General features: G+C 46.2%; 2 protein-coding genes across 3 annotated transcripts; both read right to left on the minus strand.

Annotated features, from left to right (window-relative positions):
* Positions 1 to 2,600: 2,600 nt before the first annotated feature.
* Positions 2,601 to 24,388, minus strand: Slc14a1 (solute carrier family 14 member 1 (Kidd blood group)). 2 transcript variants are annotated; one of them, XM_050151683.1, is made up of 10 exons: positions 24,306 to 24,343; positions 21,631 to 21,782; positions 18,137 to 18,293; positions 17,484 to 17,673; positions 15,866 to 15,994; positions 14,722 to 14,914; positions 12,356 to 12,503; positions 12,025 to 12,159; positions 6,096 to 6,145; positions 2,601 to 4,976 (listed from the first exon to the last, which is right to left on the minus strand). In XM_050151683.1, exons 2-10 carry the CDS (start codon positions 21,775 to 21,777, stop codon positions 4,803 to 4,805), a joined length of 1,323 nt encoding a protein of 440 aa, XP_050007640.1. In that variant the 5' UTR covers positions 21,778 to 21,782; positions 24,306 to 24,343; the 3' UTR covers positions 2,601 to 4,802. The 2 variants fall into 2 exon arrangements, with proteins under 2 accessions (XP_050007640.1, XP_050007641.1); XM_050151684.1 differs by lacking the exon at positions 21,631 to 21,782 and having other exon boundaries at positions 24,306 to 24,388.
* Positions 24,389 to 43,553: 19,165 nt separating this feature from the next.
* Slc14a2 (solute carrier family 14 member 2) lies at positions 43,554 to 93,754 on the minus strand. The gene is made up of 19 exons (XM_050151689.1): positions 93,581 to 93,754; positions 91,370 to 91,550; positions 90,172 to 90,361; positions 84,689 to 84,817; positions 80,538 to 80,730; positions 73,156 to 73,303; positions 71,836 to 71,970; positions 71,434 to 71,483; positions 70,751 to 70,925; positions 55,833 to 55,958; positions 54,039 to 54,121; positions 53,302 to 53,461; positions 52,417 to 52,606; positions 52,101 to 52,229; positions 50,763 to 50,955; positions 48,458 to 48,605; positions 47,700 to 47,834; positions 45,578 to 45,627; positions 43,554 to 43,958 (listed from the first exon to the last, which is right to left on the minus strand). Exons 1-19 carry the CDS (start codon positions 93,752 to 93,754, stop codon positions 43,758 to 43,760), a joined length of 2,790 nt encoding a protein of 929 aa, XP_050007646.1. The 3' UTR covers positions 43,554 to 43,757.
* Positions 93,755 to 143,780: the final 50,026 nt, after the last annotated feature.

Below are 143,780 nucleotides of genomic sequence, written 5' to 3' on the forward strand. Positions count from 1 at the left end.
AAGTGTTTGAAATCCAATATGTTCTTTACATTTGAAGTAAATTTCTACTTTGACTAATTCCTCTTTCAGCTTATTCATATTGCTCATTGCTCCCGTGTTCTATGAGGTGGAGCACACTGTCTCTGAGAGGCCAACATGGGGAGGGGGGCTCAGAAGGAGAAAGGCGCCTTTGTTGGACTGGCCAGTCCTGTGCATTGCGCTCTTATTGCTTCAAGATGCACTTGGCCTTTGGGACACTGACTCACGGCCTAGCTGCCATTATTTCCTCGGAGTCTTAATTTTAGCCAGGTTTCCTGGAACAGTTCCAACCTTCCTCTGTGCCTCATTTCTTCCCTTTCAAGCCCTCGCATGTCACCGCCGTGTAATTCAAAGCTTTGTCAGGCTGGAATCCAATGGACCCAGCCCAAACAGGAAATGGGATTTCTCATTGTTTACTTGAGACCATGAACCAGAAAATGTTGGACACTTGTTTTCAGTGCCTCATTGAGCTCGAAATGAAATGCAGCCATTCCCAAAGGTTTCCTGATGTGGAATGATTTAGATGCTTCAACCATTGGATCAAGATAGAGGGCCTGCAGTGAGATGGCTCCGCGGGGAGATGCTATTGCTGCCAGTCCTGAAGATTGGATTGGAGCCCACACAGTGGAAGGAGAAGACAGGCTACCCAAGAGCTGTCCTCTGCCTCTCACATGCTCTGTGATGGTCTCCATCTCTCCCCAACCCCCCAGTCTCTTACACACATAAATAAATGAACACTATTTCTTAAAGACAATGGTTTAGAACATGGGTTGGCTCTATGCTTTCCTTGTCTGAATATTATCAAACCTCATCTTTGCTGACATTTTATTAGAAACAGGATATAGAACCTTTCTATGAGGCTGGAACATCCCAATGTACTCTGGGAACATTCCAGCAAGTATTCCACAATTAATCTTTGTACAAACAGGTTTGTTGTAGGCCCCTGTCTCAAATTCCTCTAAAAGCCCTGAAATAGACTGTCTTGCCAATCACCACATTGCCATGCCCAGCATGGACACATAGGTAGCATATGATGTATGGTGGGCGGTACTCTATGCCCTCTGACAGACATGTTGTCTGTTTGTTCAATAGTTTTTTTGTCTTGCTTCTTCTCAGTATGGTAGAGCTCACCCATTGTGAAGCCGACAGTACCATACCCAGGTTTTCCCAAGCTCTTGTAGCCAGGAGCAGGCAAAAGATGTTGAGAGCATTTGGGAGGGGGGAGGGCACAAACCTCATCCTTTTGTTAAGAATCCACTCGTGCGGAAACTCATCCACTCCAGGACGTGGATTCATTGGTGAAGGCAGACTCTTCATGACTAATCTCTTAAAGGCTCCATCTCTCCACCCTGTTGAGCTGGGGATTAACTTCCTAACACACGCAGTTTGGATGAGACACTTAAGCCATAGAAGTGGGTAACAGGTAAATTGTTACCCGTAGCTTGTAAAGTTTTATAGTGTCTCATCTTTTCTCTCTCAGATGAAAGGGACATTGTATGACAATGTAGAAAATTGCGATACAAGGAGACAGAGGTTTTGTTGCGGCGGAGGGCATTTTGATGGGGGTCATCCTACGGTGCCTCCAGTAGCTTTCTGTTTGGGATTCTTTCAAAGTCATCCTTGAGTCTTGTTGAGGTGCCTTCCATTCTCAACATGTTTCTCAGATATGATAACCATGGAAACGGGAAGAGGGAGAGAAGTTCTTTCGGGAACAGAGGCAAGGCTGATGGGAACTTCTCCCTACTCTGAGGAGTGGCTTTCTCAGAGCCCTGACTCTAGGCTTGATGCTGATGGGTACCCTGGATCTATGGCTTCCAGGATATTGCCCTCACAGGGCTAGTGAGGAGGATACCCCAACATGCCTAACAGTCAATCGTTCTCATACCCGAGGTCGGGGAACAAGGAGTAGTTGAGAAGATGGAACAAACTGGCCAATCTGGAATTGAGCAGAGTTTGAACAACTACCCATCTGATTTCGTTATTTGAGTTTTTGGGTCAAGACTCAGGCTCTGGTGGTCTCATCAAGCTAAGCATTCCCGCTTACCCCCAGTATGCTCACCAAAGAGACCAGTAAGATGGGAAGGCAATGCAAGGAGATCTGTTGAAAGTGGTCACACACAGGGAAGAGGAAGAAAGAGGTCCAACAGCCTCCAAGTCCACCTCGGGTCATTGGCATGAGGTTTAGGTTTAACCAGAAGGTAGAAAGTACATACAACTCAGCAATCTGGGGCAAGGTGTGGCGCTACCCATTGTTGCCTGGGCTTCAGCCTGTCCCACAATGTGGTTCAATAAGTTACTAGAACTGGGAGATTTCTTCCTAGGGGGGCAAGTTCTTCTTCTGCCTGGCACCAGGCTTTGTCTTTTCCCTTTCTTCATACTGGGGAGGGGAAATTTTAACCCTTTGGAGCCCATAGTCTGCTCGCCAAAGGGAGGCCACACATGTCTCTCTTTAGAATATTTTCTTTCTCTTGTCTAGCCAGTTATAACTCTGGCTCAGAAATATAAGGGACACACAATTATGTATATGAATGCTCATATCTATATAACAACATTACTAACTATAAAGACACATGAGAGTGAACTGAGCCATGAATATAATTTATTCATATGTTTACACAGGAATCTGTTACACAGACAGTAGCAAAAAAGGTACAAAGGGAGCCCTAAGAGTTTTCATTTAACTTTAGGATAATACTTAGTAACAAAAATACCTTAAAGACATTAATATTATATAAATAAAATAATATAGCAGGCTTTACGCTTGTTCCCATTTGAAGGTTTGAGGCAGAGTGGGATTAGGTGAGTTAGAGCTCTGTTTCTGAGGTGGGCTCAGGGGCATTGGGGAGAGGAGCGCTCTGCTAGGTTGCAGCTTCTTCACTTCTGGGGGGCTCTTTGCTTACCCTTCTCTTCTTGCTGTTCTCAGCCCCTACTTCACAAATTCCAAACAGGAAAATTTCGGTTCAAACTCTGGAAATTCAGATTTTCCATAGGAGGTCTCAGGAACCAGTGACAGTTGCAGATCCGTGGCTTCAAAGGGCTTTGGTCATAGGATGTAAAAAAACAGTCCCAGTTCTCAGGGTTTGTTATCCTGAGGAGACAGAGGGGGACTGGCTCCCTAAGGCGTTTGCCCAGACTTTCCTACTGCCTGACTTCAGCCCTTCGGCAATCTGTATTGTCTTCTCAGCACTTACTATGCTTTTGCTTTTGTTTTTCCAGACAGGGTTTCTCCGTGTAGACCAGGCTGGCCTCAAACTCACAGATTCAGCTGCCTCTAGTTAAAAGCACGCCCCACCGCTGCCCGGATAACACTGACTCTTGAAGGGGGAGGGGGGAAAGTGTTTATTTGTTGTTGTTGTTGTTGTTTGTTTTTTGAGATAGGGCCATTCAGTGTAGCCCACACTGCCCTTAAACTTGTGGTCCTTCTGCCTCAGCTGCCTGAGTGCTAGGATTTCAGGCATGAACAACATACTCAACAGGAAAAAAATTCTTTAGGATTTAAGTTTTCACTTTCCCAAGCTTCAAACAATAAATTTCATTGGGCAGAGCATAAGAGGAGCTTTCTGCTCTCCTCTTTGACATGATTGGCCACAGAATTTTTACAGAAGCTACAACTTTTAAATTAAAAAAATTAAAGAGAAAACCTGGAGAATGCCCCTCCCTGTATTTCTTTCAGGTGGTTCCAATACCACTAGTTTCCCAAACAGAGCATAGTGTGCAGAAAAGGATGTCTTTTTTTTATATATATATAAAGAAATTAAAGAACTCTTGAAGTCTATGTGTGACTTAACAGCCAGTGCCTAGATGTCCTCAGATTCATTAAAAATGTGACTATAAGAGGCTCCTGAGGTTAATGACGTTGCCATATATCTGAAACACTTAAAAAGCTAACACATAGTCCCAGTGCTCAGGGAATGGAAACAGAGGGATGCTGACTTCTAGGCTAGCCTGAGCTACATAGCAAGACCTTATGTCAAACACCACCCCCCAAACTAAAAGCTAATATAATAATTAAAGTAAAAGCAACTATGCTAAGTATTCCATACATACATATTTTAGTTAATTTCTAGGAACTGGCTGGCTACAAACATATCAGTGAAAAAATTATATTTTTTTCATAAGAAGAATAAATAAACTCTCCCTGAAGTTTTGAAATGCCAAGAGCAGCAATTCAAAACTATTTTGACCAACAAAGTCCTCCTCACAGCTCTGGCAGCTTGAAAAAAGCCTAATCAATCTCATTAAGAATGTCACACTTACTATAGTGCAGAAGCCACTGCCCTGCCGGCAAGCTACCTCACTGCAATGTTGGTCACGGCTGCTGTGAGTAGTTTGGCCTGACTCTGAAAGCAAACTGTTGATCTGAGGACTCTTTGGGTTGGCTTTGTTTCCATGCCTGTGAGTTCTGTAGGGCTTAGATAGCTACAGAACTTAACGCTTAATACTGACATCAAAGGTAGCTTTAAATAATAATTATTCTGCTTCCATTTCTTCTTTCTCTTGGAACATGTCGACTTTATAAATACATTACAATCTTCATGCTACCCCACCCCCCAGCACACAGATGGGTTTAAATTCCATTCCAGAGAACATCACCTGGGCAAGGCGCTCATGTGCTTGACAATATACAGTCAAAAAGAAAAACACAAGGCAAGCAAAAGAATGGGTTGGTCGCTGATAGTCTGAAAGTCGCTCCCGTGGTGGAAAGCAGTTTCTGAGAATCTGGAAGCCTTCTGGAGCTGCACTTGGAAATGACTCGTGACCACAGCTATCGTGTGGGGTTCCTTTTACAGAGGGCTTTCAGCCACCCTTTTCTTGTTTTGTAGGTAGAAGATACGGTTCTCTTCAGAGTAGGTGACTTTGCTGAGAGGTAGCTTGTAGATGTCAGGGTTTTTCGTGGTCAGCAAGAGAAACGGTAGCGTGGCCAAACAGAAGGCCCAAGTTCCAGCGGGCAAATGGACCTGGGGACAAAGACAGGCCACATGTTCTTTTGAGATTCCATTTAAAGTGAGTTCACACAATGAACCCCCTGAACTTTCAACCCAGGGTACAAATTAGTGGGGGTCATTGCTCTGGAATCTGCTGTGCCCCCTTGTGAAATCCTAGTCATGTCTAAGATGTCGGGGAATCTAGAGCTAGCATTCATTGGAATGTTTTCACTTGTCTTTCTGCGGTGGTCAGTTTTGTCCCTTCTGTATATCTGTCCGGTTTTCTCGTTTATCCGTACTTCTTCAGCATGGCGTGCCAGGATGACACTGGGCACACAGGATGCCAGCAAACAGTGAATCTCCTGACCACTCATCACATCCACAAGGGCTTCTCTGATTAGTCAACCTAATCAGATAGTGGCCTTTCTGACCTTGACTTTGCTCCAGCACTGAACTCTCCTTGTTCTTATTCCTTTTTATTTTCTCTCCTAAACAGACTTTTAATATCTGGGGAGGGGGAGGTGCCATGCTTCAATGCTGCTACGTCAACTCACACATTTCTGAGTATTCTACATTGATTAGCTATCGTCTTTTGTATGGACCTCATAAGTGTGATGGGGAATAGGGTACCAATTCCTACACTTTATCCTCAAACCAAGGGATGGGGCCTCAGGATCTGAAGTTTCCCTGCTCTCCCTAGCTAACCCATCCATCCAGTTCTGATCCACAGAGTGATGATGCCTACATATATATATTCCATCATATATATGATGGATTTAAAATAACACCTGTTTCTCTAGTCAGTTATCCATTTATCTTTTCAGATTTCTTAATAAGTAAACTATATTCTAAAGTCAACTTCTCAACACCAGAGTTAGACTATGAACGTGATAATGTGGTATTGAGTTATTGATAAGGCTACTGTTAAAGTTATCCTTTAAACCAAGCAATCTGACATTTGTGGTAAGCCTGGTGATTGTAGTTTGGGCTAGAGTTTGCTGTGATGTTGGAGGGAGGGAGTGGCTGAGAGCCAGCACCCACCAGAGCAATGGATGACAACCGTGCTCATGGCCCCTGTCGCCAGATACTGCTTAGGTGGGCATCAGTGCACTTCAAGTCATGCAGAGGACAAAATGGGATCAAAGAACTCACCACAGCCATCAGGTGTGTCATACAGGCTCCAACGTAGGCGGTAAACAGGGCTACGGGAAGAGGAAAGAACACTGTTTGGTAGATGTAGCTTTCACCAGCATCCTAGACTGTTTATGTGCACTCCGGGGTTCTGCTAGCCAGCCCAGCACCCCGGTCCCCAGTTATAGATGTGAATTTAGACTCAGAAGCTATGGGTTCAGATCCTGGCCCATCCCTGCAGAACTCATGGTCTCCTTGGCTGTGCAGCAGAAGCAACAGGACCAGCTCTTCCCAGGGCTGGGCGAGCATGAAGAAAAAGCACACATTCGGCACAGGCTAAGTGCTCGATGAAAGTAGTCTTGCAGTGTGGTCTGCTCTTCTCGCTGTGGTGGCAATACCTTAGGGAAAGGTTTTCTCTGGGAAACAAACTGCCCTGTTGTTTTCTACACACAGAACCGAATTTAGATGAAACAGCCTAGGTTCTCTACGGTCTCGCTGCACCTAGGATCCCCATATTAATGGTTTGAGTTTTATAGCCACAAGAATTATGGAGTCTAAAAATAAGAAGGCAACAGCTTGGAGCATGGCAGAAGCAGGACAGACTCCTGAGACTCTCCTCACGTAATACCTTCTCATGGGCTGATGGTGGGCATATAACTTAATTCATTAGATCTGATATTTTTATTTACTTTGAGAAAGAAAAGAGAAACAAACCAATGTAAATGGCATGTTCTGATCACATGTGTAGCTTTTACATGTAAAGCAACAGGAACAAAGGGCTCAACCATCAATTTCTCTGTCTTGGCTGAGGAAGAGGCAAGTGGTCTGGAATGTCCTCAGCCTTCTCCAAACTGAAGAATGACTTTCCTATGTTGTTCACATAGTCATTTAGGCCACTGTTAGACAGCCACCAATCAATCAATGAATCAATGAATACCTATCAATCACATGAGCTATCTTGGGAGCATGGCAGAGACGATGAGAGGTCTGTCTGATCATCATTTCCTTGTCCTTTTATTGATAATTTATCCCCAGCACCATGTTGCTTAAATAGTGCAATGAATCCTCTCTTGTCTTAGTTTCTCACGCTAATGAGACCTAATTTAGACACAGTTCTACTTTTGGATTCCCGGTCTTCCTCGTATTTTCTGTATAATGAATAAACTCAGAATTATTTTGTTTTATCATTCAGAACTTAAAGGTCTGCTTTAGGGAGGCAGACAATGAAATCTCAAATGAAATTTTATATCTACCCAGAGTAACTGTGAACTCTTCCCTCTTGGCAGGGTACTAGGGTACCACTCTGAGAAGAAGGATGCTCATGACTTGGGTGGGAGGGATTCCCCTCTTTGCTTTCATCAATTTCACTCATTTTCGAGATCTAACTCACTCATTCAGCATCTATTCCTGGGTACTCTTCCCAGCACAAGCTGCATTCTGGCCTTCTTTCTTTAGCATCATCTCTTCCTCTGAGCCCAACACTTCTATGACACGCTTCTGACACTCTTGAGTTTTGGATTGCTATATGCTTTGGAATAATCTCTAAGTCCATGTTGCTGTTTTCCCTATAGAGAAAGTCAGACTAATGAATGGCAGGCTGCCTGTCATGAAGACTTGCATGCAGTGCAGAGCTGGGACTGGCTGACACCAGGGAAGCTTCTGCACACTGTACATCTGTGATCGCATTAGAAAAGACCCATAAAGCTCAGTGAGAGCCTGGATTTCATGGGCAAGGCCCCCTCTCAATGCACTGTCATGGGTGAAAGCTCCTATAGTAACCCTAACCCAACTATTGATAAGGTACAAAATAGGCTTAAAACGTCTATAAAGGACCTCAAAACAAGGCTATTCCTTGACTACCCGGCTCCTGATTTCCAGGTAAGGAAAGCAGCCCTGTCAGGTACCATTGCAGGTTCCTAAGTTCTCCCTGGCAGAGACTTGTGGGAGGCAGAAAAGAACAGTTCTGTAACCAGTGTCTGCTGTTTATTTACCTTGGCAGATAAGGTGGGCAGTGATAGGGCAACGTGGGCAAGCTGAAACTTGCTGTGGCATTTTACACAAAGGCTTGCCTTGCAAGAGGGGTTAGAGATCTGTCCCGAGTGTTTATGTGTGGGTGTTAGGAAGTCTGCTGGGGTGCAGCGGGGATGGGGTGGATACTCTCACACTGTCAGCCTCAGAAGGAACTGAGATGGCTCTCTGGGGATGAGCTCCACATTTGTGGATATTGCAATTGCCATTCCCTTTGAACTATCAATTTTGATTGCAGAAATATTAATATAATGCACATTTGGATATTTATACCAAAAGCATTCACTTGAGCAATATCTTAAATGGCTCCAAACTAGAAGCCATGTAAAACCCCCTGCATGACAGTCTTGTCATAGAAGCCATGTAACTAGCCCCTGCATGACAATCTCATCATACCTAAAGCATCTGTATGACCCCAACCAACAGAAGTCTGACATCTTGAGAGGTAGAGCCATGATCTCCTGACTGTTCATCTGTACTAAGAGAAAGGGCCTGGCTTTCAATCCCCATTGAGAGCTGTCACTCAAACAGCTGGGATCTCTTGGGAAACAAATTCTTAGAACAAAGAAAGGGGACAGACATCTAAAGAGACCAAATGCTAGGAAAGACAGACACAATGGAGCAAACACTTAGTCAAAGCCTGAAGCAAAGAAGGCACTAGATGACAGGATGAAGCATAATGGATAGAGCCAAAAATGGTTCAGTGGGCTGACGAAGCTGGAGGTTCTTGTGAAGGGACGATGAGGAGAAAATAAAAAAAGTTCATAGCAATGGGAAAGCTCACATGGAACTAACCCCCTAGGAAAGGAATGTTTGGAGAGCCTATTTGAGAAACTAAAAGCAGACACAATCCTAGAATTAAAGAAAGACAGGAGAGCTCACACCACACTGAAAGGATTTGAGTGTCTAATCACAGAGGGGATGGGGAACTCTCTCATCTAGATAGCTCCATCCTTTTCCCTCGCCTGCCAGAACCAAATCCACTTCTCATGTGGTCAAGGAAAATATGCAAAGATAAGATTCCAAATGTCCAGAGAACAAAATAAAATTACCTTTAACAAGAATTAGGGTTTTTTCAGAAGTCTATATGGCAATTTGAGGTGTAGAAAGACAACAGGATCATCTTTGAGGACAACTTTCAAAAGGTTTGTTAGGAGAGAAAACAAAATCCTCAAATCTGGTGCTGTTTTCAGACGGCTGCCCTAAAATGTAAGCCAGGGAGAAAGGAGGGTGTTCTCCCCTCAACAAAACCAGCTCTGGAGGAGACACCGACAGGGCAGTTTGAGCTGCTGCAGGGCAGGGTGGATACACACCCAAAGGCCATGGTTACTAAACAAGGAAGTATGAAAATGCTTGTTTATATGGATCTAAAGTGAAAATTCTATATAATATCAGCGTGGTTTCAGTGGCTGTTGGGGGCAGGCCTCCCAGTGGGGGCTGATGCAGGCCAAGGTATTGTTCATATCTGGAGATAAGATAAAAGTATGGATAAAGTTAAGACTTTGATAAGGAATAGTAAACAAGGTTAATTCTTAATAAGTTAATAACTTATGCAAAACCACCAGAAAAAAAGTTTTCTATACCTTTAAATAGAACAAACAAGTGCAGGATACTTAGGTTTCATATGATGTATGCACACACTACTTAATCCTAGACAAATTCAGTGGGGGCACCACAATCCCTCTTTTTAAATGGGGAAACCTGGGCTCAACAGTGTTACGAACTCTGCTGTAATTAAGTTCCAGGTAGTCTGGTAACAAGGCCAGGGTTGGTCTTTGTTTTGGGTTTTTCTTTTTAAAATTTTATTATTATTAATTATTATTATTATTGTCAGGGTCTTATTGTGTAACTCCTACCTCACCTCCTCACCTTCCAAAATTATATCAAAGGCAAAGAAGTACGGCAGACAGAAAATTGCTCCCTAGTGGGGTCCACATCCTGATGCCCAGAATCTGTGATTATGAAAAGGAATTTGCAACCTTGGTTAAGTTAAAGATTGTGAGTGGGAAGATTATTCAGGATTGGGTTAGTAGACCATAGTCATCATAAGGAACTGCACAGAAAGAGCTTACATAGATGCCCGAGGGAGAAGGATGGAGCAGCCTTCCTTTCTACTTTATACCTCTTTGTACTGACTTAACAATGAAACTGTTACAATAATAGTACAATAAAATAAATAATGAAAAGATTTTCCTTTGGGGGAAACATTTGCAAAAGTCTTAGGCTCTATCCTTTTTGCTAGCCTGTCAGAACCAAATCCACTTTTCATGTGGTCAGAATGCTTTCTGCTTGACTCAGGCTGTCTCCATGCCAACCAGCGCTATCTTCCCTACCAAGTGGCCTCCACTCCCGGGCTAGGGCTCACAGAAAAGTCACCGTCTCCAGGCAGTACTCCCTGAAAACTCTGACAATAATTGCCCCACCCCAGATCCTGTACTCCAGATTTCTTCTTGTTCTGGTCCAAACCTTGAGAGCCTCCCTCAGAACTCCCCTCCCTGCAAAATCACCAGGTTCCTCTTTCTAGTCCAGTGCTCTCTGCTCAGGAATTACAGGGGACCCAAAGTTTCTAATCCAAGGTCTTCCCAGTATCCACCCGGGCTACAGTATGAATATCTAAACACATTAATGCGCTTGCCGCTACTGCACACACAGAACCGTAAAGAATGCACTCCCGATAAAGGTGTGAAAGCAATCTCGGAGCAAAGCTGGGGCCGGAGGACGAGAGACTCTCTCCCAGTTAAGCTAAGACTCGGTCCCCTAGCACTTGGCCTGCTTTGCTTCGAACTTGAGAGCAGATGAAGAACAGAGTAGCAAATATTGACAGAGCTCAACCAAGTCGCTACAAAGCAACAAAATGACATCTAAATCTGAGATCTGCTAGCTGTGCCACAGCATAAACCCAAACTGAGCAGTGTCTACAAATCCTCCACCTTTCTCCCCGCTGCACTCCAGATCCTGCCTATCACGGGGTCTACCATGACAACCAGTTAGATGGCTGAGGTCGAGCTGTGTGGAGTTAAAATGGCTTTAGACCTCTGTTACATCAGGTTAGAAAGAATTCCTCTACAACCCACGACCCCTCTAACTTTTCGTCTCCTAGGGTGTCACTCTTTCCACCCTAGAAATATCTTTCATGTTTTTACTTGTGTGGGACTAGAGACGACACAGGCTATGGGTGAATGTCTGTCCCTCATCAGCAGCTTGGGGAGCGGGGCCCACCAGCTTCCCAAGTCTAGAGTTCTTGAGGCCCACCTTACTTTAAGGAGCTGACACACAGTCTGAAAGCTACAGCCAGGAATCAGCCCAGGGTAGCAGAGCAGCTCTGGGGAAGACTGGTGGACACAGCGTCTAGGTTTGGATTTATTCCTCCCGGACTTAATATCCTCCAGCACTTCCCTGACCCAAGGTCAACAGTCTGTGTATTCACCAATATTCCTGGTGATTCTGGCACAGGCTCAGTTCTGAAAACAGTTGATTAAACCAGCCCTCAAAGGATCGCATGAAATTCTACCTGGTTCATCAAACAACATAACTTTAGTAGAACAAAGTATTTCTTTTTAGGTTTTGGGGGCCTAACAACAAGCACACACTAACTTCTATATCAATATATATCTATGTGTGTGTGTGTGTGTGTGTGTGTGCATTTGATATTCTATATCGACTAGAATGGCTACTAGGATTTCCCAGGCTCTTCCTTCACAGTAACCAGTTTGACAGGTAAAGATGACTTTAATTCTCCCAGAGGAGGAGCATCACTTGCCCCCACCCACAGGAAACCCAAACACCAATCCCGGTCTGAATTTCTCATATGATTCTTTAAATATATTTTTGTGTCATTGTTTACTGCTTGCCCATGGTTTTGATCGAGCCCTCACGGGCACCCCCTGCATATGGGCACCCACACCATATGTCGAATACTCACCACAGGCGAGAGCCAGGAGGTGGGTCTGCCAGGTGAGAGCCATGAACATGCCTCCAATTGCAATGCAGGCCAGAGAACTGTTGAAACCCCAGAGCCCAGCATAGATGTCTTCAAACGGAGCTGCAAGACTGAGTCCTGTAGGGAAAAACAAGAGTGGTCAGAGCTTGGGACAAAGAGCAGGATTCTATGCAGTGAGTTGTGGGGTTGTGGGAAATATCCTAAGGACTCTCCTCGCCCAGAGACCTCGGGAAAGCTCTGCAGTATAAAAGACGCCTGTGACATGCACAGGATGGATAAGATGCCAATGTTAGGGTGCAAGTCTTATACTCACCTGCGATGACACCCAGCAGTGATCCAATAGCAGCATGCAGGCACATGAGTGGGGAGGAAAGGAGGATGGCACAGAGGAAAATGCCCCCTGTCCATGGGTTATCGCAGCCGTATATCTGACCAACTCCCACTGGAAGGGACTTCAGCAACTGCAATAGAAGAAAGGACAGAATTGCAGCCACTCAAACAACAGACAAGACGACCACAGCACACTTAATACACAACAACCTTACAGGTTGCAATTTTTACAATTAGCATGTTTTATCCTTCAAGATCAGTGACAATATTTTATTAATACAGAAAAAAAACCCTCTTATCTCATCTGTTCTTTAGCTGCCTCTAGAGAGGTACACTGGTCCTGCTCGGGTGTCTGCCGAGCAGCACGGATCTCTCAAGCCTCTTGTGCTGGCTAACTTCCCACTATCGTGAGGCTTGCAGTGTGGTCTCATGACCCCTGGCTCTGACAACCTGCTGTACCTTCCCTAGTGTGGCAGGGACACAGGTCATGATTCAGTTGTCCATCAGTGCTGGCAGCGAATCAGTGCTGTTCCAGAGTCTGTAGAAATACTCTTACAATTGAGTTGGCTGCCCAGATTAAAAGGCCAGTGAAGGGAATAAGATTAGCTCCTCCATAATGTGGAAGTAATTATAGCCAGCTTGATGAGTCGGGACCACACTTGCCCGGCTGATCCCGAATGGAACGTGTACCATTTAATAAAAATACCTCTGGCTTATTTTCGTCACTAACACCTGTCTATCAGATCTCAAGACACGAAAGCACACACCTTCCAATTCTGTTTTCCGGCAGAAGCCTGAATCTACCTGAAATGTTTACAGAGTGACAGTTCTCAGGAAGGCAAAGGATTTGGCTCAAACAAATGATGTTCCATATAATAAAACCTTTGGTTGGGCCAGGAAAATATAACCACACATGGCTTCTCCCTTTGAGCAAAACATTTCCTGAAAGATAATGGCCTCTCTACCTTCTCAGGGGTCCTTTGGTAAGAACCTAGAAGCAATGACTCACTGGCAGGGGAAGCCCCAGCTTGGGCTTCCAAACACTGGCTTGGCCCTTGTTCAGTGCACTGGACCACACTGAGACTCGGTCTACCTTAAGGTGGTCTCTAAATGCTTTCTGTACCCAGTCTTATCTATAGATAGCCACCTCCCATCTCTTCTAGACCTGGGAACTTTACACAGGTAGAGACTAGATAGACTTTTTATCTCTGAACTTGGTATCCACGTATCTCTTGGGTGGGAGGTTGAGTGAGCTATCACATAAAGAAGCTCAGAATCGGGGGAGGTCAACTGACCTTCAGAACCTTCCTGTTGATAGTCCCTATCTGAGCTCTCCAGGGCAGCGGGCACTAGCCACACAGTTACTGAGAATCTGAATTGCGACAGATGAAGTTGAGAAACAGCGTTGTGAATGCATCTACATCTAACTTCAAATGGGGCTAATGACTGCCTTCTCAGACAAGGTAGTCGGAGAGAGTGAGGCAGTTTGGCAGTGGTACTTTTAACCAGTGCTACTTTTAACCAGTATGTGCTTTCTTTACATTTGGGGCTAGTTCCAAGTGCTGCCATTTGCTTACTGGGTCAAAGATAAAGCAAACGCTATGTAAACACCTCCTGTGTTCTCCTCTCTCAGCAGAGAGGATGGTGAAGGGCACATCTGATCTGACTGCTGGAGAGCGAGTGTGCACATTGAACTAAAACCCAAACCAGCAAGGCCTCTTGTTTTCTTTGACTTCAAGTATCTCCTTAGTTTCAGAAATTAAGAAACATTAAGAAAGGGTCTAAGATGCAGCAAATTGGCAGAGTGCCTGGCATGTATGATGCTCTATTGCAATCTGTATACACGCACGTGCACACACACACACACATATGCTCACATGCACTCACACATGCACACACATACACGTGAAACCTTCTGCAGACTTCTTATAGAAACAAGTATGGGAAGAGCCAGGATTTCAATTTGCAAGAAACAACTTTTTTAAAAACAGGGCTCTTTCTGCATCTATCTGTAAGGAGGTGAACCATATCCACCTCAGCGGATCTCAAGTTGTGTCCACCAGCACTGTTTGGAGGAGCTTGTTGATACAGATTCCCGGGCCCCACTCTACCTTGAGAGCCCTTCGTATTCTGTAAGAAGGCAGAACAGCCAGGTTCTGGCAGAGCCCAAAAAGTCTAACAGTTCTGACTAGGGGAAGCTGCTCACGAATGCTCTAACTCCAGTGAGCGATCACCTGCCTTGTCTCAGCCACTCAGACAAGGGCTAAGCTCTCCACAGTGTCTGATCTCCAATGAACTTGGGAACTGTTGTTCTAGATTTTTAGGGGGAAAAAAAAGTTGCTATTTTACCTCAAGGGCATTCAGCTCAGTCCATGTGATATTGGGCACGGAGGTGACAGGTGTGAAGAGTTTGCTCGGAAAGAATGCATTGTAATGTCCCGTGGCCAAAAGGTACATCGACAGCGCCATGTTGAAAGGGAGCGTGAAGACAGGGAGGTCCCATTTGCTGAACACGGAGCTCAGTGCACTTGAGAAGAGGGGGCTAAAGGAAGGTCACAGAGGGATGAGAATCGGTGTGAGCAGTCAGGATGAGCCCCAGCCTCTCCGCGAGGCGGCCTGCTGCAGTTCTAACAAGCTTTGAAATAGTACCCTGACAAACCTTCCACAGGGCATAGGGGCTGGGGGGGCAGTGACTTGGGATCAGTCCCATCGCAGAGACAACAACTTATCTAACACACACCACAAAATAAACTCTTGGCTGACATTTTAGAAAAAAAAAGTACCCCAAAGGTGGCTCAAAGTAAGTTATAATCAAGTTTTTAAAAACAAGTTTGGAGCTTGTAATAAAGAGAAATCTTCTCTGCATAGTTAGTGCCCCGTGATCCTGGGGTCCGTCCTCCACCCCAGGGTCGCCACTGTCCTGAATTTGGAAGATAGCGCTCTGTCTGTCTTCTCTATAGGTTTCTATTTTGGAGAAAAGAAATGACTAGGGTTTGGGGCACTGAGGCTGGGGACTAAAAAGTTCTGTAGGAGTGTTCAGACTGTCTGTCCTTGAGCTGTTATTGGTTACCCTGAGACTTCATACTTCACACATTATAGGTGTGTGCCTCAGTAGCTGGCACCACTTAACTACTTTCCTTTTATTTTACATTCAACCTGTGTTTGTGTGGGTGGGTGTGCATGTGTGGGCATGCGTGGAGAGGCTTGTGTGGAGGTCAGAGGAACACTGGGAAGTCAGCTCCCTCCGACCATATGGGTTCCTGGGATTAACCTCAGGTTGTTATCCTTGGCTACAAGTGTCTTTTTCTGATAAGCCAACTTGGCGGCCCTATTTCACTATTTAAGGTGTAAAGGTCAATGGCACATTGACGGTGGTGTACAGCTACCATTGACTCACAGGGTAATTGTCACCTTACAAACATGTGCTCCTTAACCACCAACCCTTCATTCCTTCTACCCGCCACAGGCATTCTGAAGACCAAGCACAACTTACCAAGTCATAGACATTACAAATATAGGGAATAGCAGCCACCAGAAATAGTCGCCCTTGTCTGAGAAGACAGCCATGAGGATCCCCACGAGGGTGGCGTTGTAGCCGTGGAGCCCGGCTGCTATCGCTGACCTGCAGGCATGGGGACAGCACAGACACTGCCTGAGTGGACGTAGTCAGGTCAGACGTAGACACAAGCGTAACTTCTAGAGATCACATCCACTTTAGAAAACACAGTCCTACCTGGGTATGTGTTCCAAAGCCTTTCATGAATCATGCAAACACAACTAAATTGTATAAGGAAATCTACATAGATAAAACTCTGAAATGTGTACCTGGGACAAGACCCTCCAGGGTATGCCACAAAGCACAGGAAGGATGGCATCTGGTGGAGGAGAGGGGCCTGGGTAGGGCAATCTCCTCTTGGCTCAGCCTTTCCCGAGGAAAGTTTTATTTATTTTAAATCACTGGGGACCTTGACTTGAACAGGGCTTTCAAGCAGTCTTAATTCTGATTTCTCAGTGAGAGACACATGATTCCTGGAAGGCAAGTCCTTTCATAGAAACATTCAATGTCAAATTAGTGGACATTTTTGTCTTCTTGGGATTCTATTTTGCAGACTCTAAGTGTACATCTCCAGGTTATTGCAGATAAAAATGATGATTTTTTTACTTGCCCAAGCACCTATTTAATTATGTGCACACTTAGCTCCTCTTGTTGAGACCTCTCTGGGATGGTAAAAATATTCAGTCTGTCTCCTCAGTTGCTCTAGAGAACCCTGATGAATATGCCTGCTCTGTGTTTACTATTTAACATCTCTTTCTTTTGTTCTTTTGGTTTTGTAAGACAGGGTTTCTCTGTAGCTTTGGAACCTGTCCTGGAACTAGCTCTTGTAGACCAGGCTGGCCTCAAACTCACAAGATCCACCTGCCTCTTCTGAGTACTTCAAGTGCTGGGATTAAAGGTGCGAGCCATCCCCGCCTGGCCTTAACATCACTTTCAAAGTGTTATATGTCAGCCTCCACTCTGGCTGTAATGGACTCTATGGCACAACCAGGAACAAGAAGCCACAAGTAAGCATGCTTGGCCAGTGCTCTGCCGCTGAACTGCACGACTAACCCAGAATCGTGCTTCATTGCAGCAAAAACAGTGAGGGATAGAGCTCCTCACTCCTGGGATAGAGCTCTGGGTAAGCCCTGGAACTGAAATGGCTTGCGTTGTCCACGGAAGGAGATAACTATGTTACACTAGTGAGGGACCCAAGGTATAAAGGGGGTTGCTAAAGCCTCTTCTTTTCAGGAACTCAGAAGCATTTTGCTCCAAGTTGTAATAAATAATTGTATCACTAAAGGAGACTTCAGCAGGCTCTTCCCTGGCGTTAGATGAGTCCTGGCTACCAGACACAGCCAGTAAGACTCAGACTGGTCCCTTATTCAGACGAGAAGGATAGAAGACTATCTGTGATCCTCTGGCCTCTGACGAAAGGCAGAGAGTTCTATGGGATAAAGGTGTGTGTGTGTTTTCACCTGGAAGGGTGTGGCTTTATTATGACTGCCCTTGGTAGCTGCCCAGCCTAGTGGCTCAGAAAGACAAGGGAGCTAGCGTATGCAGGCTTGCCTACCTGTCTTGGCTCAGCAAGAGGGCTGTCAGAGTGGAGACCACAGTTCCTACACAGCCACAAAGAGCCCACCAGGGGTTCTGGACCAGGAGTCCCACCAGAATCAGGATTCCACTGATAGGATTGCTGACGAACACCACCTGGGATATGCCACGGAGAATCCAGTCCACGAACTGGAGCGCCACGGGCTTGTCTGGAGAGACAAGATGAGCAGAGGTAAAGAAGAAACAAAGCCACCAGAACCTGCAGGCGCTGAAACATTCAGGTATTTTTTGAAGCCTCCCTCTGACCCCTTGGCTTGTTTATAGTCTGTCCATCCTGCCCCTGCTGGAACTCAAGCTTCAGAAAGCAGCTAAGGCTCCCATTTGCCGTGCTCAGAGGTACAGACTAAGCCAAGGCAATGAATTATCAGTAGGGAAAATTGTAGGGTGATTGTAGGATGCAGACTCCCCACTATTCACACCACACACACACACACACACACACACACACACACACACACACACACACAGAGGTGTGAAAAGGGTAGCAAGTTAGAACAGGAAACTGTTTGAAGTGACGGCTTGAGAGCAGAGCTAAGACATGGGCAGAAGCACAAGCAGAGGGTTTCCTCGAAGCTGCTTCTCTCATCTCTCACCGAACGAATGTGTAGATACCTTTAAGCCAGCTGGCAAATTCTTTCATATCACCAGTGACATAGCCAAGCACTCTGAAGCCGCAGCGTCTCCCCCGACATGATGAAACCTGGTGTTCACCCCGGTCTACTTTAACCATGGTGGGACTGTCTTCCAAGGCCATCTCTTCCTCTGGGTCCTTGAAGGAAGGAAGGACAGAGCTTGTAAACATCCTGAACAAGAACCCTGGGTTGGCTAACTTAGGCTGTGTAGTTGTTTGGACGATGAGTTTGGAGGCATTCGCCTAGACCGAGGCAGTGCTGAGGGCCCGAGAACTTGCCTCCAGGGGGACCTGGAGGACCATTGAGGAACTCATTGTCCAAATCAAACATCAACCTTTGTCCTTGATGTCTTTAATGCTACCATGAGAAGGTTCTTGTCTGTACCCTCAGAAGGCTTGGGTTCTAGCTTAACAAGTGTTTGTTGAGCCCTTATTTCCTGCACTCAGGGGACTTAGCAGTGTTGAAAAAAAAAAAAAGAAAAACAGATAAAGTCAACACAATAAGTTAAATAATATAGAAAGAGCTAAAATAAGTAACTTTTAAAAATAAAGATTTATTTATTAAACATACAATGTTCTGCTGGCAAGGAAGGCACCAGGTCTCATTACATTGCAGATGGTTGTGAGCCACCATGTGGGTGCTGGGAATTGCACTCAGGACATCTGGACGAGCAGCCAGTGCTCTTACCCTCTGAGCTATCTCTCCAGCCCCAAATAAGTAACTTTAAAATTTGCATTTTTGTTTTTTACAAAATAGTACTTAGAAGTCTGAGTGGTGGCACACACCTGTAATCCCAGCACTTGAGAGCCGGAGGCAGGAGGATCGGGAGTTTAAAGCCAACCTCAGCCACATAATGGTTCAAGCACAGACTGGGTTACATGAAAACTGGGTCCCAGAAAAAACACCAACATATGAAGCATCCAAACTACTGATTTTATTTAAGAATTCTTTGAAAAAGGAAAAAAAAAATAAAACAGTATGTGTGTGTTGATACAACCTAAGAATCCCCTGCCCCAGTCTCCAAGAATAGGATTGGTTGAATGTGTTCTTATGTTAGGCAGTTCCCTCCGAGGGTCTGTAATTTGGACTTCGTCATATAAATGCATAAAAGGAAGAAAGATACAGCACAAAGGTGCAGAACTGTAGTTCTCAGCCTGTAGGTGGAGGCCCCTTGGGGGGTGCGTGACCCTGTCACAGGTTGCCCAGGACTATCAGAAGACACAGATGTTTACATTATGATTCATAGCAGTAGCAAAATTACAGTTATAAAGTAACAACAAAAACAACTCTATGGTTGGGGGTTGCCAGAACACGAGGAACTGTATTAAAGGGTTGCAGCATTAGGAAGGTTGAGAACCGCTGGTCTAGAAACTTCGAGAGGTGGAAATGGACAAGGCTGTCAAAAATCAAAGATGGTGATGGAACGATTGCATGCTATAAGAAGGCACAGGGTTTTATCACAGTCAGAGTGTCTTGTCAGAACCCAAACACTAGAGGCATGATGTGTGTTGACTACAGGGTTACCTCATTCTCATGGTGAGGATATAATAAGAGAGAACCAACATCCTTGGGGTTGGTACCCTGCAGACACACATGAAGAATTCATGGTGCCAACCACAGATGCGAGGACTACCAACGATACACTCCTAGAGGTAGACACTGGGAGAAGGACAACAGCCAGGTCACCCCGGTTGTATGAAGAAAGCACAGCACAGACAGGAAAGTACGAAGTAGGCAGCCCCATCGTCAACCTTACAAGCCTTCAGTGGAGACTATGTGGAAACCACAGCCACAAAAGACAAGACCAAGGGAGTGCCCAGAGCTGCACCGGTACGCAAGCCCACCTCTCCTTACAGCAGGGCATGGACAAAGTTTCTCCAACTCATTCTGGTCCCTTCTATTTGCCACATTCACCAGCTAGCATTCGATAGCCAATAAAATGATGTCTTTTTTACAAATGTGGACTCTAGTTTTGACTTACATTAGTCCCAGTACAGAATCAATGTTTCATTACTGATTTATTACTGCGTAACAATTTTACTTCTCACTCTGGCTCACTCTGGCCTTGGACTCGCTATGATCCTCCTGCTTCTGCCACCCAAGTGCTGAGATGACAGGTATATTCCACCACGCCTGGCTGTCTTCCTGTTTCTTAAACAATGGTGCACCATTGATCGTCACACAAAGTTGGAGCCATTTCTACAACGCATTCCAGACCAAGGTCATTGTGCCTTGGCAATGCTCAACCTGACACCAACATTTGCGAGTCTCTCAGAGAATCTTCGTATTCCACACTTCCTTTTTCACACTGAAAAGTGCTGGAGCTATGGAACCTAAACTATACTCACATAACTCTGCTCTATGCCTAAAATTTACAAACCCATTTAAGTAACCCAGCATTTATAAAAAGGGGTCTTCTATTTCATAGTCTAAGCAGAGGCTATCACTTATTTTAGACCTCTGCCTCTCAAACCTCATAACTGAAAATATTGTGGGGTTAGACCCTTAGCGACAGCAACCCATTTTCAAAGTCACACCCGGTTATAGGAGGCACCAGGCTTCAGTGTTGGCCATGACACGAAGAAGCTCGAAGGACAATTGTCCTGAGTTGCTGTAATCGAACATGTCAAGGCCTGAAATTGGCCATTTCCATCCACCACAGAAATCAATTCCAGAAAACACAAGTGCATGCTCTCAAAATGTCCAACCTGTGTTTATTTAAGAGAGTTTCGGATACCACATCACCCCGGAGATTCGAAACCTGATAGTGTAACTGGCCAGACATGACTGGGAACCTGAATGGCCTGTGTCTCCTGAAGAACCACCCCAAGTTAAGACTAACCTATTTTCGTTCAAATCCACAGCCCAACCTAGAGCTATGCCTTAATTGTTGGGATGCACTGGAGGGCTGTAACTTTGTTCCCCACTGCCCCACACCACAGAGAAAGACCCATCCTGACTGCACAGAGTGGCTACATCCCAGAGGCCCTGGAGCCAGTTATTCTAAACGGCTGATCTTCCTGTAGCTCCTGAGATCCCTGACACCTGTTCCAGATTGCCAGCATGAGGGCCTGTTAGGAGAAATCAGTAGTTTAAATCTTGTTCACTCTAGAATGTTATCGTCCTACAAAGTCTGTGTCTCTTTTGGGAACTGGATACTGTGCCCAGGAGAGAAACATTCTAGCTGATGCTCACACATTGCATTTCTGTGGAGAGGAGAGGGCAGTGAGGGGATCTTAAGCTAACACAAGCAGGAGAATCATAAGCTCTAGGCTGTGCTTTCCTGGGTTTTCCAAGGCCCTTTAAATGCCCTGGCTCAGGGTTAGAGCCTCTACCTGTCGGGGTAGCGAGGCCACAGACCATGCCCAGCAGACCTTGCTGACTACCCATGCCCAGCCTGGGCTCAGAAGAGACACCAAGCTGGAAACAGGCTCTAAGGTTCCCCAAGGACCAAACTACTGGAAGGGAGCCTACCTGTTCTTTCCACCCGTGTGCCAGAGCCAAGCTTAGCCGTCTGAAGCCTCCTGATGCTGCCTCACGGGCTTTATTTCCAAAGGGGTCTATCCAAAGAAGACCGTGATGGACGTCATCAGTACCACCAATCAAAGACTGTTCACTCATCCTTCCTTTGTTCCATATATGACAAAGGGCAAAGAGATGTCAATCAGCAGGATATGTCCTGGCTCTGGGGAGCACAGGAAAAGCTAGATCAGGGGAGACAGACAGGCCCGTGGGAGTTTCTGCTAAGGGAAAATATTCCCTGCCCTGGTGCCCTAGAGCAGAGGTCCCCACTCATCGAGGAGCTTCCAATGGGAGGGAGGAAAGAGGATACTGACTGTGTTCATTGCATTCAAGACAGTTCTTCTCCCAGAAGTTCTAGAATGTTCTGTGTGTGATATTTGTCTCTGCCTCTATCATTCACTTTGTTTTCAGATTCTTCTACTGACTTGGTCTGAAACATAGAAACTTTACCAAAGCGACCTGAAGAATCCGCAGCTGTGGAAAAATGTTTCTGACCTATCTTATGGGGAAAAAAAGTGTGTGTGTGTGTGTGTGTGTGTGAGAAAGAGAGAGAGAGAGAGAGAGAGAGAGAGAGAGAGAGAGAGAGAGAGAGAGAGAGAGAGAGAGAGAGAGAGAGAGAGAGAGAGAGAGAGAGAGAGAGAGAGACCTTATGGTAAACTATCTGGCTAGTACTAGTATTCCTGGCATTTGTAATATGAGCAATTTTGGTTGGTACGAAACAACACCGAGAAGTCCCAAAGGCAAGAATCTTATACCATGCTAAGGAGTGGGGGACAAGAAAGAAAGAATAAAAACCGAAATGATAGAAAGCAGGGAAAAGGAAAACAGGAGGGGAAGGGTCACGATTCCCTAGAATGAGTGCCTACTGCTTCCTTTGTTCTCTATCTGCCTTCCTCAGCCCACACAGCCCACAGAACTATCTCCACAAGGCCAGCATCAATATTATCTTATGGACAGAACTGGACAAATATGTGCATATTTGAGATATCACAGTTTATAGAAAACAAGGCTCAGTGGTACTTCTCAAGTCTACCCAGTCCAGGGCAGGCAGAATCAGCTTATGCAGGCATTAAGTCCTGTGCTTCTGTCTTCCAGTTTGGGGCCAGGCAAGCTAGTGTAAGTCACCAATGGCAGTAGCAGCTCCTGCACGGTAGGATCTGAAGTGGGTGTCAGGCCACAGCACTCTGAATTCAGTCACCGTGAAGTAACTCTGGACCACTGGGTCAAACAAAGACAAAGAAGGGGCTCTGTGCCCTCTCTGGGGTCCGCTACTCTCTGTTCAAAGCAATACCAGTGGTTCCTCAAAGCCAGCCTCTCTCCTGCACCACTGACAAGGCTATCAACGAGCCTTCAGGAATATTCTGGAAGCTGTGCATGGTGAACCTGCTGCCGGGAGATGGAAAGCGTGTTCGAGAGGCCAAATCACCAGTGGACGAGGCAGTGCTCAGTATTTGTCCCGAGACAAACGCGAAGGCCTACTGTCTTCCCTACTCTCTCACCCACAGTGAACCCATTGTTCGGAGGCATGGATTAGTAATGGGTTCAATTGGAGAGGCCTGAAAGCCCTCAATTTTCCATACTTTGAGTATTGCTTCAAATAATACCAAGTGTTAGATCTGGGTTTCTTGAAATGTTTTTGTGTTCTGTCATGATAAAAAAAAAAAAAAAAAAAGACTTTCTGTGCGGACATTTATTTGCTACTTTGTCTAATCTTTATTTTAGGTCATTTTTGATCACAATGGCAGGAACTGCTCAGTTCTCCTCAGAGCTGTAATCAGAAACAAAGAACCCCTGTCAAGTATTTCTGCCTCCTGATTAAAATACTTCCCTCCACAGCAGACACCGCTCCTCAGAGCCTTGAACTAACTGTGCAGGCACGGGGCTCTGCAGGAAGCCACCAAATCTCTGGCTAGCTTGTGACTGATCGGAGTGCCCCATGGGCACACAAGCACACTCCCTTCTGCAGGACAGCACACGCACAGGAGCCCCAAGCCCATAGTGGGAAGGGCTGTTCCCAGTACCCCACATCTTCTTGTGAGTCATAAAAATGCTGCCGCCAGTTTTGCTTCATGTTTTTCAAGCGTGCAGCCTGATGAAACTTCTCATTCTGTCAATTAGGCCAGGCTGTTTAGTATACAGAGTGAGTGCCCCGTGGGAAGGCTCATCCACTTCAGCCCAGCAGCTCCCACTCTCCCCAGGAATCATAGCAGCGGCATTGCTTTTTAAGCTTCTGGGAAGAGGACTGTGGCTTTGGTGAGTAGCCGTCTAGTCTACCAGAACTCCAACTATTCAGTTCCAACAATTAGAGACACAGTTCACCATTTAAAGGAGAGCAGAGTTGGCATGGGAAGGCAAGAGGGCAAGAGAGGGCCAGAGAGGGCAGAAAGGAAAGCAAACATGATCTAGATACAGTCTGTGCATGTATATAGATGCTGCAGTGAAGTTCATTAACTTGTATCATTAAAATATCTAATATAATTAATAATACAAAGTATAGTCTCTGGAGTTAGACACATCTATGCTCAAACTCGTGTTCTGTCTTTAAAAAGGAAAAGGGACAAGATTAAGGGGACAAAGACAAGCTCCAACAAGAATAACTGGAATTAACAAATGAGGGGGGTACTTACCCTGTAGCTGGCTTCCCGGTGGCAGAAGGCAAGGCCTGATAAAGCGTGGCCAGGCTCTCTCAGAGGGGAGAGGTGGTGCAGGAGAGGCACCTCACCCTTTTATACCCACAGTCTGCTCTTCAGGTCTCTGAACTAACTGGCTTTCTCCTCCCACTTCATCAATGCCAGAACAACACGGGGGTGGAGTGGGGGGTGGGGGCATGACTGGCCTCAGTGCCTCAAGTCTCTCCCTTGCTTTCTCTTCTTTTGACATGGTGCTAATGGCTGTGTGATGTCTCCACGGCATCCCGAGGTCTTTACTTGGTGATTATCAAACTCAAACTCATCTTTTCTCTTCTATGCCATTTCCTACCCCCACCTTGAAATGGTTTTTGGAAAGATGTGTAACCAGAAAGGATCCACACAGTGCCATTTATACAGCAAATGGCTTCTCTTGCAATAGGAGTATGTTGGAGTGGATACTTCTGCTCTGGTATGAGGACAAGGCTCAAGGGCGGTGGGAGAGGGAGCAGGGACAAGGGGAACACAAGTTATTGCTATCTGTTGCCTGTGCAGGAAAAAAAAAAAAACAAACCCACAAATGCTTCCCTGGTTGTTCTTCTTTGGGGTGATAAACCCGGGATGCACAGCCTTTAAAATGTTAGCAGACGGAGGTCCAGAGCAGAACTGACCTAACACTGAACGAAAAGTCCCATTCGTCCCCATTCTTCTTCGGACCTCAGTTTTGTGGCTTGTTCCACTACGGCAGAAATACAGTAAAGTCGTGGGCACCATGTGAACAAAGAATTAGGAAAAAAAAAAAAACAAAAAAGAAAAGAAAACCCTTCCTGCTCCAAGAGGGTCTCCTCTGCAGGCTCACTGATGTGCAGAGTCGCCTTATCGGCCCTCCGCCAGGCAGCCCAGGACTCTCGGGCTCCACCCGCTGGACGCCTGCCAGACCACTGGGCTTCTTCTCTGCAGGGGGGGGGGGCTCTGCAGGGGGGCCCTCCAGTGCCTGGGGCTGATCCCAGGGGGGAGCCGGTGGGCTCAAGTTCACTATGAGAACTTTGAGATTCAGGCAAATCTCTCTTTACACTTTTTTTCCTGGTAAAACAAGAAGCAATGAGCCCTCCTAGTCCCCCTGCAGCTGGTGTGAGGCCAGCTTTGGGAAGGAAAGGAATCGTTCTATTATTTTTTTCTTTTCTGGCGTTCGTTAAGATGAATAACGAACCACAATAAACGAACCGCAATTTCCCATAATAATGATGATAAATGATAGTGATAAAAAATGATAAGAATGACCTAAAAGGGCTTGAGTGTTTCCTCTGGTTGCCAGCATTGTTGAACACCTGCAGGCATAAGCCATTTGATCACCTCAAATTACATATGGAATGCTGGGTGTTAGCTCACTGGTAGAGAGCTTGGCTTGCCTTCCACCCCCCCCCCAGGCATTAGGTCCTAGTACTTCAAAAATCACCCCCCCCCAAAAAAAATAAAAACCAGCCCAAACAACCCTGAAGACCCAACAAAACAACAGGGAACTAAGCAAAGCCCTATTAGGTGTCTTTATTCCTATTTTGCAAGTGAGGAAACCAAGACTTTATTTATTAATAACTTGTGTGACGTCTGGACTGTGGGCAACTCTAGCGCTGTCCGCTACTGCCAACTTCTGCCTATTCTGCTTGCTTAATTCACTCATGAGTTCAATTGTCATGATCGTCATGTAGTACAGACCGGAGCTGCGATCTCCAGCACCCGGGCAGCCTCTGTCTCCTGCTGTTATCAGGCTGGGTGAGTGGAGTGAGCTAGTCTCAGGTCTCCTGGACAGAGCCACTTTCTCCGGCCGGCCGGCACTCTCCCTTCCTCCCTGGCCTCTGCTCCAGTCCTGTAGAGCCACACCTCAAGTGCAGGTCACAGAATGCAGCCCTGAGTCAGGCAAAACAAAAGGATATGTGTTTCCAAGGCAACCAAACCTGAGTTTGAATCCTGGCTTTTGTTCCTATGTCACCTTAGAACTTCGGACTTCTCACTGTGACGTGGGGAGACTTATGTCCTTTAGAAACTGTCTCGAAGGAGGATGTATGTATGTAAAACCTTGCTCCTGGTGCATGGAGTCCTCTGTTCTGCCCACCCATCTCTCAGCACTTGCTTGGCTCCCAGGATCCCTTCTCTTGTCCTCAGACTGGGTGCAATTCTGAGAACAATGTCAAAACCTCCAGAGTTGCCAGGTGTCGTGGCTCACACCAGCACTCAGGAAGCAGAAGCAAATGAATCTCTGTGCATTTGAGACCAGTTTGGTCTACATAGTGAGTTCCAGGACAGCCAGGGATACAGAGAGAGACCTTATCTCAAAAAACAAAACAAAACAAAACAAAACAACAAGCAAACAAACACCCCAAACCAAAACCAAACAAAACTAAAGTTCTTGGGTATCCATTGGGGTTTGTTAACTTCTCTTCTGCAAGCTATCAAGACACCAGGGTCTGCTCTCTGCAGATGCTGTAGCTTTGGGGAGAACCTATGGGAAAATCAGAAACAGCTGGAACTGTTGGGAGCCTGGCTGAGCTCCTGGTGTCTCAAGACAGCCTTCCCATGGCACAGCTCAATGCCTTAGCTCAGGACTTCCTGCGGTGCCATTGACGAGCCCTGACTCCTCCATAGCCCACTGCTGTCCTGGCCGTGCCTCCTCTGAAAGCCCCTGACATCACCTTCTGCCTCTTCCCGTCTTCTTCCAAGCAACATGGAGCTCTTCTGTTCTCCTCTCTCCTGGAATTTCTGCCCCAGAAAGTTCTCTCTAGTCTCTTCCTACGCATCTCTGTCCAAAACTATTTGAATTTCTCATGAACTTAAAACAACCTATTCCTTGCTGGCCAGGTGAAAAACAGCCGTACAGCAACTATTCTGGTATTGTCTTCTAAATACTTCCTGGGTGTGACTGTACACTCCTGGAACCTCAGGTTGGGACATTGAGACAGGAAGACGGTGAACCTGAGCCCAGCCTGGGCTACATGATGAGATCCTATCTCAAACACTCCCAGCCTTTTAAATGTTGCTCAATCTCACCTGGGCTAGAAGGGATCAGGCAGCACGACCAGGACCTGATAGTTCTTTTTACTCATGATGAATCTCTCTTTCCAGAAAGATTTTTAGAAAAGTTCATTAAATATATAATGTGAGAGGAGATAGGATTGGATGGAGAAATGGGAAGGGGGAGGACAAAACTGGCCGGAGGCGGCTATGCTTTCTTATACACGATGCATGCATACACGTTCCTAAGTACTCCTTTGGTTCAGAACCTGCTCCAACACTGTTTTCCTCCAGTCACTGCTTGACATTGATCTTTTCCACAGGCAGTTTAACCTTGTAAATGTTCTGCTTATATAGTGGGGCAGCGGCCATGTGGGGATTCTGTAGAGAACGCCTCTCCTGGCTCTTCTGCATCCGGACAGGGACAGGACAGGGGCAAACATTCTTTCTCATTTGCCCTCCACAACCCGCAAGAGAAGCAAAGACTGCAGTGACATAGTCCTACGCAGCGTGTTTGGATCCAAGGATATTTGGGCTTGGTCAACAAAACAGCAGGCAAGAAGTCATCAGGTGAGAGTTAAATCAATCACTGACCCAGAACGCCATGTGGGCGCCCATTGTGGAAGGCTTTCTCTAGACATGGTACCTTGGGGACAGCAGTGTCACAGTGCACAGGTCTCGCTGAAGCCTCTACTGCCTGTCCTTGCCCCTGCTAGAGGAGTGTGCTGGTGGCAGGGACACTGATCTACCCGCAGTTTTTCCCTCTGCAATGCAGTGCAGGAGTTAGCTCCGATGAGCACAAATCGGAACAATCAGGAACCTCAGTTCTACCTCCAACTTTCCTCAGATACACACAAGCAGCCTTTAATCCGGTCTCTAGTGTCTCTGGCTAGTGCTTAAAGCTGCGAAGGCTGCACACTGTACAAATGCTCGGCATCTAAAGGGCTATCACTAACATTTATGCTTTTCCCGAAATACAAGTCATGCAGATGGCATAAGAATGTCTTGAGGGGTATTGTGGCACCTGCGAGAAAGGGAGGTGCTAATGAGCAATGTCCTGCTGATGCTTTTATTTCTTTATTACAATTGTTTACAATGCTGTTTCTCAATGAGGAGCAAGAAGGGAGAGAATGTCTTCAATCTAGTTAGACAAGGCTGAGAGGGGGATTAGGGCTTTGAGAAGTGAAGAACGGGAGTGACAGCCCACAACTTCTCTGAGCCCTGTCTTGAGGGCAACTCATCAGCCCCTGGGATGGTTCCTTGTGAGAGACATGAGGACGGATATTGTACCCCCGCTGAGGAAGCTTGACTTGGCAAATGGTTTGGAAAAAGAAGACAGGGGACGAATGGGACTCTCTGGGCACCTGGGGTCCCCACTCACCAGAGTCTGGCTGGAGTGGGGAGGGTGTGGTCAGACTGAAGCCAGGGAGGCAGCTGTTGTCTTGGGCCCCTCCTGGTTGTTCCAGGTGTGGGTTTAATATCTGCTGGGTATACAGCCTGAGTTAAAGGACCCTTCATGGTTTTTGGAACTATCTTCCTCTCCTCTTCCTCATCTTCCTCCTCTTCCCTGCTGTTGATGTTAGTCAAGGCTGGTGTTAAGGCCAAAGCAGGCAGAACTTCTCAGCAACTGATTGTGGTATCACCTTCCCATCAGCTTGAATCAGGAGCAATCATTACCTCATTAGTTCTTGGACTGAGCACTTATTTCTTTGGTGAGCTGCTGTTTTTATAAAACCTGCTGCCTCAGGTATTTTGTTATAGTCATGGAAAGCTTGGAAGGCCCCACATCTTCTGACTCCTTTGGCCTTACATTTTTATAGAACTCTAGGCCTTTGTAATCTTAGACTTTGCTACCATTTAAGCTCAACAATTTTTTGGTAGCTTTTTATCTCAAATATTTAAACAGGAAAAATACACTTTAAAACAATATCCATGACAGGCTTTTGAAGGGGGTAGAGAAGTGGGGCATGGGACCCGTCTCAGTTTATATCTGAGGTTTCTGTTGGAGAAAATGCTTGCAGACCCAGCTCCTCAACTTGGTTATGCAAGAGCTGATGTCCTGAGGTCCCTAGAAGAGGTTCTTTTCTTTTTCTTCAAACGTTTGTTTCACCTGTTCCCATACAGTTGTCTAGCTCATCTCGTTAGCTGGAAACAATCCCAGTCTTAGGAATAAAATCTCAAAGCGTGGGTCTCTAACGGCAGCTCTTTGCTCTCATCCTACTTTGATTACGCTGTATGAAGCAAAGTCTCCTGCCATCATCCCCTTGCTCGGCCCCAGAGTGACTTTCTCTGCTTGGCTTGCTAACTTTCTCGTCCATTAGACACACGCCGCTTTTCTTGACCCGTATAGCTGCTTCGGTCTCCCATATAGCTGCTGTGTCCTGTGGGCAAAGTACCCGAGATTTCATAGAGGAGTAGAGGGTTCTTAATTTTCATGATTTGGGCTTGGCCCACTTTTCTGCCACTCTGAGTCTTGCAGCTCCTAAACGTGTGTTGCTACTCATATCATCTTGAATTCTCAGCGCCTCTCTCCACAGTTTCCCTTGGTAACCCCGCTTCCACCCCCTCCCCTTCTGCTTCTTCCTGCAACATCACTTTGTTCAGCTAGTCCACTGGACAGGGTCCCAGGGTAGGCATGGAGATGTACGAGCTTGGACTCTGACAAGATTGCTCCTTCACCCGTCAGCATTTCAGCTGCCCCGCTGCATAGATCCTGGATAAACCAGGGCTTCTCAGGGGTGGCTGTGGCTTGGGGGAGCTTTAACAATGTTCTGCTCCTCCATCCACAATGGGTGGCTGGTTTGGGGTGGTGAGCACTCGGAAAGTCTCGGTTATTCCAGTGGTAGGCCAGGTGGCGAAGACGGGGCTGAAACTACCTAACCCTAATTTCTCGTTTGGTGTAACAGGGAAGTAGGCTACAGGTTTGGAGTTTGACAAACCAAGTTCAAATTCCAGTCGGCAATAAAACCGTAGGGGAAGCTAGTTCACTTTTACAAACTTCAACGTTCCTATAAAGTTAATGGAGACTAAGGATGTCTGCATTCCCAAATGCAAAGACTCCAGGTGGCCAAAGCACATACTAGGCATTTGAGCAAAGGTAACTTTTATCAGTTTGTCCTTAGAACAGTCCCTGTCTCTGGCTTCCTTATTTCTGCCAATGGTGCCATCGTATTTCAATTCTGAGGCTCAGAAGATTGCTTGTTGCTAGGTGTGGCGACACACACCTCTTAATCCTAACACTTGGGAGGCCGAAGCAGGAGGACCACAGGTTTGAGGTTAGCCCGGCCTTGGTGGAGGGGGGAAATGGTAGATCAATGTCTGTTCTGCCCCCATGAAGCAGGGATGAAGGCGTATGTTCACTCATCCTGGATAAGAGTCTTAACAATTCGCTGTTGTAGGAGGCCTTCCAAATCAGAACCTGCATTTCAATCAGATTCCCAGGGAGCCTGAGCGCTTGTGAAAGCTGGAATCTAGGGAGCGGTGGTGGTGCACACCTTTAATCCCACACTTGGGAGGCAGAGGCAGGTCAGCGGATCTCTGAGTTCAAGACCAGCCTGGGCTACAGAGCGAGTTCCAGAATAGCCAGGGCCATGCAGAGAATCCCTGTCCAGGGAGAGAAAGAAAGTTGAAATCTGCTCTAAGGCCTCTCCCTTTCTTGAGACTTAGCAGGGGGCACTGGCAGAGTGAATTCAGGCTCCTGGGGTGGTAACAGTTGACAAATTCCAAGGTCTCGCTTAGAGATACTCTGGTGAGTCCAAGTGAGTCAGAGTGGCTGGCACCAGAAACATGCTGTCTTTGGTTAGGGCACGCCTGAGGAAGGCAGTGCTAAAGCCCATCAGCCCCCATCCCATTAGATGCCATCAAGTCTCCACGATGCTCACCCTTGCCGGGTTAGGCTTGGTGGGTGCGTCAGGCCATCAATCACCAAGAGAGATTACCACAGGTCACGGAAGCTGCTGCTCACACGCAGAGGAACAGGGCTTGCTTCAACCCCAGGAGCCTGGCAGCAGCTCTTACGGTCTGTCCAGAGGCCTTTGTGCCCTGCCCATCCATGGGGCCAACACTGCAGTGCGTTAGTCCCCCAGAGACGCTGAGATTTCTTACAAATATATTCTGTATGTGCTTCTATTCTTACTTTATTTTTTCTATTTGTCTTCCTTTTTTTTTTTTTTTTTTTGAGACAGGGTTTCTCTGTGTAGCCCTCGCTGTCCTGAAACTCACTCTGTAGACCAGACTGCCCCCCGAGTGCTAGGACTGACATCACGTGCCACCTCTTCCTGCCCAATATTTTGTATTTCTTGGCATCTCAATCGTGGGTCCCTGCAGTCATTCCTACCTGATTTCAGTGTATCACTCATTTGGCTAAAATCTCCTCCTAAACTTCACGGAGCACACTCTCTACAGCTCTACATTACAGCAATAGATTTATTGAATTCCCCTTGGCAAAGAACATCCGTCTTCCCAATTGCTGCCTCTCACACCTGGGGCAGGGTGGGCTCAGGGGTGGGCGCATCGCTCCCATTAAGACTGACTGATGGGAAAAGCTCAACCTTCAGGCCACAGCTGTAACCGCTGTAACACTCAAGAGTGTATTGCTTTTCTGCCATAGTGTTTATCAGTATTTACAGTTAGACAATTTTGGTTTATTATACTTGCCTATTGGCCTGCAACCTTCCCAGAGGGCAGAGTCTCCACTGGTTTTATACATTGCTTCGTCCTGGTGTTAGGTGCAGTGTCTAGCCACTGACATTCTTAGGACCTGATTTGCTGAGTCACGGGAAGAAATGTGTGGATGACTCTGAGGACTTGAAGGGCTAGAGTGAGATTTTGTGCTGTGCTGAGAGGAAGCAAAGCCTGGGGCCAGACTTCTCCCAATCACAGGTCCAGGTAAGGGGCTTACAGCATAATGCCAAGGACATGTAGTCTAGAGAAGCATGCCCCTGCCTCAGGTCAACAGTCTAGGGCACAAGCGCCAGTACTCTAGCCTCACGGTTCGCCACTGAGCTTTCGGCTTTGGCTTGCCTTTAGGACGGCCCCACAGCTGCAAAGGGCTGAGCCTCCAGCACCAGTTGGGTAGATTGGCCCGTCCTGGGGATACCTAGACCATTCTGAGAATGGCAGATAGAAAGGAAGCCTGGCTTAGCAGAGCCTCCTTGATTAGATCAATGAGATGCTATAAAATAGTCTCAATCCCAGCTGCCTCTCTTCCCTTTGTAGCCTAGCTGTGTCTTCCAATTCAGACTGCCCTGCCCTGCTCAATACCTCTTAGTGCCTGAAACTCAGCTCTCTTGTCAGCTGTAGGCCACCTGCAGGCCTCTCCATCATATGTCCTGTTCTGGTTTCCTATCCCACTGGCCCCTGGCAGATGAAGTGTGTAAGACAGCTCTTGTGTCTGGCAAAGCAAGGGGATACAGGTACCCATGTGTCAAAGCCAAGATCCCGTGATCAGCGATTATTCTGTGCGTGGAGCAGATCTGAGCAGGGGTTATAATATAATCCATCAAGGAGGAAGCCCAGGCTCCAGGTTTCAGGCAGAGGACCAGACATCTTAACCGATACCAACGAAACACTGGTATGACTTGGGGTTAAAGAGTTCTTCATAAGGAATGCCTGGAGAGGTGGAGGGACCCCAAAGATGTCGACTTCACATTTGAGCTGCAAGGTGTAAAGGGGGTAATACAGGGGATGGCCTAAGGCCAGGTTAAGAGAAGCGGGGTGATGTGGGGTCACTGATGGCCTGTAATCAACCTATAGGGTGTGTGGGGTGAGTCATGGCCCACGAATCTTGTCCCTGATGTGTCCATACAGAAACAACGCCCCTTTGCATTCATAGAAGGCATGCGCCGGCCATTCACCCGGGTGAGACAACTTTGTGACCAGGCACAGAGTGCCCCTCCCCCACTGCCCTGGAAAAACAGCGTCCAATAAAAAGTAGATACAACGAAATGCTGCATATAAAAGAAAAGGCCTAAGTGTGAGTCTTGGTGGACATATAAAACAGCAAAGCTTTGCTAAATTCCAAAACATGGGAAATATCAAAGCCTAGGATCCCTTGTACCATGTGTTTGCCTATGTAATAACTGTAATAAACCATGAGCAAGTGTGAACCATGACAGTTTAATTTGCCTCCATAAAATGTGGCGAACTGTAGCAAAAGTTTGTTTGCTGTTTATCCACCCTCCCACCTCCACCCATCCGCTTATCCCCATCCCCATTGGGCTCTCAACAATGATAGGTGTTCTCGAACATTCTCTCTTGGAGGAAGATGCTTGACAGCTGTACCTGATGAGGACCTTGATCTCACGGAGAAGCAGTTTGGAAAGCGGGGAGCTGGAGTTTCTGTTACTGGCTCTTCCCTCACCCAGTTAATGCTCCAATTTCTGCTGGTTTCAGATCAAAACCTGATCACCGCTAAAGAAGAGCGGTTTACTTTAAAAAGTCACAGAGCGTTTGGGCAAATCATTAGGGTTTTTAAAAAGCTCTTTCCAACTCGAGGCAAACACGAGTGTTGAGACAAGCTGTCACCTCTGAAAGCTGTTGCCACCGAGTTTCTCTTGTGGCCTGGAAGAGGGGCGTTTCTGAAGGACTGTTAATAGAGAGAACTGTTTTCCTGCCAAGAGAGCTGGTATCCTAGACTCACCAGAAGAGGGATTAAAGCATTGGGGGGAAAAAAAATTAAAGCAGACAGTCTCAAAAGGAGAGATGGGGGTTGGTTTGATTGCTGACCAGATTTGTGGGGGGAATGTCAACAGACCTGGATCTAAAGGGCCAGGGGACCAGGAACTGTGGAGTTCAGCGCGCTGCTGTGTGGAGGGGATTATGTGGAAGTGGCCCACAGTCCCCAGGGCAAGACAGTACAGGGGAAGGGCCGAGAGCATGGGATAACTGGGGAGGAAGAGATCTATTGACCGACATGGGCTACAGGAAGGGGGAATCAAAATGGCATTGCATACTGGTGAGGGGTGGAGTTAGAAAGGGCATCTATGTGCTCTGTGGCCAGACAGTTCCTTCCCAGGACTATACACAGCAATGCCCAGTCGCGACACGCGTGTAAGAGCCACAGGGGGAATGAGTCAAATGCCCTCAGCAGTGTAGTGGGTAAACAATGACTGCAGGGGAGGCGGGGCTTGCGGCTCCACCCGGTGGTGTAAAAGGCTCTCAGGAAGCTGAAGGAAAACAGCCGGCAGCAGAGGAGTGGGGACTGTACCAAGTTCAAAGCCAGGCGTCAACTTGCAGGAGTCAAGGTTTAGAGTCTACTGGAAGGGGCACATGAGTGATGGCCACATTTGTTTCTTTATTCAGATGCTGCTTCCCTGGGCAAGTTGGCTCATGAATATTCATTAGGCTGCATACATGTGATATGTGTACTTCAGTTTAAGTCTATCATGCTTTATAAAAAAGATAGAAGGACAACACAGAGTGTGGCAAAGGCAGCTGGGAGTCTATTTCGGGGTGATGATTTGAGATGCCTGGACAGGCAAGTGTAAACCCGGGATGTGATTAGTGATGCCTGATTTTGGTCTGGGTAAGACTCAGGGCTGCATACACTGAACTTGGGGACCATCTGCAGAGAATGACAGGGAAGAGGGGAGCAGGACATGAGAAAAGTAGGAAGGCAGATGAAGACAGGAGGAGCCCCGAGTTTATGAGCCAGTCCTTAGAGACCGTTTCAGCGCCCATGACACAGTGGCTTGGGTGCTGTCCGCATGGCTTATTTCTTAACGCAAGGGGAGTAGATGCTTCTTTCTCTCTCAGGAGATAATGCCCCCTGTCCCACACACCTATCCTTTGTGAAGATGCTGGGATCCAATTTTGGGCCTTACACCTACCAGGCAAGCCAGCCTCTTTTCTCCAAAGTGGAGGAAACAAGCTGGCCATGGTAAAGCAGACCTAAAATCTCAGCATTTAGGAGGTAGAGGAATGGGGACCAGTAGTTCAAGGTCACGATCTTCTGCCTCATGTGTTCAGGGCCAGTCTGGGCTGGTTGAGACCCTCCCTCAACAAAATAAACAATTAAACAAAGAAAAAACTAAGGAAACAGTGAACACGGTGAACCGTACAGTAGTAGTGAGGAGTGGAGTGAGGGGACCCCTTAGTCTTCTGCTTCCAGGTGTCTCTGACCTACAGCTCTGAACAGCAGGGGGCAGTGAGGCTCCTGGTTAGCTTGTGTTCAGGACCTGGCCTCTACCCTACTCTTCCAATCTTAACTCTGTCACTCAGTGAGACTTTATGTGGAAATGTCAAGTTCCCTGGAGGGAAGCGCTCTAGGTCAGCTGTTCCCACACTTAGCCATGTCTGTAAGCATAATGACATGTCAGGATAAGTTCTACTTCCCTTAGTTTCCTGTGCTTTAAAATGAGGTGGACACCTCAAGGGCACTGCTGCGTGCCAGCACCTGTGGGGACCCTAGCCCAGGGACCAGCAGAAGGTGGCAGATGGCCGTTTGTAGCTGGTTTCTGTCTCATGTCACAAACCCCTGTTGAGATGACCACATCGACGTGATGTTTTCCAGCCACCGCCAGCAGTTTCCCTTGGTTAGACAGAGCAGTTGGATCTCTGCGACTTCTGATACGTCTGCTCTCATATTTGAAATCTCATAGCTCATTTCTCACAGCATAAGGTTAAATGGAAACACGGTTGTGAGCACAGTTGTTGGAGGACAGCTGGCTGGTCACGGTCTATGTCTCAGCCTGGTGGTGGTGACACAGGCGTGTTAATTTATGGGGAACGTATTGCCAAAGAGCTCCACTTGCAAATGGATACACATTATACTTTAATAAAACGTAAACGCCAAAATAAAGCAGAAACCTTTGTTAGGGACTGCCTGAATGCGGAGTACGTTCTGCTTTTTGCTCTGCCGCCTGATCTCACGGTGGGCATGTGAGACTGTGATGACAGGTCAGCCTGAGGCAGCTGCCAGGTCTCTGATGAGCAAAGAGATCCTGCTATCCTCTTAAAAGCCAAATTAGAAAAAAAAAAAACAACTAAAGACGAAGTGTATACAAGTAGCACATATGTGTGGAAGAAAGGTGTTCAAGTTTGCCTTGAAAACCAGAAAAGCCCTCACAAAAGACGTTAGCTACCCATGGTGGGTATTGACCACAGATAGAGAGAATTTACAAAGGAAAGTGGAAGAAAGAGATGAAAATTAATGTGTATTAGAACCAAGACTAATGTCTCTCTCTCTGCATGTGTGTGGTGTGTGTGTGTGAGAGAGAGAGACAGAGAGACAGAGAGAGAGAGAGAGACAGAGCATGAGTTGGATCAGAACAATTCAAGAATTTGGGCTTTTCCCCTTTTCCCTCCAGCCAGATGGGCCCTCTGCCAGGACCCTTTCTATTTCTACCGTTTACAATTCTGCCGCAATGCTGCCATGGTCACCAGGTCACCACTAATACTACCGCCTCCTTCGCCGTCACCGCCACCAGACTACCTATTCTAACTGTGCTCATAGAATGCATCAATAATAAAAATGCTGAAACCTGACTTTTTGATTCAAGGTTTCAGGTTTCTTAGCAATTCTGCCTTGTGTTAGGAGACTGGCTGGGAGCTGAGCAAGGAGCTTAACCTCACTTCGCTGTGAAAATAACTTAGAGGCCTGCGAATTCCTGTTGGGAAGAGAAGTGAGGGGTTGGGGCAGTGGGTAGGCCCCTCAGCTCCAGAATTAATAGGTGTGTTTGTTAGCGGCTGTGGACTTGCAGGCCCTCCAGTGTCCCTTGAAGAGTTGCGGCATCAGGGAAGTGGGGACAAACGAGCACTAGCCGCTGATGAGAACAAGGAGGGGCCTTTAATGGCGTTTGGAGGTGCTTTGGTGCCCTCTAGTGCATGCCGCACGCCTGGGCCCGGGGACTGTATGTAGCTTCCCTAGGATGTGTCACAAAGAGAAATGGGCCCTGCAGAGGCAGGTGAGGGGAAATAAAGGGCTTTTTAGTCCCAGGCGGCCGTAACCTGGGTCCTCATCTTTTCACTGACATAGGGAGGGGCTCTTTCTGAATGGAAGGGGTTTACCGTTCTCAAACTTTGACGCACATAGCAATCATCAGGGGCTCGAGGGTGCAGCTTAAGGTGAGTTCTAGTCCTAGACTCTAGCTACTCAGTCTAAAGAATCCCTGGGAATTTGTAGTTTTGACCATGCCTGAATGATTGCGATTCAGGTGGGTTTGGACTGCACTTTAAAACCAAACCAAAATAATACATGGAAATTTGACAGCCTCAGGGAAACTGATAGAACTGGAGGTGATTATTCTAAATGGAAGAAACAAACCACGCTCAGAAAACAAACATTTTCTCTCAATGTGGAATGCAGTAGGTGTGTGTGTGTGTGTGTGTGTGTGTGTGTGTGTGTGTGTGTGAAGATGGCACACACCCCCTTCTATGGCACACTCTCTCGATGGCACACTCTCTCTATGGTACACTCTCTATGGTACACTCTCTCGATGGCACACACTCTCTATGGTACACTCTCTCGATGGCACACTCTCTATGGTACACTCTCTCGATGGCACACCCTCTCTTACTGCCCGTGGGGGCAGCACAGAGAACCAGATAATGTGAAACCCACTCCTGCCCATGCTGGTACTGTTCCCATCTAAAGCCTGGGGCTGCGGTCAAGGAGCAAGGTTGAGGTCAAGGAGGAGGAAGCCACCCCTAGCAGCAGCTGGCAAGTCCAGGAGGGGCTGTAGATGTGCTGGGCCAGCCTAGGATCCAGCTCTATCTTGTCCTGCTCTGGGCCAGAGTTACTAGCAGTGTCTCAGGGCATTATATCTTTCAGGAGGTTTAAGAACAAATACGACACGCAGATTAGCAGAGTTGGATTCTATGATCTTTAATTTTTTTATTTATTTTTTAAAAGCTATCTCACTATGCATCCCTGGTTGGCATTGAACTCACATGGGTCCATTTGCCTCCTGAGGGCCAGGTTCCTGAGGTTTAATCTCACTGGGCTCCACTCTCTGCCTCGGTGTCTCTCTCTCTTTCTTTTCTTTTGACAAGGTCTTACTAGGTAGCCCTAACCGACCTGGAACTCTTTGTAGACCAGGCAGGCCTTGAACTCACATAAATATTCCTTCCTCTGCCTCCCAAGTGCTGGGATCAGAGGCATGTGCCAATATTCTGGCGTTTCACCTGGTCTTTAGAGGATCCAGAAGCCTGGTTTCAATGCCCAGACCAAGAATTTAAGAATCTCACAGTCACAAACCACCTTTGGCCCCAGTGATAGGAACAACTTCTCCATGACAAAAATTATGTTGCCTGCACAGGTTCTGTACCAATCCAAGCCAGAATGGGTCCCAGCATTGAGAGGAGAAGTAGAGACAAGCTCTTATCCCCAACAAAGAATCTATCTCCAATTGACAACTGTTCACAAAGAAAAAATTAGTTTCTTCAAGAGAGTCTCCCTGTGTATTCAGACCACACTTTAGGGCAGGCCCCACGCCCAGCAGTAGATGGGCAACACATAATGACTCAATGGTGTTTTGTTTTTTTTCTTTTCTGTTTCTGTTCTGTTTTTTGTTTGGACATATTTCCTTAACCTTGCTGGTCTTTTGCTTCTACATTAGGTGGGGAGGATCTGGGAGGAGATGAGGGCGGGGAAACTGTGATCAGAATATATTGTATGAAAAATTACTTTCAGTTAAAAAAAATCATGCTGCCTTGGATCCTTCTTCTGGAAGATTCCCTCCCAATGCTGATAACACGGAGGTTTGTCCTCACCTTCTAAGAGTGTGTGGCAACCTTGATTGCCCATGGGCCTATTCTCGGAGTTTTGAAAACCATTCACGCCGGGACACACCCTAGAGATCCTGATGGGGCCAGGCTGGGACCTGAACGCCGGGTTTTTTTACGTGGTCCCCACGAGAGCTGTCTGCATCTTTGTTCCCTGACACTCCTTTCTGCATTGCTCAGCCTGGTCAAAGAACGGCAGACCGTCCTGCAGCATTGTGCCTCGTGGTTTGGTCAGACCCCTCAAGAAGTGCCGGGGAAAGGATTGAGATCCACCCTCATCCTCGGCTGGTGCTCCGTGAACCAGGCCGCTCTCAGGGGACTGGAACCCCCTCACTCTCCCATCCTAACGACTCCCCCTTCCTGTTCTGGTACCGCACACCCAGAGGCAAGCACTCTAGCTCTTCCTCCTGCTTTTCTCCATCTCCTTGGCGTCTTATCTCACACTTTGTCACTTGGGACTTCCTGCGTGCCTGCGTTCCTGGGGCGAGCTCCTTTTGCTACAGTGGCTGCTGTCACGCCCCACAGCCCTCCCATCTTCTAGCCACACCCATGGGACACCCTTCCCTTCCTACCTGCTCACAGGTGCACCTTCTGTGTCTCAGTGGCTGCCATGCCCTCTTCTGGCTCCCACTGCGCCCCTGCAGTGTGGCTGGAGGGGCTGTTGACTCCCCCACTCTTGTACTTTTCCTTTAGGGTCAATGGGCACACTCAGTGACTTCTGGGGCCAATGCAAAACTTTGCTTCTTTCTTGAGCCGGATGTTTCTGGTTAGTGGTTTCATTTTTCTTTGGTTTCCGTTAGAGTGCAGAGCTAGCCCCATCTATTACTGAGAGAGAGGCTTTATTTTGGAAGTTTCTCACTTCCTCCTGCCTGTTGGTACCCAGTGTTTCTCTTCCTCACTATGCCTCATGAGGATGGGGAATGACGTTCTCAACAGTCTCCGGGAGTGATTCTTTTAGAAGTAGATTAGGACCCAGGAAACAGAACCCACATTTGCTTTCCAGGCTGGGTGCACACTGGGGCACACCCTGGGAGCATTAGAAACATAACTGTGCCGATGCCTACTGCTGACTTGCGTGGTCCAGGACAAGGCTTGTGCGTTGGAACTGGACGATGCTGATCTATTTGATAAACCCATTCAGTGGTCTCAAAGGCACAATTAATACCATTCAAAAGTTTATGGAAATGTTCAGATTCTTGGTTCCATCTGGATCGGCTGAACCCAAATCTTTGGGTAGAGACTGAGGTTCCAGAGAGAATTCCTATGTGTACAACAGTGTTCAGCCAATGCACCTCAGTGTTCACAGAAAGGGAGAGGGTTTATTGGAGGCAGTGTCTCACTTGTAAATCTATGTGAGAGCTTCTCAAAGTGTGGCTCCAGATCCACAGCATCCCTGACCTGGGAATTAACAGAGAGGCCAATTCCCACACCTCTACCACCAGATCAAATCCTTGCAGGCTGCTGGGTCATTTCTGTTAAATACGCTGTTCCAAACAATTCCAACACACGCTGAACTCCAACTGCCCTGATATACCACCTACCTGTCTCTCCTGAGATTTAGGGGGCTAAGGTATGGGGGACCGTAAGGGAAGCAGTGCTCGACCACCGAGTCACACCCTGTTTTGTGGCTCTGAAGGGAAAGGATGGTTGTGGAAGACCGCAAAGGGGCTTACAGTTATTTGCTCATGAATTGACAAGCTTGGGGTTAGCCGGTACAGACCGTTCTGCAGGTTGTTGCCTGAACACCATACGTAAGTGTTGGAAGGAAGATCAGGGCAGTGAGTTCTGGAAGTGAGGTTAGGTTGCACATAAGTGTTTGTTGTGTGCAGCACAGGGTTCAAATTCTCTCCAGGACTGGTAAATGGATGGTGTCAAAGGCAAGGCCGTGAAAATATGTGTCAGTCAGTGATCAATAATGACTCAGGGCTACGACATGACACCAACAGGCTAGTTTAAAGGAGTGACAGAGACAATAGCAAAAAGAACCAACGTCTGCCCCAAGTAATTGTTTCCTAAGAGACTTGAGTTAATCACGTGGCTTAGCCTTGGGCAAATCAACCCCACTGTTCAAGCAAGGACTGTCTCACGAATGAATGAAGGTGTGCATATTTTTTATTTGTATACCTTACCCTGCTTCCTCTCCCGTATCACAACAATGCTGTTTTGTTTGTTCTCGTGCTTACAAATGGTGTTGCTTTGTGTGCATGCTCAGATTTGTAGAGTTTTGCCTTTTTTTTTTTTTTGTAGTATAAAACTTTTACCAGACAATACTGAAAACATTCTGGAAAGTGGTGTCAATTTTGCTTTAAAAATGAGAATTTGGTTTTTCTGTATTTCATTATTTTCAATAAAACTCAAGTGTTTTGAACTTAAAACCAGAACTGCTTCCGTGTGCTCAGGAGGATGCTGTTGAATGGCTTGGAGAAGACCTGCTCACGTACACCGCTGTCTCCCTGGAGCTGGCGAAGCCGGCTCCAGATCTCTACGGCTCGTGCACTGAAGTGCGAGACTCGACAGTCCACTTTGGGATCCCACAGTCCGCGTATATTTCACAGGAGCTCTTTCGCCCCATCTGTTTCCTCCTTGCTGGGAATTCTGGGCCAGCTCAGCTTGCTTTATAGGTGAGGCTAGTGGAATACTCAGAGCAGCTGAAGGATTTTATTAGTGATCGGTAATCAGAATGGCATCCACATGGAGGGGTTCCTACTCTCGTTAGAATCAGATTATAAGGCTTTGGTGGAAACACACAAGGACCCCTTCTTTAATGCTTAGACGTCATCACGTGGCGGTTGAGGGGCAGCTGAGTGAGCTTCGAGCATAAACAGCCTTTGAGTGAAATTCCTGAGCGCTTGATCCTTAGAGAACCATAATTCCACGGTCATTAAAATACAGCCTGGACCTCCGTGGCCTCGAGGTGTGATCACAAGCTCAGAGGTAGCTCGGAGTGTGAGTCACTTCCTTTTCCTCTGTGCAGGACTTTTCTGCTTGGAGAAGCGCTCTACTTTCCTGGAAAAGTCATAAAGGGCTGGACAGGGTCTGGAAGGGAAATAGACATCTCCGAACTCTTGAGCTGGCGCTAAAAGATGGCTGGGATCTAAAACATGGTTGGGATCTCTGGTATACAGCAAAATGAAAATATAAATGTAGAAACTCGCTCTTTTTTAAAAATGGATTTTGGTAAAGGGCAATGCTCCCTTTATCCAGCATTCATAAGTCTGTTCTCTCATTGTCACCCCAACGTATGCATGCATATTTACATGTGTGTGTGGGGGGGGTGCATAGGGAGGCCAGAGGTTGAAATTGGGTGTTTTTCTTTATAATTCTATGGTGATTCTGACGTCCACCAATTTGGCAAGGTTAGCTGGACCTCCAGCTCTAGGAATCTGCCCATCTCTGCCTCCCCAGAGCTGGGGTTGCAGGAGCATACCAGCTTTTTAAACGGGAATCCAAGCTCAGACCCTCGTGTTTGTGCGGCAGGCGCTTACTGACTGAGCCATTTTCCCAGCCCCGGCCCCTTGTGATCTCAGCGCCTCATCATGCTGAACTGGAAATGTGTGTGTTGAGGTCTCACCGCTGTTGGGAGAGTTCAGCTCCTCTGGAGAAGGCTGGAAGGCTGGGCAAGTGGCTTCCTGTGAAGGATGATTGTAACTTTGGAGCACAGTAGAAGCCCACACTCGGTTACAAGGGACTGGCAACGCAGGAAGGGGTGGGTTACCAATCTTGGTGCATAAGGCTGAAGGACTATATGCTGAAATGGATGGTAGCTGTTGATCTGTACCAACAACACCACAGGGAGCAAAGTGCATGTCGGTCTCTGCAAACCTCTCCATAGGAAAACTGACTTCTCTTCTGACTGTTCCCACCCCCCATTTCCCCTTTCCAGACACATGATTGAGTGTGAACCCCGCCCCCCCCTCACTTAGGGCACTCTTAGAGCATGTCGGCAAGTCCCAGTTTAAGAAAACCCAGATACCAATTTGCAAATTTCAATTTTAATGAGAATATGATTTTGAATATTGCGCAAGTAAAGACATTTGTTTATACAATGATTTGGATGTTGGAAAAATCAGTTTTTATCTTCTGATGCTTTTGATATTTCTTTGGTGTAAAGAAGGCACACTAGCATTTTCAACGAATTCAAGTTTCTAGCCCCACGTCTGGAGAGCATCTCCCATGATCAAGACCAAACTTCCACGACAAGAACACTATCCTCTCTCTCCGCTGAGAGCCCTCACATAAGTAACTCAGCTCGGGACAATTCCTTGCTGCTCATGCCTAGTTGATTAGTTCACAGGAAATGGAAAAGAATAAACATTTTGAAGGTAGAAAGACTGTGGTGTCCTTCCTTGTCATAAAGAATTCTCTGGTAATGAGAAAACAGACTGATTGGATAAGGACTGGTTGAGGCAGTGGGACTCCGTTAGTAGCAGAGCAGGTAGGGCCAGGCACTCTTGCCTTGCAGGCTAATAAACATTTCCTGGCTTCATTCTCTGCCCCACTAAGTAACTGAAGGGGGTGACTGTAAGTGCCCCCCCCCAAAAGAGAGTTCCCAAAGAATCACCGGGGGTGTTTGTCTAAACTAACAAGGCTTTGATGAGTACTGGGGATCTTAGCGAGGGGGTGGGGGGCGGGCAGTGTCCCAGCTGGTGCACATCAGATAGAAGCGGGGATGCAGACTGTGCTGGAGGCTGCATTTCTGTGACGTGCTTATGAAAGAGCAGCTTAGGAGACGTCGTAGGCCTGGTACTTGGTTATCGTCGATGCCCTTCTGTTTTTCTCCTGGGTCAGGAAGTAGATGCGGTTGGCCTCTGGGTAGGTGACTTTGCTGAGCGGGAGCTTGTAGATGGCAGGATTGTTGGTTGTCAAGAGAAGAAAGGTGAGCGCTGAGAGGCAGAAGGGCCAGGTGCAGGGTGGTAATCCAAACTGGAGGGGGAAGAGATAAGAAAATTTCTGTTTCATCAGATGTGAATGCTTGTTTAATTAGCCTTTATCAGGTAGAAGAAGGATGATCAATCGGTGAGGGTGTTACTTAACAGATAGCCAATATGAATAAAACCAGGTCGTTAGTTTATTCTGTGACAGGTTAAATACACACCTTCCAAAATACAGTTGTTGGAACTCTAAAGGTGTCAAATGTGTTTTTTACGTAGAAGACTTGTTTTGTCTTGGGGAACCTGGTGAGTCTATGCTTACAGCTCCAGGAACTATGGACGCTGTATGCCTTCCTCAACCAGCCTTCTTTGAAGGGATGCGTTCGGCATCCATTTTGTAGCTAAAGACCTAGTTGTGGTTAATTGGCCTAGAGATAGGCGGCACCCGGTTCAAAATAGAGACATGGCGTGAGCCAATAGAACCCTCTTCTGAGAATGCGAATGGAAAGGAACAGAGACAGTGTCAACAACGCTCTGGACCTGAAAGGACTGGAGAGGAGCCGAGCAGTGCTAGCTGGGGATTTAGAAGCTGTGTGAACAGAACTCCTTTGTAGAGAGACCTAGGAAATGAGCACACGGGGAGAAGGTGCTGGGTCTGTCCTTGGGGCTGGAGGCGACGGTCAGCCACCCCTCTCCTCAAGGCTTCGCCTACCGTCCCGTTCATTCGCACCACATTGACCTGGCCTTTATTCCTGGAGATACCATTTTCACACTTTCCCCCATTCTTTCACTGGGACAGCCAGGTGAATGGTTTACAGAGAGCCTACAGATCCAATTATGAGGCAGATCAAACCATCCTTCCAACATCCCAGCATTTTACTATAACCAGTAGAGGGCTCAGCTGGTGCCAGGGGGTCATGCTGCTGGTCGTGTGGAAGCCCAAAGACCACACTGTTAGCAAGATGTGGAAGTACTGGAATAATACCAGATGGAGGCTGGAAGGGATACATATTCATGAGTGACGGATTCCACTCAACAAGTCTTCCCAAAGCTCCAATAAGATGCAATAAAGTGTTTTGGGAAGCATTTGTGGAAGCCCCACGGTAGACAAACCTCAGTTCTGATTACCTCGTTATGGATTTTGCATCTTTCTGAGACCTTTTCTCTCAACAGTGTACTGCCGCCTACTCAGAGACTTGTTGCTTAGTGCATGCCAAGTACCCCATAAACGGTCCTCAGGGCCCAGCCATCATTATCAAGCGGATAACAGCACCGTTGAAGGCCAGGACTTGCATACACATATTCTGGTTAGAAAGACAAAGAATAACACTTCTAGGGCTTTCCAAGGAGTCAGTGTCAATAGTGCACAATACACAATCCAGGTGGGCAGATAATTTATATGCAAATGCAAGTTAAATGATAAAGATTTAAAAATCAGTTCTATAGGATGGTAGACTGGAATGGAGTTATACTTGAAAGATTTCTCTCTAAAGTGCACCACTGGCCACCGGTGATGGGTTTGGTCCACCCAAAGTTGACATATAAGCTTTTGAGACCTAGTTCCTTCCTGTGAGTATTAAGGCAGGTATCAGGATGTGAGCCAATGGGCAGAGGGATTTGATGGAGTGTTTGGGAAGTGGGGGCATGTGGCTTATATCCCACACGACTTACCACAGACAGCATGTTAGCTAGTGCAGCTCCAAGATAGGCTGAGAACAGCGCTGGAAAAAAGAACCAAGGTAAACAGCTCAGTAAAGAGTCAATGGCAGCTCAGCCTAGTGCACTCGCACCCTCTTGGTTGATGCTATGTCTCAAATGCTATCTCCTGCAGACACTGAGTCCCACTTCCTCTGCCTTGCAGCTTTGAAAGGGTGAAATTCCACAGAAATGCCAGCGCAGCTAAGAGAGCAGATGCACTTCGTTAGAAAGGGCCAGCATTCAGCTGTGACAGTTCCCTTGGGTCTCGCCATCACGCCTTCCAGTAAAGGAACATTTAATAGCATAAACCATAAATGAAAGTTGTACAATAAAGCAAAAGCAAGTGAGTCTCAGAACTCCCTGTTGGACTATTCCATCAGGAGCTATTAGCATAACATGAGTTTCTAGGGTGAAACAGCATCCTGTAAGTTTGGGGGAGACCAAACCTCCTACCACCTTGTGTTTTAGTCTGGGTGGAGAAGGCCATGAACAAGTTGCATGCTGGGAAGAACCAAGCACTGAAAGAAGATGGAAGGCATTAAAGTGGGCCAACAAAATTGGGTTTGGCTTTTGGGCCTCTTTTCCAAAGAGGGTGTTCCAGTTGTCCCTAAAATATTAGTCATAGAGTTACTCACCAACCATATCCTTCATCATTCCTTATAAGTAAGAAGTATTATTGTCTTTATTACACGTACCACCACCACCACCACCACCACCACGACCACCACCACGACCACCACCACCACCATCACCACGACCACCACCACCACCACCAAATGATAGATCCTCTTAGAGGACTTGGAATCCCAACATCCTTCCCTTGACTACAGATAAGCAGACCTGAACCTTCCAGGCTCTTCCTAGATGTCACTACTGTTCTTGCATTAGTCATTCACCTGATTTCATTTTGACCACAGTCCTACAATGCAAGCACTGCTTGTGTCAGACATCAAGATGTGAGGTGACTTCCGGGGACTGTGCCTGACTGGGCAGAGCCCTGACCAGCTGGTCCCTAGGGTGCACTCTTAACCGTACAGAACTGCACTCCTCAGGATATTATGCGGTTAGAAAGATGAGAGGAGAGGGGCCAACCCAAGTACCACAGACACTCCAGAATATGGGGGGGATGTAAGATCCACAGGGCGGCTCTAGGCTTGGTCTGCGAAGAGCAGGGGCTCAGAGAGTGGCCTTTCCTGAAGCCAGACCTACTCGACTGCCCCACTGGGGAAGACAGTCAAAGGATTAATTCCTGTGCTCCCTTGGCCTCACTGCTATCTTATTTTTTAATCTAACTGGGTCTGTTGTATCAAGAAGACCTCCCCAAAGCTTCATGAGTGCTCATATGTGGTCCCAGAACTGTTAGAACAGTGGTGGTCATAAAATGATTAGAAATACATTTCCAAACTATCTGAAATCAACAAACATATGACTATATATGGTTCAGAAAACTTCTCTATCCCAGAAAACATATTCTGGAATTTTTTTATTGTAAACTTATTTTTTAAAACCTTATTTGTTAACATTTTCGCATCCATGGCTGTACTGAAATAGAAACTCCACTTTAAATATTTTGGTCAAAGGTTTTTTTTTTTTTTTCCATTTATAGAACATGAAAGATGCCCAAGGTCGAGAATCTATAAATCCAGTGAGTTATGATGGTCATCCTAACTTCCTGTGATGCTGAAGAAATAGCAAGAGGCGTGCGGTCATCTGAATGGTGCACGGTCAGTGGCTGATATTCAGCTCTGGTCTCTGTGTATGGTGTGCGTTGCCCAGTTCTGCATGGAGCGCTTAACATCAGGGAGCTGCTCTCCCAGCTCCATCACCAGCCAGGAGAGCCGCAACCCCAGGAGACATCCCTGAGCATCAATGAAAGCATCACCTAAGAACACCTGCCTCTGAGTGGCCAAACATCATGTACACAGTGAACGCAGTTGAAGACGCTGACCACAGTGCCAACCAACAGCTTTTATAAAGCGAACAATTGCCATATCGTCTTCTGGGAGCGGCAGAACCGTCATGAGTGTTTTTCTTTTGCGGGGGTCCACACGGACCTTTCCTGTGCTCGGGAGGCTATTCTGGGAGCTGTACCTACCACAGGCAATGGCGAGCAGGTGGGTCTGCCAGGTAATGACGTAGAACATGCCTCCGATGGCGATGCAGGCCAGAGTGCTGTTGAAGCCGCAGAGGCCGAAGTAGATGGCGTCAAAAGGTGTGGCGATGCTGAGTGCTGAGGAAGAAGAGCACCGGAACTGAGTGAGGTGTGGGGTGCTCACCGCCCTCCCCTCCTGAGACACGCCTGTCAGGTGTACTCACACCCAACCCAATCTTCAAGCCAGAATCAGCTACCGGAATCACAGGCAGGTATTCACAGAGAGGAATTTCAGCTTTTCAGTGAAAATACACGTAAAGGCAATAAGTGGGCAGGACCGGAAGAACAGCAGTGGCTAAGCTGTTATGAGCTGGAGAGATCCTTGGAGTAAGTAAGGACTCTGAGCTCTGATTTAAACAGCACAGAGTATGTCCTTTGCCACACACATAAAAATCTTAGTTGTAAGCAGGGTCCCAATTTTTGTCATTGGATATCACTCAAATATCCTTGGAAAAATCTCTCCCAGACTTTAAATTTATGCTGACGGTTAAATATCTGATGACAAAGTCTTTTTTTTTTTTTTTTTTTTGGATAGCTTTTGCTTATAAGAACATGAGGGCACTAGCACCAAAATGTGGGAATCAGGAGCGAGGGGAAGAGGAGGCTTCCAGAATTGGCAGGATGATGACTGTCTCTGAAGCCGGCCCCAGCACTGCCCCCTACAGCTCATAAGGAGGATGGCATCCAAAGCAGCGACACACCTGCGAGCATCCCGATGGTGGATCCGATGGCTGCATGCAAGCAGATGAGAGGTGAAGCTATGAGCAGAGCTACGAGGAAGATTCCTCCGGTCCAGGGATTGTCGCAGCCATACACTTGGCCGATCCCAACCGGGATGGCTCTCAGGAGCTGTACAACGACAGGGTCACACATTGGTTATGGAAGGAGACAGGCAGCCCATACCTCCACACCAAAGTCCCACGCGAACGCTTTTCAGACAGGGCCTTACTGTGTTTCTCGAGCTGGCCTTGGAGTTTCGATCCTCCTGCCTCAGCCCCTTGAGTGTACACTAACGTTTTACAACAGGACTCACGGAAGACATTCCTGCTCAAGTAGGTTAATGCTGAAGGGGGCAAAGGCTGTATCCTCTTTATCCTCTCAATGTTGAGTTCTTGGGGCCTTAAGTAGTTAGTAGGATGTTGAGTTTCTCTCATTCAGAGACATCAATGTGGGGGATTTATTCTCTTGTAAAGTGGAACTGAAGAATTTTCAGAAGGGTATTTATTAGTTATTAGAAATATATATATATATGTATATATATATATCTGATAAAACAACTCTCATATTTTTAAAAACAAAATGATAGAAGCCTTTCAGGAGGAAAATGGTCCTCTGTGCTTCTAAGACGCTCATGTCTGGCTGTGGCGATAGTCCTGTGTGGCCGAGGAGCTGGAGTCTGGGGTCTACGGAAAGGCTTTGCAGGGGCAGTAGGGTCTAGGAACTGCCTCAGGTCTTCCTGCAAGTACCCCAAGGTCCTGGGTAGGCTGACAGTGAGGGAAAGAGCTAAACCTGGGAGGGTTAGCCCAATCTCCCACCCCGCCGGGGCAGAGAACAGAACAGGACTCAGCCTTGGCCTGCCAGGGCGAGCGGACAGGTGTGAGAGTATGCACAGATACTGTTTATTCCCACACACCCCAGTTGTGCCCTCTGGGCATCTCCTCAGTGATCACCCAGCACCGTTGGAATCTCTAGACCCTCTTTCTGACATTTATTGCTCATTTTCCTGAAATGTAAAGTTGGGAGAGGACCCAACACATGAATCCTGATCGTAGTCCAGAAATCTATTCTTCAAGAATGACTGCCCAAAATTGATTTTTTTTTCTGAATCTTTGGGCGGTGGTCTAAACTATTTGTATAAGATAATTTAAAATATTTCTTTTCTAGGAAAGTCTGAACTATTTTAACTGAGAATATAACGAGCTTTATCTTATGATTTCTAACATTATCTTTGCATAGCACATCGAGCAGAACAATTTTGCCTCCAAAAGACAGGGACTGGGTAAACCCCACGAGCAGGAAAACTCCCGAGAGTGTTCACCAAATCAGCCCCTCTTCTCACCGCTCGCCCACAAATGTCCCTCCTCCGCCTGGCAAAGTCTTTTCTGAATAAGGACGCCTCTCAGTGTGTTTGCCTGTTACGCCAAGGACAGCATGGAATGCTGAGAGGCACTGGGCGTCATTATTTCTGAAACTGTGTTTAACAAGCCCAATGACTTTGGGGCGACGGGTCGCCAATAACGAAGCTCCAGGTTGAGCTACAGATTGGGACAGAAAGTCCTTTAGTATAATGGGAAAGTAGGAGGTCTTAGAAAAAAAAAAAAGCGCCTAGTTAGTTAAGAAGCCTAATGGCCACATTTCCCCATCTTGTTTAATACTTTTAATATTGCTTCTTATTCACTATCTTGGCAGGCTTCCAGAGGTCAGTGTGATACATAAAATACTTTAAAAAGATGAAAACCTCTGCTACCTTTGTTTCTTAATGGAGGTTAAACTGGTGTTTTAAAACACGAGCAAGGCTCACGGAGAGAACAGAATAGGCTACCACGACTTCTGAAGCTGGTGGGTAGCGGTGTGGTGTGTATACTTTAATGGTGCAGGGCCATGAATGAAAAAAAAAATACACAGCATTAGTATGTTTAAATGGGGCTTAAGGACCAAAAAGGCTTCCAAAAGAAGGAAAGAAGCCAAGAGCCCAGACCACGTATCAGGGGGTCAGAGTTCTAGCCTGGACTTGGCTCTTCGTTAATCCACTATGGAACCTTGGGTGGGTCTTTTAATTTGGCTTTGGTTTCTTCCTCTGTGTTATCATAGGGTGGGACCAGAAACAGAACTTTTAGCCCCGAGGAGATAAGGATGGGATCTCACGGGGTACGTATGTAGAATGCCTCGTACTGTATACTTGTGAACAGTCATCCTTTGCTTGTGTTTCTGATGTGCAAAGTGAGCATATTCAGTCTGACATTGAATTTGTACAAATGCCATCCTTCCTTCTTTCATGACACCTACCAAAGGCACTTGGATGCTTGACCAGGTGATGTTGGGTGTGGCGGCTGCAGGCTGCAACAGTGTCGCAGGAAAGAAGAGGTTGTAGTGGCCTGTGGCTGCCAGGTACAGGGTCACGGCGATGTTGAAGGGCAGTGTAAAGACTGGGAGGTCCCACTTGCTGAAGATGGAGCTCAGGGCACTGGACAGGATGGGGCTGGTGGGAGAGACATGGGAAACCTATCAGCTCTTGCCTGCTTTGGCATAGACCACACGGTGACAGAGAACCCTGGTTCTCCCAGAGATAAGCAGCTTCCTGGCTGCCGTTGCTTGGGCTTCTTTCTTGAGTGGGACACAGAGACTGGGGAAGGGTCACACTCAGCCTCAGAAGGATGGCTTTAGGAGAGCCTTGGGGTTTCCTCAGAGAGTCATCGGACTCCATCCCCCAGGCAGGAGGAGTGAGAGAGGCTCTGGAGAAGACTGGGCAGGAATTACAGTCATAATAAAGTTTGAGTGGCCAAGAATTCTGCCTTCATGGACAGAGTACCCTCCATTTTCTGGAGATGAAGGAGAAGTCTGGTACTTGGAGGTCTCTGCCTCATGGGTGGCCTTCAGTCCACCCTGAGAGAGCATCTCAATCTGGTCAGTAGTCTAAAGGAAGGAGAAAATCTCGTGGGAACAGGAGGGATGAGATTTCAGGCCCGGGGAGGGCTCTGCAGCTCTTAGTTTATGTGGCCAGCTGTTTCTTGCTTTGTGCTCAGCCAGGGCAGGACCAGAGGCCCTTTGAGAGCTCAGACAAAGGGTGGCAGCTGAGGAGGCCCTGTACACAGATGGTCTGGCGTGATGGTAATGCCTCAGGTCATTAGGAACTGCCTCCCGTGGGTGCTTCTGGCGTTCAAGCCGAACGACAAATACTTGAAAACGGAAGTAAGAAAGGCTCTCTAAGGTTTGGTTTAAGAAGGATGCTGATTGGGATGGGGAGATGACTCAGAGGATAAAGTGCCAGGCCAATATTAGGACTAGAGTTTGGATTCCCAGCACCCATGTAAAATGCTGGGCATGGCAACATGTGTTTATAACCCCACTTTTGAGGGTGGAGATGGGCAAAATTCTGGATCTGGCAGGCCAGCTAGCCGCACTGCGGCAATGGCCAGGGTCAGTGAGAAACCTTTCTCAGGAAATGACATGGAGAGCAATAGAGTGGACAGCTGAAGTCAACCCCTGACTTCCACTGTGACCATACAGGTGGACACACCTGAGTTCATGCGCGCACGTGAACACACCACACACCCACACACGCACGCACACACGCACACACGCGCGCGCATGTGTGCTCATGAGGGATTTTAGAAGCAAACTTACCAAGTCATGGACATAACAGTGACAGGGAGCAGCAGCCACCAGTAATAGTTGCCCTTGTCTGAGAACACGGCCATCAGGAGTCCCACAAGCACCCCATTGTAGCCATGGAGTCCTGCTGCAATGGCTGACCTGGGGGCACAAGGATGAGCTGATGGAGTGAGGACCCCCTGTGATTTTAGCTGTTTTCAGAATCACAGCTTCCTAACTTGGGGCCTGACAACCCATCCTCAAACAAGCTACCCTTCGGGGAGCAGGGAACAAGAAGCAAAGAACCTGTCTAGCGTTTACTGGTCAACATTGGGCCTTGGGGACGTACTTGTCCTGGCTCAGGATGAGGGCGGTCAAGGTGGACGCAATAATGCCCACGCAGCCCGAGATGGCCCACCAGGGATTCTGCACGAAGAGGCCCAGGGCGATGAGGAGGCCGCTGAGAGGGTTGTTCACAAACATCACCTGGGACAGGCCTCGGAGCACCCAGTCGAGAAACTGGAACACCGGAGATTTGTCTGAAATGATAGGGAAAGTCGGCGGACACTCAGAGCAGGTTAGGCCTGGGCTGGGCCTCAGGTGGCAGCAGGAGCCGGGATCTTCAGGGCCCCAGCCTGCATTTTCATCAGTCAAGGCCCAGGCTAGACAAAGAGCACAGGGATGCGTTTGAATGCCCAGAGCCTTGCCAGCCATTGCAGTCTCTACTTGTCTCTAGGCTGCTTTTCCCATGGTGGGGAATCAGGTACCTCTACCTGAGCTTAATTCTGCTTCCCATGAGAGTGGTATAAAATTTCCGGAAAACTCTCTTGCCGCAGAGAGGGTATGAAACCCATGAGCCAAGCAATGTGGCGATTTCTAGAGAGAATCCCCAGCCCCAGTAGACACAGTTTCCCTGAGCCATCCAGCACCTGTTTGTCTAGGATGCTGGATTCAGAATCCCAGTCTCGTCTGAAACATTAGGTGGTATATTTGGGTCAGCAGAACTTTGCTACTGACAAACAAGAACACACACAGCTATCCATCCTCACAGTACAGCTACAAATATGGGTGTTCATGTCCCAAGAGACCCTCCGTGTTAATGGTAGAAGGAGCTTCTCTGAGAGGCCCCCAAAAGAGATCTCCAGCTGGCCCAGAGGGAATCCCCGCAGCGTGCTTCCACGGGGCAAGCAAGGAGGCTTTGGGGGTTGTCAAGGGCTGATGTCACAGACTGTACCTTTAAGTCTCTCTCCGCATTCCTTCATCTCTCCGGTGATGTAGCTCAAGGATTTGCTAACTCGCTTCCCTGCAGCGGCCATAAAGCTCTGAATCCAGGAAGTCCTGGCCGTGTTGGCTTCCACCTTTATCTCAGAGCTATCCTCCATGGTGTCCATATCCTGTCCAGGGACCAGAAATAGTTAAGAATTGTCCACACCGGGTGACACTTGAAGTCTCTCGGAGGACCAAACTAAGGTTTGCATTTGAGATTTTGTTAAACCGCTGTTTAGCCAGCTCCCTGTCTCTTTAGGTTGTTCTGTTGGACACGCTGTCATCTTTGATACAGTCAACCTCAAAGATGTAGAATGAGATGGTACCGTCACCCTTGTCCTGTGGATGGGGACTCAGGCATGCAGGAGTTCTTGTCGCAAGGGTCAGTGTCAAACGGCCACACCTGTCTTGATTTTCTTAAAAACTACACCTTACATTCTACCTAAAAGAAACTATATCCCCACCTGGCAATCAAGGTTTCAAATTTTAAATGCAAAGACTCTTAAAAAAAACAAAAAGCACCCTGGCACAATCTTATTTCCTAAATGCAAGCTGAAGATCAATCACAGCCGAAGGTACGGCAGCTCCCAAAGCGAACCGAGAAAGGTAGATATTTCTGTATCCATCAGAGTGTCCTCGATGGACAGCGTCTCCCCACCCTCCTGTGGGCTGCAGGCTGCTGGGGTCTGGGGTCACCACACTCACGAGCAACTCCACTGCAGGCTTCCGGTATGGGTAGGGAAGCGGCTCTTTGGTTTGTCTCTCTTGGTGTTCACCTTTTCCAAACACTGGAGTTGGGAGGAAAGAGTCATCAGTTCAGACACCCGAACTTTGACACTTTTACAGTAATTTCTGCAAAGACTCGAGTTATAACATGTGCTGTTTTCTATTCCACAGAAGAAGCATAAAACTACAGTCTAAGGACAAGAGTCCTTCTTTTCCTTTAGGGCCTCTCTTCGGGGGTGTGTGTATATTGTCATGTTTGAACTTGGAAATGGTTCTCCGCATGCAGAGGGTTTTAAAATCACCCCCTTCCTGCGTCCCTCTTTTGATTATGGCATTTGTTCTTGTTTTTGAGATGAGGTCTCACTACGTATCCTGGCTGGCCTGGAACTTGCTATGAAAACCAAGCTGGCCTTGAACTCATAGAGATCGATCTACTTCTGCCTCCCAAGTGCAGGGATTAAAGGTGACTGCCGCCAAGCCTGGTGACAATGACATTTGATTTTAACCTAATGATGGTCACACAGTTGCTCTGTGGTCCAAGACTGATACGTTTCTGTTCCTCTGGTAAATAACCCCACACCATGCTTGGGCAAGAAAAATTAATTGCACTAAGGAAAATGCTTTAACAAGCTTTTGTCTGAATTTTGGCATTTTAATAGGTTGGATCAGGGCACATGACATCCATACAGTCACTTTAAGTAGGCTTTGAGATGTCCTTGTCTCCTTGTAATTCTACAGAGCTCTTGTAATGTGACTCTAAACATTTGTCATTGGTAGGCTGGCTCACCTTTTAAGGATGATCCTTTTCCTTTAAGTACTCTCGGGAAAGAGCAGGCCCTTTGAAGCTTTGGACTTGGTACTCTGGTGCCCTCCTGTGGTCAACTGTGAGAACAGCAGTCTGGACTCTGCCTTCCTGTTTGCAGTCTGCTATTCCCCTTAGGGTATCTAAGCACAGGAAGGGATGTACCTAAGGCACCCTGTTCCCACCTGTGAAGAAGCAGGGGCTACAAACACCAGTGTGGTTTGGAACCACATAGTCGGAGATGAGTTAATTTTATTTATTTATTTATTTATTTTTTTGTTTTTGTTTTTTTTTTTTGTTTTTCGAGACAGGGTTTCTCTGTTAGCTTTGGTGCCTGTCCTGGAACTAGCTCTTGTAGATCAGGCTGGCCTCGAACTCCCAGAGATCCACCTGTCTCTGCCTCCCGAGTGCTGGGATTAAAGGCGTGCACCACCACCGCCCGGCTAATTTTAAAAGCTTTGGAAAAAGGGGTAGGAAACAGAGAAAATGCCCCTGAACTTGAGGCTCTGACCCTCTGCTTCTGTCTGGAACAGCCTGCCAGGCTTCAGCGTTACCCAGAGACTTCCCAATCCCAGGCCTCTTTGCAGGGCTGCACCCCATGGGCCCCCATGGAGAGGGCCCCTCTCAAAGACCTGCACAACTCTCTCTACGTGCAGGTTTTCCCATAACCACTCTAGGCTGCTTGCTCTAACTTAGCTGAATTAGGTATGAATGGATGAGATTGGAGAAAGTACAGAAAGACAGCCAGACACTGAGGAAGCTTCTGGGAGGCACAAGACATGAAGGTCACCAACCCAGGGGCCAGTTCTCTGCTTTGCAGTGTCCGACCCAAAGTAGGACTAAGTCTTTCTACTTTGTGGTGGGTCCTGTCACCGTGTGGTGGGTACTGTCAGTCACTCTGTAGTGGCTGCCCGGTTGTGTACTTTGAGACAAGGAGCTGGGCCTGTGTGTGAGACAGACAATGTACACACCTTTGCTCCTCCTCCGGATGGACGACCACTCGATGTGGAACACACTCCTCCTTCTCAGGAGCACAGTCTCGGAGCCCTCCTCTGCCTTCCACTGGCTTGCTCTGGGGGACTGCTCTCCCCTGCCACCTAGCCAGGGGCGAGAAGAGACAAGTCAGTGCCACCTGGTCTGCATCTCTAAGAGCCCAGCTGTGGAGGCGAGAAGAACACAGAAGCCGGAGAGGTGTGAGCGATGCAGCTTGATGCTGGAGGAGCAACTGCTTCTGAGTTTGTGCAAAACGCCCCGTGGCCCTGCTCCTCCCTTTACAATGTCCACTTCCTTTCTCCACAGAAACCTAAGTTACATCTGGTCAAGGAATGAACAAACCAGGAGTCGGCCCATTTAACCACACTAGAGGGAGTAAGGCAGACCCTGGGCGGACTGGCCAGTCACTCACTAAGCTTCAGCCAACAACTTGGACCTTTCTGATGGAGTTCCAAAAGTGGCTGCATATTAGACCATCTGGAGTCTCAAAAAAAACGTCTGAGCCTTCCCCACCCCAGACCAGTGGAAAAGGTAAAAGATGGCCGTGTGTGCAGCTTGGGCTGAGAACCGTTGATAGTGATTCTTGCTGCTCAGTCTGGTCCTTGGGGCAGCCCTGGTATCAGTCGAGAGCTGTTAGAAGGTCCTGATTCCAGCCTTAACCACAGAACAAGAACCTGCATTTCGATAGGTCCTCCTAATTGAGTTATCTGTATATTAAAAATTTGCAAGTCCCCATATAGGAGGGGCCAAAAGTCTGGGACACATTCCTGGCTTCGAGAGATCCTTGGCTGTCCCCACCATCTTCAATCACCACATTATGGGGAGAATATTCTTGAATTAGGAATAAGATCTCTAGGGTGTAGATTGGGAACAGGTGGGATTGAATCACATGGGCTGCTTAAGGAAGAGCAGGCTCCCTGGGCCTGCCCCAGGTCTGTGGACCTGAGGCTTTGGGTACAGTACAGACTTGCTTGGTATAAGGAAAGGGCTTGCCTCTTAGCTTGGCCCTGATCCTGGATATCAGAGCTCACAACAAAAACACACATCAACCTGTGCTATTTTTCATATATACAAAGGGGGTGCATATGTTTAATAAACCAAGGCTCCATACGAAAAGGGAAGTTTTTGTTAAGATATCCAACTTTTGAGGCTAAACACTTCGCCAGAGGAATGGAGGTAGCTGCTGATAGAGGTTTGGGGGGTTGGGTGGCTAAGGGAAGCCTAGTGAGACCGGGCTCATTCACCAGGCAGATCCCTTGATGATCCGGGCTCTTGTGTTGAGTAACTCAGATTCTGCACTGACACAGAGGCAGGGAAGTGGGTCAAACTGTGTCTAATGGAGCTTATGGCCCAATCACAGCAAAGCACTGGAGGAGCATCCTGGGGTCCACAGCCCTCAGCGGTGCCAGCCAAGAGTTGAGAGAGAGAGGTGGGAAAGGGGTGAAGCCTAAAAATGAACCAACCAGCTTCCAAAGGCTTGAAAACATTCAGAGCAAAAGTGAGAACAAATTACTCTGGGCACCTAGGAAACACTCTCAGAACACTCTGGGCAGATAACAGTAACTTCAAGGGTATCGAGAACCCGGGTCCACGGCTGTAGAAATGAGATGTACCATCCGTGCATCCGTGAGAGAAAGCCTAGAAACACTGGCTAGGATGCAGAAGTCATTACCTTCTGCTTGGCATTTGGCAACTCGTTTGTAACCTCATTGACACTTTCCTTAATTACAGGATGTAATTCTTCCAGAAAGAAATATACAGCCCCTGTAGGGCCAACCTTCTCAACCCGACCTGTAGACAATGACAGATATCTGCAAATCTAATCTACCATGTCTTCCCTGTGCTGTAACAAAACCAGATAACGCTCAGGAAACACCCTGGAAGGAATTATAGCTGTTCACACCCCAGACACATCCTCACTTCCTGCTGATGGCCCCAGCTCCTCTGCTCCAGGCAGGATGGTCCCTTCTCCTTGGTGAACCGACTCCATTTTCCATCTGCCTGTGCAGACTCTTACCTAACTGTGCCTTAGGCAGAGTTCTTGGCTAGTGAGATACTTGATTTTCTCCAGCACTGCCACCATCTAGCACACATCCAGGAGACAGATGGTAAGTGCTCAGGGTGCTGGTGAATAAATTAACAAGGGCTGGTGTAGCTGGTGGCTCGTGACTTGGAGTCGTTGGGAAAGTACCCACGGCTGGTGTAGCTGGTGGTTCTTGAGTTTCCCCCTTTGAGGCTGTGCAAACTGAAGTTAATGTTTTCAAAGATTATGCTATACACTATAGAGGCCTTGGATCTTAGAATTGGAAAAGAAAAACTAGAATTTTGAGATCTGTTGGTCAGGTCCTCCCATTTTCCAGACTTTTACAGATTTTATGGACTGGGAATTTGGCTCTACCAGCTCTCCTCTGCTTCTAAATGTGGCGGCCTACTGCAGCTATTCTAAAATCCATTTTTCTTTAACTGCTTCTTCTCTTTTCTCAAGAAAACACATTCCCAAACCTTCCTAACACTGCTGGACTGGGCAGTGGCCTGAAAGGCAGATTGGATGAGGAGGATTTGTTCATGAGGGCACTTTGTTATCTGGGATTCCAGTCTCTTAACACAGGACCGACAGTCCAGTTTTTATGAATGTGGGATATGACTCTTTGTAATCATGAGGTAAGCAAGACTCGTATTAACAGTTGAGACTTTGAACTCCTCTCTTTCCCCCATATAGGTCATTAGTTGGCCAATGGACATGCCACAATTTTGATTTCTTTTGGTGCTTCTTGTCTCGCTCTGTGGAATATACTGATATGTGTAAATGAGCTAACACCTCACTTAAACTCATGAAATCTTATGAGAATCTCGTAAATGAGATTGGAGAGTCAAAAGGTTAACTATAACATAGGTAATTCTTGGCTCATTTTCCCTCAAAATGACATTGCGCTCTCTTCCCATCCAATCTACACCCTCAGAACTGTCTGTTAGCACGTCCAGTCTTTCTGAGTTTGACTTGTGTTCTTCTAATCCACTCTGTATTCCCACTAAAGCTGTATGTTAAATTCCGCTTTCTTACTCAACACTCTACATAGAGCCTCAATGCTCCAGCTCCCCCACCTGGATTTCTAGATATTCTTTAATAGGACAAGCGTCATTAGCCTACCTCATATTTTTGCTTCTAACAGAGGTTCTGCTATGACATGCTAGCTTTTCATGGCTTCTCAGTGTTTCCTCCACCCCACACCTAAGCTGTACCGAGCCCTTCTGTCTTGTTTGGGTTCTGCATGTTCCATGAAACTCCCCTCGCCTTAGTTTGGTCACACGGGTCCATCCATTCTCTGAATTCTCACTGAGTTTTCACAAAGGGTTCTAGGTCATGCCTTTTGGAGTTTAGGCTGTGGCAGAGTTTTTTTGTTTTGTTTTATGTACTTCAGGCAGAGCCTAAATGTACAGTGTTCCTACATTAGCCTTCAGTACCCTGAGGTTATCAACACACACCAACCACATCAGCTCATGGGAGAATTTTACACCCATAGTTGCAACACATGTGAAATGTATTTGATAAATATTTTTCAACCTAATTAACATACTCGGAGTGACCAATTCTTCCATAACCAAGTGACCTTTGAGTCTAGGCATTGGTAGGAAGAAACTGAGGCCCAGAGAGAAGCGTCTCACCTGGGCCACATAGTTGGTCAGTTATGAAGCCAGGTATGACCTCGTTTTGAATTTTACTCCAGCAATGTAGGAGTCCTACAGTTAGCTGGAACCTTTTGCATGAAATTAATCAGCTTGTGGCTTTTTTTTTTAAAAAGAAAGCAAAAATTATTTCATCTCTTAGAAAGAATAACAAAAAAACTGCAAAAATAAGCATCACCGCTGGGAATAAATTGTCCTGGGTCATTGTCTTCTCTAGGCAAAGCTTCCATACTCTTTCCACACACCGTGGCCTTTTGTGCCTTTCCCCCTTTTCTTAGGAAGACATAGCTAATTGTTTGCAGATCTTTGCTGGTAAGTTTAGACACATCCTCAGAATCCTTAGCACGATGACCCAAACATCTAATGCTAATCAGAGTTGGCCCTTCAGGGCAAAATTGTTTTTCTTTCCAACGTTATGGAAGGTATCGGTGTGGTACATACTTGACAGTGAGGGTATATCTGGGTGTGGGGTTGACAGTAGGCAGAGGCCGCAGGCAGAGATATCTAAGGGTCACAGAGTGCCTTTTCCCAGTAGAGAGATCAAAAAGTCAAAGATAGAAGGCTGTAAAAAAGGCAAACGCCTCTACTGTCTATTAATAAGACTCTACTTGAACCAGACCCAGTGGGCTTGTGATATTTTATATAAACAATTACAACCCCTCTCTAATGATACTTGGAGCTTCTCCATAAATGGCCAGGAAGGACGGATGGGGTTATAAAATTTACTACCTAACAAGATAAAGAGCTGCCCACCTCTTATCTACTCAGATATGACTCATGAGACAAATGGCCCATGAGAAAAGGCCGAATAACTTCTATTAATTGCCATTAAAGTGCTCCATTGTCCTTTAGGGGAGCGAGTCTGTCTCTCAGAATTTGGCTGCTGTGTTCCTGTCTACAGCATATACTCTTGGTTGAAAGTTTTCGGTGGGTTCTGGTCTGGTAAACGCTGTCCCCCCGAGCCTTGGGCTTCCTTTCCTGGCAGGATACTTCGGTGGCCCAGCCAGGGAATCTTCCCTCCCCTTCGGCTGCTCTTCACTTATGGTGGTTGGCAGAGTGGTCAGTGGGCGCCTGAGAATCCTCTGGGGCTGTTCTCCAGCGAGATCCAAAGGCTTCTGGGTTGAGACTTCAGGCAGCTGTCACCCATTAAGGTATGAACTAAGGAGTTCACTTTGGCTCACTTGTTCAGTAGTGAAGGGGCTGCTTTTCTTCCTCTTGGGTCCCCCCTCACTCTCAGCATGTGATACGGGGACAGAAGCAGCTCTCTCCCACAGTCTCACTCTGAGGATTTCTGGAGGCAGGATCGCCATTTTGGACTGGGGCAGAGGTCAGAGCTGGTGGCTGCATGTTTTGCTTTTCTGACTTTCAAGCTGAACCCCAATATCTGTCTCTGGGTTTTTATTAATCATTTTATACTGGTCATATTGGGCCACTGGTGTAGGGGATGACAGAGGGAGGATTGATAGAAACACATAATCATCTATCTATTGAAGACGGTGATAAAGGCTGTGCGTGCGTGTGTGTGTGTGTGTGTGTGTGTGTGTGTGTGTGCGCGCGCGCGCGTGTGTGCGCGTGACAGAGAGATAGATGTGCATGTGTATGTGTGGGTGGGTATGAATGTGTACCTATAGGTGAGTGTGTGTTTGTGCCTGGTGGGAGTGTGGAGGCCAGAGGAGGCCATCACTGTCTCTCTGTGTCACTCTTCACCTTACTGACTTAAGGCCTTTCACTGAACCTGGAGCTCACTATTTTTTTTTTTTTTTGAGGGGGCAGGTTGCTTGGTTAGCAAGCCCCAGTAAGCCTCCCATCTATGTTTCTGTCTCCCATCAAGTACCGGGGTTGCTTGCATGCTTGGCCATACCTGCTTTTATGTGGGTGCTGGGGCTCGAACTCAGATCCTTGTGCTTGCACAACGAGCACCCTAATCTGCTGAGCCATATCTCCATCCTGGAAAGGGCCATGACTACAGCTGTTAATTATAATCTGTGGGGGACAACACAGGGGCTTCTGAGCACCCTGCTCTCTAGAATAACTGCAGTGTCTATGAAAATAAACTAGCCTTAGTCCTGAGAGTCCAGAGGGCCAAGCTATCCCAGCTGTAGCTGGATAAGCTAAGACTCTAAACAGGAGTTAAAAAGCTTCAGACACAAGACTGCGGGCTGCAGACTCCATCCTCTACTTATTAGACATGCACGGCCTTTAAGTTCTCTAATAATTGGGAGGAGACCTTTGGCCCGAAAGGTCACACTAGAGGAAGAAAGGGATAAGAGGCAGGGCACTTACGGCAATAGTCTTTCCTGCCCACAGCGGGACATCTTAGGCCTCCATCTGTAGCGACCTGACCTAGTCTAAGGAAACTAACTTAGTCTCCAGTCAAAGGACTCTTTCCTGCTAATTGTTGTGGCTAGCCAGGACATTTCATCTGAGAGTGCCCAAGGCTACCAGGCTACAAGGCCTCACGCAAGGCCATGCCCAATCTGCAAAGTAGAGACCCAATGAAAGCGAGAAAGTCTCTCTTTTCCCAGTGAGGGATCGAGCCCAAGGAGGGACAAATGCCCCTGACTCTGTTCCTTGACTCTGAGGCTTCAACAAGGAAGGGGGCCCACCCTCTCCTTGAGGAATATTTGGCTCTGGGGTTGCAAGCTCCTGTGTTCTCGAGGTCTGTGGATGGCCCTTGCAGAAGTGACAGGGAGAATAAAAATCACTCTTCTCTCTGATGCAGGGGCTAAGTTTTCAGCCCTTAGCATGGCCTGCAGTTTGACTTTTCAGTCTTCCATCCCCCTTGCTGGTACTGATGGCAAACACCACCAGCCTGGTTCACGTCCCCTTTAATCTGTATGATAAACAAGCATCTTTCATTCATTCCTTATGATCCTATCTAGGTGCCCCATTCCTTCCCCAGACAGAGTCACTGTGCCTACATTTTAGGCTCGTCTAAGTTTCTGAGACTCTAAATGCTCTATGACCCTTGTCCTCGACACCAAGTCCCTGTCCCATCATGGTCCAGAATCATCTATAGCTTTAAAGACCTTCCCTGCCGTCACCATCCAGCAAATCCCTTGTAAACAATGGAATACTTCCATTCCTGGGTGCCCATTAACAACCACTCTGGTCACAGAGTTCTGAAAGACCCTGACAGTTTTTATGGTCAGAAATCAGAGGAAATAGCGGCACAGATTTGTCCTGTTCTTATCATGTGACCCACACCCATGCAGCCATCAGGAAACAAAGAGCTATCCTCACTATCAATGATACCCAATTAAACATGTCCCTGACGTCACAGGCCTTCTAGGAGCTATCTGGCCTTGAACTCAGGTGGCCATCATGTATATTCTACGTACATTGCAAGATTTGCCTAAAGCAGCACTTTGACACTCCTCTGGGTAAAAGCTGAGCTGATTAACAAGCCAAACAGGAATCTTAGCTTCCACTCAAGCCTGCCTTAGGTCTCAGTGTCCCCTTCCCACTTTCAACAGTATCAAGAGCCTCAACAGACTTCAGACCAGGGCTTTATAGCCACCCCAGAGGGATGGTTGCAGAGCCCAGAAAATAAGGGGATGCTCCCCCAACGATCTTCTTCAAACTGCACATCTGAGGGCTAAAGCTCTCCAAATCCTAATCAGGCCTCTGTTCACAGACTCAGACATTCTGCACACGGTCTATTTCCAAAGTCTGCCCAGCTCGTCAGGGCAATCCCAGAGGAACGGTTAGACTCCGTCTCCTTTTATAGCCTGTCCAGAGTCGGGGACTGTGCTGGTAGACTGGTGAACAGATTCCACTGACATCCTTCCTCGTGCAAGGATGGAAGTATCTGCCAGCTCTAGTGCATACCTTAGCTGGGCGGATGGAGTACTCCTCACAAAAATAAAAAGAGCCTCGGAGGTACCAGCCACCACAGAACACAGTGTTTCCACTCTGGGTTCCCGTGCAGTCTGGCCCAACTTTCATTTCCAATACCATTAGGAAATGAGCAAGGCTCTCAGAATTAAGTACTGTTTTATGCAGCCTGGTGACCCCCGTCTTCTGGGAAAGTCCAAAGGGCGAATTGGAGCTTCGTGACAGGCTCCTCCCCTCATCGTGTTAGTAACAGTAAGACAGACCTTCGCGGCTATCACCTCAATCAGAGACAAGCCTCACTTCAAGCATCTTTCCAGGATCACGTCACCATTAACTTGGGAGACTGAGTCCATCTTCTAAGTCACCCACAGGACAGAAAGTCATCTGAAGCTGTCTGAACCTGACTCGGTCATGCCCTCAACTGGAACCAAGTTACAAGCCTGCCATTCTGGATCCAAACATCCAGAGTTAAGGTTTTACCCCCTAAAATCAACTCTTCCCCTGAGCCACCTGGGAATCTCCATCTTGTGTGCATCCAGCTCCAGGGGAAATCTACGTTCAGATTCCTCCAGAGCCCAGTTTATTAACTGACCCGGCTCATGACTTGAATGGTAACTACTGTCTTTATCTATTACCCCAACATTACTGGTCTCCTAGACTGGGCACAGGGCTCCTTTTCATGCTCGTAATCACTCTTGAGCTTCCTATCTGTCTCCCTCAAATCAATCTGTGGAGCCACTTTCAAGCCCCGTAGGTTTCCTTTCTCTCTCATTCTTGCTCGTAGCCCCTTTCCTAGTGTCTTACTTCTACTCTGTGTCTCCCCCCCCTTCCTTCACATTCTGGTGTAGTTGGTATCTCCCCGATCATAGGTCATTAAGCACCAGACGACACTGCCTCTGGGATGGCAACCATTGCCGTTTACATCGGTACCCACCTTCTATCACTGGAAACCTCTTGACCTCCAGATGACGTCACAGTCTAGCTTTCAAAACAAGGCTCAAGCCTTTTATGTCATGTGGGCTATGAATATGCGGCTGACCAGCAATGTCAGCTGGGTTCCCCGGCTGCTCTTTTGCGGCTCCCAAATAATTCCAGATGAAAGGAGACTTTTCCCCCTTTGTTAATGGTTTGACCTTGTTGATCTGCCAGGGCAAATGTAGAAATAAAAAGGCCAAATTAAGCCCTCCCCCAATAAAACTAAAAATTCTTTACTCTCACGGTCAGATCCCAACTGCTTTTTTAGCACTTGACTGGGTGAACTGTATTATAACAACGATAGCCTAGCTCCCAGTGGCCCCCCATCTCGAATGAACAGTCCCAAGAAGGACAAACGGAGTCATAAAATTTACTATCTACCCTGAGAGTGAGTTGCCAGTGCCCTATCCACTTACATGTGACCCCATAAAAATGGCCCATGAGGGGTGTCCGGGTCATTTTTCTTACCTGATATTACTGTACCCCGTTCTCTCCCAGGGAGGCGATTCTCTTCCTCTGAGAATTTACTGTGTATTAAAACCTTTAGAACTCTGTATTAAAACTTTCGTGTTGGCCCCTGGGAAGCTGGCCCAGCACACAGCACGAGGATTAGAATTTGGATCCCTAGACCCACAGAAAAGCCAAAGGGTGTAGGAAGCCTGAAATTCCCGCAGCTGGGAGGCAGGAAAGGGGACCAGGTCAAGCCAGACTGGCTAAAGTTGGTGATTTCTGGGATCAGTGAGAAATCCTGCCTCAGTAAATATAGAAAAGTTGTCACCCAATGTCAGCATTAGCTCTCTACACGCATGTAAACACGTACAACTGCATACATGTGGACACACAAACACACTTTTATCTCAATTCATATCTGATAAATACTTTTACCCCATGCTTTGGTCTTGAGACAAATCACATATTTTGTAAAATTGTTCATGTTTCAATCAGATAGCTTCAATGTCCTGGAACAATGCTTCTTATGGTATGGCCTCCAGAAATACTCCTTTCTCTAACCATGTGGAATAAGTCTATACAATTGAAATTGGTATATACGAGGGCACCAAGGAAACAGCTTGTTGAGGAGCTGGTATGTGTAGACACACCAGGACTAGGATGACCCAGTTCTACTGGTGTGTCTACGAAAAGGAACAAGTCACAAAGAGGTAGGTGAAGCCTGGAGCAGGTAGCTGGTCTCTGCAAACAGCAGGCAATGACTCCCTGGAGGAAGGTGTTCGAGACCATCTCATTAGTCAGTGCGTCCCTGGAGACCCTATGATGTCAGAGCTATAAGGTTTGAAATCTCGTGGATTGGATAACAAAAAGCACATGGCTCACTCATGGGAAAGGGGATCCATGGCTGATTAGTTTCCCTGGCTCTGCCGCGAGGTGCGTGAGACATGCAGCTCAGGTTGGCAGTTCACACACCTGAAGTTCGGCCCACGCTCCCTCATCACTCGGGTAAGTCTCTGGACTAGCCAAAGCAAGAGGTTTGCACTGCAAATATTTAAGAGCCTTTTAAATGCTAAGTTTCCAAGAACTAGATTTTTTTGCCCTAATTCTTAATAGGTTTCTTATCCCATGACTGCGTCCCCAGAGACAGTTCAATGGAAGAAAGGCCAGCTTCCTTTTGCAAAGCCAGGTGGGCCTGTAGGTTGGCATCTACCTGGCTCATTTCTGCCCCAGCATCTCTTACCTGGGCTTCTTTTGATTCCTAGACAGAGCTGGAGGAATCTAGACCAACAGGCTCGAGAGGAACTTCTTTCCAGTGGCTTTCGTCCTCAGCTCCGGGCGCTGCGCTGTCTCCTAGACCTGAACCCCCTCACTTCCCTGCATCTCTCAGCCCATCCTCTTGACAACTTCCTGTAAATCCAGTCATTCTGATCCCCAAGCCCATGCCTGGCACGGGTCTGCCAACCGAGGAAGAAGAAAGACAAATGTCTCTCAGCAGCCCTCTTGCACCCTGGCCTTCTTGACTAAAGCTGCTTCCTAAACGCCCCAGGGAAGACGTATTCTAGCTGCCATGGCCTCCACGCCGGCTGGGTCAGGCAGCTTCACTCTCGTTAAAGCGCAGCCCTGACAACTGTCTTCTTGCTTCTTTGTTTTTTCCTCAGGCGTTACCCCTCTCATTAGAACTCTGGCTCCAGCATTTTTCTTTAAACAGTTACCTCAGTGTTTTCTCCTTGGGGGGCAATTTGCCTTCCAAGCCCAATAAGTGCACTTAATTCCCCAACAGGCAGGACACAGGCTGGGGACTAGGTGCCTGCACCTGTGTCTCAGTGGAAAGTTTTGCCTAGTACTAAACGTCTCTCTGTGGAAAATTTCCGAGCTTTCCTTCTGACACTTGTTGACCAGGGTCTCCTGGTCACTCACCAGGACCCTCTCAGATTAAGAAGGGCATGACCTAACCACTGTAGCCAGAACATACCCTGAGGTCTATATATCAGGGAGGTGGCTCTCGAAAGTCCCATGAAGCCATGGATCTGATGGGATGACTTGGCAGGGGCGGGCTATCAAAACATGTTTTGTTTGGCCTCTGCATGATGGGTCAGCACGCCACACTCGCACGCTAGGGGTGGAAGTTGGTGTTCTCCCTAGGATCGGGCCCATACCTCACACCAAGGACATTAGCTCCACATGAGTAGACAAACTCTCCTGCTGACGTCAAAGGGTCCCTTCCTACCCCAGGTGTTTGGGGCTCCCGAAGATGGATCTTGATCAAGGAGGGTGAAAAGCAAACAGAAGGGGTGGGAGGTGCCCAGATGCCCCCACATTCCAGGGACAGGAAGGGAGCTGTAGGAGAGTAGGCCGGTTCCAGGCTTACACGTCAGGCTACTGACCATAGCTAAGCCTCCCCTTTCTTCCCCCTGCCTGTCTCTCTCAGCTCCATCTTAGATGCTAGCCCTTTGCCTTCTTGCCCCGGCTTCTCTGAAGGGCTCCCGACCTTCCCGTAGTGAGCTCAGTCCTGCTTTTCCAGGATCCGTCCTGGTTAACTCAGACACATATGGAGGTGTTGCTCATAAACAACCATAGGCTAGCTAAGCTGGAAAGAGAAGAAGCCACCCATGAAGAAGCTGTCCAGGAAGGTCACACGGGGTTCATGAAATAACAGAACCATGGTGTAGCTCTGCATCTCAGCCACACATGTTATACACGTGGTCCATGTAGGGCGAGGCATTCAGCTGTCCTAGGAAGCAGAATGAGCTGTGGACTCTTGTGTCTAACAGGTCCCAGAACTACCAAGGGCACTTGGAGCTCTTTAGACTAGAGTGTCCCTTATCCGGAAGTCACTTCAGAATGCTCCGGCTTCCTACAACTCTGCATTTCTGTATTTGATGGAGGAGAGTAAGTTAATACCAGGGCCGAAGTGGTAAGCAGATTCTTCTGCGGAAAGGGCCATGCTCCTTGTGGAGTGAATTCAAGTTCACGCTCTCTGGGCTCCAAAGACATGGTCTCTTTTGCTTTACTGTTCCATGTTCCAGCAGCCCCTACCCCTGACTGTAAGAACAGGCTGGGGAATCTGAGTTATCTCTCATAAAGGGTGGGTTCAAGGGGACTTGCTTCCCTTACATTTCACTCCTTTAGGTTTTGGAAGTTTTAGTTCCTCTTGATGTAGAAGGGTCTCTATGGTGGTTGGGTCTTAGAGTTCAGAGGGGAGAGGTACCGGGAGGGGCAGAGTGAGGGAAAGCTGGGGTGACCGATGCTCACCATTCCACCCTGTCCTCTCAAGTAATCAGGGTGAGGATTTTGGGAACCTGGCCAGATGACCGATTGGTCAACCTCTAGAAAAACCTAGAAAGCAATAACGGTATATGTTGGTAACTCTTATCTCTGTGTTCTGATGTTTCTGCCGCATTAGTGATACTTCATCTTTATTCTTCAGTGTGAACTCAGGGTCCCAGAATTATGGATACTGGGAGTTGAAAGAGGAACACTGCAATGGTCACCTGGTACAGCCTCTGCCCACTGGACAGTGACTCTGCAGGTCTCCAGTTGCTTCTGCATTGCCTGGGTGGTAAACTGAGTCTAAGCAGACACCACGGCTCAGGCGAGTTGCCTTGTTACAAAGAGATTTCCTTCACTGACTCATCCTCTGCGCTGTGCTTCCAAGTCTCCCACTGCAGACAGCTAAGGCTCTGACTGCCTTTTTTTTTTTTTTTGCAAGGCATGTCTATCACCATGCCCAGAGGGATAGGGATGCTTTGGCCCTTCTTTACCCTACTTGGCCTCATCTCAGCATGCCCCTTTCTATCACAGACAGGTTCAGAATATGCTGCTTGTGTTTTCATGGTACTCTCCCATTCCTTGTAATCAAACCTATTCTCAGAAGTGACACCAACCACCTAAGATGCGTGTGACCGACCATGCTTACACCATTGCTAGCCCAGGGCTGTTTATATTTGAACAGGTTCCAAACCTTAGGGATGACTGGGAATGCTTGGGTAGCAGCTATGGGAAACATTGGGGGCAGGAGGAGAAGAGGCATAGAAATTTTCCTGGAGTCCTTACTGATCAGGTAAGTGCCTCACTATAAAAAAACGGGTGCTGTGAACTTAATTGCACTCGGGCTGTGTGGCCAGCATCCTTGCCTCAGGTGATGCTATTCAGCTGGCCAGGCAAGTCCCCATAAAACAAATTCCTTGAAGGCAGGGATGGGGCTGATTCTCCCCTGGTTTACTGTCAAGCTCAAGGTTGAGTAACATATTAATAATTCTGTATTAAAAAAGTCTTCTGGGTGAATGATCAAATATGGTCAGACCACAAGGCAGAATTCTCAGGCTCTGAGCATTGGCAGATAGTCCATGGTCACCAACATGAAAGCCCAGCTGGAATGGGACTAGGGGGAATGGGGTGAAGTTGGGGTCACATAGATTTCAAGGGCAAGAGGAAACAGACAACCAAGAATTAGGAACATACACGGCAGTTCGAGTGCATCTCCAACCCCAAAGGTTTCATAGAACCCAAGCTTTGATTTCTGAACCCCAAGTTCAGTGCACCTGCTAAGTTGCAGGAATGAACCCATGGCTGGTAGCTGACGGGGAAGAAATACCTCAGAACAGAGCAAAAGACCAATGGTGAAAACTGTGAAGGGGAGGTAAGTGGCTTGGAACAGCGGTCATGGAGGATTAACAGTGGGGTGGGGAAAAACGCGAGTCACAGCTAGGAAGGGGAGACCAGCAGCCATCACGCCAATGGTCGGAACAACCCTCTGAGGGGAAGAGAGACTTGGGTTTACAGGCTGAAAGGCAGGTTGATACGAAAGGACATGTAGGCTCAAGTTTATAAACAGAACACACAACTAGGAAGGAAGGTTATTTATCAAAGAAAAATGAATCATGTTTCTAATTTGGAATAGAGATAGGAAATGAAACGACATTTATGGACTACTGGGGATCCCATGTCCAGACGTGGTCACGTGAAGAGCTGGAGAACCTATCACCTGTCTTCTTTCAGGTCTTATTTGAAGAAGATCCCTAAGGAAGCCTTCTAAAGGAGTAACACATGAACGAGCACACGTTTGCAAGACAGGATGGTGAATATAGGCGTAAGGAATGATCAGAAGTCAATGTTTGGGATTGGCGGGGAACTCAAAGGGACAAGCACGACATGGGCTTGACTAGGATTCTAGCAAAAACAAGAGGCATGTTATTAAAAATGATGACTAGCCCCAAACACGAGTCTTTTAGAAGTGAGCATTAGGGAGGGGGAAGAGAGAATGGCTATCTATACAGGTTTTAGGGTCTCAGACTGGGAGAGGTGGAGTATCTTAGGATTAGTTATTAGGTATTTTCTTTATACATGATGAAGAAATGGGCTTATATCTCAAGTGTCAGGGAAGCTGTCTAACTGCTAGCGGCAGGGAAAGCTTGAAGGTTCAAGATACCTTATGTGTATCTCCAGGGCTCCAGTTTCCATGTTTGACTATTTTATTACCACAAAAGCCCTCTTCTGTGGGAAGCTCTTTGTGCCCATCAACCCCAACTCTAAACTAGGGCGCCTTTACTTCTTACCACATGCCCTCACGTGTCTCTGCTCTGCCTGTCTAGGAACCACTCCGCAAGGCCAGTCCTGTAACATCTATTGTTTCAGACATGCCAGCGTCCTCTCCCACCTCTCCTCTCCAAAGACTAAGCAACGATTTTGTTTTATGCCAACAACATGTAAATCAGACTCCTCACTTCCAACACCAGCACGGGTGTCCCAGCTTCCTTTAAGGTTGCACCATGGGTAGTTATAAAGACCTGGGCAGAGGGAGCAAATCAGCTTCCGGGTTCGGAGGGCCCGGTGTGTTTGATTCGATGCAGGTGCAAGGAGAGGCGAAGGAAGTGGGCTAAGTTGATTGGCCCAGAGTTGAGAGCACAGGGAGGCAGGCAAGCGCGTTTCTGCTTGGAGCTGGGCTAGTCACCATTGGGGGACTTCTCTTCTGCATTGCTCTTCAGGGTCAGGAAGTAGATGCGGTTGGCCTCGGGGTAGGTGACTTTGCTGAGCGGGAGCTTGTAGATTCCAGGGTTGTTGCTCGTCAGGAGAAGGAAGGTGAGGGTGGAGAGGCAGAAGGCCCAGGTGCCTGGTGGCACGCCAACCTGCGAATTGAAACAGGAGATAGAAGAATGTTTCCAGGCTCCTGTGTTGGGCCAGAAACCTGGGGAGATGGATATGATAGGAATTGAGCACAGGGAGCCCTCCTTTTGCCACGTGAAGCATTAGTGTTTCTGGACTCAGTGTTAGAGGAGCTGGTCAAAGATTTGAGGTGTTGTTCTCTTTGGGTAAACTCAGAATCTTTTAATGCTGGGCCTGAATGGTTCTGACTCCCAGCCTTAGAGTGCTATCTGTCTGTCCCTGTTCTCCACTGCTCTTTCAACATATAAACATAGACACACAGACACACATACACACACACAAAGTGTAGAACGACATGCAAAGAGTTCTCCTTTAGATGAATCATGGATAAACCTTGACACACACACACTGGATGAAGAACCAGATTCTATTAACCCTATGGCAATTACAGTCTTCTCTAAGCCCCCAAGTACCCAGAAATTCTGATGGGGAGGAAGGCTTTAGGCAGGTATCCAGCTAGCCCAGACTTACCACTGCCAACATGTTGGAGATGGCCGCTCCCATATATGCGCAGAACAGGGCTGTGGAGGAAGAAGACCAGCAGAGTCAGCATCCTTCTCCTTCAGCCACTGCCTAGTAAACCAGGATGGTTCAGACCCAGAGCTGGCTTTGCTACAACCCTGGCGGCCAACACCAGCATTTACCGGATGCTAGTCTTTACTTTGCAGCTATTTCTCCTGACTATGCATTCTCTGAGGTCAGAAGTTGGAGCTTGTGTATCCTTTGATCCTCTCCCCACTTTTATCGTGACTTTTCATAGGGTTGATAGTCCCTTCTCATCTTGTCTCCACCAATTCTAACAAGTTAGCACAGGCATACAACCAATAGAAGACCAGCCAGAGGGGCTTAGTTGTCACTTTCTTAAAGACCTACCACAGACAAGTGCCAGCACGTGCGTCTGCCAGGTGAGGGCGTAGAACATGCCTCCGATCGCGATACAGGAGAGGACACAGTTGTAGCTCCAAAGGCCCATGTAGATGGTCTCAAAGGGTGTGGCCACAGTCAGTGCTATGAAAGAAGGTGTGGTATTTCTGGGTAACTTTGGGCCACGGAAGAGAGGCCTTCCCACGGCCGCTGCCAGGCCTCAAGGTGGCCTCTGTCCTGTCATTCACCATAGACCTACAGCTCTGCTTTTCAGAGGGGGTCTCTGTAAATAGCCAGTCATCACAAGAAGTCAAACAGTGAGGGAGTCCTGGGTTCACACAGTGGTGTGTAGAAGTGTGCCTGTGTGCGTGTATATGCATATGTACACACAGGTGTGTTTCTGCATGCATGTGTGTGGGGGGGTATGCATGCATGTGTGTGTGTGTGTGTGTGTGTGTGTGTGTGCATGCACACGTGTGTGATGACATCTGGGATAAGGAGCAGCCTAGGAAGGGACATTAGCACCCGCCTTCAGTCCAAGCAGCTGCATCATCAGCAGTTTCAATCCTGTTTCAGAGGGTTCGGAACAAATAAGTCCAGAGACACGTAAATGGCCATAGACATAGGCATGTCAGAGCCTCAGGGGCCAGTGGGAACAGCAGGTAAAATCTGGGTAATGAGTGAGTGCTTCTTGCATTGCCGCTTTGTAATTTTGATGAATTTAAAATGATTTCCAATTACAATTCTTTTTTGGAAAGTTCTGTTCCCAAAGGTCTTGGCAAAACATTAGAATAATTCAAAAATAGTCCTTGACTCCCAGGGTCCCCTACCCCATTTTCTGACTCTATTGTGGGAAAGAGCATATCCATATATAAATGTGTGTGCATACATATACATATGTGTAGAATATGGAATTACACTTCAGAAATGCCAGTCCAATTTTAGGGAAGCTTTCCTTTAGCTTGCCTGAAACTTCCAAGTGCTGGACCACGCGTACCCCAGCTTGGGCCATCACTGCTCCCCTCCTCCAGCTCCCTCCGCTGCTGGGCTCTCTACTGAGGGCCTTTTTGCATTTCTCCACATGTTCTGTTAACTTCAATCTGCTCTCTCTGGAGGAGGCTCAAGGAAGAGAAAAATAGACACCCTACCCCTGACAGTGTTTAAACTCAAGTAAAGACAAGTCTGGGATGGTTGCTGTGTGCTGAGGAAAGTGGGCAAGGGTAACAACTCTAGAGATCTCCCTACAGAACGGGGTTCTGTCTTACCTGCTAGCAGCCCCACAATAGACAACCCTAGAGATCTCCCTACAAAACTGGGGTTCTGTCTTACCTGCTAGCAGCCCCACGATGGACCCTATGGCTGCGTGCAAGCAGATGAGTGGGGAGGAGATAAAGAGGGCCACCAGGATCATGCCACCTGTCCAGGGGTTGTCACAGCCGTAGACCTGGCCGACCCCAACAGGGATGGTTTGTAACAGCTGCAAAGTCAACAGAAAGCAGGTCACTGGAGAGGGGGGCAGATAATGCAAAACCCAGGCATCAGGGCCAAAACCAGGCCCGTGGGTAATGAAGGGGAACAGAAGGATGGCTGGGCCCTCCAGCGTGAGAGAGAATGGGGGAAGGAAGGCACAAGCTGGAACAAATACTTCCTCACTCCACCACCTACCTGGCATCCAGCATCCATCATGCAGTCAGGTGGAGCCCCGAACAGTGCTGGGCATGACTGCTTCTGGGGGAACACATGGCTTTTACTCTGAGGAGAGGAACCTGGAGGGGGCCAGACTGCACTTCCTTCCTAGATTTCCACCGGGGTATAAGGCACCAGGGTATTTCCTATAGACTTCTGGAAGTCCTAGGAATGTTCTGGAAATATTGCAAATATTCTAGGCTGTTCTCATGAATGATTTGAGAAATGACGAGTGTAGCGTTCAGAAGAACCTTTGGAGTTGACTCCTAGTCTAAGGCCTTTTCAAGACACTATTGGCTTGACCTGTTTGAGAGAGCTTGGCCTAGCTAATGACCTTGCAAATTTAAAAGCCTAGGGTGACAGAGACATGGTTCAGGAGCTAAGGGTATTTGTGGCTCTTGCAGAGGACCTGAGTTTGGTTTTCAGGACACACATAATGTTCACTGCTGTCTATAATTCTTATTCAATGGGATCCAGTACCTTCTTTTGAACTCCATAGACACTAGACATGCTTGTGGTTCATATACATACATGCAGGTAAAACACACACACATATAAGATGAATACATCTAAATAATTAGAACAATTCTGTAGTTTTAGTGACAGCTCATGCTGGTGAAGGTGTGGAGTAAGGGGACACTCATCTATTGCTGGTGGGAATGCTAACTTGTACATCCCTACCAAAATCAGTGTAGTGATTGATCAGGAAGATGGGAATGGTTCTACCCCAAGGTCAAGCTGCACTCCTCTTGGGCATATTCCCAAAGGATGCTTCATCCTACCACAGAGAAGCTTGCTTGATGACGTTCATTGCTGCTCTATTTATAATAGCCAAAAATGAAAACAACTTAGATGTCCCTCAACAGAAGAATGGATAAAGAAAAATGTGGTACATTTACACAATGGAGTATTGTTTTAGCCATTAAAAAACTGAAACCATTAAATTCTCAGATAAATGGGTGAAAATAGAAAAAAATCATCCTGAGCGAAGTATCTCAGACCCAGAAAGACAAATATGGCATGCATTTGTTTATATGTGAATATTAGCTGTTAAGTTAATAGCCAAGCTGTAGTCCACAGAGCCACAGAGGTTAGGTACAGAGTAAGGGACTGGTGGGGGGAGGAGCAGATAGATCTCTGTAGGAAAGGAAAATAGAATAGATAGTTATGGATAAATGAGGCCGTAATGGAACTGGAGGATTAAATGGGGAGGGGGAAGGGAAAGGCAGAGAATTATGAAAGAAATAGCTAAAATTTAAGGGTTTTTGTAGTTTTTTACTCTTTTGGCTTTTTACTCTTTTTTTTTTTTTTGGAGGGGGCACTACCCAGCTCCCAAATAAATCACACACGGAGGCTTGTTCTTTGTTAGGAATGCCCAGCCTTAGCTGGACTTATTTCTAGCCAGCTTTCCTAAACTTAAATTATCCTGTCTCCCTTTGCCTCTGGGCTTTCTCCTTCTCTGACTGCTGTAATCTCACTTTCACTCCTCCTCCATGGCTGCTGTGTAGCTGGCCCCTAGCATCTTCTCCTTGTTCTCTCCTTGCTTCCCTCTTCCTTGTTTCTCTTTCTATTTATCCTCTCTGCCCACCAACCCCGCCTATCCTTGCTCCTGCCTTGCTATTGGCTGTCCATCTCTTTATTAGGACCCTCAGGTGTTTTAGGCAGGCACAGTAACACAGCTTCACGGAGTTAAATGCAGCATAAACAAAAGTAACACACCTTAAAACAATATTCCCCAACAGCTATTAGAGGGGTAGTATTGGAAACCTAACACAGTAGAAGTTTCCTAAAATATATACATACTCAAAGGTGATCTAAATGAAATCATCAAATAATGGGGGAGACAGAGCCACAACTGGCCCTTTCCTGTCATCAAATGAAGCTTCCAGTACCAGGATTGGGTTACATCTAATTGAACTGTTGGCCAAAGGGATCCCATGGGAATCCTCAAACAACCCTGGGTGTTGTGAAGACTATAGGTTGCTCTGCATGAACTGACAGCAATGCCCTTTTGCTGAAGTTAACATCTACACAACCCACTGAACATGGAAAAGTTGAGCTGGCGCCTGCACAGAGCCTTCACCATACGCTCTAGTGTCTTTGACAAGGGAGTTATTCTGCATGCTACCAAAAGAGAAGCATAAACACCAGCCCAGCCACAAATCATTTGATCTACAATGGTGTCCTGCCTGCAAGATATACTAGGGCAATGGTGTTACAAAGCTTGTGAGAGGAACCAGCCAATATCTAATTGGACTTATGGTCCACTCCACGAGAGGGAACCCATACCTGACACTGACTGGGTGACCAAGAACCTGATACTAGAAAACCCAGAGACTAGGGTAAAACCAAATAAATCAAATACCATTGTTCTACTCTATCTATCTATCTATCTATCTATCTATCTATCTATCTATCTATCCATCCGTATGTATGTATATAGCAATCGAATGACTCCTAATGACATTCTTCTACACACACAGACCAGTGCCTTGCTCAGCCATCATCAGAGAATCTTCCTCCTGAAGCAGATGAACAAACACAGAAATGCACAGCTCAACATTATGCAGTGAGGGAGAGGCATTGGAACACACAGCCCTAAAGGGGATGTCTCCATCAACTTCCTCCCCTCATGGCTCAGGGGAACCTTGTAGAAGAGGAGACAGAAATAATAAAAGAGCCAGAGGGGATGGAGGACTGCAAGAGAACAAGGCCTTCTAAATCAACAGGAGCAAAGCTCGTATGAACTCAGAGAAACTGAGGCAGCATGCACAGGGCCTGCAGGGTCTGCACCAGGTCCTCTGTGCACATATTATGGCTTTCACATTAGTGTTTTTATGGGATTCCTCAGTGGGTCTGATTCTTGTGCCTCTTCTTGGGCTCTTTCCTTCTGTTTGTTTTGTCCCATTTGGATGTGTTTGTTTTTGCTTTATCTAATATTTTATTTATTATCATCTCCTAAGAGCCTGCTTGTTTTCTGATGAGAGACAGAAATGAAGTGGATCAGGATGGGAGGGGAGGTGGGGGGGTATGGGAGGAGTAGAGGGAGCAGAAACCATAATAAGGATATAGTATGTGAGGGAAAAAAATCCTATTTTCAATGAAAGGAAAAGAAGAAAAAAGATTCTGTCGTTCTTTTCTGTATTAGGTCATATGAGTCTAAGAGATCAGAGCCCTTTGTGGCTGAGCATACAACAGGTGTTTAATAACTATACACCGATTGCCTAGTGATTCTCAAACGTTGTGTCCATTGGCACTCAGGGGAGCTTTAAGCAATAAAGCCAGCCTGGCTTCTCCACCGGGCATCCAACAACAAGCCAGTGGGCTTCCCTGGCTGCAAGCAGCGGTTTGGTTTCTACTGGATTCATAGATCACCCGCTGCAGATGTGGGCAATTGCTTTGTCCGTCTCAGGGCTTTGTCCGTCTCAGGGCTTTGTCATCAGCTACAGGATTTGGTTTTAGAGCGTCTGATTTCTTTAGGGAGTAAAAAGTTCTCACAGAGAACTCTCAAGTGTTGGAATCTCGTGTTTCCTAATGAGAGGCTTTTCACAGCGTATGGAAGGGATGGTGGGGTGGGCCTGGGGCCCAGTCTTGTCTCCAAGGACCCGGAAGACGTGAACCGGAAGTGTCAGCGGATGTCCGATGACGTGGCCACACCTGAAGAATGTGGAATGCTGAGCCCAGCTTCCACATTTCCATCTGGGAACACAGGTTGTAAGCCTACATGGTCAAGAATGAGAGGGCTGAAGGGACGGTGTCCTGGGACAGCACCTGAGTTCGGAGCGAAGCGCCTCCACTGCGGGGATCCGTGTTTTAGCTTGTGAACTGCTGCTGTTGCTGCTCCCTGCGGCCCCCTGCCCCTCCCTGCTACAGCAGACACCCGAGGTAAAGGGCAGTCAGGTGGACAGTGGAAATTTACCGAGCACCTGCCTTCCTCTTGTGGTTCTCAGGTACCCACAGGCTGCTTAGCCGAAGAGGCCCCTCTCTTGCAGGCTTTTTTTTGGCAGGTGAGAGGGTGAAGTTGAACGTCGAGGTATCCAGATTTGTGTTCAACCGTTTGCTGTGTGTAGGCAGGCTTCTTTTCTCTGTGACCCATACCACACTGGCTACCACAGCACTGAGGTGTCTGGCCTTGCATGTGGGCTGAGGCCTTCCTTGGTTATCATTACTCTCTAGGTTGTGCCACCATGAGCCTGGGGCTAACTCATTTGTGTGTATGCACACACACATGTGTGTGTTCCTCTTGCCGGTCAGATGGCTGAACACTGACAATGGGTCTAGCTTTTCTTCCTGCTTTTCCTTTTGCCTCTGGAGCTGAGCCTTCCTGCAAAGGCAGGGTTTTGTGTGACTGTCCCTGGAAGACCCAGGGGTGATGGAGCTGAGCACCAGCAGAAGCCACAGCAGCCGTGGTTAGATGGCGACGACCCAGAAGTCAAACCTGTTTCTCTCTGAGGACTTGGGTTATTTTAACACTGAAAAAACCATGACGGAGGCAAATCTGAGGTACTCTAGGAAGCAGAGCTAGAAGTGTGGGTCATATATAAAGGGAGATGAATTTTCAAGGCCAGGGTGGAGCAAGTCTATACCTAAAGAACCTGATGCTAGGCAGACCCTTCCAGGAAGCAGTGAATTTTAGCCTCTACCTGTGGGCATGCTGGGAAGCAGGAAGTTTTAGCATATGATTGCCCCAGGCTGAAGACACATGTCCAGCCTGGAGTAAGGGATGGTGGTTCAAAGTTAGAATTCTGCAACACTTGCCTAGGTGTTAAGCTAGGTGCTAGTTGCAGGTCGTGACCTTGGACAGCTGCCTCTGTGCCTCAGTTTTTTCATTTGTAAATTGGAAATAATGGTAAAATACTAAATCAGGTATCACCCTGTAAATCCTGCAGGGTGAAATGAGTTAATATAGTAAGGGTGTAGGATAGTGTTGATACCCAATCATAATCAGCTTGCATTTATACTACATTAAAGTATTATACATGATACAAAAGTATTAGCTGGTGGCTGTTTCTATGTTTGGTGACAAGGCTAAGGTTTTATAATTCTACATACTTTTAGACTCTTACGGTAGATTTTTATCATGTTCCTATATCCGTATGTGCAAACATCAGGAAAGTCAATGAGTATGCACATTTGTAAGCTGGTTATAAAGAAAACCCTCCACTCTGGCTCTACTGACATCCCAGTTTATCTAATTCTTTGCTGGGGGAGTGGCGGCTGTTCTATGCACTGTAGGATCTTTAATAGTATCTCTGGATTCTACTCAATGGATGCCAGTATCATTCTCTATTCTATTATTATCATTGTGAGTGTGTGTGTGTGTGTGTGTGTGTGTGTGTGTGTTTGTGTGCCACAGCACATGTGTAAGGATCAGAGGAAAGCAATAATTGGAATTTAGTTATTTCCTCCAAGTATGTGTTTTTAGGGCTGAACTCATATGAGCTTAGATTATCAGACATGCATGGCAACCATTTTCCCCTGCTAAACTCGCTCGCTGGTCTAGTATTCACTTCTTAATCTCCCTTTCCCTCCTTCTCCCTTTCTTCCCTTCCTTCCTCTTTTTAAAGACATGTTATGCAGGCTGGCCTCAAGGTTGATATGGTGTTGAGGATGACCTGCTCATTTTGCCTCCATCTTCCAAGTGTTGGATTGCAACCATGTGCCTCTACACTAGCTTTATATGGTGCTGAGGGCTGAACCCAGGGCTTCATATACGCTTGTCATGTATTCTGCAAACCGAGCCAAATTAACCACTGGTCATGCTTGACAATAAAACACATTTCTAGACATTGACTAAAGTTCCCGAGGAGTAAAATAACCCTTTGCTTAAGAATCATTGATACAGAGAATAAGGTTAAAAAAAAAAAAGAATCCATCCTGTCTTCTATAGGTAATACCTAATTAAATACTATTTAAAAGTATTTGTGTTAGTCTCTTACTGCTTTATCAAATCAGCTATCTCATCTGCTGCTTTTCATTCAGCCACAGCAACCTTGCATTGCCAACTTCACACTTATTGTTCATGGTTGAGTTGTCTCTTTTCTTGTGTAGAATGTAGGTCTCATAATTGGCTTCTTTCAAGTATATTCTTGGAATCTGAAAATTTCAGGCATGAGCTAGATGTCTAGTAGAGACTTGCTGAATGTATGGATGTGGCTGCAAGCCATTCCGGTCTATGCTGAGGCCATCATCTGGTCTTATTCTATTCTATTCTATTCTATTCTATTCTATTCTATTCTATTCTATTCTATTCTATTCTATTCTATTCTATTCTATTCTATTCCCTTTCTCTCTTTGATGGAGTATCTGTTGCTTTCATTGGTTAATTAATAAAGAAAACTGCTTGGCCTCTGATAGGACAGAAAATTGGGTAGGTGGAGTAAACAGAACAGAATGCTGGGAGAAAGAAGCAGATTCAGGAAGTCGCCATGATTCTCCCACCGGACACAGACGCAGGTTAAGATCTTCCTTGGTAAGACACCTCGTGGTGTTACAGGGATATTAGAAATGGGTTAGATCAATATGTAAGAGCTAGCCAATAAGTGGCTGGAACTAATGGGCCAGGCAGTGTTTAAAAGAATATGATTTCCACGTAATTATTTCAGGTGTAAAGCTAGCCATGTGGGAGGCTGGGTGCCAGGAACGTAGCCCATTGCAGCTCCTACTACTACTACCTACCTACCTTTCTTTCTTTCTTTCTTTCTTTCTTTCTTTCTTTCTTTCTTTCTTTCTTTCTTTCTTTCTTCCTTTCTCTTTCTCTCCCCGTCTCTCTTTTTGAGACAGGTTCTCATTATGCAGTCCCAATTGGCCTAAAGAGCCCTATGTAGACCAGGCTGGCCTCAAACTCATAGAGACCCACCTGCCTCTACCTCCTCTGAATGCTAGAATTAAAAGTATTCATCACCATGGACCAACCCCATCTGCTTTCTAATGAAGGATGGAACCTGGCTAACACATCAGTTGGCAAGTGAAAGGGCCCACAGTACAGCCCAGAGTTTTTGACTCATTGCCACTGGGCAACTCACCAAAGGCATTTCAATCTCTGTCCAGGAGATATTGGGAACGGAAGACACAGGTTCGACAAGCGTTGTGGGGAAGAAGAGGTTGTAGTGGCCTGTAGCTGCCAGGTACAGTGTTAAGACAATATTGAAGGGCAGTGTGAAGACTGGTACATCCCACGTGGTGAAGATGCTGCTCAAGGCACTGGAAATAACTGGGCTGCAGGGAGGAGAGAGAAAGCCTTCATTACCCTGATCACCCTTAAGCTGACTCTGTCTTACCTCTGGCCATTGGACCATCTACCATCTCCATCTCTGTGCTTCCTTTGGGATTCTGGTGGTTCGCTGAGCTAGGATTGGGAATAAGCTTCTCAGTTTGAGGAAGCAAAATAAAAACACAATACTTTGAATGGAATACCTTCTGAAATGGTTTAAACACATCTTTGTTTCCTCAACTGAGGAAACCAAACAAAACATGACCTCTATAAAATGCCATTATTGCCTTTGGCTCATCTCCAGATGTGCACCAGCTGTTGCCTGGGGCTGTGGCAGCATTTTTTGGGTCTGACCTTCTAGATGGATGATACTAAGGACATGTAGGCAATGAGCGGGATTGGACTCCAGGAGCCACTCTGGGAACTGCTAGACAAAACAAAATCTTGAGTTGTTTGCTTACTCTGCCTTCTTGGCCTCTGGCCTATTCCTGGGAAAGAGCGTGGATCTTGGACACGGATGGAGCTGAATGCAAATCCAGGCTCTTATAAAGCAGAGACTAAGTGAGCAATGCTAAGAAATGAATCTCCCCCAGCTTCAGCCTCCCCTGGAAGGGATTAGCCACTCCTGATACCCCACACGTCTCTCAGCTCAGAGGCAGCTGGAGAAGGCAGAAAGCTCCGTGACCTGGTAGCACCGCCTGTCTTTAATTAGTGGCCATGGCTCTCACGTGGGCAGTCAGGCCTGCCTGAACTAACTCTAACACACTGAGAGCTGCCTCGTGTTTGCTTTTCTCTTTGAATTCTTACTGTCTGCATCCCTTTCTGTCTGGGTCAACCGCAAGGTTTTATTTACTTCATAAAAAAGTGATGGGATGGGAAATAGTTCATTTTCTCGACCATAGAAACCCACGCCCTGCCAGCTTTGCCCCACATTGCCTCTCTGCCTCCCACATCTGATGGAAGTGTCCCCACTCCTTCGTCAGATCAGCTCCTGCCCCTGCTCTTTGGTTTGGATTCGTCTCAAGGGCTTCACTCTCATGACAGTCTCTGCAGCACAGACCTCTTTTTCTCCGACCGTTCCTGTCAGGCTATGGTAGGTACACTTTCGCAGTGTCTAGTCCAGATGCTCTCTCCCTTTGACTCAGCACCCACTCCTTCCCATGCCTGCTGTTCCACAGCAGCGTCCCTCAGATCAGCTGCTCTGTCATCCCAGCTTCCCTGCTCCTATCGTCCCTGCACCCCATCCAGTCAGGTGTGTGTGCTCAGTTACAGCACAGACATGGCTCTCATCAGGTTCACCAAATGACATCTCACCTGGCGAGTTCACAGCTCCCCCCCCCCCCCCCCCCCCCCCCCCCCCCCCCCCCCCCCCCCCCCCCCCCCCCCCCCCCGCTTCTCCTAATCTGAAGTTGGAATCTTGCGCTGTATGGAAATACTTTCTGTGTGGGCTACCACGGCATTGCGCTCTCTTAGATTGCTGCCTGCTTGCTTCTCAATCAATTTCCCTTCCATGACATCCCCTCTTTTCTTCCAGACAGCCAATTATTGGGAGATTCCTTGGTTCTGACTTGGATTCTTTCTTTCTTCCATCTTCTCCTTTGGGTGGTATTCTTTAGTCCCCTAAATGAAACACCTTCTATGTGCTTCTGGCTTTCAAATTTGACTCTGTTATTAGCTTCTAGATTTTTATGTCCATTTGTCTCAACACCTCTGCTTGGAAGTCTAACACACTCTGTGTCTAGAAAGAAGTTTGCTTTTGTCTCCCTGTTTTGCTCTTAGACATCTCCATGACCCATGTACTCAAGCAAGTTACAATTGTGTATTGGATATTCTCCCCCGAATATTTTCCTATTGCCGTCTTCTTAGAAAGTCTTGTTGCCTTTGTCTTCCTCAAATAAACCAGAAACCCAGTCTTTTCTGGCAATATTCATGGACCTCACTCTAGTCCAAGCATTCCTGTCTCTGCGGATCTTTTTAGCAAATTATTAGGATTATGAAACCACTCTTGCTCTGTCTAAATCCATTCTCCATTTTGTACGTGGTGAAGCTTATTTAGCTTTGAGTTTACATCATTGCTCTAATTCAAACCTTGTAACTGTGTTCCATTTTGATCACAGATGCAATAAAAGCCAGAATATTTATTGGATGCATATTGTGCTAGGGCCCCACGTCATCTACTCTCCTTTCACCCCCTGCCACATCTCCATCCCTCTCAGGGCCTCAGTCTCTCTGCTCTTGCCTCTATTTCTTGGACGCATCCCATTCTGCATTGGGAGTCTTTATCTGAAGCATCCTTCACCTAGACCTTTAGTTGGTACGTGCCCTCCTGTCGTATGAGTGGTGGCCAAACTTCACATCTGCAACATGTCTTTCCCTGACCGTCCATGTCTGGAGGCACTCTTGCTTCTCTTAAAGCACTAAACACATCATGAAGGAATTTTATTTGCTGGTTTATAAGTTTACCTCCTATAAACTAGTTAATAAAGAAAAAACACATAAAGCCAAGAGAGTAGAGGTTCCTCCTTATCCACACTTATCAACTATCCCTGTGCTCAGTGAATAATCTCAGGCACTCAGATTATTGGATGAATCTTGAAAATAGCACTATGATCCCCGGGCTAAAAGAACCAAATTCCAAGGGCTGCATGAATGGATGAATGAATACATCAGAGTAGAAGGTGGTTCAGAGTTCCGCCTGGAGCAGGAGTCAGTGTTTTCTGCCTTTTAATTTGGGAAGTAGGGGTTGGGGGGCATTGAAGTCTAAGCAGCCCCTGGTGCCATATGGCGGAGGGGCTGTGTTGAGGGCTTGAATCTCTGTAGTTTAAAAACAAATGCATGCAAATGAGTATGAGCTCTGCTCCTCACTGGAGGACATGCGGGGAGCATTAAGAAAACCCCCCACAGAAATGACCGTCTTATCTTTTGTCCCAGTGCATCAAGGAAGATAGAAACCCCAAGAAGAAAAATAAATCTCCCAGAATGCCTAATGCAGTAATTTATTTGCGAGCGCCACTGAAAAGCAATGAAACAGTACTTAAGCTAAATTGAACTAACTGGTTTTAGTAACTCCAGACTTTGAAACCTAAGAAAGACATTTACTTCTTGGAGATGTTACAAATAAATCACCACGTCTGATTTATTGCTGAGAACAGGAATAAATCACCATGTCTGAGAGGGGTTGAGAGCAGGGCGGTATAGACCTGTCACGTGAAAAGTTGGAGACGCAGGCTCACACAGGAGCCGGCCTGCTATTGGGCCATTTGGACACGTTACTAACCCTCTTCAAATTCAGGCAGAATTAAGATCGTCTGTGTGAATGGCTAAGGACCCTCTGCATTCGCCTCTTCACTTCTGCTCCTACCTCTTCCCTCTTGAAAAAGCTCTCAGATGAAAGTTCCAGCTCAAAGACTGTGCTTTGCATCCCGACCTCCTGTTCCAAGAAGGCCTCTTGATTCTATCATGAGTGAGTTTTTAGATTTGAAGGCTTAGTTAGGCCCCACAGTGGGTGATTCCCATGTAGGCTGGAGTTTAATAATGCAGATTCTAGATTCAGAAAGCCAGCCTCAAAAAACTCTGACCGTCTGACCTGGAATGAGTTACTTACTTTTTCTATGTCTTAGTCTTCTCTCTGCAAGCTGGGACCAAATATAACCCCACCTTGCTTAGCACTGTGCCTGGTGCTTACGAACTATTAAATAAATGTCAGCCTTTATTATTTATGAAGGAAGATTAACAACTCAATAAAACATGTGGTCTTTTATTGCTCTACAGGGTCTCCGGTAATCCATATCTCCACTTAACCCCATTGTATTGCTTCTGAAATCATGAATTTATTATGGATTATCATGGTATCTTGCTAGACAAAGTCATCTGCTTATGGAGAGACACTGGGCTACACGAGTGCATGCGTCCCATCCCTGCCGAGCGAGCATCTCTGTGAGCAGAAATAGGGAGGTACCTCACCAGGCCATGGAGGCGAAGGTCACAGGAAGCAGAAGCCACCAGTAGTAGTCTAACTTCTCTGAGTACACGGACACCAGCAGTCCCACCAGCATCCCATTGTAGCCATGGAGTCCAGAGGCGATGGTGGACCTGGGTGGGGCGGAAGTTATTTTGCTTTAGCATTTGGTGGTGCATGTCCAGCTTTCACTGAAACTCTAGAATCTGCATGACTTAGATGATCCCGTTAATAACAGATGGAGAGTGAGGCCCGGGGTAAGATGGTGGACTAGAAGTGTAGACGGCCCAGAAGGAGAGGCGTCAGGGTAAAGTAGAAAATAAAGCATTTCCAAAGAGAGAAATGCTTCAGAAATAAAAAAAAAATAAAATAAAGAGTGTCAAGATGGCTTGAGGATAAGTCATGGTTCTCTGGCAGGACAGGATCAGTGGTAGAGAGAAATTTCTTTGGCTTGGGGCTGTAGTGGATGCCATCTTGAGAGGGAACTTATTTTTCACAATAGCGTGTGTGTGTGTGTGTGTGTGTGTGTGTGTGTGTGTATGTGTGTGTTGGCTTATAAAAAGAAGAAATCATAAGTCGGAAAGCCGGTACAGAATCTATATTAACCCCAGCCCCATGAGATAGTTGTGTAGTGGGAGGGGGGTTGACACCGACATGCTGAACTCTCCCTAAAGGCAGTGTGGTGTTTAGGGGAAGGGAGTCCACCAACCATGTTGTCTGGGAGCAGACCTCATGGACTGAGAATAATTCTGGCCTTTGAGTCTCAGGTTGGTAGGCTGACACCTGTCGGCGGTGTGGCTTGCTCCCATAGAGTGGAGTCGGAGCATTCTGATGCTCCAGCACACTGAGTTCTATTAGTCTCACCCCTCTAGCAGGACCACTGCTGCTTAGCGGGTTCCGACAGTCAAAAGGTAGGCCTACTTCTGTAGGAACCAAGGCCACAGTTGCTTCCATTACTTTCAGCATACGAGGGAGACACCTTCCAGCCAGAACATTAGCCACCCCAGGGGTTATGAACTGGGGACTCTCAGAGGTGAAAAGAGCTCGTGTAATCCATGAGCTACACACCTCATTTTGGCTAGCAGAGATACAGAAACAAGAGAAACTTCTAACATGAAGACATTAGACGGCATTAGACTTTAGATGCACCACACAGGCTCAGCATGGTTACAGAGCACAGCACATGAAAGAGGGTTGAGACCCAACCGGCTCTCCTACCCCTGCATAGACACGGCAGTCTCTAATTTTCAAGGACATAGAAGAAAGTCACCCAAACTCCTCATTTTTTTATTCAGTTTTCTTTCTTCACCTCCTTTGAGTCAACCCCTTTCTGGTACTTTTCATAGTAATTTTACTTTATCCTCTTAAAAATATGTTTTTTAAATTTCCAAAAGAACCCCCACACCTATAACTGCAAAAGTCTCCAAAAAAAAAAAAAAAAAAAAAAAAAAAAGCCCAGCGCCTGGTTTCTGCCAGAATTCTGTAAGATTTTCAAAGAAGAACTAATACAAATACTCCTCAAATTGTTCCACACAATAGAAATAGAAGGAACGTTGCCAAACTCTTTTTATGAGGCTACAACTACCCTGATACCCAAACCACATAATATAAGAAAGAATTACAGACCAATCTCACTCATGAACATTTATCCAAAAATACTAAATAAAATATTGGCAAATAGAATCCAAGAACACATCAGAACCATCATCCACCATGATCAAGTAGGCTTTATTCCAGAGATGCAGGGATGGCTCAACATATGAAAATTTGTCAGTGTAATCCACCATATAAACAAACTGAAAAACAAAAACCACATGATCATCTCCTTAGATGCTGAAAAAAGCCTTCAACAAAATACAACATCCCTTCATGACAAAGGTCTTGGAGACAGCAGGGATACAAGGAACATACCTAAGCATAATAACATCAAGCTAAACAGCCAACATCAAGCTAAAAGGAGAGAAACTCACAGCGATCCCACTGAAATCAGGAACAAGACAAGGTGTTCACTTTCTCCATATCTATTTAATATAGTTTTTTGAGGTCCTAGCTAGAGCAATAAGATACCAAAAGGAGATCAAGGGGATACAAATTGGAAAAGAAGTCAAACTCTCACTATTTGCTGATGATATGATAGTTTGCATATGTTGTGTAGTTGTTCAGAGACAAAGGGTTCAAAGTTCATGGAGACTAATTAGGGAGTCATCCCAGAGGAGGGAGACTTGGAGGAATGATGGAAGTAGACAGGGAAATAAGAGTTAGTAGGAATTACAGAGACAAACTGGTGCTAAGCAAACTCTTGGTAGGAAAGGGACATTAACTAAGGTTTTAGAAGTCACGTTCAGGGCTTGGGTTTCTGTTTGATGTTTATTTGTTTGATGATTTCTAATCTTAGTATTTTGGGGGATGAGTTGGGCCCAGTGTGTACCTCCTCTGGTGGAAGTAGTAATGAACGAAGTGACTCTTGGAACAGTTCGGGAGTTGGGACTTGGGCTCATCTACCATAAGCCACAGGTTTTTACAGGCAAGAGTGATGACGCTAAGCTGGGCATGCTTGTCTGAGGTTACAAAATGAGGACAGCGATGGGCTGAATGGCCTCAAGGTCAGTTCCAGTGAATTTTGGTGAAACAGTATCTTGTTAGGGTTTCTACTGCTGTGATGAACACCATGACCAAAAAGCAACTTGGGAAGAACAGGTTTATTCAATTTACTCTTCTGCATCACAGCTCATCATCAAAGGAAGTCAGGGCAGGTCCTCAACTAGGGCAGGAACCTGGAGGCAGGAGCTGATGCAGAGGCCATGGGGAGGGGCTACTTTCTATCTTGCTTCCCATGGATTGCTCAGCCTGCTTTCTGATAGAACCCAGGACCCCCAGCCCAGGGATGACATCACCCACCCTGGGCTGGACCTTGCTAAATCAATTACTAATTAAGAAAATGCCTTATAGGCTTGCTACAACTTAATCTTGTGGAGGCATTTTGTCAACTGATGCTCCCTCTTCTCTAATAATGTTAGCATAAGTCAAGCTGACATAAAACTAGGCAGCACAATCAGTAAGGAAAGGGTTCTATACCAGCCCCCCATACAATGGCGGGTGCATTGGAAAGAGAACTGAGGCCCACTGGCTGAAGCCGACACTCAACCTTGATAGGAGTAGATTATCAAGTAGCTCACCAGACCTGCACACTCAAAAATACAACTTCTAGTGGCTTCACTGCTGCTAAGATTGGAGCAGTCCTTCAAGGCCACTGGGATGTGTGGGGACAGCCTCTTGGGGACAAGCTGATTGATGCATTTACCTCGGTGGACTGTGGAAGGTTAGCAGGGTCTAGAGGAAGCAGGATGTGCTGATGGCTTAATGCTCTCTGGTCACTGCTCTTCTGGGCTTTCCTTCTAAGTCTAGGGCCACACTATACAGGTGCAATGACAACAGCCCCATGGCTTGGAGCCTAAGCGAACTTTATGGTGTGGGCCAGCCTATGTCCTATCAGTCCGACACAGTAACTTAGGTGGGACCTTGCGTCTGCTCTTCCTTTGTCCCTCAATTATAAAATACAGTCTCTGTTTCACCCATTGGCTACTTCTGGTTGTGATGTTGAGAGTCACAAATATCCAGGCACGCTGGTAAAAATTGTTCTTGAGAAACCCACTGTAAAGAAATCTATTTTATAGTATGATCTAGTTCTCGTACCACAAATATAACAAAAATTTATATTTACTTCTACTCCGCACCAATAACTTTAATCTGTTGTGTTTTACTGAGTGGTTTAATTAAAAAAAATTACTGATGGCTGAAGATCTGCACACCCCAAATTGAAAAGCATAAGATACGGGATAATCTAGTATTTATTTTCCAGATTTCTTAAATCATAAGAAGTTCCTGGGAGACTGAAAAGTCACTTCCCAAAATGGAGCAAATATGTACCAAAATCTGTGCACAAAAGGCTCCCAGTCACGTTATTTGTGATAGATTAAACATTCAAGGCATGTTCTAGCCAGAACAAGAGAGGATAATGAGATGCAGGGGGATGGTCCCGGTGAGTGTCACCAGAGGAATATGGTGCTGTTGTGATGGGTATGGGCACATCAGGAGTTTCTTCTGTGAAGGATATGCTATTTCTTGGTACACATATTCTTTGCATAAGTCTTAATAAAGCTGAACAGACCAATGCTTCCTGCTAGTTATTCCTGTTAGTTATATGCCTATCCCAGAAAAACATAACTTGTAAGTGTTCAAATAATAGATCAAAATGTGATAAAATCTGTGCTTAGCACACAGGAAGTGCTCAATAAGAAATTAGTCATTGCAGCAAGAAAAGATTGTCTTTCATCAGATCCATTGAGTGAGAATATTTATAGGTTGGAGGGAAGCGGGTAGTACTGAAGTGAATTTCTTCAAGTCATGCCCCAGATGGTTCTGAACATCAGGTAAGTTTGGGGGAATGAATGTCAGAGCAACATCTAACAAAGTCCAAAGAGAGTCGAATTCTACAAGATGCTATTTGTTAGTGTTACTTGGTTTCCCACCAGCCAGGCTGCCTCCATGTGTCTTCCCATTGCTTCTGTTTCTCCAAAACAACAACAACAACAACAAAAAGTGGCTGATCACTCTTTGAACTTTGCCAGTACAAGGTAGAACAGATTTTCAAATTACCTGCTTCATGGAAAAGTCTGACAGAAACTATGGGCCTATAGGTTGAAGATGGATGCCCCAACATTAAAAAGAACTTTGGGTAACTGTCCAGGCAGCAAGATGTTTCTATCAATTCTAGAGTTTTGGAAGTTGCCTACAATGCACTTCCTGTTTACTTAAGTAATATTATATCCTTCTGGGGTCTTTGATGGAGTTGAAGACAGATAGTATAGTTATAGTTTTCCTTAGTTATGATAAAAGATAAATTAGATGTGAAACTTTCTGGATACAAATGGACTAAATATATTAAGTGTAATTCTTGCTTGATACCTGTTTTGTTATATGTAATTTTACTATATTAAAGTTAAAACCCTCCTTTTTATTTAGGCAGAAAAGGGAGATGATGTGGGATTCTGTCTATATGCTGTGAATATGTTTTATTACCATTGGTTAATAAAGAAGCTACTTTGGCCTATGGCAGGGCAGAACATAGGTAGGAGAGAAAACTAAACTGAATGCGGGGAGAAAGAAGGCGGAGTCAGGCAGATGCCATGTAGTTGCTGAAGAAGCAAGATGCAAGCCAGCTGCCAGGAAACAAGACACGTAGAAAATGAGGTAATACCATGGCCACATGGGAATACATAGATTAATAGAAATGGGTTAATTTAAGATGTGAGAGTTAGCTAGAAATATGCCTGAGCCATTGGCCAAACTGTTGTAATTACTATAGTTTCTATGTGATTATTCAGGTCTGGGTGGCCAGAAAAGGAAAGCACAGTCTTAGACTACAACTAAATCAAACACTTCACCTGTCTGCCATGCACCATGCACTAGGTCCATAGAGAGCACTTACCTGTCCTGGCTTAAGGCAAGGGCAGTTAAGGTGGAGACCACTGTCCCCAGGGCCCCAGCAATTGTCCACCAGGGATTCTGGATCAGGAGCCCTATGAAGATGATGAGTCCACTAAGGGGGTTGTTGACAAACACCACCTGAGCTGCTCCCCGCAAGACCCAGTCTAGGAACTGGAGGACCAGGGGCTTATCTGCAAGAGACAGACAGCGTCATCAGCAGGGTACAGCCTGTATATCAGACTACTGGTTGGCATGGGAACGGAGGTGCACAGAGATGCACAAGCCAGGGTATTTCTCCTCATCCAGCCTGGCCTGGGGTGGGAGAATGAAGGGGTTGGGAGTGGGTGTTGGCACTCAGCCCAAGGCTCTGAGTGGCCCAGCAATTGGTCTCCAGCGGGTGGTAGTTTTTGCCATACAAACTGAGGGAACATGCTGAGACCAATTTAAAGGAGTTCCAGCCATTGGCTTGGTTGGCAAGGAACCCCAGGAGCATTCCATGGGAAATTTATTGGTCCAGGGGAAGAGGTGGGGAGGGAAGCAAAAGCCCACATTGTGTAGTGCTGTGTGACTCAGTTGAGGGCTGGTATCTGAGCAGCAGAGAAAGTCGCTTCAAGAAGGGATGTTGGAAAAGAAATTGTTAGAGCCCAGCTGTGAAAATCATTATTGAATTGGGGCCTAGACGAAGCCAGGTGTAGGAGAGGGGACATGCGTTCTGCCTCCTCTGGTGTGGTTTCCAGGACAACCACGCTGGTGGGGGGCAGGTAGGGACTGATGGGGAGAATGTGGTGTTTGCTAAAGCATTAAAGTTCAGAAAGAGGTGAAAAGGAAAGAATCCTGGACTGGGAGAGGGAGATGCCGATCTTTTCTTGGCACACAATAGGCATCATGAACGGCTGTGGGGGAAGTGGAGGAATGGCCAGGCAGTTTATTCGGGAAATGGATTGTATGTCGCTAATTTGTTTGCCCTCTATCAGTTCCGCACAGGATGAATGACTGGCAAAGGACTGAAATCAATGAAATGTATTAATTCTAAAAGGGAAGGACAGGCTAATTGGGTTCACGCCCACCTGGGGTCAACTCAACTTCCCCTCTCTGTGTCTGTCCCTGCTGTGAGAGAGAGAGGGAACAGCTTCGTTGGCCAGGCTGGAGGAGAGGCTGTCTCTGAACTGCCCCTTGCTCTCCCTTGGACACTTGCTTACCTTTCAGCCAGCTCTTGCATTCCTTCATGTCACCAGTGAGATAGCCCACAGTTTGGAAGAAGCTGAAGCCTCCCTGGGCCGTGGAAGCCCTGCGGGGCACCTCACTTTCTCTCCTTTTGCTCCGTTCATTGGGTCTTTGGATTTTCACTATGTGGCTGTCTTCATCAGGTGGTCGGAGATCCTTTATGGAAAGAAAGGAGAAACTATTAAATGGCATGCCTTTTGTGTATTGATCTTTCTTTGAGACAGGGTCTCATTGGTAGCCCAGGCTGTCCTTGAACTCACTATAAGGCTCAGTAAGCTGCCATGTGCTCTCAGTCCTTTCCACTCTGTCTCCTGAGTGCTGGGACTGTGAGCACATGTTAGCAAATAGAGTTTTAAATGATGTCCTTTGAAAGTAGGGAAACTGGGAACAGAGGGCACTGTCAGGGATTCTGATAGAGATGTGGGATCATGAGGGAAAAGATGAGACTTACACCTACTGCCCAAAGCTGTCCCCAATGGGAACCTGCCCACCCCAGGACTGTTTCAAGCTCTGCACACGAGGTTTTCTTAATGGTTTGTGACAAGGGTTCCTCTTGGCAGTTTAATGATGCCTATGGGCTTCTTTCCATAATGAATAGTTAGAAATGCTTAAAACAAAATAAGTACAAAGGAAATTATATTGAAATGCAGTGATTATAGAATTTAAAATAATTGTGATCCATAGGTAAACATTCTATCTAATGGCTATAAAGTTTAAAATCAGTGATGTGTGGAGTATCACTGACCTTCTCCCTCCAGCTCAGGGCAGTTCTGTATCTCAGGCTATCTCAGTTCCAAAGCCCATCACACGAGCAACTCTGGTCTTTATTATACTGTTGCATGGTTCAGTTTCTCCTCTGGCCTAGTCCTGCTGCCCTTTCTCATCTGAAAGTGTGGCTCCCCAAGGCACACCCCAGGAAACTTCTTTCTTGTAAATCTTTATGTAAGTCCAACTCCTGGGGAATCTGGCCTATGTCAGCTTGGATAGTATGTCAGGTACTATTAATGTGACTACCACTCCTTGCTTATATTATTTGTAATTGAGGTAAATGCCAATTGGGGATTGGTAGATATAATGATGGATTATTTCCCTCACCCCAGTTCATCTGCTCCTCAATTTCACATGTGTAACACTTGGCCAAGGAGGCTTCTTTCTTTAAAGTCATGTTTTTCAATATGGTAGTTCTTTTTTTTTTTTAAAGATTTATTTATTATGTATACAACATTCCTTCCATGTATGCTTGCATACCAGAAGAGGGCACCAGATCTCAGTATAGATGGCCGTGAGCCACCATGTGGTTGCTGGGAATTGAACTCAGGACCTCTGGAAGAACAGTCAGTGCTCCTAACCTCTGAGCCATCTCTCCAGCCCTCAATATGGTAGTTCTTAAGACAAGCATTTAGTGAGCATTTGAAATGTGGTTGGTTCTCAATGAACTAGGAATAGATGAAAAGTTTCTAAGTTTGATGGAAGACATTTGCTAAAGGCCCTGAGTGATGCTACATGTAATAGTGAAAGGTTAGAAACCTCTCTCTCTAAGATCAAACACAAAACAAAGACGTCTGCTCTTGTTATGACTATTCAACATTGTGTTCTAGCACAAGCAAACAGGCAAAGAAAAGGAGACAAAAGGAACAGATTGTAAAGAAAAATGTTAAACATAGGCTGTATCCCTACCTGCATGTTCTTTTGTATAGAAAATTCTTAAGGTACCTGCAAAGGTCTTATTAGAAGTCTGAATAAGTTTAGCAAAGTTACAGAATAGAGATACAAATCAAATTTATCTTTATGCCCTGACATTTAAAAATCTAAAATTAAAATTAATAAAATAATTTTATTCATGATAGAATAAAAAGAACATACTTGTGAATAAATTTAAAAAATATGCAAATGCTACCCATTGAAAACTCCATAAAAGAAAATAAAGCTCAAAATACATGGAAAGATAGCCCATGTTCATGGATTGGAAAATTTAGTCTTATTACAATGGAAATAGTTCTCAAATTTATATACAGATTTAATATAATTCCCATCAAAGCTTGTCATCTTTTCTTTTCCTTTAGAAATGGAAACTATGATTCTAAAATCCACATGGAAATATACCAGAATTGAAATCATCATTCACTCCCTTGCTTTCTGATTGACTGCTCAAGAACCATCTTAGCGGGGAATGGGGTCAGGCTCACCTTTTCTTCAGGCATTTCCAGCAGGGGAAGGGCTGGGTGTGTATCCTGGGGGCTGGAAGGCCAGGTAGGGCTGCTTAGTTCTGACTCATATAGTTTGTATCTGCTGGAAAGAGGCTCTGGCAGGAGAGGGCTCCTGTTGCTCTCAGACATCTCCTTCAGCGGGTGGTCACTCATCTTCCTGGAAAGAGAGAATGAGAAAGGACAGATGGATGGGCACAAGGGACTTGACTGAGGTCAGGCAGACACAGGGGGAGGCCTTGCATCTGACCTGGAGGGGTAAGAAGCGACAGAAATGGAATATAGATAAATTTTAAAGATGGACTCTCAGGTCACCTAGGCTGGCCTTGAACTTGGCCAAGCATGACCTTGGCCAAGGGTCGAATCTTTCTGTTTCTACTCTTTGAATTGTGAGATTACAGGATTATGATCCAATGTTGTGAGCATGCTAGTAAAACACTCTACCAATTGAGTTAGATCCCCAGACCCAAGTAGGGCTTCATGTGCCTATAGCTGGTGCTTCCAGAAGATCCTGAGGCCAACACACCATCCACAATAGCGTTACCTTAAAAATACTCCTATTCTTCCATGTTCAGAACAAAGTCCTTTTGTGTTGTAAAGGTTTACCTGAATGTAGGCCAAGTCTCTTTTCTTTTTATCATATATATATATTATATATAATATATATATATTTCTCCAGCATTCATGTGGTCCATTGTGCTATCTCTACATGGTAGTCAGTTGGCGATTTCTGTTTACCCTGGCAAGTGCCCACAGAATCCAGCCGTGGGGTCTAAATGGAACTCATTTTCTGTGTTGCCAGGGAAACCATGTTGGTTCAGTTGGCCTCTAATTCCCCTTCTTTCCCCCGTGTCCCTTGTGACTGTTCTTGTCTCTTTCTTTTTGTCCTTCCTCGGAGCAACACAGAGACAAAGCCCTGGAATGCTCTATTGGAAGCTGTGGTCAACCCAGATGAAGGTCTTTCCCTTCCATGTGGGCCTCCTTTCTCCTTCACTGCTAAGGCCGGGGCTGTGCCGTGGCTTGCTCCAGGAACGCCCTTTGCTGCAGGCCTCCAGTTTCTTGTTTTACCTCGCTGCCTCTGGTAATGGCACACATAACATCTTTCTCTCCCATTCGATTATTCTATCCATTCCTCTGTGACATCCTCAACCTTCTTCACGTCTTTATTTACTTTCCTGTACTCTGAGTGTGGCTTTGAACCTGTACACAGTCGCCTCTCGCTATTCTTTAGCTTTTCCCCATTGCTCTTCTTTGCCTCGTCCGAGTTTTAGGACGTCTGCTCAGGACACAGACTGCAGATCTCTTCCTCACACTTGTTATCACAGGTGCTGCTCCAGGTTCGCACTAGTCCCTTCTGGAAGGGATCAAGGCATGTCTGTCCTTGCATCAGCGTCATTTCTTGCCCTCTACAGTTGCTTCCAGACGACCGTTCCCCATGTGTGCACAGTCGCCGTCTTCCCTGTGGCTCACACTGGGCATCTCCTTTCTAGATGCTCAGTGCTCTTACTAACTTAACTAAGATGCCTGGTTGGAGCACCTAAAGCCTTTGCTGAGGACGGCTTTAGGTGGTCCAACCAGGCATCTTCCTCCTGACACTAATTCAATGCCCGTTGCTTCTTCTCTGGCTTCTTATCTTCGGGAATTGTTTCCGTTTAATCTCTCCGGTCACAGTTGCCACAGTCGGAGCGTGGATTTGGAATTATTCCGATATGAACTCTCAAAGTCGTACCTCTCTTCTGGCATCTATCTCTTGTTCTTTCAACTCACTTGCCCCTTATGACCCAGCCCTTTGACTCTCTAGAGACCTCTGAAAGGTGGGCCACTGGCTCCACCTTTCCTTAGTGACCAAGTTAGTTTTCACGGCTTGTCGCTTACCTCTTTGATTCCCTTGCTCGTCTCTCATGCTCGTGTAGTGAAACCTCAGCTTTTCCAACTCCTTCTCTCCTTCTGAAGGGCCTCCATTGAAAGATTTCTCATTTTCAGCCACCTCATAGAAAAGCCTGCAGTCAGACTTACTGGTCCCTCCTCTGTCACTCTCCAAACCTAGCAACTCTGTCCTCAAAAAATAGTTCTATCGTGACAGGCACTATCAGTTGACTTGATCATCTTCTGCCTCCTCTCTGGTCATTACCACCTGGAAGTGTCTGCTGGCCTCTTGATTCTCCAAGTCACAGTCTATATGGTTTCATAAGAAAGTGCCAACCCACCAAAGATGGTTCTGTACTTAAAGCCTCAATGAAGCTGGGCATGGTGGTGCACTCTTGCAATCCCGGCACATGGGAGACTGAGGCAGGAGGAGCCCCGCAACTTTGGGTTATATTACCAGGACCAGACCAGCTGGAGATCATTCTCAATAACAAAATCCGAGCAAATGAACCTATGGCCCTCCTCCCTCAAAACAACTTCAGATGCCCTCAGAACAAAACTCACATCTTCAGCGCACAAGCAGGGCTTTATGCTGTGAATTCCCACAGATTCAGTTGTCCTAAACGTCTCTGGTCCGTGGCTCTGGCCTCCACACAGACTTTCGTTGGTTAGTGGATGGTGTTGCCTTCCTTCTATTGTGGTGGCATTGAGAGGGCAGGCCTGGGGCTTGGAAGCTCGGTCCTTCCCCTTTTGGTGGGGTTTGTTTCAGTTACCTCGTCAGAGAAGCCATCCTGGGTACACCATGGAGTGGAAACAGCCCCTAGTTGTGACAAGGAGGATCTACCTCCTGAAGACACAGCTGGGAGTGGCCACTCTAAGCCTGTTGGGGACCTCTGAGACCCTGGAGGAACTGCAAAGTTTTATACAGAAACAAGCACTGCTGGGGGCCACTATTTTTCCTCGTAGCTGGTTTGTAGATTTTGTCTAAATCTCCCAGAACCAAGATTCATAAAGACAGTGATTAGTTCTCCTTACTTCGACGTCTCTGCTCCTGGCACGGTTCTTCGCATATAGTAAGTATTCAATAATTCCCACTAAGTGTAGAGAGGAGAAGAAGAAGGGCACGGGGAATGGACAGAGGGAGGGAAAGAAGAAATAGGAAGGGATTTTAAGGAAGGCTCCAGGTGACAGCAGAAGTGAACACATTTCTTTAGAAAGCGTCACAAGTCCTTGTGGATCTCGGGAGTCTCCGAATGGCTTACGAATAAGGTGGCCACCCCTCAGCTCTGCCTTTGTAGCAGGCAGAGCCCTGGCCGTGACTAGTTCCTTTCTCTGCTCGCGAGATCAGCTCATTAAACTAGGGCTGAGTTTTATGTGGCTCTGCAACCTAGAATTCAGCCCGCATCGACCGTGTTGTCCATGTGGAACGGGGTCCCTCTCCTGATCTGACCCTGCAGGCGGGGTTCCAGTGAGAGGCAGACAGGCTGTTGTAGAGGGGCATACTGGAAAGATTTAGGAGAAAGCAGAAGCCACAGCGCAAGGAGACTGGGCATCTGTCCCTCAATGTTCTCTCCCCCTCTAGTGGCCCAAAGTTGATACTGCATCTCTGGGACCTCCGTAAACATTTCAATGGAAACAATAGCAAGGGAGACAGATATCCAGACCTGAGAGCTATCCATGCATCTGGGTGGGCTAAGGATGTTTTGAAAAGATCCATGCAAAATCCACCAATGGTCTCATTGAAGAATAATGACAACGCTTGTTTTTTAAAACCTTATATCTTATTGACTCTAAGATGCTATTAACTATAAGATATGTATTGTTCATTTTGTATACCAGCAAGAGAAAAGAAACTGCCAATCAAACTTTTTTTATATGCTTCTTGATTGGTGGTCATGTAAGGTAAGCGCTACTCTCCAAAGACGCTGCTTTCTTTTCTGCCCCAAACCCTGCTGAATGCCGACAGGGTTCTAGAAAGCCAAGGTACAGAACACCAGAGAGCAAGGCTTTCTCAGGCACCTTCAGTAGCGCTCTCTGTACTTGCCAGAGAAGTTCCCCTTTCACTGTGGTATCTACAGGAGACCAAGACCGCAGCACTGCCGGTTTGCGGCAATGTGCAGACTCGATCCAGCCCCCAACCTGAGCTCCCCTGTCACTCTCCTTGCCTTGCTGGGACCCAGCTGAGGTTTGCAGAGCTGATGCCGAGTCCTAGGCCCCTATCTGGGACCTCGGCCCAGCACTAGGTTTCATAAGCCCACACGGCCTCTGCAGGAAAGAGGTGCTTGCATCTCCTCTAGGGAACACAGTGTTCCTCTGCCATGGGAATGTTTATCCTGTGAAAACAAGGGGAATTTTGGCTTGAGGGCGGTGGTGAGATGTGTGGCAAAAAAAAAAAAAAAAAAAAAAAAAAAAAAAAAAAAAAAAAAAAAAAAAAAGCCTTGTAAAGAGAAGAAAGAGAAGGAAGAGAGGTCTCTATGCTCGGAAAGTGCCCAGCTGCTTGCGCAGTGCGGGCCTCCATGTTGCCTCTTCAAAGGGTAACCTAGGAGTCCTAGGATGGTAAAAGTGCTGACTTAGTTCCTGGCACACGGTAGTCAGTTTGTGCCTTTTAATTTTCCTTCTAGTGCTTCCAAATCGAGAAAAATGGCTGGAATAATCAGGGACAAGAATTCTGATCTCAAACAGAACCAGTCTCTTTCTTCTTCCCTCCTCCCCTCCCTTCCTCTTTTCTCTTACATTTTTAGTACATAAAATTGTTTCATTATGACCTTTTCATACATATATATCGTAGTATTTGGCTTATATTTTCACCACCTAATATTCTCCCCTACCCCTGTTCCTCGCCCCTTGCCAGTTCCCATCCTGCCCACAAATAGTTCACCTTCTGCTTTCCTGTTTCACCTGTGTGTGCTTACACACACACACACACACACACACACACACACCTAGGTTTCACATGAAGGAAAAGCGTGACAGTGTCTTCCTTTCCCCATTACCCTTTCTTCCTCTCCCATCAGAGTCTCCCTTCTATTTTTCATGGCTATATTTAAATCAAGACTCTGCATCCGAGAGAAAACACGTGATATTTGTGCTTCTGAGTCTCAAAGAGCAAAGTTTCCACAAGGCGTCTTCGTTTGGTAGAAGTGAATGTGGCTCTCTGCCCCAGCCACGTCCTGACTGAGGGCCTCAGAGCCTGTTCCCAGCCCTGCTTTGAGCCAGTCCATTAAACTGGCTTCCAAGAACACATAATGATCTGCTTGGCGTGTTCTCTTTCTATTTGGCTGCCCCTCACCTTCTCTTCTCCCTCAGAAGTACCGACAGAAAGGCTATTTGGACCAGCCCCACATCTCTCCATAAAGCCAGGCATCCCAAACAGACTGGCTTCTCCATTCTGCTTGCAAGAGCCCTTTTTATTGGGTACCTACTGTGACTCATAGCCCTCCCTTAAGTGGAAAGGCTCCTTGTCTAAGAAGAGCTGGGTTTGGATGGCAGGGACAGGACAATGGGTAGTGGGCACGAGAGGAAACGAGGTGACACAAGGTACGCCTAGCCAGCTTGCCCTTCCCGTGCTGGAGGAACTGAGATCCACTGTTCACGTCAGGTCTCAGATCCGTGGGCAAGTAAGAGAAATACACTCCAGGTCAAAGAGCTTGAGATACAACCCGGAATGGTGCCAGAATTCTCACTGTGGATCCTGGTGGCGCATAGGGAGAGTATCCCCATCAAAGACAAGATAGAGACCCCAGTGCTTTTCCCAGTGTTTGGAAAGCAGATTCTATTCTGCTGCTCTCATTTTGAAATTTTATCTTGGCTCCTTTCTCTAAATGATAGTTCATCCCTCACAGAACCACAAATACCAATAGCCAAAGGGGAAAGGCTAGCTCCCACCCAGCATGCTCCTGTTGCCCTGGGTGGGGCTGGACTTGGCCTTGGAGGATTACTGTGCGGTCCAGGTTCTCCTGGCCATCATGGTCTCTTAGTTTAAGTGTAGATATGGCCTGGATCTCAAATAGCCCATTTATGCTGTTCTGAGGTTGCCACTGCTCTGGAGAAGGAAGAATGATCCATGGGTTCTTGATGATATGTGTTGGATTGATTGGTTTTGCAACTAATGCAGGGAAGAGTTCCACAGAGTTTTACAACCTTAGTTAGGATCCAAGGCTGGGGGTTCCAGTTGCCCTTCCACATCCTAGCACTTTGGATAGGTGAGCTACTCCTACTGGCGAAGATTCCACAGGTCCCATGAGGCTGATTGTGGTCCCATGAGGCTGATTGTGGTCCTATGAGGCTGATTGATTGTTTTTTTTTTTTTAAAGTGAACAGGCCACATTAGTGAAAGTCCTCGGATCTATGAGGCTAACACAGCCCCCCCCCCATGCTTTCATCCTTTCTGGTTCAAATTCTGCCTACCATGTCAACACACAAACATTTCTACTTAAAGGTAAGTTAAAGGTTAATTGATCCTTAGCCTTACTCTCTCTTGGGCAACCCTCTTGGTTTTCCTTTGATTTGGTTCTTTAGACAAGGCCCCAGACCCTGCTATTCTGGTCAGTCATTAGGCAGATAGAGTAAGTGAACATTTTAGTAACTGGGCCAGGGTGAGCTGTACCTTTGTCAGCGGGGGTTGTGTAAGAGGCTGGCGAGGGCCCATCATTTATAGGGATGCTCAGTTTTTCTTGGCAGCTCCAGCTCACCAAATCTAATCTGGACAGAAAGGCTAACTCACTGGCCAGAGGTTCAGGCTGGGAGGGACAGGGTCAGAAGCAGCATAGTCTTTCTGGGCCAGCTGCAGACTGTCTGGACTTAGAGACAGCTGGTGACCAGCGGGTCTGTGGCTGTGCCTTTTGGGTTCTCCCACGGGGCCTGACTTCCTATAGGCACTCCTAATTCTCCTCTGGCCTGGGTGGTACTTAGGGCATATTTGAAAGAATCTCTCTCTCTCTCTCTCTCTCTCTCTCTCTCTCTCTCTCTCTCTCTCTCTCTCTCTTTCCTCTTCATTTCTCCTTCCCTTCCTCCCTCTCTTTCTTTCCCCTTCCCCTCATTCCATTACTTGAATGAAACTGTACCCTGGTGGCATTGGGTAGTTGATGTTGCTGAATAGGGATTATGTAGAGCCAGACTTACTGGTTCAAGTCTTGGGAAAGCTCCCCATCTTCTCTCTGTCTCTGGTTATTTCATCCATGAGGCATAGACAAAACCAGTGACTATGCCATAGGCTAACTCCCTGCCACTGCTGTTTATATGCCATCTCTTATAGATAGATAGGAAAGGGTGAAGGACAGTTTCCTTCAAGTCCAGCAAGCATTGTCTACATAGCAGCTACTCATTAAATAGGTTTTACTGGCTGAATGAATGAAGTAATGCCTGGAGGTAGGAGATCGTGACTCCAAACTCTGGAATGTCTTAAATCATCATGGACACCATGTTTTACCCCCCATCCCACCCCTACAGCAGCTTCCTAAGGTTATCCCCATATCGGCAGAGGCGGTGGTGACGGGGAGACACTGTTCTTTTCAGTTGACAGGCCTAGAGAAATGAAAGTGCTTGCCTGAAGTCATATAGAAAGTGGACCCAGGACCTGAACTGACCCAGTTTCCTCGTGCACAACCCTGGGTCCCTTTTTACAATGCCGCCATCAACTCCTTTGCTGCGGGTCCTTGACCCTTCCCTGAAGATGTCTCTCTTTCACACAGGGACTATGGGCTGCTGAGTCTTTAACGCTCTCTGGAGTCCAGCACTGTATAGCTGAAACTGGTGACCCTGGATTCCATGTAAGAGCACATCCCCTTCTCAATACGGGGAGAAGATGGCTTGCTGTGTTCAGGTCCATGGCCCCTTACCTCACTCAGGCAAGGATCCAGCCTTTCTGAACTCGACCCAAGGACTTTGTTCATCCTTGAGTACTTGTACAGTATTCTTCTTCCAACAGAAGCATCCCCTTGAGGGGGTGGGATGAGGGTTCCTGAGACGCAGGAGGTAATCAAAGGTGTTATGTCTGCAAGAATAGAAATTCGCAAGATTCTGGAGGGCAACTCCCCAGCAGTATAAAGAGTAGCAAGCCGCTGTTGGGGAGGAGATTCTGGGCAGCCAAATGATAAGAAGCAGAGGCGCCCTAGACTGTTGAGCTGCCTGCAAACTGTGCAGAGTCTGCTCTGCAGGGGCAGCTCCCAGAGCCATCGTGTTGGACGAGCTTCCCAGTGACTTAGCTGCTTTTGAGTCACCACTGCTTGTAAGCAATTCCTTACTCATACTCCCTTTAATAACACCAATAAAGATTCACTGGTTCACTTGTTGAAACCAGGACTTGGTCTGTCAAGGGTTCCCTTTCTGGGGTGAGTAGACTGTGTGTGTGACATCTCCTCTAGGGAAAACATCTGTCACAAAACAGTGCCGCTTCACTTCCCCAAACCAAACCAACACTGATCCTTTCTTCTGCACACAGTTGTTTTTAAAAAGCACCACCAAGGCAGAGTGGGAAGGCAGGACTGAGCCTGGGTGGGTGGGGCCTGGGACAGTGCTCAGCAGGTGCCATTCCAGGACCCTCTAGTTCAGAGAACACCAAAGAGAAGACTATTGACGGTTCTCTTGCAGGAGCATGTGGTGCTTATAACGGCATTAGAGTCACGTTAGGTGAGCTTGGGGAGGCAGTCAATGGTTTCTTTTAAGTACCATTTAAGACCAGCAGAAGGAACCCCAGGGCTTGATTAACTTAGCACAGCATCCAGGGGTTGAGCCTCCTCCTTGCCTGTGTATGGCATGTCTCAGCATGACACGACATCGGCAGGAGTCCTTCTAGGCCGTGAATTTTCCCACAAAACCCACAGCTCTTCGAAATTGGCTTCAGGTGGCATTTTCTATGATGACGCTCTTGAATCATCGCTTAGCCTGACTCGGTGGCAAGCGCAGTAGGTGACTAGGAGGAGAGGCTGTGACTCTAATCATGATCTGAAGGTGTTGAGAAGTCAGAGGTAGAGAAGATTAGACCTGCGGGGAAAGATGCCAGCTGTGCGTGGCCACCCACAGCTAGCCTGCCACACAACAGAGTGAGAGAACTACAGGACTTCACAGAGGCCACCATTCCCAGATGGCTTTTGCTGGCCCATGGAGGAGAGTGCAAGTTCACCAGCTCCATGTGACTGCTCCTGACTTCCAGCTCTCAGAGCAGAATCCCAGAGCCAGAGGCAGGCGGATCTCTGCGTTTGAGGCCAGCCTGGTCTACAGAGTGAGTTCCAGGACAGCCAGGGCTACAGAGAGAGTGTCTGTCTTGAAAAATAAAACAAAGCAAAACAAAACAACCCCCTACTGTGTTCAGGTCTTCTCCACAGATCCTGAACTAATGTGTCTTCCGACACGGGGACACTAGGAGTTTTAAAAGCACCAGAGTTAATGCTAATGTGTAATCAAGTCTGAAGAGTTTGCCTTAGGTCTGTCTTTGTTCTGGCCGTATACATTTTGGTGCCCGCCCACTCTAGGTGAGTGCTGAGCACCAGCTTCACCTGGGAGGGCAGGCAGGCAGGCTGGCAGGCAGGCAGGCTTGCAGGACTACCTGGGAAGCAGGGTCTGTAGGCGAAGGAGTCAGACCGCCCCTCAGCTCATTCACCCAGGTGTGGAGGTGAAACCTGGGATCCTGGCCACTGAAAACCACCAAGCAAGAGGAAGTGGGGTGAAGGGAGAGGCATGGAAGCAATCTTCATGGATTCCACAATTTATGCTTAGCGGTCAAATCATTCAGAAAATAAACAAAACCAGATTTCATTTAGCAACAACAAAACCAAAACACAACAAAAGCTCGGCTCATGGCTGTAAAGACTATTTGCATCCTCCATCTCCAGATGAAACGAGATGCCAACACCCCAGCAATTTCAGAGTGTGCCATTGCCAGTGGAAGTTCAACTGTGCTTCCCTCACAGCCTTCTGGGGGTCACACCTGAACAGCGTGCTCCCGAGGAAGCCAGTTGCAGGTGGTATGCAATCTCAGATGTGTGGCTTATGGAAATGGAACTCTTTCAGTAATTCACATCTTCCATAACGGACCGCCCTTTGCTCTGCAAACCAGAGGCAATCATGGAGAGGAGACAGATGGTTTGTTGACACTCTTAGCCTTGAGGAAGACAGATGCACAGGCCCCTGGACCTAAGTTGAGGTGACTCAAGATTGGAGAGTTTACTGGTAGGGGGTCCTTAGTGACATTTCTAGAGCTGAGATAAAGCACTGCTCAAAAGCAGCTTGGGGAAAGAAAGGATATATTTGACTTATAGGTTATAGTTTATTAGGAAGGAAGTCATGGCAGGAACTCGGGGCTGGAACCTAGAGGCAGGAGCTGAAGCAGAGACCGTGGGAGAATGCTTCCTGACATGCTCACATGGCTGGCTCAGCGTGCTTGCTTTAACACACAACCCAGGACCACTGTCCAAGGGGTGCATCATCTACAGTGGGCTGGGCCTCTACCACATCAATCATTAATCAAGAAAATGCCCACCTAACCAGCCTTCAGACCAATCTTAGCAGCCATTTTTTTCAACTGAGAAGTTTTCTGCCCAAATGACCCTCATTTGTGTCAAGTTGACAAGAAGCAAGCCAGCACAGAGATTTTATGAAGTATAGCTATCAAGTTCGGCGGGGTGCTGGGAGTTTGGATGGAGAACATTAGTCAAGATCAGTAGTAATCAAACAGAGTTTGTGTAATATCAAAGAGAGAAGAAAGGAAGCCCACCTGGAGCGGAAATGGGTGCTGTGCACTGGTGAGAAGTATAGTTAAAACTGACAGAAAGGAGGGATGGGAGACTCAGAAAGTTCCAGCAAGGAAGGGAAGAAGAATGAAGAGAAAGGGAAAGAAAAGACAGGAGAGAAAGGCAGTGGAGAGGTGCTGCAGAGGGGAAGCTGGAAGGCTGCTGCTGAAGGACAGGCTGAGAAGGGATGCAGGACACAGGAGATGGTCCCTAAGCCCTGCATCCCACTCTAAAGGGAAGCACCTTTCAAGCTTAGACTCCCTGGGCAGTTGCCCCTTCTCAGCTGCCCTTTTCTCTAGGAATCTTGTTAAGGGCCAAGCAAAAGTCAGTCCTTGTTCCCACTGCCCCGTGGTTCCCAGAAAATCAGCTGGGTTTTAAAATAGAGAAATCTGGACCAGTTTACCCAAGAGGTAAACTCAAAGACTAGGCACGGAACTGAGGACCTAGCAATTTCAGTTTTATCAGTTCCTTCTCCTTTATGCCTAACTAACCAGGTTTCCAAAGTGTGCTTCCTTAAGATTTCCAAAAGAGTCATTTAGGGTTGGCCTGCAGGAGTTGCGTATGAAGGGTTGTTTATGTTCTGGAGGTCCTTAAAGACGTTTGCCAATGTGTTTGTCATCTAGCCTCTCCCATATGACCGGGAAGTTGTCTGTATTTAAATATCAAAGACTATGAAAAGATGGAGTTGTTCTGGATATCACTGGAAAATAAATCGAGTGTTAAAAATCTTCAAACACAAGTTTGCTAAAATCAGGGTGAGTTCTGATAAACAAAACCCACCGGGATAGTCATGGTAGTGAGACAAAAAGAAATGGGACCAAGAGTCCAGTCAAACTCAGCCCTATCACTTGCTACGGAGCAATGTTGGCCTCAGATCCCTCTTCACATGGGATGCTGAAAACTGCCTCATAAGGAAGTGTGTGGAGGACCGGCACACTGGTATCTCGCAACTGTCAGCACGTGGCAGCTCTGGCCACTTTCCTCTCAGCCTTTTCTGGGGTTGCTCACCAGCTCTAAAGACTCTAACTACAGAGATTTAATGAGAGGATTTGCTAGAATAAATATTTAGGAAGGCTAATCTTTTTAAAGCACCGATTTCTCCACAATAAATCCTGTGTTGGATACTAGTCATTGAAGAGGGTTTGATGAATACCTATTAAGTGTACTAATCACAAGGAATTACAAAATGAGCAAGAAAAAAAATCGCCTTTGCTGCAATGGTGCCCACAGGAGGATGGAAGTGGGTAGGAGATAGGGGTAGGACGTTTTAATCGTTGCCGTGCCCAGGAGATATCACTAGTATTTGTTTAGTAGAACATAGAGAGGCCAAATATCCTGCAATGTGTAGGTTATGTCTGTGCAACAAAAGATTGTCCCACTCAAAATGCTGAATGAGTGTGTTAGTCAGAACTTGTGTCACAGTGACAGAGTGTGTGACGGGAACAAACAGGAAGGATGCATCTTGCTCACACAGTGCATTGTGACGGGAAAGGGGCCATAGACATCACCTCATGGAAGACAGCAGCAGAGGGGAGGGCCAGGGGACAGTGCAGCTCCTAGGGACAAGCTCCTGCAGCTCCCCTCTTCCAACCAGACCCCACCTTCCACATTTCCACGGCTCCCACTAGACTTGTAAGGTTTTGAACCAATCAGAGGGTAACACCATTCCTTATGCCACAGTCCTCAACATCTGGAAACACCCTCGCAGACACATCGGAGGTGTGCTTCATTCGTTCTGAATTCCTTCACACTTAAGGCTGAGGCAGTTGGCTCTGAACTAAAGAGAGTGAAAATCTGATCAGGAGTTTGGAGGGAACCCCACTGATCCACGAGTTTCCTCAGTGGGCACTCCATTTATGGCCATGAATAAGGACGAGGCGGGGGACACAGAAACAGTGGAGACATGCAATTCACTTAGATATAAACCTGCCATCTTTGGCTTCAGGGAGACCTCTCCTTCAGCAGGCACGCAGTATTCCACTCAGTCCCAATGGTTCACCTATGACATCTCTGCCAACACTTGTGGCTTTAGATATAGACATGGAAGGTAAGATGAGAATACACCCACCAAGGGAGCGTATTCTTATGTTTAGATCTAAGAGTACACAAAGAGAACAAAACCCATTACTGTTTTCTGAATTCAGAACTGGCCGCTGTGGACAGGGAGAGCACAGACTGTGCTTTGCTCATAATCCACACAGCAGGAAAGGTGGACGGCTGGCAAGAGTCTTCCAGACGGGGGGTTGCACCTTATGAACTATTTTAATTTTAATTTTTGAGACAGAGTAGCCTGTCTGATTTTGAATTTGCTGTATAGCTAAAGATGACTTAAATTCTTGAGCTTCCTGCTTCAACGATCACACCCAGCTTTTATGTAAATTATATGGAATATATGAATTATTATATTTAATTTTACATGACTTTGTCTAAAGAAGCATGAATTAATATGGAGCTAAAGAAATTGCAAAACTTTAGAGAAATTTCTATTTCTTGATAGCAGTATTTTTAGTTTTTATAACCCTATAAAGATAGGAAAACAGAAAAAATTTTTGAAAAACACTAAGAACTTGATACTTGTATAAAACATTCAATTTCTACATTTAAAAAAGTATGATAATTTCTATACTAAAAAAACAAAAAATATTTTATATTTTTTAAATTTTTATTAATTTATCATCTATCTATTTTGTTTATTAAAATGATTTATTACTTTTTAATTATTAAGAAATTATTTAGTAATTTATTATTTAATGATGGTCATTTGAAAGTTAATTTTGAGAAATGAAACACCTTCAGTCCAATTATTATTTTAATTTTTGAAAAGTATATATAATTTTCTTGTAGCATTATAATTCACAGTTCTCTTTCTCACACATGTAGTGTACATGTGTAGATTTACATGTGTTTGTAAGACAATTCAGTGATCATCCTTACAGTTCTTTTTTATCAGACCTTACATATACCTACATAATTTTATTTTATACACGACAAAATTTTATTACACATATATGTATACATAACACATCCCCATCTGTGTCTATCATTGAAAGAACTGACCCTAGGCACTCTATCCTTTGATTAGGACCATGTCAGGGCATAGTATGAGTTACTTTAAATATAAAATTATTTAGTATTTATAGTTTTTCGGATGAGTCATGTGCTCTAGAGCTGAACTCCCAACAAAGATAAAAGCATCTCCAATGATGCTTCACACTGTTGAATTAAGTTATTTAAAGCCAGAGCCTATCATGGTGGCATACACCTGCGATCCCAGTAACTTAGGATCCTGAGGCAGGAGAATAACAAATTCAAGACCCATCTGAAAAATAACTGAAAAAAAAATTCAAATTCTCTCCCACATCATACCTGGAAGACTCAATTTAGGCTGTTTTTAGACATGACAGCCAGCCAACAAGGTGGCCTCCCCTCCACTTGCCTTCTGGTATTCATAGAGTTGAATTCTGTAGCTAGCAGGAAACGGTGGGAAGAATATTCTGTGACTTTGACTTAAATTATGAAAGACATTTCCACTTTAGCAGTGTGTTCCGGTCACTGGGTTTGGCAGAGGCTGCTTCCAGGTCATGGCCACAGTCAAGATTCTTGAGCTCATCAAGAGAAGCTGGGGACTTTACTGGGGCCCATGACAGCTTGTCAGTCCCATGTGAGCCACTTTGACAGTGAATGCCTAAGTGACAGGCGGCAGCATCCCTGGCCGTCATGTTTACTGCAGTTGCACTGGGGATCCTAAACCCTTGTGATCTTGTCACGCTACTGCTGGATTTCCATTCAAGCACAGTGAGACACGACTGTTTGCTGCTTTAAGCTGTTAAGAGTGGTTATCTGTCACACGTAGAGGACAACAGAGAAGCTGCTATTACCCCTTCAAGGGTTAGATCGGAGGATCTCTAAGCAGGAACCTAGATATGTCTATTGTCTATTTTTTAGTGATGTATTTATGTGCAGTGGTGCGAAGGTGTCAGATCATCCTGGAACTGGAGTTACAATCACTTATGAGATGCCATGTGGGTGCTGGGAATTGAACCCGGGTCCTCTGAAAGAGCAGTTAGTGCTTTTAACCACCCAGCCATCTCTCCAGCTCGTCTATTTTTTAATGAAAGGAGAGAGTTTGGGGGAGAAGAAAGTGGCTATTATTTATTGAATACCTACTATGAGGTAGATGTGGCCACTTATCTTCTTGATTAGTAATAATATTAGTTGATTAATTACCAATATTCAATTATTAATTAATAATATTGATTAATAATAATTTAAAAAGGTACAAAAAAGCATTTGCCCACTGGAGACATTATAAAGCTAAAATAGGATGATAAAGTAAGAAAAGACTATTGTCTTCTCAATTTTGAAGTTAGTTGCCTATTCGTTGGATCTCATGGGAAAGATACCATTTGGGAGGAGAAAACCTATTGGTGATTAGTTTGGAATATATATTCAGTTCTCTAATTAAGGGATGTAAGTGTATACCCACCCCATAGCTCCCCTTTGGGAACATTGCCAAGTAATATTAATGTGCAATGCCTTCAAGGAGGTCAAATGTATAGGGCATATTTAGACACATGAAAAAAATCAAAAGGAAAATAAGACAAAACTGAAAACAAAGTGCTTTTCCATTTAGTTGTTTATCTTTAGTGAGTCTCTTCCATTTGCAAGGCTTGTGGTGGAAAGATGTGAAGTCCATGTTCCCTGACTTTTGGGTTTAGATACATGGGCATGGCATAGCATGTGGCAGAAAGAGTCTTTGGCTACCTAGCCACAAACCCAGCCATACACAAGATACTAGAAGGAAAACTCCAACCCGAAGAAGTTAGCTACATCCACAAATGCACAGACAATATATAATCTCATAGCAACAAATCCCAAAGAAAGGAAAAAACACAATAACATCACCAACAATGAAAACTAAAATAACAGGAGCTAGCAATCACTGGTCATTAATATCCCTTAATATAAATGGACTCAACTAACCTATAAGAAGATACAGGCTAATATAATTGGATACAAAAACAGAATCCATCCTTCTTCTGCATACAAGAAACACATCTCAACCTCAAAGACAGACATCAGCTCAGAGCAAAGGGTTGGGAAAAAATTTTTCAATCAAATGGACCTAAAAAACAAGTTGGTGTAGTTATCCTAATATCTAACAAACTAGACTTCAAACTAAAATCAACCAAAAGAGACAAAGAAGGACATTTCATATTAGTCACAGAAAAATCCATCAAGAGGAAACCTCAATACTGAACATCTATGCCCCAAATACAAGGACACCTTCATATGTAAAAGAAACACTTCTAAAGCTTAAATCACACATTAAACCCCACACACTAATAGTGGGAGACTTCAATAGGCCACTCTCACCACTGAGAGACAAAAAATGAGCAGAGAAATAAAGAACTAACAGATGTTCTGACTCAAGTGGACTTAAGAGACATCTATAGAACATTCCATTCAAACATAAAAGAATATACCTTCTTCTCAACTCCTCCTGAAACCTTCTCAAAAATTGACTATATACTAGGTAAAAAACCTCAACAGATAAAAAAAAAAAATTGAAATCACCCCATGTATCTTATCGGATCACCATGGTTTAAAATTGGAATTCAACAGCAACACTAATTCTAGAAAGCCCACAAACATTTGGAAATAAACAATTCTCACCTGAATCATCAGTGGGTCAAAGAAATAAAGGAAGAAATTAAAGACTTTCTAGAATCAATGAAAATGAGCACACAGCATTCACAAATTTATGGAATAAAAGCAGTGTGAAGAAAAAAGTTCATAGTAGTAAATGCCTACATAAAGAAGCTGGAAAAATCCTATACTAGTGAGTCAACAGGACACATGAAAACTCTAGAACAAAAAGAAGCAAACTCATCCAGGAGAACTATCCAGCAGGAAATAATCAAATTGAGAGCTGAAATCAACAAAATAGAAACAACTTTTTTTTTTTTTTTTGAGACAGGGTTTCTCTGTGGTTTTGGAGCCTGTCCTGGAACTAGCTCTTAGTAGACCAGGCTGGTCTCGAACTCACAGAGATCTGCCTGCATAGAAACAACTTAAGCTGGAGAGGATGTGGAGTAAAGGGAACACTCTTCCACTGCTGGTGGGAGTGCAAACTAGTAAAGCCACTTTGGATATCAGTATGGTGATTTCTCAGAAAATTAGGAAACAACCTTCCTTAAGACCCAGCAATACCACTTTTGGGTATGTATTCAAAGGATGCTCAATTGTGCCACAAGGACATGTGCTCAACTATGTTCAAAGCAACTTTGTTTGTCATAGCCAGAATCTGGAAGCAAGCTAAATGCCCCTCAACCAAGGAATGGATAAGAAAAATGTGGTACATTTACACAATGAAGCACTACACAGCAGCAGCAGAAAAAAATGACATCTTGAAATTTGCAGGTAAATAGATGGATCTAGAAAACATCATATTGAGTGAGGTAACTCAGACCCAGAAAGACAAATATCATATGTACTCACTCATAACTGGCTTTTAGACATAAAACAAAGAAAAACCAGTCTACAATTCACAACCCCAGAGAACTTAGACAACAAAGAGGACCCTCAGAGAGACATACATGGATCTAATCTACATGGGAAGCAGAAAAAGACAAGATCTCTTGAGTAAATTGGGAGCATGGGGACCATGAAGAGGGTAGAAGGGGAAGGGGGAGGAAGGGAGGGGAGCAGAGAAAAATATATAGCTCAATAAAAACTATAAAAAAGAGAAAGAGTCTTGACTAACTCAAACCTCCTTTTAGGATATATTGCAATGCTCTGGTATCGGCCTCTGAAGTTCATTTCTTAGCTTCCTTTTAGGTAGCTTTTAAGAAGAAAACCAGGCTGTGTTAACATAGGTATGTAAAGATTCTCTCCAGTGTGTGTGTGTGTGTGTGTGTGTGTGTGTGTGTGTGTGTGTATATGTGTGTGTGTGTTTGTGTATGTGGTATGTGTGCATATGTGTGTGTGTGCTTTCAAGAAGCCAGTGGAGAGTATTGGATCCTTTGGAGCTGAGTTATAGGCACCAGCGCCTACTGATGTGTGTGTGTGCTGGGAAGCAAATTCTGGTCCTCTCTGCCGCAAGTTCTTTTAACAGCTGAGAATCTCTCCAGCCCTGATTGTAGACACTTAGGCAACACTTGAGAAAGTGGTGGTGAAGCGGAAGGCTTCTTCCTGTGCTGTCTTTTGTCCTAGCAGACGAGGCCCATGGATACACGACCTTTCCCTGCATCTCTGCATCTTGGTACGGGCATCGGGTCCTGGGGCTGAGGGAAAGTGATTCTGCGGTCCAGTCTCCAATCCACTGGCTGGACCTTAAGTACAGTAGTTCAGTGCTGGCTTCCTGCAACCCTGTTCCAAATTTTCGAAGCTTTTAAATACCCAGAATCCATTTCTGCTTATAATACCTAGAAGCTTCTCTTTCTTATGCTGAATCCTGACTGGTCGTTCCAAGGAAGGGACCAGAGAGTGTTTTGTGGGATGAATGGGAGGAAGGGGTAATTAGAAAGGCACCTGGAGATTTTGTGGACTATTTAAGATGTGTCACGCTTGTTTATGCTGTGGAAAATTTGTTTAATGATGCAAAGATGTTGTAAATTTTTTTTTTGTGCTTTTTTTTTTTTTTTTTTTTTTAATCCCCGAGTGCTGGGATTAAAGTCCTGCGCCACCACCGCCTGGCCTCTGTTGCATTTGTTTAAGTCTGTAAAACTGTGTTCTTTTGCCTGTCTAAAACAACCTGATTGGTCTGATAAAGAACTGAATGGCCAATAGCGAGGCAGGCGAGAGGAACAGGCTGGGCTGGGGCAGAGAGAATAAACAGGAGGGGAAATCTTGAGCAAACTAAGAGCAAGAAAAGGAGCAGGAGAGGAGGATGCAGGGGCCAGCCCCAGCTGGCCACAGCGTAAGAAGGAGAGAAAGGTATAGAATAAAGCAAGGTAAAAAGTCCAGTGGCAAAATGCAATTAAAGAGAAATGGGGAAATTGAAGTTAGGAAAGCTGGCTAGAAACAAGCCAAGCTAAGGCCAAGTAAGAATAAGTCTCCGTGTATTTATTTGGGTGCTGTGTAACTGGCTCCCAAAGAGTGAAAAACAAAACAAAAAACAGCTACTTGGGGAGGAGATCACTTTCTAGGATGAAGGAATATAGATTTCAAGCATCTCAGAAGGACAGATGAGAACCCCAAGTGGGAAGGAGGAGATGAGCGTTCCTCCACACGTGGTACTTCCTTCTCGGCTCCCACGCTCTCCAGCTGACTGGGTTATGGTTTTAATTACGACTTGGACTTGAATGAAAATATACTCAAATCTCCACTTGTTGTCCCTGGGAAACAAGTTATCTCAGGGCTGAGAAGGTGGATTGTCATGGAGCCTCCGTGTGGATCCTGCAAAGACAGATGCACCTGCAAAGGCAGTGCCATTTCCTTTCCAACTGCTGTCCTTCGTCACCCTGCTGGAGGCCACAAGCTGCTGTCCTCTGCTGACTTCTTGATCACCTACCTCCCTGGGGGAGAGCAAGCCAGAGGGACCAGGTGTTCCTTGACAGAGCAAACCAGAAGAAAAATGACTTCAAGGGGAGTGAGGAGGCACGAGATCTATCTATAGCTCCGCTGCCTATTAGGTAGATGACCTTGGGAAAGTTTAATTAATGAACAATGCAGTAATCTGTGCTTCTTTCCACTCTAAAGGCTGCAACCTCAACTCTGACTTTAGTCATTTCTGCTGCTGAGACTTCTGTTATCCGTGTGTCCTCCACCATCGCAGTCTGGAGTATTCTTAAGAAAACACACGTCTCGAGAAAATAATACATATTATCTCTCCTTCCAGACTTTTCAGTGCTTCCCAGGGGCCCCAGGATGTCAAACCTCCTGAGCAGAGTGTGAAGTCTGGTCTGCCTCAGTGGCACTCTCCCCTTTTTCCTCACAGAGGGCTTATCCACCCCAAATTCGAGAGTTCATCCTAAGATGTATGTAAGTCCATCTTGTGGGGTGTGGGTGAAAACTACTGCTTCTTCAGTGTTAGCTTTATTTCAACCTTACTAGCATTTAATATAAGGCGTCCTGGCGCAGAGTATCTCTTAGATTGTCATCTGTCGTACATGGATGGCTCTTGTCTATCATGTGTCGAGATCAGCATTGTACAGTTAAGAGGATGGTGGTAGCTTATGCACGCTCTGGATAAATACTTTCCTATTGGTTAATAACCTTACCTTCTTATGATGCTGTTCGGGGAATGTGTGGGAGTTTCATGGTGCCAAAGGATTTACCTAACATGGACAGCCAGGGGTATTCTAAGAAGACAAATCTGAGTCCCAAACCTTGAAAGAAATTTGTGGGGCTCCTGTTATTTAGTTCTGATCATGAGCTCATCACAGTCATCTTATGAAACAAAGCTACAGTGAAAACTATAATTCCCCAGATGTCAAAATTGTGACGTCTACCGCAAACAAGTGCTTACATTCATTGCCATTAAAGATGGCCCGCCCCTGTGTATTGCACCCTGATACTTTTATCGGCTTATATAATTGCATACAATCAAACGTACTGTGGTGCCTGCTCAAAATACATTTTTTAGCAAAGAGTCTACAGACTGCAGAACTATATAGAATCTTGGATTTTGGACCTAGGCCTTTCCCTAGACCCAATACGCAGCCTTTGATGTAAAATAAGAATATGGACTTCTTGGTTATTGAGGAACCTTATGTAGAACTCTTGTTTCCATATAGTATATTTTCAATAGGCCTTAGACAAATAGACTTTATGATTTAGAGTGTTTTGGCTGCAAAATTATTTGAAAGATTTAACCATGATATTTATTGTCAGACATTTACTCAGTATAACAAAAAGAGTGTTATGTGGCATACAAAAGTATGTTTGGGTAGGATAGGTTATGGTATACTGTTATTGAAGATGTCAACTGGCCTCCTGGCATTAGGATCAGTTGGATCACACACCAGTTTCATCCTGAAGAACCCAACAAGGAATGCCCTTTTGCTTCATAGTCACCCTTGAAGTTACTTGTTTTTCCTGGACATCAGAACTCAGCCAACAAACCATAGGTATTGACTGGGTGTCACAGTGTAGGCAATAGAAGTAAACTGGAAAAGTAAATTGTAGGTGGCCACAGACTAGCAATAAATAATCGTCTTATTCCCAATCTAGAAATGTCTAGGACCAGTGGCAACATCTAACCAGTGGAACTGGACAAGAGTAGGTCACTTTATCCCATGGAAACAGTGAATATTTTCTGCTTCTATAAGTGAGATGACTTTTCAAATACCTATCAAAACCACCACAATTGCCGGCTACTCTTCCTCCTCTAGGCAGTTAGCTGCCTGACATGTTATTCACCAATGGTTCACTGCTTTGGGCTAGCGTCAGCCTCTCGGGGATCTATCCTCTTCTGAATTGACACTTTTAAACTACATTATTTATTTACTTATGGATGTGCTTGAGTAAGCCTGTGCCACAGCCCTCCTGTGGAGGTCAGAGGTCAGCTTTCTGGCGTTGGACGTGGGTCCCAAGGATTGAACTCAGGCCATCAGGCTTGGTGGTAAGCATTTTTAGCTGCCAAGCTGTCCCCCTGGTCCTCTATTCTCTTAAAAAAGCATGCATCCTGGAAAGAACCCACCACGTGCATGGTAGTTTACTGCTACTGCCTATTAAATGATCCCCCGGCAGAGCTCTGGGTCAGGATTAGGGTCCATGGCAGGCAAATTTCTTAAAAGAATAGAAAATTACCCTTTAATGCACAATACAATTGATGGAGGCTCCCTGCCGTGCATTTCCTAAGGTCCTGGCTTTTACTGCTCTTGTGGATGACTGAGCAGTGGCCTTGCTGGCAGTCACTTTCACTGGAGGCAGAGCCTTGCCATTATGCAGGCAGGTAGGCCTGGAATTCACAGTCTGCCCCCTTCCCCCCCCCCCACCCCCTTCCCAGTCTTTGTTTTCTGAGGACCCAGACTGAAGGGTGCAGCACCATGCCTAGCTCCCAGGGGATGTTTGGATGACTCAATGCTTGCTTCCTTGCTTATTAGCAAGCAGATGCAACCATTGAGTGCCGCCCCTCCCAGCAGCTGATGGTTTCAGGAGATTCAGGAAAGAAAAGAATCAAAGCTGTTTGTCAAAATGTACTTTTTGGATAGAATTTATCCGTCACTTGCTAACTAAATTGAAGGGTTATTTTTGTCTTGATGTTGTATTTTTTTTTTTCTGTTTTGTTTTCGGAAATAACAAGTTGAGTACCTCGAAAGACCAGGTGTCTAATCGACTTGGCTGGTGGTGCTGATGGGTATTTGATACGACACCAGTTGACTAAACTGATGGGAATTTGAATGAGTTCAGTCAAAATGCTTAAGGCTCTCAGTAGGGAGTATCAACCAAGTTTTGCTCCTGAGAAGTAAATGGATGCTTTAGGATGAGGAAATACAGATCTTTTGGCAGCGAGACACACATGGAAGGGAACGCTTTGCAAAAAGAGAGCTCTTTGAAACAACCCAAATGAGTTTTTCTATCTTCCGATCGTTTGCAGCATGTTTGCCTGTTTCAAGTCTCCCAGGAAAAGATCTTCACTAACCCCACATCAGACAGAGGTCTCATCTCCAAATTATACAAAGAACTCAAGAAATTGGTCACCAAAAGAACACATAATCCAATAAAAAAAATGGAGTACAGACCTAAACAGAGAACTCTCAACAGAGGAATCTAAAATGGCTGAAAGACACTTAAGGAAATGTTCAACATCCTTAGTCATCAGAGAAATGCAAATCAAAACAACTCTGAGATTCCATCTTACACTTGTAAGAATGGCCAAGATTAAAAACACTGATGACAACTTATGCTGGAGAGGTTGTGGGGTAAAGGGAACACTTCTGCACTGCTGGTGGGAATGCAAGCTGGTACAACCCCTTTAGATGTCAGTGTGGTGATTTCTCAGAAAATTAGGAAACAACCTTCCTCAGGTCTCCCAGGAAGAGAGAATTGGCAGACCACACCGTGGGGGTAAATGAGGGTGACCGTAGTTTTCACATCACACTGCAAACCCAACACCAGTCTCACACTTGGGGTAAGGCTGGAGTCAGCCCAGGGATGACACATGCAGTAGACAAAGGCGGCACCAGTCCTCCGTAGGCTTTGTTTCTGGCACCTCACCTTGTCTCAAGTTCCCTTTCCTCTTTTTCCACCTTCTCTAGCATCCCATAACACCCCATCTCCAGATCCAATGCTATTATTCCTGCCATGGAACAAAGGACAAATCACTCTTCTCTCGCTTTCCAATCAGGATCTCATTTTCACTAAAGACTGGCATCAGTTGAACCCCCTATGCTCCAGGCTCTGTGCTCCACACTGTCCACAGTTCCCCAGTTAGCATCCGTAACCACCAAGGGTCAGAGGGCCTTTTGATATTTCATGAAATAAGTGTCCTTGGCTGACATTTAGAGATGAAGTTCTGGGACACTTTTTGGCTTGAGCTGGTGAACTGGAATACCTGGAGCCGGTCCTGGGTTCCAGGAAGAAGGAGATGCTTAGGCATCGTGAAGAACTGAAGTCATGAGAGCTAAAGCAATGGCTGGCACCAAAGGCTCTGACTGCCTGGCTCTTTTGGGCAGTTCTATCAAGTTTCTTCCATAAAACCAGTAAAAATGCTCCTCACCTGCTCAAGAAGTGTGAGCCACAGGAAAGCCTTACAGGCTCAGGGTCACTCCATTCTTTGGCCCAAGGCTAGACCTCAGTCAGCACCGACTAATTGAACAATCTGATCCACTGATTTGAGAAAAGAGCCTGTGCAGGAGATTCCCAGGTGACACTCATGTGGCGAATCTCTGCTGAGGGAGTACAGGGGGCACTTTCTGGGTCTCTTCTGGAGATGGCTAGACTGTTAGAGCAGAAACACCTCTAGAATCAAGACAGTGAAACCCAAGGGGTTATACAAAGCCATGGAAAACACAGTTCCAAGACATTAGAGAGGTAAACAGGTCCAACCCATTTCTCTCTTACTGGGTGGTCACAGGGAGGGGTTCTTCTGTGGCACAGTGCGTACACTGTCCTTTCTAGACAACCAGGACAAGGGCCAGCTGCTTGGAGGTTGGCAGGAAGGACCTGGGAAGATGTCTGACAGGTCTGGGAAGGGACCTTCAGACAATAACCAGATGCTTTTTACCATTAATGTTCCTTTATGAGCCTGTGAGATTTTTACCCACACTTCCTCCACGTGGCAAGTGGAGATAAAGCTCAGAGAGGTTAAGTAACTTGCCACAGGTGAACAACAGTGGCTGGGTCAGCACGGTGGAAGAGGCTGGCAGGATACGGTTTTGCTTCGGCACAGGACCCTGTGGTGAAGTGCTGGGGAGGGCTGACAACTGACTCATGTTGAAATATTTTTTTCCTATCTCAACCTCATAATCTTGGGCAGATTGCAGGGCCTGTGTTCTCCCATTTGTCAAATGAAGATGGTAAAAAAAAAAAAAATGACCTAAGGTTAGCTTCGTGAGCATGTAGCCAGTATGATTGCACATGGCTCTGTCTGTAAGTCACTGTCAATTCAGAAGTATTCAAAATCTCCAATTATCCAAAAATCTTGAATTTCTATAGGACATGAGTCATAGAATCCTGGGTTCTGCCTCATCTGCTATTCCTAGTTCCCCATTACTTCTCTGTGTATGGTCCCCAGGACCCAGTCCAGTCTCTGTTTCTTGTTTCCCAAACAGATGGCTGTTCTCCATGCAGAAGTGTGCCTAGGCATCAGGGAGAGTCAAGATGAGACACATGTACCCTGAGACATCTTAGTGCAGTGTTTGTTCCCGGTGCATCCTGGCATCTCTCTGGGTATTGTCTCCTTCTCCCAGGGGACCAAGGTGCATCCATCTGGTGACTGGAGAAAAAAGCCTGGTAGACTTTGCCTCTTTGCAGATGTACTGAGTGGAGTTTTGGGAGCCTGTGTGGGGTTGGACTTAGGAAGCTTTTCTGTGCTCCAGGCATGCAACATTAACTAAGAAGTAAGATTACCATGGCAGAGAGTGAGCAAAGGAAGAAGGAATGATGGAGATAAAGGGAGGGAGAGAGAGAGAGAGGCAGAAAGAGAGAGAAAGAGAGACTATTCTGTACAAAATTTTATCCTTTAGCATCTTTAAAAATGTTTTTTTATTCATCCCAGCCATAATTTCCCCTTCCATTTCTCCTTGTCCCCTGCCCCACCCCCTGCCTTCTCCATCCACTCTTCCAAAAGGGTAAGGCCTCCCATAGGGAGTCTGCAAAGCCTGCTACATTCATTGCATCAAGGCTGAGCAAGGCATGCCACCATAGGGAATACGCTCCAAAAAGCCAGTTCATGTCCCAGGGGTAAATCCTGATCCCACCGCCAGGGGCCCTCGAACAGACCAAGCTACACAACCGTCTCCTCCATGCAGAGGGCCTAGTTTGGTCCCACGCAGGCTCCATTTTGAACAGAGCCTCAGGCTTTCATTTTGCGCCAGTCCTCAGCAGTTCTGTGGCTGCCTGTGTGTCTTCTTCATGAAATGTCTTGGAGATTAGACGACAAAGTCCTTAGAAATCTCCATACAGGATGGGAGCTTCTGCTGGAGCCAGAGCTGCCTGGCCTGCTTCCTTCACAGTACAGAGGGAGGGCTACCCCATGGCATGAGGAACACATCCCCCAGTCCATACAACCCAGGATTATCTGCCATCTTCCTCGGCATGTCCGGCTTCTCTCTGCCCAATCAGGTAACAGAAGAAAGGCCTGCGGCCCTGTCCAGAGCATGTCGGATAAGGCCGGCGTTAGGTACAAATCTGAACCCAGTGGCCCTACCCACTGTGCTATCTGCCTCATTGCCAGCACAATTAGGAATTCAAGAAGAAGCTTCTGCAATGAGCCCTCGACTGGGAGAAGCAGTAATAGCCCCGGTTATTAGGGATTCTTCCTGGATGGGTTAGGATGCGAGCAATAGAATTAAATGAATTTCCTTTGAAAGATCGGCTGTGCCAAGGAAGAGATATAAATGCCACATTACGCGTTGGAAATTCCTCCAGGGTTTCATTTATAGACTTGTTTATATTTATATATTTATTCGAATGTTTATGACGTTCTGTCATTTTCATGTTGGTGTCTCCCTGCTCATTATGGCTTTATGGCTGCCGTTTGAGAACACACCATCCCCTGATTTGATGAGGAGAAAGCATCCAAGAGAGGAAAATAAGTTTAATTTGATAAGTGGAAGAAAAGCCTTCCCTGGGAGGGGAAGTTGAAAAATGAGGTGAGGGGTCTATGTGCTTTAGGGGGGGACCCTAAAGAGAGGGCCTGCTAGGAGTTATCTGGGGACATCATTCTTGTCGCACTAGAGCTGAGACTCAGTGGCTTTGGGGTGGAGGCTGTGCAGAGGTCTCAGAGTAAACGGCTGGAAAGTCAGGACAAAGCCCCAGGCCTCTTTATGCGTGTGGCTAAACTAGACCCACCCCCCTTTCTTTTACTTAAGTAGACCTTACTTTGCCCTCTGCTGCAGCAAGCACCCTGTTTGGAGCCTGTAGCACTTCTAGGGGACTGTGAAAATGTTTTAATTTCTTTTTAAAACCAGACAAAAAATGCATAGGATCCAAATCATGTTATGTTTGTCTTGATACCAAGGCAGCCATAAAATAAGATTTTTAATATTTTTTTATGGAGCAAAAGACCAGCAAAAGCAAGGTGTCTGGGATCCCCCATAAGACATCGTGTATGTGTTTCTGCTGACCCAGGCTACCCAAGAGAGTAGCAGGGGGTGTGGGCCACCCCTAGAGAAGGCACTATGAATAAGTGTCTCTCAGTTAAGTTAGCATGGGTCAAAACCTTCCTCACCAACTCTGGAGACAATTTCCAATAGGGAATAGGGCCCTCTGGTGCTATCCGTTAAGACGGGTGAGTGGAGAGTCCCATGGGTAGCCTGTATTGACAAATACATACCGAGTGTGCAGGCTCTGCCGGCCTTGTTCACCTCATTTGTTTTGTTTTTGATTTTATTCCCCACTGACCTCAAACCTGAAATCTTGTTCTCCTGAGTGGTGGGGTTATAGGAATGCACTGTTGTGTCTGCTCCTGATGTAGTTTTGATCCAAAGACCTGCATTTGATGCCCTGGGTCTCAGCCTCTAGTGGACCACAGCAATCGAGCAATTCATGTTTGGATGACCCATCACAGAAAGTTCCACATAGCCACATGCAAGGTGCAAGGCACACATCTGACTGGGGGGTCTGGATTGGCCTGCATCTCCCCTCAACCTGATCTCTCAGGGGACTCCCTAGTCTTAGGAAAGGAGCCACCACTTCCTAGCCGCTTAGCTTCTTTTCCCCATGTCCTACCCAAATGCATCAGCATCTCTTGCTAGCTTGAATCATCCTTCTTATCACCTTTGAGGCCAGGCTGTTGAAGACACTGTGTCTCTCTCCTGGGTGTAGGAGTGGCCTCTTGACCAGTCTTTCCCCTTCTTCTGTAGCCTATCTTCCCTCTGTGGTATTCACTGCAGCTTGGGCCTTTGAATACATAGCTCAGATCTCTTCCTGGCTTAAAATTCCTCCAGGGATCAACTCTCTGCTTAGCCACAAGCAGAGTCTAGATGGGAAACTAGAGTCACTGGATTTTACTGCCCACCTCTAGCTAGTTCCCTGATATCGCCCTGCCTGTCACATTCCCTGTCTTGAGCCCTTTCCACCCATTTTTCCTCCGCTAAGATACTGTGCTGATTGCTGTTCCCTCTAACGGGGTCTCCTCAGAAAAGCTGTCTCCTGCCTTTCTCTACCACACTGTATCCCTATCTTTTCCTCCACAAGTTCTAAGCCCTTCTACCTTCTACTCCTTTAGAGTACACACTGCTGCCTGACGTCCCATCCCAGGTTCCTGGCAAGAAGGAGGCGCCACGCACGTCTCATTCACATCTCAGGGCCCACATTGAATGGCATGCTCAAGCAATACTTTCTGAATGAACAGGCAAAAGACCACGACTGCGTCCCCATTAAAAACATCCAGACACTTGTTCTGCTAGGCAGGCTTTCCAGTCACATTGCAGACTCAAATTCTCAGAGGAATCCTTGGGACCCCTTGCTAGTTCTGGGCCTCACAGCATGGTAGAAACTGTCCCCAAACAACTCAGTGTCTTCCTGTCTCATGGTCATCAAGAGTTCATTTCTAAGATATACCCGGGTCAGAATCTCCCCCGTGGACCTTGCAGAGGCTTCCACGGCCTTCAGAATAAGTCACGTATTTTATCCTCCTCGGGACATCAACTGCTGTCCTGGCGTGCCTCGCATCTTAGCGTTGCCAGCCTGAACCTTTTCTGCTCCCACGGACATAGCGCGTAGAGCATAAATGATCATGACATGATCACTGCTGAAGCAAGCCCTCAAAATGACGGGAAATGAAAAGAGGAATGGTAAAAATCATTCTCTCCAGTGAACTTCAAGCTGAACTACGGGTGGGAGAAGCAAGAAGAGGGATGGTAGGAGAGCTGGGAAGGACAGGGGGAGCTGGGCTAAATTCTCCACAAGCATTCTGCTTATGAACTTAACTAGAATCTATGGGAGAGATGATGGACGCAGGAAAGGGGCTGGATGAAGGGGTCAGAGGTGATGCTCATAGGTTGGGTGGGGGCGGTGTCCACAACAGGCAGGTTGCCCCCCAGGGAGGCTTGGGGTTGTGAGCTTGTCTCCTGTGGTAGGAAGAGGCGAGAGTGAAGCTCAGAGCCATATACAATCTTAGTGTCGAGGACACAGCTTGTGTGGCCGGTGACCCAGTCTCTACCAGCGCAAGGTGGCAGCAGCAAAGAGGTGAAAATGGGCAGAGGGAGCAGGTGGTAGTGGTGGGCTGCTCTGAAGAGCATGTGATTTATCAGGAAGTGGGTGGGAAGGATGGGGGGGGGGCTCAGAGCAGAGGGTGCTGCTGGAATTCCCAGTGTAGGAAGACTCTCTTGGCCATGTGGGTTTGGAGGTGGGAAGGTGGAGGTTTTGCTAAGTATTCAGCTACAAAGTGAGTGATAATTACTAGTTAGGCAACACGCTTTCGACCTTTCTTGGAGACCTGGTGGAGGTTTGTATAGTATTGGTATATAGAGAACACTAGGGCCATTCTAAAGGAGATGCTAAGAATCCATTATAGTATAAGTTTAAGTTGAAAGGAGGCCAGGTGGGTGTTCTCTGTGCAGAGATGGAAGGCCCGCCCCTATGGGCAGGTGTCTCAAGCTGGTCTACCATAGTTACCTTTTTGTTTTGTTTAGAATGGAATCTGTACCTGGTCAGTTGTTGGCAAGCTGTATAAGGGTGTGAAAGGCTTCAGAGTGTGTGGATGCAGAAGGGAGCCTGGAAGCACCACGGAATGATCACCTTCATTGTCCCCCTGACTGGATTTGGGATCACCTAGGAGTGCAGCCTGGACGTATGGACAAGGGTGTTTCCAGGAAGTTTGCTTAAGGAAGGAAAGACCCATCCTGCATGTGGGTGGCCCTGCTCCAGGCACTGGAGTCCTGCACTGAACAAAAGGCATCAGAAGAATACCAGCAGGCCTACACCCTGCTTCCAGATGTTCCCAGTGGTGTGGAGTCCTAGCTGTAGGCTCTATGCACCATGAACTCAGCCATACCTTCTTTACCAGGATAGATGTCATCTTCCTAAACCATCAGCCAAAACAAATCCTTCTCTCGTTAAATTACTTTCTATCATAACAGAGGCCCTGGCGGAAGGCCCTTGGGTTATGTTTCCTGGTGAATAACTAATTAATTCCCTCTGGGTCTGAGTGCTTTGGTTTAGTGAATGGTTAAATAGAAAGCTGGTTTATCACAGTGGTGAGCGTGTGAGGTTTGAAGCTAGAATTATTACATTAGAGAACTTTTTATGCTTCAACTTAAAAAAGGAAAAGAAAAGAAAGAAGTCTACAAGACCAGATTGGGTGTCATCCACCTGCAATTCCGGCACTTGGGAGGCAGAGGCAGGATTTTTAGTTTCAGGAAGCCTGGGCTTCAAAGCAAGACCCTGAAAATGGTAATATATATATAAGGTAGGGTACACACACACACACACACACACAGACACACACACACACACCACATCCCATAGTTCAGTTCTTTGGTTGTTTGACAATTCAGATTCCAAGGGGTTCATTTGGACAGCATCAGGATGCAGAGCAAATCTGGCCATGGAAGACTCTAAGGGTCAGTTTCATTTAATCACCCACTTGCTCAGTGACTGTTCGTACAAGGAACACCACAGAAGGACTACAGACCACAGAAGTTGAACACACAGAGTTCACATACTGGAAAGCAAGAATCAAGTCCAACATAGTCCACTGAGCTAGGCTGGCCCTCGTGAGAACAGAGCATTCTGCATCCTTCCGGCAGGGACAGCCAGACAGAGCTGGGCGGGGTCCAGTGCCGCCCCCTACCCACAGGTGCCTGTTTCTTTTGGCCCTCAGAGATGATAGAAATGTAATGTGTGTTTTAGTTAGGAAGAAAAACCCAGGGGCTTGGAAACCTATCTTCAAGTCCCAGGTCTCTGTCAGTATGTGTGGGAACCAACCCATCTCTATCTGCTCCCCAAAGGAAAGTCTTGTGAGGGGATACCTGAGTTGAGGTGGAAGCTGTGTTTTTTTGCAGCACCCCACCTCTGGCTAGAATGGAAATTGTCTCCATGTACTATCCTGATGGTGGCATTAGCAACAACATCAGAGTATTTAGACATCCAGATAATGGGTCGTATTTTATTTATTGTAGAGTTTTTTAGATACTCATAATTCAGGGTAGAAAAAATAGAGAGAGGAGATGAAAATCATCTAAAATATCTTCTTGTTTTACTATCAAATAAATGGTACCAGAAAGGTTAAATGTTTGCACAAGTTGACAAGCAGGAGGATGGAATTGGCATGAGCAAGCCAGTGTCTCCTGGTCAGCAACTGTTCCTCCAGGATTTACGAGAGGCCCTTGGAGCTGACTGTTCTTGACCTCACAACGCTGTTTATTAATTATCATCCCTGCCAAGTATGTGTAGATATTGGACTCTTTGTTCCCGTGTCATCTGGAGGGTTTCTGCTGCTGCAGAGATTAATATCAAGGGGATGCTCATATCCTAAAGACTGCACCATTTTCATTTTCCCCAGTGCCTAATGCTTGCAGTTTAGAAACACAGTAGATCTCTTGGTAGGGGCCGTCAGGTTAACCTCCATCATAACCTCAACCACAACTGGCCACGTGGATTTGAGTCTCTCGATCGACTTCTACAGTTGCCTTGACTGCAGATACCCAGGACTCTGGAACATTGTGCAGTAAGCCACCTGGACACTTATGGCCTTGTTTCTTTAGGTTGTACCACGCCCAGCAGAAGTTAGTGATATACAGACTCAGGTTTCTCCACAGACCAAATCTGCATTTCAGTAGGACTTCTGGGGATGTATACCCTCCCCACAATTGGAGAAGCTTTGGGTTAGGTTATTGGAGACTTCAGGCATTATCACTCAGAGGAGGTGAGGAGGGAATATAGTACTTAATTGAAAACAAAATGGAAACACCGACCACAGGTGTGAGGAGTTAAAGAGCTAAGACTCGGGTGGAAGGGGTCTGACCTTCAGGGCTGTCCATTAGGGTTGTGGGTGGGCGTGGAGGTGCAGAGGGTGGTGGGTAGTTTGGGAACTCAAACTCAAGCTCATTACCCGAGGTTCAGAGACTGGCTGTGCCACTTATGACAGATGTGTGACCTGAGCTGGGCACGAGACCTCTGGTAACTTACCTCGGTTTTCACGTTTGGAAATGGTTGTAAGAGTGTTACGACTTCATCGTGTTGTTTATAGTATGTGATATTTTAATTCATGCCTGGCCCACAGGACACTTAACACATTGTAAGTACTCAATCTGTGCCAGTGTTGATTCTGACCACTTTCCACACATGAAACCACCCTTGACAGCTGGATCAGAGATGCGGCCAATAGCGGGATGTGTGCCATTCCTATTTCAGGGGCACTATCTGGGTGGCAAGTGGGTCATGAGATTTCCATGTAACCTTGCATACCAGGGGCTTTAGATCTATAGTGTTGTAGGACACAGGGAAGGAGGGGCCACATTTGGTTTTCTTCAAGGAAACCACACACACACACACACACACACACACACACACACACACACACACTTCTTAATTGCCCATGTCCTGTGGTAGTTTCCAGAAAGCAAAACCAGTTCTCCTCCAGGGACTCTCCACTCTGTAGTGTTCGAAAATCAACATGTAATAGTTTTATGATAGGAATTATAGTTCAATAGGAAATGAGCCAGTATGCCTGACTCCTTTAGGAAGGGCTGTTTCATAGCTGGTACGGTGAGGTAAGTCTGGGCCTGTGAATTCATGCAAAAACCAATGTCAGCAGCTCTGATCATGAGGCAAGGAGACTTGGAGTCCTCAGCGAAGGCCTCCATCTGGTTTAGCCAAGGAAGTGGTGTGTTTTGGTGGAAGAACAAAATTAGGATCCAGACTGGGTTTTCAATTTGCTGGACCTTAGACAACACCCTCTCTCCCTGCCACCCCCCCCTGATCCCTTAGCTGTAAAACAAGGGGGAGAAGGGGCGGAGCTCACATGGCTGCCAAGGATTGCTGGAGTCTCCTGGGCTCTGAAACCAATCATCTCCACAGTTGAGCTCCTTGCAGGAGGATGCTCACCAAGCTGGGACAGCATCGTGGTGACCACCCTGTTTCTAGGGAAAAGTCAACTCTGAGGCAGCCTGGTCACTCTGGTCTGTGCTCTGAGGCCCAGACAGCAAAACCTGCAACCTCTTCAGAGTTCCCCCAAATTGAGTTCCCTTCCCAACAGCCTCTCCGCCTCCTTCCCTGGCCCAGCCTCCCCACCTCCCCCTTCTTCAGCACGTTAACCAAATTCTACCTTCATGGACAGTTCAATGGAAAGTTAGTCTGAAACGACAGTGTATCGTATTTCACGAATTTAATAGGGTTTTCATGATTTTACAAAGTGCCTCTACCAGACACTCGCAGCTGGAGGCGGCTCAGCGGGAGGCTGAAGCCCTGCATCTGGGGTTTTCAACTCTTGCCAAAATCCATTGAATTTGATCCGGAATGACTATGAATCTTTGGAATGTACAGTCCCTTTTCTCTTGCCTTATCCAAGAGAGGAAGAGAGAGAGAGAGAGAGAGAGAGAGAGAGAGAGAGAGAGAGAGAGAGAGAAACACCAGGGAGGGGGAGGTGGGAGAGGGTGTGGGGAGAAGTCCTATGAGAATTCCATATGGAAACACTAACGGTGCATTAGAAAGGATTTCCTATAAACAAAATCACAGTCAGGGATATTGGCCCCTCACCATGTTCAAAACAAAGAGCCCTTGTGTGTGTGTTCTGTGCGCCTGAAAACATATACATATATTCATTTGGGGTCCTCCCACAGGCCCCCTTCCTTTCCCTGCCTAACATCCCCCCCTTCTTTTCCTCTCACCCACCCCCAAACTAGCCCCAAACTCCTAACAAGAACAAACTTTAATCGTTCTGTGCAGTAAATCCTCTACAAATAAATATCCAGAGCGACTTCAAACATGCTTAATTGGAAGCACATGGGAAGAGCTCTGCAGGCCTGGCCGGGGCTACAGAGCTGTAATTTAACGTTATGATCTGCCATAAATATGCACCATAATGAACGCCGTTTGGGTTTCCCTTCTGTGTATCAGAAAGTGCGGCTTCGAGAGGTGTTTGTCCCCCCCCCCCCCCGCATTCTTTCTCTCCTCCCCCTCAGTCACCAGACTCCACATTTCGCGTTCCCATCAACCATCTCCTAACAAGGAAGAGCGCAGCTAAGACAGCCTTTGTCTCCCCTTAGCCTGACTCCACAGTGCTCCCACGCTAAGCCACGCGTGACTGTCCTGTCTTCCCCTTTGCTGTAAAAGAATTATGGTTTAGGGTTATAGGGCTTTAAAAAAAATCACCAGAATGGGAGAAATGAGGTTAAGTTGTTTCTGGGCCCTCTAATGGTTTTATCATCGAATTATAGTTGGAATCAACAGTCAGGGATGGCGGAGTCCGTCCTTAGCTTTTAAAGTTGCTTTAACTAAAGTTTTAGGGTGCATTGGTGGCCAGCTTTCCTCAGAGATTACCTCAAGAGGTATTTCAGAGGAGCCCTCTGGCAGCTGAACTCCCAAGAGAGGAGGTCTTTCACAGAAAGTCACGTGGTCCAAGACTTGAGCGACCACTTCTAATTCCATTCTCAGGAGGAAAATCATCAAGTTGCCATCATTTGGGATGACCTCATTGGAGCGGAGGCTTCGAGCCAGGTGGGTGGGTAAGAGAAACCCATTTTGGTTTCACAAGGAGTGAACCAATGCCACATTCTCTGTGCATAGAACTGCTGAATTTCAGACTTGGGAGGAAACTCGGAGGCCACCCAGCATAAATCCTCTGCAGGGTCTATGACTGCTGACATCCAACCTTGGTGCAGGGCCTTCCAGGGCTCAGGAGCCCGCAGCTTCCCTGCCAGCACTCTCCTCTCAGAGAGTTTTCAAGGCGCTACGCTGATACTGCTAAGGAGACAGAGTCTCATTCTTGTTCCCTGCTTTTTCTGCTCCCAATATCCTCTCAAGAAATGCAGAATAACTCAAATCTTTTTTTTTTTAAAGGAAAATCTTTCCATGATCACAACCAGACCTTCTTACTCCTTTTCAAGAGTAAGAGAGGACCAACTTGGAATTTTGAATCAGCCATCACCTTTCAGTTCACATAGTCTAGACCAGTCCTTAGAATGTTGCGTTTGCTTTTTTCTGTGAAATCGGGGTAATGATGCCATCGGGTCCCACATTCTGGAGGGGTTATGGGGAATGCAATGAGATGTAGTTGTTTCTCTATCAGTACAGTGAAGAGTGGGTTTTTCCTCACACAGCTCCTCCTCTTTGCTGTAATCACCTGCTTTTCCTACCCATGTGGCTCTGGGCCAGTTTCCTTACCTCCACTTGAGAAACCAAGGACTGGACAAGTATCAACACCTAGAGTGGAGGCCTAGGCTTCTGTGTCTTAGAGCTTTACCACCTTCTGTGGTTGATTGACTGGTGCGGACATGGAACTGACTGGAAAATGAGGATACGGCTCTTGTCACCTAGGAACCTATCTTCAGTTCCTTGAGTAAAGATGCATAGAAGAGAGAACCAGAGGGTTAGATAAATGTTTTACTACTGTGTGCTTCAGAGAGTCCTGCGTGGGGGATCTAGCCGCAGTGTTGGTACGCCGTGAAAGCAGCTAACTGAGTCTCGCTAGGTGTCCAACCATATGCAACCAGTAATATTAAGGTACTGGGATTGTGACCACATAATTAAAAAGCTAAATCAGAACAAAGATCTTTTTTCTAGCAATGTCACTCTCATTCCTATACATATTATTATAGGGTTCTAAGTTGGTAAAGCCAGGTATTGGTTTACTTAGGGTTTCTATGGCTGTGATGAAATGCCATGACCAAAGCAGCTGGAGGAGGAAAAGGTTTATCCGGCTTACACTTACATCACTGTTCAACACCGAAGACAGGACAGGAACCTAGAAGTAGGAACTTATGCAGGGGCCATAAAGAGGTGCTGTTTGTGGCTTGCTCAGCCTTCTTTCTTCAAGAACCCTGGACCACCAGCCTAGAGGGGTGGCCCCACCCACAATGGGCTGAGCCTTCCCCCATCAATTACCAATTAAGAAAATGCCCTACAGGCTTCCCTGCATTCCCATCTTAAGGAGGCATTTTCTTCATTGTAGTTCCCTCCTCTCAGATGACTTTAGCTTGCGTCAAGTTGACATAAAACTAGCTAGCGCAGGTGCAGAGTCCCAGTTGGCATTTTATCTCCTTTGTTTCTCCCGCTTCATTCAGTTCCTGTCTGTGCCACAGAGCCAGTGGTCTTGTTGAGCCCTCTTTGACTTGCATAGCCAAGGGGTGCTGGCAAACTTGCTTATGGAGTGAGCAATGGGAGAAAGCCCTTGCTGTTCTAACGGAAGAATTTGCCTCAGTAAGCAGACGAGCTTACGCTGTGTTGGGCCACAGACTGGTTCAAGATTCCAATATGGGACATCTGTAATATGCAATGGTAGTCAGTCTTCTACTCTAGTGCTCATCAAAATGGTCCTCACCTATCAATCAGAAGGATCTTTTCAACACATGGATCCTAGTTAAAGAAAAAAAAAGCAGGAATCCTGCACGTGAAATGAAGTGTCTGTTGCCTTAGTGAACGGGCAAAGTGAGTGGCATCTGAGCTGTAAAAGGGGCGGAGCCATCCATCAGTCATTAAAGGCGTTCTGGGGAGACTCTTACGGGATGGGTGTCAATTTAAAATATGTCCATTGACTCTTTGGCACTTTTCTGTCCGGTTTACCACGTCTTGGCTTTCATGACTTGCTGGTTACAAATAGGAGCACACGTAATACTGGGTGACTTAGAAGCTAGCTCATAAAAGGCAAGAGAGCTTCTTCTGGCTCTCCTGTAGCTTTGAGAAAGTCTTGGAGCTCAAAACGCCATGTGTTTTATTTTCTGTGTTTTGACGCTTTGACATCTGAGGCCATGCTGATCCTGGGCTAGTTAATTCCTAGAAGTAATGAATAACTGCTTTGGTGAGTGTTCCCTTCATGTAAGCCAAGCAGTCAACCATAAATATATACCCCTGACCATCCTTTATGGCACTCTCACGCCCCGGCCACTTCATCTACCTGCCCCTAACACCCCAGGACTATGCAGGACTATGCGCTATACTAGCTAACTTGAATTAGCCCCTGTCTGCTAGAGCCAGATGCAATCACTCAACTAAGCCAATCTCTAGCCTGTCTGTCTTTCTAGATAAATATAATAAGGACTCAGATTCCAAACACCTCCTCCCCCAATTCCGATGCTGTTGCTACCTTATCTGGCTCCCTATATTGTGGTGTACCCCTCCACTTGGCCCTCGTGAATATAACCAGCCATCTTGGCAGTGGCAATTGTCTTCTGGTTCATTGGAGATCATTGGTGAGTTATCCCTGAATAATGAAACCTGTATTTTGGAACAGCATGTGTGCAGTCTACTGTGCTGCAGGGATCACATAGGGAGAGCACAGTGAGAAAGAGGGGGATCCTAAGGGGGTGTCATTCAGCCTTTCAGCCCAGCTGTCAGATCTACCAGGGGGCTTTCAAGAAGATGCCCACCCACTCTTGCTCCAGCCACTCTTGGATTGCAACTGAAAACCTCAAGCAAGAACTGCCAATCAACCCTTGGAACCATTAGAAACAATTGCAATAAAGAACCATTGTTTTTTTTTTTTTTTAACACTAAGTCTGGATAGTTTGCTATGCAGCCATAAATATCTAAAACAGGAGAGACAATCAAAGTAAAAATTCTGCTGATTCTGCCCCCATTCTTTTGATGCCAAATCACTATTTGTGCTTAAAACGGAAAGCCCTCCAGTGTTAGCAAGATGCTGTAGCTCGCCCCAACGCGGCTCTCAATGCACTAGTAATAGCTCTCTTGTGTCGCTTGGTACAGTGCCCAAAAGAAAACATCTAAAACTATTTGGAAATATTTCTAAGGGCACTATGATGGGTTTCAGAGCTCAGCATGGCCAATCAGAAAAAAAGTGAGGGAGGAAAAAAAAGAAAGAAAGAAAACAAGACAAACTCGGCTTTCAAAGGAAACGGAGGATCTGGAGAACCTTCGACTCTTTTGATTTATATTTAAACATTTCTTGAGATTGAAGTCTTGATTAGCCTGGTTCTCTCAAGTTCTGCCTTAGCCTTGATTTATGGGGAGGCCAGGCCAGTGCAAAATGAAAGCAAAATGAGGTGTTCTTTAAAATTACCTTGGCTCCCTTGAAGGAGGGCATGCGTGCTCACATGGAGATTAAAAAGCAAGTGATGAGATGAGCTTCAGAGGCCCTCATCTGGGGCAAAGTGGGGAGGGAGGGAGGCAGTGAAGGATGGATGCAATCTCTGCAGGTGAACCCCCCGCGGGATGCTGTGTTTAGTTGGGCTCCCGAGATGGAGCACTCCATCAAAGGTTGTATCTGAGAAACCAGATTGGCATTTTGAGTTAGTGACCCTTCCCTCCATCTGCAACTAGAAGGGAGGGACTTTCTGTGTGGCCAGAGGAGAAGGGATGTAGAGCGTGGGGCTGGCTGCCTCTGGGCTTTGGTGGGGCTAAATCATCCTCTAGCCAGGAGAGGTAAGTTTCTGATTCAGGATCTTCACTTTGATTCTCTCTCTTCTCTCTCTCTCTCTCTCTCTCTCACTCTCTCTCTCTCTCTCTCTCTCTCCCTCTCTCTCTCTCTCTCTCTCTCTTTTTTTTTTCGAGACAGGGTTTCTCTGTGGCTTTGGAGCCTGTCCTGGAACTAGCTCTATGCCACGTTTTCCTAATACCCTGAAACTCAGGGAGGCTAAGAAGATGGGTTCGCTCGGAGGCCACAGTCCTCTTGTTTTAACTTTGCCAGGAGTGCCCGAAGATGAGCAATTCTCCAAGCAGATGGCTAAAGAACCATTCTCATGGTCTGTGGACTCACTACCTTGTCTATACTTCTTGGACAAATTATACTTATATTCCAAGATTCAAGTGGTGGTCAAGTGATGGCTGTTTATAGGATATATGAAGGAGCATGAATACATGGGGTCTGTAATAGTCATATGTCATATGTGTGAATGTTTGTTAAAATATGAGCTGGAGCAAAACGGGGGGGGGAGAGAGAACTAGAAAGCTGAGGATGTTAAGAAATAGAAATAGCAACTTGGATTTACTTGTCAATGGAGAAGATAAAGCATATTACATTTCATAGTCATTGTCTTGATTTGTATTGGTGGCCTGGGTCTGCAAACATTAGGGAAAGGTTTATGCAAAATGTGTTGGTGTCTGTGTGACAACCTGCAGTGATCTCTGCCTTTCTCTACCTCTTTACCTTGAAGGTAGGATGGTACCTGTGTTATGGTATTGCTTCCTACCTTAACTCTCCTCCCCAATCTCCTATGCTTAGGACTTGAACTGTGGCTTTTCTGTGGGAAAATCCTTGAAGATGTGTGGACCATTCTGGGCCCAACCTATGCGTTTAACCCATTGTAATGGATATTCCTGGTTGTTAACTTGACTACATCTGGAACTAAAATCAAAAAAATGGAGGGCACACCTGTGAGGGATTTTTTTTTTTTTTTTTTTTTTTTTTTTTTTTTTTTTTTTTTTTTTTTTGCTTACTTTGAAGTAAAAAGATCCACTTCTAATCTGGATCTTTGAGTTAGGAAGATACACGTCCTTAATCTAGATCTTGGGGTAGGAATACACACCTTCAATCTGGGCCATACCTTCTGCTGGAAGTCTATATAAGGACATGGAATTGTCTGATTGCCCTCACTTAGCTAGTAAGTCCATTTCTTTACAGGCAGTAGAGTCTACTTCCTTGGGAGTCCAGCAAATACTGAAGACCAGCTTAGACATCCAACCTTGTGAGTTAAACAACTACTAGATTCTTGGGTTTTTCTACTCATATCCAGCTATTGTTAGCCTGTACTGTACTGCAGCCTGTAAGTCAGTCTAATGAATCCTCTTTACATACATATATACATGTACACGCACACACTTGTTCTATTATCCCCTTTACATACATATATAAATGCACACACTTGTTTTATTATCCCCTTTACATATATATATATACACACACATGTACACACACATTTATTCTTTTAGTTCTGCTACTCTAGAGCACCCTGACTGATATGCCTTCCTTCCCCTCCTACCTTCTTCTCCATGAACTGCCTGTGTGATAATGCAAGGCCCTTTAGCACTACTCCATGTTTCTCTCCCTGTGTTCCCTTACAACAACAACAGCCACACACACACACTGCAAACATGTATGTACATGTGCATACACGTGGGCATGTGGGAGATCAGTTTTCTTCATCATGATTCATTCTCAAGACTTTGGGTAACATTTTCTTTCCTCTCCATCCATCCCAAGAATGCCTACTTAAAAAAGATCTGATTTAAACTTCTTAAAGATCCATTTGTGAGTCATTGATTAATTCATTCAATGTCTAGTAACTGACCCTCTGGCTCTGGTTAGAGACAGGAAGGCATTTTCTTTCCTACTTAAGCTCATCCTGATCTTTATTTTCCAATTTGGATTTGCTACAACACTATTAGCACTGAATTTCAACAAAATATCGGCATGGTTCTCCAGCTTTCCCAGTTGCAAATGTTGCCTCGGAAAAGTAGCTGTGCATTCCTCCTGAGCAGGTGCCCTGTGGGGATGCCTCTGTTTCCATTCAGCAGCCACTGAAGAGTTTGGTGACATAAAGTTGACACGCACTGAATACCTAGCGTTTCCATGATAGACGGATTGATGGACAGATAGACTGACTTGTTGCTAACCCCCTTCCACATAAAAGAACTTTCAAAGAGCATGGGTGGTCTGGTTTCCATCTTTTTCTGCCACTCTTTATCATCCCATTGGTTGTTGCTAATCTATTATGCATCTATCATGCCTAAGTTTATTTAAATGTCTTGAACACATTGATACTTTGGACTGAATTCTTATAAAGAATGATTTCTGTGTTACAAGATTTTATTTGTAATTTATAGGAAATTACTCATCTAGACAACATTTGTTGAAATGAATAGGTTCAGCTATTTCTTATTTCTTATTATTTCCATATGACATTTGGCTTGCCTTTCTAACATTTCTTAGAGTAGGCATGAAATTCCTGCTTCCATTGCTCTTTGTCTAGGCGATAACTTGTATTAGAGTAGTGGTCCTCAAAGAAATGGTCCCCAGAACAGCACCATCAGCAACCTCTGCAAACTTGTTAGAAACGCAGTCATCGTAACCCAGTTCACAGCCAGTTGAGCAAGCCCTTCAGGTGATCCTGATGTGTGCTGAGATCAGAGAATCTCTCTGTCAGCCAAAAGAACATTGAGCTGCCTGTGTAGATCAGCAGTTCTCAACTTGTGAGTCGTGGCCCCTTCGGAGGTTGAACAACCCTTCCACAGAGGTCACCTAAGACCATCCAAAACCACAGATACCCGCGTTACAATTCATCACAGTAGCACAATTACAGTTATGAAGTGGCAATGAGAATCGTTTTATGGTTGGGGTCACCACAACATGAGGAACTGTGTTAAAGGGTCGCATGACAAGGAAGGCAGAGAACAATTGGTGTAGAGCCTGAGTTTTACTTTTGGCTGTGGGACTTGATCTGGATCTTAGTTTCCTACTCATTTTAAAATGGTGTCTTTAGGGAGAAAGGTTTTCCTTTTAGAGTTTTTTCCCCAGTAAAAAGAACATCAGTATTCACAATGTCATTCTAAAGACTGGGCAATCCATAGTTTGCACACCCTTATAGAATTTTCTTTTAACCAACCAGAACCAAAGAAGCCTAGGTTCTCAAGATTTTACATTAAGTTGACAATCAAAACATCTTGATTTCTACCATATGTAGGTGTTCGGAGGCACATCTGTTTGCCCACAAGACATAACTGAAGTGTTTGAATAAATGGTACATACAATGGATACTTCTCAGAAGAGGAAAGAACTTCCAAGAGCTGCAGTGGTCACACATGGGAGGTGGCAAACCAAAGATGGAGTCTTGAACTGGAACTGAAAGATGGGCTACGGGGACACGAATGACCAGCCAGGTGGCTTCAGGGTAGTACTAGTAAGCTAATTCTGAGTTTACATATTCAGGCTAAAATGGGAGCAAATAAGTAGATTCACTACTCTCTCTCTCTCTCTCTCTCTCTCTCTCTCTCTCTCTCTCTGTGTGTGTGTGTGTTGAGCATCATGATGGAAGCAACGAAATCTGGAATCTCTAAATGAGTATATTGGTTACACAGATCACTGATCGTATTTCAGATATCCCCCATACTGGGGGTATAGTTACTGGTGTCTGGAAGTATCTTTCAGGAAGAGGACAAATGACATCTGAACCCTTACGAGACTATCTGCAGAATCACTGAGCTGGCCCAGTGTGGCCATTCCAAATGGACTGGGTTAACTGACTCCTGGTGGTTTGAAAGCTTAGTCCAAACACAAAGTTTCAGATGCCCCAGAGGGACAGAAGCAAGCTTGTTACAACTTCTGTTAGAAGCTGTAGCTATATGTTAGGCTGACCAGAATCTTAACAAACTAACAAAATACCCAGTAACCCACATCTGGGTCTGCCCCACGGATTTCTATTTAATTGGTTCATGGGGTGCATACATGGCTAATTATAAAGGCTCCCCTAGATCAGAAGATTTTAAGGTGTAACCAGGGCTAGGAGTCATGTCTCTGGCTATCTGGTGAGGTTCAGGCACCTGAGCATATACTAGTCCTGTTGATTGAGGAACCATTTCTGTTGTGTCAGACAGCAGTTGTCTCTGACTTTTGGTGGTTCTTAGTCCTTGGAGCAGACTGGCCTGATCTCGACAGGTCGAGGAGCCTAACAGACATGGCTAATTTCGGTTGGAACATTAAAAAAAATGCAGACCCGGAGGAGAAAGAATAGTGTCAGCCTCCCAGTGGTGCTGTGCAAAGACTCTGGGGAAAGCGTCTGAAGAGCTGATGCCCAGCGAGGATTCCAGAACTGCAAATTAGGACCAGAGCTACAAAAACATTGTCTGATTTCTTAGAATTTCATAGCCATCACGTTTGTTTTTTTATACTCTCCTCTGCAGCCCCAAAGCAGCTACCAGTAAATCCTTGGATTTACAAAAGGACAGCAGGCTTGTTGCCAGGGCTTGAAGGAAAACTTGGAGGGCTTTGTGGCATGGGTTCTGGAGGGAAGGACTCCAAACACAGCCTGGGTGGGGTCAGCCTCCCAGAGGAAAGAGCCGAGCTGATGGACCGAAGCCAGCAGGAGAGAGTCCTTTGTATCTCTATTGTGTTTAAAAATTGAACCAGCAAAATGCTCAGCGCACTGAATTTATCAAATAAGGGCTTGTCATACTGACACGTGTCTGTCTGGTTTCCCTTCCTATTTGCATTGCCCGTGTTGTTTGTTCATCTCTAGCTTGCTTCCTCCCGGGTAAAGGGGATGCACCAGTTTTCAGGAAGTGTCTCGATGGTACAGGAGAGTGACTGGTCTAAAGTGGCAAACCTTCAGTGATGCATTACTTCCCCAAAGTCACAGCTCTTGTCTTAAACGTTCGCCCATCCACACATCCATACATCCATGTATCCATAGGTCTATCACAGTTTTACTGAGTACCTGCTGTGTCCATGCCCCCGCTGTAGGCACTTGGGATTGCATACAGAACAATAGCAAAAGACTCCATCTCATGTTGTCTCTAGTCTAGTGAATAGAGACACAGTAAACCCCATAATTCATCTTTGTGTGTTTGATACTAAAACAAGAACAATCTAGTAACTCGTTTTCTATTTCTGCTTTGTTGGTTTGCTGAGTATTAAATGGTGTTCTTACTACAGGCGCACAGCCCATGCCTGGCCTTCTTCATGTACTGAACTGCCCGAGGCAGGTGGTCCATGTGGAAGAACTGAGAACTAGAGGATTGTACAGATGTAATAGCATGTTCAGTAGGGTGGCCGTTTGAGGATCTGAACATACTTTGGACATGAAAAGAAGGCTATGAGTTTTAGGATTTATCCTTCTGGGTCACACATGTAATAGGGCTACCTTTCGAAGCACCCAGGATATTAACACTTTCTGTACCTGGGAGGGTGTTTCCAGAGGGGAGTGAGCACTGGGAGAAGATACACACTGAGTGTGGGTAGGCCTGTTCTGTAGGCTAGTGGTCCAAGCCAGTGGTCCAGAATGGAACCAAAGCAGGACCCCAGTGGAGGCGCTCTCCCCTTCCTGCTGGCTGTGAGGTGAGAAGGCTCTACCACTACACACCTGGATTGCCACACATTCTCCTGAAGTGCATGGGGCCCACCAGCCAATGACTGGACCCTCTGAACCCATGAGCCTAAGTACACTCTCCCTTCAGGTTTTTTCCCCTCAGGTATTTGATTAGAGCAAGAAAAGAAGGGAATTAATCCATGTGCTCTATGCCTCATACAGTGGCTGCAGTGCCGTGAAACACGCTTTCTTTAGGATGCTCTTACCCCTTGCCACCCACCCACCCTAATATTTTAGCATGTGTGGGTACAGATGAACTTGGAGTGCTTGAAGCTCCACTGTTTGAGTTCTGCAACAAGCATATAATTGAAGGATTTCAGTTTTAGTTCCAAACAAGAGTCTGATGATCTGCAGCCTAGAGATGTAGTATGTCATGGAATTTTAGAAGCAAAATACTATGTGGCAGCCTTCTGGCCACAGATAGAGCTCTTAAGGGATGTGTTGGGATTCGAGCAGAGCATGGCTCTCTCTCTCTACTTCCTTTCTGTTAAGAGAGGCCAACCTTGCCCCAGTCCACATCAGCCCTTCGGCAGCTGGTCTTCCTCAAGGGCACACACTTGCTGAAGACCAAATACATTCTTTCCCCTGTTTATCAGGAATGGATTGATACAGTTCCAATTCTGTCTTCCTTTTTGGCAACTCTATAACTTAACACAGAAAAGGACAATGACGAAGAGTCTAAGACTCCTGGAGTTTTAAAGGCTCTTCTGACTCAGAGTGTAGGCATGCAGATGTCAAACAAGACAGAAGACGGTTGGGACTAATTTGAGGCACTAGTCAGAGAAGGCTGACTGCCCATCCCAGGACTGTCTCCCACTGTCACTCGGAGTCATACTGGTGTGTGCCTATACTTTTGGGAGTTAACCATTTTTACTTCATGGTAAATCAGGCCCGTTGTCACCAGTGCTCACTAATTATCCATATGCAGCGAGTCGGGATGAGCTTTCCCCTTGAAATCTCTAGTTCATAGAATATTGATTTCCCAGACACAGTGCTCTGAGATGTAATCAGCGGCTCAGGGTGAGATAGGAAGTCTGGAGTAAATTCATCTCAGGTTGCCTTTTAATGGCACCAGATCCCTAAATCTTGAATTTTATTTTCTAAAGAGGAAGTTCCTAGTGGACTATAAAGCTATAAGAAGTATAGAATCAGTATATTAATGGATCGACCGGAGCAGAGTAGAGGGGTCGGTTCAAGGCTAAGAGATGATTTTTATTGCAAATAGGGTACAGCTGGGAACCTACTGTGAAGGGCTGGGTTCAGAGAGAATGGAGGCATCACGTTTTCTTAGACGGGAGCCAAAAGAAAAAGATATATAAGAGGAATATTGAAGCTGAGTACTGAAGTACAGTGTGACAAGGAGGGCTCAACTCCTGATGCAGTGTGATGGGGGAGGGCTCAACTTCCTGATGACCTCCTAACCAGCACAATATTTCAAATGCAGTTCAGGTTGTTGTCAGCACCCAAGGTTCATGGATTAAAGAGAAGGGTGGCACTTTCCCCTACAGCTTCCTGGGAGTGTTCTCACACCACACCACGCACAACAGGTACCTCTGCTGCTGTCACACCGAGCATTTGCCACCAACTGCCCAGTATCCAGAGCGTAACTACCCACAGGACTCACGTGCCTTGATTGTCGGCCTCTATCAGAGGTTAGATGCTTGGATTCAAACAATCAAGCTTCAGTTCTTGCTCGCATTGAATGTCTATTGTGGTTTATATTACTATTTGGTAACTCCAGTAAAGGAGGGGCTAAAGAGGAAAGAGTGTTCCCAAAAGGTTTTGTCTCAGCAATTGGGCACTTCAGCTTAGGCATGACTTCATAGTGTGTGTGTGTGTGTGTGTTTGTGCATGCACAGGGCACGCCCACACAGGTAAATAAATATATCAAAAGTTCAGGAACTCTTTCTACTTCATTTATTTGAGACAGGGACTCTTATGGCTTGGAGCTCATCAAATGGGATAAACTGCCCTGGCAATCTATATGTCTCCCCGTTCACAGTGCTGGGATTGTAAGCAAAGGCTACAGTACCTGGCTTTTTTACTTGGGTTCTGGCAATTAAACTCAGGTCCACCTGTAGGCAAGGAGCCATTTCTTCAGCCGAGCATCATGTTTTCTTTTCCAAGTCAATGACTGGAAACACTGTGTGTGAGGTTCCACCCACCCTAAGTGGGAAAGGCTCTATTTCGGGGCCAGCAGAAAATGACTACTATGCTTTTCTAACCAGACACATTCCCCAAAGGTTGGGCCACACTGGTCTCCTGCTTCCCCGGCACAGAGCATGTTGGGCAGACAGAGCCCTGGCCACAAGGTAGTGGCACACTGACAGTGTCCTTACAGTGACCATCTGCACAGTCCCCAAACCACAGGACATGATGCTCACTACGTGGACCAAATGAACTCTGAGAATGGCTGTGGACATGAAGAATCACTTTGTGAGATACAGGAAGAGCTCACCGAGTCACTGGGTGCTGATGTTGCTTTACTGAACGTCCAATGACCTCTTCTGAGTCTCAGGATTGGACAGTTGTCACTTCTACTAGTGGCCTCAGGAGGGCTCCGCATCTGACTGACTCGGCTGCAGGGAACCAGGAAAGAGCAGGCCAAGCCATGTGAAACCTCTACCCCCTCTGACGCAGGGCCCTCGGTTGCTCTTTTCTTTACATTTCTACTCTTAGCAGATCTGTTTCTTGTGAAACTGTACTGGCCTGTTGAGCAAGGTTTAAAGCTTGCTTAACATCAACATCATCAACAACACATGACACTTATTGCTGTCAATGACTTTGAGTCAGAAAGTTCTCCAGTGAAGCAGTCAGCAAAAGTGGAGACCTGGAGGGTAAAACAGGCAGCTTACTCAAGGCAGGGGTCTAATGACAGGGAGTAGCTGTCCCTCACACTCCTCATGATGCCTTCATCCTTGGACATAGGCCAGCTTCTTTGGAAATGGAACAGAAATAACCCCAGGCTTGTGAACGTGAGGGGCACTCTGACTCCTTCCTAAAGTTTTAGGCATCCCCAGATGTTAAACAAAAAGAAGACACAGCCCTCTATCCAAGGACAACGGCCCGGAGTCAGCAGACATTTGAGCTCTCTAGTGGCTAGGGTCCCTTTAAGATGCAAAAAGCTGGGAGGTAGAGAGGTCAAAGGCAGGGCGGTGGAAGTTTCCACACGCTGTGTGTCTAGGCCAGTGTCTGTCTGTCTTCATTTGGAAGGGTGGGCCCTGTTCCCACAGGCTAGAGGTTTATGAGTTCAGCCTGGGAGGAGGCTTTGGCCTTATTTTTCCGAGGAGCGAGTGGGTCTTTCTTTGGCTCTAAAGGGTTAGGGAGAAAGGAGATTCAGAGCTGGTGCCCTCGTTGCAGGGACGCCTGGCTGGCCCTTTGTCTCTTGTGAGCTGCGTATGCACTCTCACAGGCATGCAGAATGTGCGTTCACATGCTCAACTATAAAATGAGACAGACTGACTGAGGGTCATGCTTCTAGGTCTTCTCTAACTCTAGCTCCAATGACTCACCACAGACAGACAGATGGACAGACAAACAGACACACACACACCCTATACACACTTAACCTTACCTTCCAGCCTTCACCAGAGCCTCTCACAAACCTGAGCAAAGCTGGAAGTGGCCTTTGCCTTTGCCGCCCGCAGTCATGTTAGTGAACATATAATCAGGCCACCCCCAAATCTTCCGACACACTGAAATACTGAGGCTCGAGAGATGTAAATATAGAAGGTCCGTGTAGAGATTAAACAGAAACCAGGGATCTGCAACCAGATGGCTGACACCAAATTGTTGGAGGAGGGATAACGACGAGGAAGCAAGACTAGGTGGGAGAAGCAGACTTGGTGGGGCAGGAGTGACAAAGATGTGGTGTGTGTGTGTGTGTGTGTGTGTGTGTGTGTATGCACATGTATATCAGGGTAGCCTCAGGAAGGGAACTATTAATTTTCGAATTTGAGGGTCTTTAAATGACTCTACTTTGGGGGGAATCTGGCTTGTGTTCTTCTGATACTGGAGAATCATCCCATTTTCTTCCATGGAAGGTGGTAAACCAAGAGGTCTAGAACTATCTGAATCGGTGCCCCGACTCTGCTACTCCTGGCTGTGTCAAACTCTATAATTTCGAAAAGCTTTAGCTTGCTTGCCAATGGAATGGTCCGAGAGACGATATTAAAGAGTTGAGACTGCCGAGTGCTGGGAATGGAATATCTAATGTGACTACCCTTTGAGTTTTCTGTTGGACAGGTATTGTGTGTATTTCCTTACCCAAGCAAGTATAAATCATCTAGAGTTCTGATTTTTGCAGCAGACTTGACTCAGACAATTTTCAGTTTTGGTAAGGAAGCACTGTTCAGACGGCCATGGGAACAAAACACAGTTTTCTTCACTTGTCGCCCACCTGATTCTCGAGTACTTTGTGTATCTATGGGGACAAAGTTGGAGCTGAGGGACCAGGATAAGAGGCCCAGGAGGGAGACATGGCTGGCGGAGCTGACTGATCCTTCTGAAGGAGTAGGGAGGTCAGTCCTCAGGTTTGTTGGCTCGGTGTGGGGACAAATGGTCAGGGTCTGCTGACGTAGCCCTGGAGAGCAACCGGAAGTTGTCTCTGTAGGTTGGAGCTGACAGTGTGTGGAGCACGCTGTCAGGGGCCGACGGGGAGCGTGTGCTCTGCCACTGACCGAATGGGAACTGTAGGGCAAACTGTCCCACCGTTCTGGGTGCCAGCGCCCTGTTTCTTTGTCTGGCTGATGCCTGCTGTTAGGCGAGGGCATTTCGACTGCAGACGTCACACTCATCCCTGAATTCTCTTCCCTGTACATGCATGGCTCACAGCACATATGCATGTACACTTGTATGGGGGTACAGATAAGTATACATAGTATGCCACACACTTACATGACTGAACCTGTGCATGTACAAACACACGCAGACACACAGGTGTGCTCTTCCTTAGCGGTCTGGATAATACACAATGCAGGCTCCGCCTCCTGCTTTCCTGGTCCTTCCTATCCAGCTCTGCTGACCCTCCATCCTCAAGGCTGCGCACACAGAGTCCCGCTTCACTTTCCTTGTCGTGTATGATTGTTTATAGTTCTGAGACACTTGGTTTTTCTCCAAAGACAGTCCCAGATAACCTGTGTTTAAAGGCCTGTCCTACAGACCATCCTAAGTGTGTAGACATGAATTAACATAACACGTTTACATGGTCATCACCTTTTATGTATTTGGTGAGTCCTCTTGGCCATCATCTATCAGTGCCCTTGCTTCTATAACTTCTGATTTTGCTATCCATCGGGTGGTACTGAAATGGCATTTTATGAACCACTAAGCAACTGTGGTGTTTGTGGCCACAGTCTCCGTCTGGGGTCATTCGACACATAGAGTGTTTACTTATCTGTCTGTAATTTACTGTCGCCAGCTGTCAAATTTCAGTGTTCATCGTTCAGGAACACCCATGAAACTTATTGTGCCGAAGCCCTGTTGAGTGTTGAGTCGGAGGGGAATGAAAGGATGGGGAGGCCCAAGTACATGTGTCCTACAGTGCCCAGCATGGGGAGCTCATGGGTGATGGAAGAGAAACAAAACATTCGGCGGGAATCCCTCCGCATCACCAGATACGTAAAGACATGAGCAGGTGATGGTCATCGTTGCTCCATTGAAATGCAAGTTCTCTCTCGTCAAGAATATCTTCGATCATGCAAAGTAATGTAATTAACCACGCTCTTCATCTTGCTTCTTTTTGGATGGGAATTACTGACACAGAATTTGTCAGAATCCCAGTGTTTAAACGTCTTGCTGATTTGACAGGAGATACCGACGCTGACAGAGATACCATAAAATTCATTATATGCCACAAAGATGGGGACATCAGTGACAATTTGGTTAGGAAGTTCCATAAATTCAAAGAGCATTTTAGATTTGGTGCCATAAAAGAAAAGTTAAAATGCCCCGAATTCTCACAGCTCATATAGGAAAGATACTCGACAGAGGATTTTGCGGAGTTAATAGCAGCCCTGAAAACTCACACGGCATTACCCGTGACGAATTGTGAGGCTGAAAGAGATTTTTCCAAACCATGAATAATAAAGCACCAATTTTGATCAACTTGTTAGATGAGAGACAGAATTATCTTCATATTCTCTGTTTAAAAATAATATTGAAAAGATCACAGTCACTGAAAGAGATGATCAAAGTGCTTGCTGACAAAAAATTGTCGGGAGAGGAGTATTACAGATGTGTGCCAATTATTCTAAACTTTGTGGTGGCTGAGGAATTTGTCAGCTTTTCAAATGTGCAGTTTGTTGTGACTTTTCTCTTTCTCATTAAAATTTCACTTTCTGACATAATTTAGTATTTGCAATTTTGAATTATTTTTCTTCAAGGAAGATCCCTGCATCACACGAGCTTCCGGCCCTACAGATTGGGTCTAATGTCTGTTCAGCCTCTGCTGAGAGAGCCCATTGCTGCTAGCTGCTCATCAGCCCGGGTACCAGCAGGGACTTGGGACAGGAGGCCAGGGTCTGGGTAACTCTCACGGGGCACCACCCACCAGGAGCTGTTTCTGGGAGATATCACACATCCTTGGAGACCCACCTGCCTTCTAATCTGTCCCACTAGCTGAGAGGACCCAAAGCCTTCCCACTAACCATCTTGTCAGGACCTGCCAGCCCTCGCTACATTTCCTTTTAATAAAATTTAATGTTTTCATTTTCAAAGACCTCGAAAATCCAAACACTTTTTAAAAAAAAACCCCGAGGAACTATAAAAATTAATAGCACA

This window comes from Alexandromys fortis, unplaced genomic scaffold (genome assembly GCF_014885135.2).
Source record: "Alexandromys fortis isolate MF-2015 unplaced genomic scaffold, M_Fortis_MF-2015_v1.1 scaffold_71, whole genome shotgun sequence".
In the NCBI taxonomy this organism is placed as follows: Eukaryota; Metazoa; Chordata; class Mammalia; order Rodentia; family Cricetidae; genus Alexandromys; species Alexandromys fortis.

Bases quoted from the DNA above. Each gene is read 5' to 3' on its own strand.
- Slc14a1 (XM_050151683.1), bottom strand. From the start codon at position 21,777: ATGAGTGAACAGTCTTTGATTGGTGGTACTGATGACGTCCATCACGGT. The intron at 14,915-15,865 runs GTAAGTTGTGCT...ACCTTCCTTTAG, and splicing joins TTTGTAATGTCTATGACTTG to CCCCCTCTTCTCAAGTGCAC. The intron at 12,160-12,355 runs GTGAGTATAAGA...TTTTCCCTACAG, and splicing joins ACTGCTGGGTGTCATCGCAG to GACTCAGTCTTGCAGCTCCG.
- Slc14a2 (XM_050151689.1), bottom strand. From the start codon at position 93,754: ATGAGTGACCACCCGCTGAAGGAGATGTCTGAGAGCAACAGGAGCCCT. The intron at 71,971-73,155 runs GTAAGACAGAAC...CTTCTTTCATAG, and splicing joins CATCGTGGGGCTGCTAGCAG to CACTGACTGTGGCCACACCC. The intron at 48,606-50,762 runs GTAGGTGTCATG...GTCGTTGTACAG, and splicing joins CAAGCATCCAAGTGCCTTTG to CTCCTGAGAGCCATCCCGGT.